At 41.5% G+C, this 107,716-nt stretch overlaps 2 protein-coding genes across 3 annotated transcripts; both read left to right on the top strand.

The window, feature by feature from the left end:
* Positions 1-37,905: 37,905 nt before the first annotated feature.
* On the top strand, positions 37,906-42,847 carry si:ch211-1a19.3 (outer dynein arm-docking complex subunit 1). 2 transcript variants are annotated; one of them, XM_066647758.1, is made up of 5 exons: positions 37,906-38,504; positions 39,464-39,560; positions 41,044-41,197; positions 41,394-41,524; positions 41,639-42,847. In XM_066647758.1, coding segments are annotated over exons 1-5 (600 nt in total). In that variant the 5' UTR covers positions 37,906-38,288; the 3' UTR covers positions 41,641-42,847. The 2 variants fall into 2 exon arrangements, with proteins under 2 accessions (XP_066503855.1, XP_066503854.1); XM_066647757.1 differs by having other exon boundaries at positions 37,910-38,612.
* Positions 42,848-44,879: 2,032 nt separating this feature from the next.
* Positions 44,880-105,354, top strand: wdr18 (WD repeat domain 18). Its single transcript, XM_066647646.1, has 10 exons — positions 44,880-45,128; positions 50,494-50,604; positions 51,450-51,583; positions 58,236-58,377; positions 71,765-71,908; positions 78,489-78,553; positions 80,574-80,698; positions 96,089-96,255; positions 100,692-100,760; positions 103,784-105,354. The coding sequence occupies exons 1-10, from the start codon at positions 44,919-44,921 to the stop codon at positions 103,910-103,912; spliced, it is 1,296 nt and encodes a 431-aa protein (XP_066503743.1). The 5' UTR covers positions 44,880-44,918; the 3' UTR covers positions 103,913-105,354.
* The last annotated feature ends 2,362 nt before the right edge of the window (positions 105,355-107,716 follow it).

Raw genomic sequence — 107,716 nt, 5'->3', positions numbered from 1 at the left:
CAAGCTTCAAGACATAACTCAGAGAGCTATTTTTAAGGTATTTGTGCAGGCTGAAGTAACATGAAGAAGACTGGGAACATGCTCAAATGTGTCTCTCTAACAACATGTAAACAGCTATGGATTACCTGCAGTTCTGCTCTGTCTGGTTTGTTTTAAGAAATGTCATTGGCTGATTTTGCAGACAGGTACACAAGTGTAATAAATAGCACAGTGTAATGAGCTTTGCATTAGACTCATACAGAGTGATTTACAGTTTTAATATTAATGTAGAGGAAAGGCTCTTGCCCAAGGGCTCATAGAGTATAGAGTTTATTTCCTGCCCAAGCTGGGAATCAAAACCCAGTCTGCTTTGTTGAGGACAGCAGTGTTGACCATAGAGATGTTCCACCGACTGTGAAGTGTTGAGATGTTGTGGTGCCCAATCTGCTCATATCTACAAGAAATAGCAGTCTCACACATCATTTATCTACGGATAACAAAAGCTTGGATGAAGATTATTTTTAATTCTTCATAATATTCTCAGATTTTTGCCAAAATTTGTCAAGGTTTGCTGAGTTGACTGCCGTTCTATTGTGAAGATCACTGATGTAGAAACACTTATCAAATAAGGTGCATTTACTTCATTTTACATAATAAAAACTCTTATTTGTTACTTGAAAATGGTTCAATTATTGAAATTAGCCTGGTGCATAAATTCTAATAAAGCTAATAGAGAACCCTTTCACTCTGTAAAAAAGAACTGCCCATGGGTCATATATATATCGAGTCATATTCAGGCATATATTAGATATGCATTCATTCACCCCACATTATTCAACCAATTTGCACGTCCAAATGCATTTAACACAATTTTTAAATAATTACTTAACTTCAAAACCAACCGAATATGCATTCATTCATTATTTACTTATTTATTTTGTCTGATCTGTTCCTTTGAATGCAAGCCTTCCTTGTGGCTGAAACTTGTTGACTGCAGGGCTAAAGGAGGGATTAGCTTGCAGCAAACAGATTCATGGAAAAGAGGGAGTGGTAAGGGCAGTGAGAGGCTCCTGTAACAGAGGCATGTTCACAGGCCCCCTCTGAGCAAAAACAACATCCTGGAACATCTTCATTTGGTAAAGATCAGTGTGATGTCTGATGTTAAACTGGTGCTGATGGGGGCCATTATTTGTTAGAAGTGAGGAGCTTATAAGTCACATTGTTTTATTGGCTTACTCTAACTGCTTGTCTACTTTGTTCTCTAAGAAAAACTCTCCTCTTTGTTCCCGCTCCAAAATGTATTCTGATCCAACGCTTCAGCCATTGCCAAATGGATTATGTCAGACATTATTCTCCATGCCAAAACAGGCCAAGGCAAAGGTCAGATTATTCAATTACCTAATTACGAAGGCTAACTAAACACATTAGCTTAGCAAGGTAATTGAAAAACTAGAGAATTCTCCCATTAGGTCAGGATATTCCATGTCTAGTGTGAAATATAGCTACTGTGGCCATGATTAAAAAGAGCTACATCAAATAGTGACTTCAGCAGCTTTATGGACAAGTTAGTATTTCAGGCACATTTACAGGCACACTATGCTAAAGATGTCATAGGAGCCCAAAAGCCCTACCCTTGCCCCACCCACTCTCGCTCTCCCAGCACATGTTTAGCTGTTTTGCCTTGCTAGGCCTGAGCATCATGACGACAGCCTGTAGGGACTGCAGAGGAATGTGTTTACCGCAGGAAAAAAACAGATTAGTGCATAGCACCGATAGTGCAGAACTGGTTGGAAATGGAGTTGCGCAATTGCTGCAGGAGCAAAACAAAGGACATAATGTACTTGAAAGAATGAAAAAATATGTATACTTTTTCACTCCCACCCACTGTCTGCCTTCTAGGAAACTTTTTGCTTTTCCAAGCATGCTTCACAGTTGGGAAAGATGCCTGGAGCTTGTTTAACCACCAAAACAAATGCTTAATCCAGCTACTTGCAAAAAACTAATACATTCCCCATGTGCAACTATACAATAAGGGGAGGTATAAATTCAGACACTTTTTGTTGTTGTTGCTGAATAAATGTTAAGTGCCTAAATCTTAAATTTGTGTTTGAAAAAAGAAAAACTGCAAGAACTTACATTTAGGCAATTACTCCAGGAAAATGTCAGGAAGTTTGATTGGATTTTTATTTATTAATTATAATTCATAACCTGCCGATTACATTTTTTTTTTGCCAAAATCATTCACCTTCTACATGTGAAAGTAACAAAAAAGTGAGCTATTGCTTCAGACAAGATGTGGTGAAAAAGCAAGCCGTGCAAAACTGAGCCGTGATGACGTCTAAAGCCAAAATAAACCAAGGCAAAAACAATGGTCATCATTTTTACTTCCGCAACAGATTTGTCACAAGGTATTTGTGGTTCCAAATGCTTATTACAGTGGAACACACTACAGTTTATAGTTTAAAAAAGGGCCAGTAGAATCTCTCTGGGCAACAGCATGAACTCATTACTACACATTTTTCCTAATAGTTCATATTTTATTATAATTATGACAATAAATATATCGAAATGATCATTCCTTCAGACTGAAAATATTAATATATTCACCCTTTCATTCATTTTCTGTAAATGGTTTATCCTGTTAAAATTCTCAGTGGGTCTGGAGACTACCAGGATTCACTGGACGCAAGGCAATGCAGTTTGATTGGATGGTTAAATGTGGCTGGTTCACCACTGTGTGACTAATGACAATGTTGATATAGGACAAAGACACACGCATTCTCTTTTACTTTATCAGAACAACATCATTCAATTCAGATCAATCTTCATACCTCCAAAGTTCAGTCTTTGGAGGTATTCTTGATGTTCTCTGGATTTAAAAATATTGTATTTAATGAGGACAGTTGTGATGATCCACCCAGGTCAGTTATGTTTGTTAGGAGTCCCCTTTTCTCTACCTTTTTAAAAATCATTTTATTAAACTCCAGTTTTGAACTCTTATTTTAACTTCTTTTTACTGTTCACTAGCATTTGAAAATGAAGTTAGTGGCTGTTTTGACTGGAAAATAAATAATGACTCTGAGCAAATGACTTTTGCAGAGTACTGTATCTACATCAACACAGTAACTGCCTGCAGCATAATCTTTTGACGCAGAAACTATTCCTAAATGGAGTGTATCACTCTATAATTTGATTACTCATGTATTTATGCCATTTCCAGAATATCTCATACCAGTAACTTCTCTCACGTTGCTACTTTTCGTTTCCTTTATGGTACAAATTGCATAATTGTTCCAATGAGAAAGGGAACAAAATGGCTATAAAGAAGACAGATGGCTGGGAATAATCTCCTCTAGCCCCTTTATCACTTGATGATGGCCTCGGGGGAAACGCTGATCTCTGACCTGCTGACGTCACACTGTATGTACAAGTAAACACACACAAATAGAGATGCAGCAGATGTAAACAATCATGTGGAGACTGTCAATAAGATTAAGACTTTTGACTGAGTATGAAGGTTAGCATGACAAAGAAAAAGAGGGAAGGAGAGAGGCAGGGTGCTGGGGAGGGGAGCAAGACCATGCCTCTAGTTCTTTATAGCAGAATTGTTGACTGGTGTTTTTTTATTAGGTGTTTAATAAAGGTGTAGGCTTACAGTGAGCGGGAGTAATTCTTGTATTCTTTGGGTTGAGTAATGGTGGCATAAAAATGTCCAAAATATGCCAGAAAAAGCAGAAAAACATACACAAAAGCAGGAATTATTACAGTAACTAAAGCTATAATTAAACAATTAATTCAGCATAACATTGGGCATTAAAAATATTGTTTAAATTTAGGACCATGGGCACAAAAAACATGTTATTTAACCTTCTCAGTCAGAAACAAGGGGATAAACTGAGGTAATGTATCAAGAAACTAGTGAGCTAGCTACCTTGTTAATATTTAGCTTTTAGCTAGTCACAGCGGTAGCCTGCTTCTGTTTTTCTTATTATTGTATTTTGTTTTCCCTGGAACTCTTTAAGAAACCAGAAAATCTTACACCTGAAACTACTGCATCACAGCTACAACAAAATGATGAAAGTTTTACAATATATTTACAGAGATCTCTACAGATCATCTACAGAGATGAAAATAATATTTACGCAGTGGGCTAAACTTGCACGTCTAAAGTCCTTATGAGGAGACTGGAGAGTCTGCGTGTCTCTCTCTCTGTGTGTGTGTGTGTGTGTGTGTGTGTGTGTGTGTGTGTATTTCTGGGTCAGTTAGCTTAATGCATTCAGGAGCCAAGCCTGTGACCTTTTTTTTTATTTATCACTTGGCAGACTTCTGATAGAACTGCAGATTCAACATTGTGTGTGAGCGAGACCGTGCTTTGGCTTTCACTGGGTTAATTTGCTGAAAACATACACAGTAAGTGTGTGGACACCTTTTCATATAACTTTGCTGCTGTAGTAGCTTCAACTACACTTCAAATCATCCCAAAGGTACTGACTGGAGGTCATTAGTTGCTCCACAAACCAGTTCCTTTTTTTTTTTTTTTAAAAATGCCTTTTTGTGGCATTGCGCGTGGTGACCTCCCAGAGTGCCCCATTTCAATTTATGCTTTTCAATGGAGGTTACACAAGATGTGTTGCACAACTGAACATCTGTGTTCATCTGTGTCCTCAATAGGTGCACCTTAAAGTGCTTTAATTCAGTTAAATAAGAGGTGTCAAACTTCCCTTTTTCATGTTAATTTGCAGAAGAATGCTGGCTGCATGGATGACTGCAGAAGTGGCACATGCTGCATGGTCCGTTGGTCATTTCCTCTGCCCTGATGTACTTTAGCTGACTACCGTTGGCTGAGTTAAACAACAATGGAAGGCAAGAAGCCAGAGGAGGCTGCATTCACTCCAATGTATTTGTACATGGAGCAAATTAGAGCTTTTTTTGTCAGCAAGTGCAGGCTCTTATATTTAACTGTGCAGCTGGTACATGGCATGCACTTCTTAAGCATTAAAAACAGCAGAGAAATGCCCTCCTGCCCACACTCCTCACCCCTCACAGTCTGGAAACAAGATTCTATGTTCTGCCCAGGCCTGTAAACAGAATTTACAGGCCCCTAAGGACCCCTCCTTATGTAGGTCAGAGTGGAACCAACACATTATGCCTAAACTAGTGCTGGCTAAGCAAAGCAGGATACAGCATTTTGGACCTTGTCCACAAACTGTAAAGTAGTGCTGGTGGCTGGACACAATTGTAATTTTGTGCATCTCTGATCTGATTAAAGATTTTGTGGATGGGAAGTGAAAAGAAGTGAAGAAAAATGAACACAAAGTACACAGCAAAAGTTTCATTTAAGAACAACATTTTTGCAAATGACAATACAAAGATATTTATGATTAAAATAAATACAGCAAAAGTTTGATCCACATTTATTTTTGGTAAACAACAGTACTCCCAAAATAAAGCAGGAATTCTGAGGCAATGCATGGCTGCTTCTGTTTGTTTGTCACATCTCTAATGATTAAACATATCAGTCAGCTTTGAAACGACATGCAGGCTTATGATGAGAAAAGTCAAAGAGATAAGGAGAAATTACTCTTACTGCTATTTACTTGTGTCCAGGCTTGACCTAAACTCTTGTGTTGATAAGAACCCTGGCAGTTTAGCCTCTCTTTTCTCTCATAGAACACAGCATGACCAATGAAAGGGGCATCTTTGCTTAGCCAAGAGAAAGGCTGACCTCTTTGTAAGCTCATCTTGGCAAGCAGCATGTTCGATTGACCAATTGTCTACATACAGTTGCTGCTTGTGGTCCACTCCTCAACCACAGTTCGGGAAAAGGGATGCAGTCAAGGGTGCATGTCCAGTGAAAGAAAACAGAACATTGGTCCATTTGTTTTTAGTGAATGGTCATGAGAAGATGAGGTGAAACTGTGGCACAGTTCACAGCAAGGACTTGGCCAAAATGGAGCGGTGGAAAAAAAGTGGAGGGGTGAGGGGCTTCCTTTCATTCAGAGAAGACTAAGGGCCAGCTGCCAAGGCCAACTCGTAAAGCACCTCAGAAGAATACTGCTCTAGAGCCAGTGTCCTTCACTGCTTCTGCCAATTATGGTTAGAAAAACTGGTTCTGGGGCAGTGTTCTGCTCTGAGACAATTCCTGAAAAAAGGCACAGGACAAGCCAAGCTATTGACATTCACTTTCCCACAATTCCCCAATGCAGGTCCCAGTGAAAGCCCAAATACAAGCCATTAAGTTGCTTCAACTCTACTTTCAACATACTTTCTCTCAGAGTTCAATGAGGATACTCTGACTGGGCAGAAGCTGACAATGTGAAGCAGTCATTGTCAGTAACTGACAGTGGACGGTGGCTTCTGTGAATCATGTGATCTGTAAGAACTGATTTATGAGGTCATGTGTCACCAGTTACCAACTGCTTGACTGTGCACACTAACGCTGACTGGCTCAAATAGTGCTGTCCAGACCTGAGTCATGAAGGAAAACATCTGTAGAGCTGAGAATTCTTCTATTTCTCAAGAAACATCTGCTTCTTTTTTATTATTCTAATATATTAAATTTCTTAAAAATAAAGCTTCTTAAATGGCTCCTGGCTTGCAAACATGGTTCTAGGAAATCTTTCAAGCTTTTGAAAAGGATATTTACGCTCCCATCTCAGTTATAAAAGAATCTTCCCCTGCTCAAGAAGTGAGCATGTAATGAGTGACATGCCTCTCAGCCAATCAGAGTCATCTGTCAGTTTTATTCCCTTATTTAAGAGCAGGGAAAACTCTGATATATTTCCTCAGACCAAACTTGCAGTGAGAACAGTGTGGCAGCATAGCAGTCTTAATTAAAGGAACACTAGGTAGGATTTGGTATTTTGGCTCCTGAGCTCCCCCTAGAGTTGAATCAAGGGGGGGGGGTGAAAACGGTTACCTACCCTCCTCCAAAAGTTACTTTGTACAGTTCCTCATCAGTAACAGACGCTCTATTTTACCTGTTACAGTTCAGTAAAGCACCACAATGATTCTGAAGCTGTAATTATAAGGATAAAAAGAGTTGATTTAACAAATGTGCCCCTTTTGTGTGATAAAGATGCCGGAGCTGATAGTTTGACATAGCAACCATAACCAAGGGAGGCCTGTGTCAGATATCTTCTATGAATATTGTCCTGTGGCCTCTTGAAATGACTATTTTCATGAACCTATAGCTGTTCTCTGACACATTCTGTTCTCTGAAGTTTCTCCACTAAGTTTGTCTGATGTTTGTTGAGAGCTTTGTTGTTGTTTTCAAAGGTAGCTGCGGTGGAGGTAGAACTAAAATCGGCTTCTTTCCACTGCAGTTCTTCTGAGGTGAAGAGGTCACATCTGAAATGATTAACAGAGCATGTCTTTAGCTGCAGAGCAATGGTGAATGTAGTGGGTGCATGTGATTCCTCTCTGTTTCCTGGAGAACCCCAATCCCAGCTTGCTGCACTCACAGCTAACTGCCATTTCTGTGAAAGCCTGGCAGAGGTCAGCTCACACAGCTCAGTGTTGTTTTCCTGCTGGGCCTGAAACTTGACGATGAGTGCAATGACCATCCTGCACTGCCCAGATCTCACAGGCCTTGTCTGTATTCTTCCTGTGCCCCGCTTGTTTTTGTCGCCTGTTGAAAGAAATCAAAAGCTTTTATTTTTTTGTGTCCAGAGTGTCCAAAGTGTTCTGAGGAATGTTTTGATGGTTTCCACGCCTTGCAAGAGGGTCTTGGTTTACAGAAAAACAGAGTTAAGTATAGCTGGTTAGCATGGTTGTAAAGGCCAAGCGTATTTTATTCATAGTTTTACCATCACTGTTTACCAAGAGGACATCCACAACAAAAAGCCCACTTGTTTGAATTGACCAACTCCAAAAATGAGTTGACCGTGTTGTGTAGTTGTAAACAGAACAACAAGTAATTCTATGAAAACAAGGACATTCCGGGAAAACAAACTATAATAATAAAAAAATAAATCATCATTTATTTCTATGGGCCACTTAAAATGACAAAGATTTGTTACTATGTCATTATGAATTGACCAGTAGTTGTGGCCCAAAATTATTTGGAACAAACACACACCCTGTGTCCGAAATGGCTCCCTATTCACTATTCCCTATATTACTCACTATACAATGCACTATTATAGGGAATTGAAGTCAGGAGGATAGTGAACAATTTCGTACTCTACCTCATGTGGGTTTTTATCAAACAGCGCAGTGCATTATGTGGATCCACTATCCACATATCCACTATCCACTGATATCAGCTAGTGTACATGGATTCTACACTACCTTTTGCAGTGCATTGTGGGATTGTTTGAGCACACTGAAAATTGTCCACTATGTTTTAGGACACTGCTACAAAATGGCGGAGAAAAATAGTCCACTATATAGTCAATAGGACACAGTTTCGGACCCAGCGACATACAGGGGTTGGACAATGAAACTGAAACACCTGTCATTGTAGTGTGGGAGGTTTCATGGCTAAATTGGAGCAGCCTGGTGGCCAATCTTCATTAATTGCACATTGCACCAGTAAGACTATGTGCATCCAATGGTTCAAACATTGTGTCCTGAAGGCGGTGCCGTGTATCAGGACGACAATGCACCAATACACACAGCAAGATTGGTTTGATGAACATGAAAGTGAAGTTGAACATCTCCCATGGCCTGCACAGTCACCAGATCTAAATATTATTGAGCCACTTTGGAGTTTTTTGGAGGAGCGAGTCAGGAAACGTTTTCCTCCACCAGCATCACGTAGAGACCTGGCCACTATCCTGCAAGAAGAATGGCTTAAAATCCCTCTGACCACTGTGCAGGACTTGTATATGTCATTCCCAAGACGAATTGACGCTGTATTGGCCGCAAAAGGAGGCCCTACACCATACTAATACATTATCATGGTCTAAAACCAGGTGTTTCACTTTCACTGTCCAACCCCTGTATATATATTAACATACATTAGACGTATGAGTTCAGAACTGATTCCCCCTTTTTAATAAAGTTTTCCTTTCCAAATTTTTAATGCTTTGTAACATCAACTACAATATGTTTCACCATTAAACTCAGTAAACAAATACATACTTAAATACGCATTCTTCTGAAAATTTTATGGTCCACTTTAATATTTGGTTTCTATATTGTGTTTAAGATGTAAGCAGTCACAAGGTAAAAAAAAGTCCTTGACAAATTAAATCCTTTTAAATCTATCTAATAAATTCAGCCCTCTCCGTATCTGCAGATTCAGCATCTGTGAATTCAACCAAATAAGGATTAGAGATATTCCAAAAAAGTTCCAAAAAAGCAAAACTGGAATTTACCACACACCGAGCACTTCACCGAATCCACACTAATGAAGGGATGTGTATGCATACACTGGTGTAGTCTCCTGCCATTTCACACGCTCCCTCTGTCACCAGCACTCACTGTTTTCTCGCTGAACATTTATGTCTCATGTCTCATTCATTCATACATTTGTATTTTTCATTCTGTAAGTACAATGATTGTAATTTATGATGACTGTGCCTGTACTGGACATGGACAGATTTTATTTTGTCATTATTCCCTGAACAACACAGTACAGCATCAATTTACAGCATTTACATTGTATAAGTCATTAACATAAGCTAGAGGTGATGTAAAATATATGGATGGATGTGTAGTTATAAACATATATAAAAGTACTGCACCATTGTATATTTAGATTTTGGAATTTTAAAAAAATGTCAGACAAGTTCTACTGGTTTTAACTGCATTTATCTGGTAAATGATCTCACTGCATTGGTAAGTGCTTTTATTTTTTCCTGACTGAAATATTTGCCAGTGTAGTATACAGTATACAGCAGTACTGTAACTGCTTATCCAATTCAGGGTCACGGTGGGTCTGGATCCTACCAGGAATCAGTTAAATAACATTCTGATTAATATTCTTACAAAGCTCCCAAATGTTAAAAAAAGCATCCCAGATTTAAGAACATTTCATTGCCAAAACATTGTTTCTATTGCAGTGCAGTCCTCTTACAAAAGAAAAACTGACTAGTCAGACATGTTGGTTTTCCATCCTCTGTGTTTGGTGAGTGTTTGTGTGTGTTTGTGTTTGAGGGACAAAGGAAATATCCTGGAGCCTGCTGCTGATTCCAAAGCAGATATACAGTACAGGCTTTTTAATGTGGAGCATGTGATGTTTCCTTCTGGCTCTGAGCCAACCGCTTAGTCCTGTGTCGATAAAACACACCACACACATGCACGCAGACACATATACACACTGATTACAGAGGTGTTGCAACATGCAGTGCCAATACTCACTCTGGACTTCCCCACATTTTCCCTTGAGCGTCCATACCCAGGCGATCTGTGACTCGCACACACTCAGCACTCCTCACGAAACGTGCTTCCAGTGTAAAACATTCCTGAGACATTCACAGTTAACCTGTGGCATTTAGACTGACAGTGTGTCTACAAATCACACCATCCTTTAAGTTTTAGTGATGTATTAGTCACAGTGAATATTGTGCCATGTCAAAACTTCCACCTGTCCATGCTCTGAGGGTTAAAAACTCCATCTTCTCAACAAGTCGTGAGTTGTGAAACGTTGTGATTTTTTTTGTAAAATGCAGTAAAATCACGTAAAATAAAATGTTAGTAATATTTTCACTGACCGGCATGCTTGTGTTTGTAAACACAAACAAATTTAGAATCTGATGCCTGCAACACACTGTGAACACGTTAGTACAGTAGTTAATGTTAATAATAATAATATAAAAGGAGTATTCACCAAAGGCTCAGTGTTTACAAGCAACAACAAAAAAGGTCGTTGCTCCTCACTTTATGCCAAAAGTCAAGAGAGAATTGTCAACTGATTTAAACAGAACGTTTGTCAGTGGAAGGGTGCAAAGAATTTAGGTCTTTCACCATCTAGAGTTCATAATGTCATGGAAAGATTCAGGGAGTCTGAGGTTATCTCAGTGAGTAAAGGCTAAGGGTGGGAACCACTGCTGAATGTGCATAATCATCCAGACCTTATGTGGCATTGTTTGAGAAACCATATACATTTTATGCATTTTAGCTTAACATTAGCAACAACCTGAGTTCAGAAACATATTAGAGTTCGGTTTATCAGTGTCACCCCTATGTTTGATGGATGTCTCAAAGATGCGTAATGTTATGTCAGAGAAGGAGAAAGAGGAGTCTGGTTTCTATTTAAATTAACTTGTATCTCTGAAAATGGTAAGGAATCTGCAGTTTTCTAGTTTTTTCTAGTTGGTCTAATAGGTACTAGGTACAGCATCTTAACATTCTGGGCCATGTTTATAATTGCAATTAAAATGAACTGAAGGGGCCAAAAATAAAAGCAAAACACCAGAGGCAGTTCATCTGAGCTCTGCCTCAACTCAGAGAGACCTTTAAACTTGAAGACACAACCTTGCAACAGTTTGTAATATCAGCAAGATATAACTGAAGAGTGGTAATTAAAATCAGCAGCAAACCAGTGTCTACGCCGAAGGGCAGCAAGACAATAAGGACCTGGTGGAGCAGAAAGCTTATCGGTGCACTTATCTCTGATTTTGGCAGTAACAGTGGACTGCGATCTGATAAAGTGCTCTGGTCGTTGAGAGAATGAGGTCTGTTGGACAAGGTCACTGCCTAGAACAACGCTGCCCAAGAATGTAGCATCAAAAAACCAGGAAGCCACGACTCTTGCAGACACAAAGGACTGATTGTGCAGTATCTCGAAAACATCAGTGGCACATGGAAGAGCTGGGGGTCAAACCTCACAAACAGAAGTAAAGCACGCCCACCACTGCCACAGCAAGCAAAACAGGACTGAGGATTGGAGCATGGAAGACTTTAAGGCTAGACCCAGCTTAACTTCATCTGGATTTCCTTCTATATTTTGCAAATATCAAGTTTTCAGCTTAATTATTTTCTATGTGACACCTATTTTCCTTTGAGATTTCTTTACTTTTAGTTAGTGGAAGCACCTGCATGTGTCTTGGCTTCTCCTTGCAGCCATTATCCCATTTCCCTCATTACAGTTTTTTCAGAACTGCTGAGAAGTCTTTCCTGGAGGCATGCAGCTGTTTATGTGCCCTGGTGTCATATTGGAGGAGCACTGCTGTTTGTTTATGTGCACTGGCGTGCATTGACTTAACTTGTGGCTCTGTGGTCGTTAAGTCCAGCCTTCAGTGACCCTGGGCCTTCAGCTGAGCTGAGGGAGAGTGGGGGCCAAAAACATCTAGAGAAGCTTATCTTCTGACTCTTGTTCTTGGTCTTGAGCACAAAGCAAGAGTGGGTGTGTGGGAAGGTTGAAAGGGCTGGAGGTGGGGGATGTAAAACTTGTGCTTCAAACTCTGCAACAAGCAGCGTGCAGCTGGCCTCGTGCACAAAAGTACGCCATGTGACATCCGCACAGACGCTGCGGTTTAGCAGGAAACAAACCCCTAGCAAAGCGCAGAACGCAAGCCACGCCCACTGCTTCTTTCTATTGGCTCCCCTGTCTCCAGGCGAACGTCAGGAGAGCGTTCAACCACCTACAGCCAATCAGGAGTCAGCGCGGAGTTCCCCTTTCGTGCGCATACCAGAATCTGAAAGTAAACATTGGTGACATCATTAGGCCTTTAAACTGTCAACTATAGAAGTTTAAAGGTACAGCGGTTAACAGCTGGTCTGACTCGCCTTGTTGTTTCATATACTTTCTTCATCGCTGAAATTTCTTGTACAACCTGCTCAGTGAACAAAAACATTCTCTATTATTATTCTGTCACGTAGATTTAGTGCTTTGTGGGAGCCCAGGTCTTTGTTATCTTTGTTTGCTGTTGTCTGCTGTTGTACTGTAATGAACATTTCAATGATTTATTCTTTAAGAACTATGTTGTTTTGAAGCACACATATGATTGCTGCTGAAGCATATTACCAATCAAGCTTTCAAGAAAATTGTTCTGGAAAATCACGTAAAAGTTGTATATATATTTTATTGCAAGAAGCATTCAGTCATTATGAAATGTTCACACAAAAAAATAGCAGCTGATGATTCCACATATTGTAAACAAACAAACAAAACCTCTGAACCTAACCCACAACCCAAATGTGTAGGATCTTCATAGACATTCAGAACATTCACATAATAAATAAAGGTCCTATAACAATAACATTTTCTGAGAACTATGAGTCCAAGCCGATATCTTAAGTGTAAACATTACAACAGAGTGTAGAGTTTGCTAACTGTCTGTTATCTTTATCTGGATTGAGAAGAACAAGGCTTTAATTACTTAGAGCAGATATTCAAACCCTGCTGAGTAAATGTTTGTTAAAATATCTCCAGTTTTGATCAGAGTTTCTCAGCCTGTTTTCTTCAGGCCTTTGCTAGGAACACGATGTACATGCAGTTGATTTTTAGAGTTCATGCTCTTCTTTAGAGTGCACATGTTTGTGGTCTACTGGAGACAAGTGGATTAGTATTTGTGCAGCAATGCAATAGGTGTAACTAACTATACTGTGGTAGGTAACTGTCATATAAAACCCAACTGTTTTTCTGAGGGATTTTTTTTGTTGTTGTGTCTCAAAACATTTATAAACACTAGCCATCCTTGAAATTCTGTGAACACTTGATGACAAACAGACGCTTAAAATAGTCCACATTTGTATACAAATCATAGGGGGAAGTTGGGGATATTAAAAACTTTATGACATTTTTTATTTAAACGGTATAAAGTTGTATGCTCTCTCTGCTAGACTTTAAAAACATACAATTCACATCTAATCCTTAAAGTATATACATGCAAACAAAACTGCAGAATGTCTTATTTTGAAAGCCACAAAAAACAAAATTTATACTACATCCACTTTTTTAAATAAAGCTCAAAACAGCAATCAAAACAAATGCCATTTATATACATCGGTCTAAAAGACACAGTAATAGAACCTGCATGCTTAGAGGATAGAGGTTAAACTAAGTCTGGTATAGTTCACAAGCAAATGCCTTGATTAAAGCTAATGGGAAAAAAACTGGATACAGTTCAGGATATGGACTATTGGATTTACAATAAGTTTAAGAAAGCTTTCCTTCTCCTACACAATTATCTGTTACTTAAAACTGAAAGCTGCATATGTCTATTTATGTATTTATTTATTTTTTTTTATTTCAAAATCACAGTAAAGGTTATGGATCATGTGCAAGATGCAAATGAGTGTATCATAAAAAAATTCTATGATGGTGTTTTGTTAAAGGAAACCTCAGAGCAGAAGTACAGAAAGTCCTGGTACATGCAACATGTGGCGGAAATGCTGAGCGTCATTCACCTCCCTTTCTGAAAGCGTCTGGTTACCCCCTCCCCCCACTGGAGCTGATACTACGGCAGAAACTGTACTGTCCTCTACAACTGTAAACCTTTTAAAAACCTAGTGCCAGCACTATACACTATGTTTGTGAATTGCACACATTATAGACATAAACATTCAACTTTCCAATTGAGCTTGTATAATCTCCACACAAAAGTATGACATGAAATTAAATGCTCAGGAGCAGCTGCACATGAGCATAAAATTTCCAAGCCCCAGCTACAGGGGTATAAAGCTCCCCACATCTCCCCTCACCCCCACCTCGCCATTAGGCTGCAGAGTAATGTAACTGCGTTCTCTGGTGGAATGTAGTTCAAAACAATACCTTTGGAGTGGTGTTTGTGATTCAGAGGTGATCATCCAGTATCAGCACATTACCTGACTGTTCATGTGACAGAATGGTTTCAAACCCTTATAGCACTTTTACCACATATACTGTTAAGCCTTACTGGAAAAGTAAACAAAGACAATTGACATTGGACTCCTTTTTGGATCACCACTGCAACTCATTCTACTTAATACTCTTGATCTGAGAGGAAATGTTGAACAACAAAGCATCCAAATACATTGGCCCATGTAGTGTAACTTTCTGGAAGCAGAAATCCGAGAGAGCGCGTGAGGTTTTTGTTCGTGATGGCAACTCTGTTCCTATGCAGAGCTGATTGTTTCCTGTCCACCTACGCTAACCAAATACTCCTAGTGGTAATACGACTTGTCAGGTTAAAAAAGATCAGTTGAAGATTTCAGAGAGAGGTCTGCTTCTTTAAATTTGAACTTGAACTACAGGTTTAATGTAGCTAGCATGTAATAAAATATTAAACAGTCCAAATTAGCACTATGCTAATTGCATGCTTTAATAACACACTGGTCAAACTGATAAGTAGCAAGTTTCAACCTGTAATGCTTATGTGTTCTCTAACAATGTTACATATTTTTCATAAGTGTATTAATTTGTGTACTTTTATTTTCATTCATTCATTCATTATCTGTAACCCTTATCCAGTTCAGGGTCGCGGTGGGTCCAGAGCCTACCTGAAAGGCAGGAATACATCCTGGAGGGGCGCCAGTCCTTCACAGGGCAACACAGACACGCACACACACATTCACTCACACCTACGGACACTTTTTTGAGTCACCAATCCACCTACCAACGTGTGTTTGTGGACTGTGGGAGGAAACCGGAGCACCTAGAGGAAACCCACGCGGACTAGTACTCATTGCGGGCGGCACAGTGGCGCAGCAGGTAGTGTTGCAGTCACACAGCTCCTGGAGGTTGTGGGTTCGATTCCCGCTCTGGGTGACTGTCTGTGAGGAGTGTGGTGTCCTCCGGGTGCTCCGGTTTCCTCCCACAGTCCAAAAACACATGTTGGTAGGTGGATTGGTGACTCAAAAAAGTGTCCGTAGGTGTGAGTGAATGTGTGTGTGTCTGTTTTGTCCTGTGAAGGACTGGCACCCCCTCCAGGGTGTGTTCCTGCCTTGCTCGCAATGATTCCAGGTAGGCTCTGGACCCACCATGACCCTGAACTGGATAAGCACTTACAGAAAATGAATGAGTACTCATTGCTTAAATGAAAATGAAATCAAACAACATATGTCTTTCTCTATTTAAGGAGTATATGACACAGCAGCTAATATTCTACATATTTCCAGTAGATATGTTAGCCTCATACTAAACTTCAGACACCAAATGTCTCGATTGATTGACTGTATTTGGAATAAGATAAAAATAAAGGTGCCTATGTGTCAAACTATTGCTTTAACACCATGGGTCTTGATGTCAGTGTCAGGAAGAGGCAGTCTCTTCAGAACAAAGTCTCACTTGTCCAGTGTCATGCTTTGGTGAAGTCAGCCTAGAGAAGACAAACAATACTGACTGCTGTTTGCTTTGATTTTAGACTCATCAGGTTTCATCTAACCCACATAAGCTCTTTTACAGTAGAAAACTAGTGTAATGTAGTGTAGTAATGCATTATAGAGGAGGGTGAGGTTAAACCCAATTAATCCCAGTATCTTCAAGACTCAGACATAGGCAAATACCTCTGTGGTTTATTATTGTGTGGCAGTACAACAGGCCAATCCCAGAGGCGGCTAACATATCAATGATAAGCTGAGGGTAAGAGGTTCACCTAGTCATAGACAGGCACTATTTTGAGCAACATTAACTTTGACTGATCTGTCTGTGGAACATGAAAGGTGGTAGGGGTGTGGGTTGTGGGAGTTACTGTCACTTACTAAAATAGGACCTCTGGAAGCATGTTTATACCATCTTTGCTCTTGGATTTTGGTAAACAAGGTGACTGATTTCCTGGACTGCTATTGCTTGGAAGCAGATGTGTGACTCATCAGTCCACTGGATTTAAATCTGTCTGCATGGAATAACATTTGTTGCATTAGCGTTGTATAATTGACAGTCGGAGCTGCTTTTGAGAAAGGCGTGCATGTCCTGAGCCATATATATTTAAGCACATACCAGGGAGTTGTTTTTGTCTTTCGGGTGAGCTTTTTCTGTGAAGTGTTGCTGCACTATTTTTCTCAGAAAACAATTTGGAAGTCACTTTCCAATCACTCCAACAGTGGAACTGATTGGAAGCATGTGTGGCACTACCATGCAGCACAACTGAACCTCGTCTGTTACACTCCATACGCAGAAACATGGCCAAGACAGTCGTGAGAAAAACAGAACAAACTGAAAGCCTACTGATTTCTGTCGGCTCACTTTGTTTTGGCAGAATGTGCTTACCTCTATTTTGGAAGAAGCACTACAAGCCTACGAGCTCAAAGGGAATGTGTCTCTAATGATTTTTTTCAAAAAGCAAAAGAGGGTAAAGAGCCTTGGTATATGATTGTTGCATAAAATGTTAAATCAGCCTTTTTAATGCTATCTGTATTATTTATGAAATTCTTGTCTTCATACTTTCCCTTTGAAGGCATGCTCCAAACACACCCAAGCATCTGCAGCCTCATAATTCTCCATCTGCTGTTCTAGCTATCTATTGTTTTGATATGTTTAAGTGTTAACTGGAGTGTGTGTACTGCTGATAGCAAACTAAAATAGGAAGAAAAGAATGATTATTTGTCAAGATTTTAATAAATAAACACCAGAAATTCTATTACAATGCTCACCCATCCCCAATTTATTTTGATCTGATGTTTAGTATTGCTCTGAAAGCACTGCTGACACCAGGAGGGGGACATAGGAAAGGCCTGAGTGAGCAGTGAACTGAATATTCATTGATTCAATTTAAATTCGTTCAAATATCTTCTCTGTGCGCTTAGAGTTACACCGATGTCTGTGTATCATGTGAGCATGTGCACATTTCATATCCAGTAATTGACATTATTTTAATATTCATCACATGAATGTGTGAGGGGTATCATCACAATCTGGGTGTATGACCTTATAGAATTATTATAGCATTTATAAAAAAAAGTAGTTTTTAAACTTTAATTGAAGATCATCTGTGGCAACACTTCATCACTTCTGCCAATCAGCATTTACTTCCTCTTGACTGAACACAATAGTTGAGTCATAGTTGACTCCTGATGTTTACATAGATATTTGCAGTATAATAAACCAGCTATTACTCACTAATATGGTCAAGACGCACATAATGCAAGTACATAACAGAAAGAAAAATGCAGCTTAATGGACTTTCATGTCAAGGATTTGAAATAAAAATTTAAAAGGACTATTATTATTATTATTATTATTATTATTATTATTATTATTATTGGTCAGAATTTCAAAAAACCATTTCTATTGGATTATAGAAGAGAAATAGTTCAAACACTATCAGCTTCCAAACTGAATATCTGTTATAAAAGCAGTGAGTGGAAGTGAGCTGGGGTGTGCAGTCGGAGTCTTGGGGGTGTGACTGGCTCTCTCTGGTTTGTGCAGCTTTTCTACTGGCCCAGAGCCAGGCTGGACTGAGGAGTCACAGCGGGGATTGGCCGGCTGAACTTGATTCAGCACGTCTCTGAGCTTTGAGCCGGACCCCTGTGCTGAGGGTATGGATTGGCCCACACCTCCCCATTAAACAAGCCAACTATCTATCTATCTATCTATCTATCTATCTATCTATCTATCTATCTATCTATCTATCTATCTATCTATCTATCTATCTATCTATCTATCAGTCTGTTTTTTTCCAATATGTGACATTCATCAAGAAATTTGAAAAGGAATCTATAACTCATTTGTCTTTCACTCTTTCTCATCTTTCACTGCTGACAGAGTTCCAGACCACAGATTTCTTGAGCTCTACATGTACAAAACCGACCCATACGCAGAACCACGTGACATGATGTAACATACCTCCGCGAGCACAAACAGGAACAGCTGAGATTGGACAGCTGGTCATATGAGGTGTGTGGCTCTCTTTGGTTATTTGGTACCTTTGACTTTAGCCAGCAGCGTGTGACCATAGCAACAAAACCAATACATAACTTCATAAAGAGATTGTATTTCTTCTGGGCCGGCCCTTCAGACAAACAGAATAAGTAGTATATATTAATCTAGAACTTAGAACCTACCAAGAAATGCTGTGGGAATTGTGTTTAAAGGAACATGAGGTGAACAACAAACCTGTTTATTCGGGCACTCAGTTTGGCTTCTTTTTTTTCCACTTGAAAATGTTAAAAACATTCTGTCATCCATTTTGTGCTGAATTACCATATAATCATAATTAACTTTACAATATGGAGAATTACACTGCTTGCTTATAATAAATGTCAGTTTTTTATTATCAGTCAGGATTGACTGGCAGTACAACAATTATCAATAAGTAATGCATTGTGAGAACCTTCATTTCCAAAAAAATTACAATCATATTGTCACTGTCCAAAGAAAACTTATATCTCAAATTAGTAACTTTATAAGAGAAGGAGGCGGCACGGTGGTGGTTGTGGGTTTGATTCCCGCTCCGGGTGACTGTCTGTGAGGAGTGTGGTGTGTTCTCCCTGTGTCCGCGTGGGTTTCCTCTGGATGCTCCAGTTTCCTCCCACAGTCCAAAAACACACGTTGGTAGGTGGATTGGCGACTCAAAAGTGTCCATAGGTGTGAATGTGAGTGTGTGTCTGTTTTGCCCTTTGAAGGACTGGCGCCCCCTCCAGGGTGTATTCCCGCCTTGCGCCCAATGATTTCAGGTAGTCACTGAACCCACCGTGACCCTGAACTGGATAAGCGGTTACAGACAATGAATGAATAAATGAATATAAGAGAAGGAAAACCTTCTTAACTTTCAGTGGAAGTCGATTCCAAGTCATTTTGAAGCATTTCTATTGGTCCATTTTTTATGAAATTTTCAGACAATATAAACACAGCAGCTGTGTTCAAATGATGTAGTAAAAAAAAACACACAAAAATGCTTTTCTTTGGACAGAGACGATATATATATATATATATATAATTATAATCCTGAGTCTGAGAGATATATTGCTGTGCCTCAGAACATAAAATTTGTGCTGGAATGGCTATAAGTTTTAAAATGTATTTTATATGGATGTTTTTGTCGTATCAGGTTATTAGAAGCTGTGTTGTTGGCTAGTCTGCATCACTATCACATGATAAAATGTTTATGTCTAGCCTAATTCTCCAAGAAATAATAAACTCTACTTAGGCACTCATTACTGAGCACACAGCAGCAAGAAAGTAAAGCACTCAGCAAGGACGCCAGACAATGCCACCGGTCATCAGACAGCAGTGGCCTTCTGCTGGGGGCCAGAAGGATAACAGTAAAAACCTCTGGCCCTCTTTGTCTCACTGTGGCCACTTCTTGCTGTGTTTGCAGTGTTTTCCAGAACGCACACACATTGTGTTCAGTGTGTGAATAGGGGGCTTGTGAAAGAGGGTCTTGGCAGGAAGCCCTGCACAGCTGTTCTGCAGAAATTCGTCCAAGACAAATATTGACGGTAGTTTGGGGGACTCCCGGGGGCCGAGGTGTTCATCCTGGAGACTGAGATTTGCGCAGGAGAAATGGGGAGGGTCTGAAACGTGGGGAACGTGAAGAACTTTTTGTTTTGGTTTTGAAAGCAAAGGTAGAATGTGCTGTACATTACATTATGTAAAGGCCTGAGTGGAAACTGATCTGGGTGTGAGAGGCCTTCGTGCCCCAGCGTTAATATTCGATGTAAACATCCTGGTGAAAGTGTGATTAAATGCTCGGAAAGTTGAAAGAATCACAAACCTGCACAAACCTGTCAGAATGATCTCTAGCATGTACGATTCTAAGAATAGTTAATTGCAGCTTGAATCATTCGAGGCAAAAGCAAAAAACCAAGGCCGAAACTTGCCCCAGAGAAAGAACTTGTTCCTCTTGGGTGGATTCAGTACTTTGTTTTACTTTTTTTCACTGTGTTGTTAGGTGTAGCTAAAGTCTGGTTATGAAACACACCAGTGGCATTTGGACTTGCGCTGACTGGCAGGGCAAAAAGCTAAGGGATGATGGATGACCCCCAGCACCTGAAACTGCTTTACTGAGTCATGAGCAGTGGTCAGTGGCCATGACCTTTGACCCTGTAGCTGCAGCAGTGGAGTTTATTACCTGATGAAAACATAGGCCATTCCTACAGCATTATGCACAGTGCTCACTGATATACACCATAACATTATGCTCACCTCCTTGTTCCACATTCACTGCTCATTTTCTCAACTCCACTGACCATAGAGAAGCACTTCAGTTAAAGACTGTAGCTCATCTGTTGCTCTGTATGTTGTGTTTGCCTTTTCTTCAATAGCCAGGAGCACCAAAGGGCAGCTATGGTTTGGTTGATGGATTATTCTCTGCACTGAAATGACACTGATGTGATGGTGGTACATTAGTGTGTGTTGAGCTGGTAAAAGTGGATTAGACACATCAGGGCAGCTGGAGTTTTTAAACACTCATGGTCCACTCACTGTCCACTCTATTAAACACAGCAACCTCATTGGTCCACCTTGAAGATGTAAAGTATGAGACAGTAGCTCATCTGTTGCTGCACAGTTTGGCTTCGTCACCCTTTAGTCCTCTGTCACTGTCACAGGGGATATTTTTGGTTGATGGAATACTCTTAGTCCAGCAGTGACACTGAGGGGATTAAGAACTCTAGCAGCACTGCTGTGTCTGATCCACTGTGAAAGGGGGGTGAAAGGGGGCAAATAATGTATGCAGAGCAACAGATGGGCTACAGTCTCTAACTGTAGAACTACAAAGTGCTCCTGTATGGTCAGTAGAGCTGAAATAGGAATTTCAATCATTTTCTAAACATCTGTCAATGCTGATACTATTCTAATGTTACTGTGTAACCCTATTTTGTAGTTATGAAACAGGTTGTGTGGGGATTACAGTGTAAAGGGTTAACTGTAGACTATTAATACCTTGTGTTTGGAAAAGTCATAAAGAAGGGCTAAATTTGTATTGCAAATAACACAGGTCCCCCGCCCCCTACACTGGAGTTCTCCAGAAGCAAACATCACTGTCCGACATCATGATTCGCCACAATCTATTTCAGCCCAGAGGAGAAATGCTGACAGGGAATGTGTGTCATGCCGAGTCAGGAAGAGCTGGGAAGAGATGTGTAAATCATGGGAGGGTGGGAGGTGAAGCGCGGTTAACCCTGCAAACCTGCAGTCTCTAGGAATGAAAAACATCCTTCAACATTTTCACTGATCCACCCTTGTCTGCTGTTAGCGGCAGCTACATAGCCACCAATGTCTGTTTTCCTACAATAAGCATCACTTCACTATGTACCATACACAAGAAAACTGCCTAGAGGTAATCTTTGGAAAGATGCCATGGACGAACCACTATTGGTTCCATAAAGACACTTTCAATAGGTGTTTAAAAAAAACAAGACCAAAAAACTGATGAACATTAAAAAATTTCCATCTGACAAAGATTTTTCTAGAACCTTTATTTTTAAGTGTACATCTACAGTCTATAGTACCACTATGTATTTTGAAGATTTACTCTATGAGCAACATTAATGCTGTTTTAAAACATCACCTCTGTGGTGACCAGAAATGCTCCAAACCTGGTAAGTTTTCTTGCATATGTTTTCCCTCACAAAACTACTACAGCAGCCTACTGTAGATTACAGATTAGAGCCTACAGAGATTAGATGATGGGCTTCCTGTTGTCCAGAGAAGTTTTCAACAGAAGTCATATCCCTTTGAGGACTGGCGTGACATTTATGTGTTTACGAAGAGTGCAGACCTATTGGATAATGAGTTTGATACTTATCTCATTGTAACTAAAAATACATGTAGGCCATGACTAGACATCTGCAGCCGAAAATGGATGTTCCTTTAATAGTGAAACATATGAGAAGGGCCTTGGATCCCCAGCTTCCCCACACTTGGCATGACAAGGTGGGATCTGAATTTCCGCAAGCCATGTACATATGCTAGTAGTACACAAGCCAACTGAGAACTCAGTCATCCTCATGATGTCCTGTGATTGCTTATGCAACTTGTTAAGACACTTATGTCTCCCTCCGAAGCCTACGGGATCATACAGGAGGATCCTCTTTCAGTTCTCTAGAATGTGTACCCGGAGACCCTTCCAAGAGACAAATGTGTCAAGGTTCTTGAGGAAAGTTCATGCAGTCCCACAGTCTGAGTCAGGGTACAGGGTGTGCATGTGTGTGTGTGTGTGTGTGTGAGAGAGAGAGAGAGAGAGAGAGAGAGAGAGAGAGAGAGAGAGAGAGAGAGAGAAAGTGTGTGTGAGAGAGAGAAAGTGTGAGAGAGAGAGAGAGTGAGAGAGTGAGAGAGAGAGAGTGAGAGAGAGAGAGAGAGAGAGAGAGAGAAGGAGACAGAAAGAAGGAGACAGAGAGACTTAGAGAGAGAGAGAGAGAGAGAGAGAGAGAGAGAGAGACAGAAAGTAAGAGAGCCAGAGCATGTGTCTGGAATAGCCCCGCAAGTCGGTATGCGCTGGTTCAGACCGGTTTCTCTTCCCCCAGTGCAGACATGTAAATAGCAGTCTGGATCATGGCCAGCATTAGTCACCATTCTGTCTTTAGAGAGAGAGAGAGAGAGAGAGAGCGAAAGAGAGAGAGAGAAAGAGAGCAAGAACCAGCCAAAGCTTTGCTCACACAGATAAACAGCTTCCCAGAGTCTGTCACATCATTAGTGCTGCTCTTTCCGAGCCACAGAGAACACAACAGTGAAGGCATGCTTTTAGTGAAGGCTGCCATGTTTGTTGAGTGAGATGAGTGCAGATAGTTTCTGTTTGTAACATCAGTAGAGAGTTATTACGATGTCATGCCGCTGTCATAAACCTTATATATCCATTATGGTATCTTTGCAAAAAAAAGAAAATTAACTTTTATATCCTTAACTTAACTTTTATTTATTTATTTATTTATTTTTACTTTTTTTTAATTTTCACCATGAAATATTAATTAAACATAATGTAAAACACAACAGGCATTTTTCAAATGATTAATTACAAAGTTGTGATATGATGATGATATGGTAGTTATAGTAATATATGGTTACACTTAATCTTATACTTAATCATACCTTACTTTTTGTTTGAGACATGTTTTCTTTTGTTCCTCATCTTCAGAGGGAATGCTTCCCCCACCCCCCACTTACAATTCATTTGTTCTTAATATAACCCATATGACACGGAGATGTAAACAGCATCCTAATTAGGTGGCTCCTATGAAGCAGTTTATGGCTTGGCACCAGTCTCATGTGTGCCCCTCCATCAGAGGCTGGCTGACGTTTTGATGAGGTTGAATCCTTGCCTGGAGTCAGATACCTTATAGCTATTTTCCACAGTATTTTCCACTATCAAAGTTACCCCGTATACACTTTGCCCTACTTTCCTGTTGGTTACATGCACAATCGCTTATTTTCTTGACTTGTTTGTTTTAGGGATTTATTGAGTTTGGAAAATAAATATGATGGATATCAGGAAATAATGTATCCCACAAGACAAGGTTCTCATCCACAATGGAAGTGTTCTACGGGAAGCCCCTAGTTCTTTAGCCGCCCTGACATGGGAAGGCCCTTTAGTTGCAAAAGTGTTTCAGGGCGATGATGGCACATGTTTTTAAAAAAACAAGCCTAGCCTCTTGAAAAACAAGTCAATGTCTTTTTCTCTTTAGGGCATGTCAAGGCTTGTCATTTCAGCACGAACAAGGGCAACAAGCCCAAAGTGCCCAAGCCAGTTTTGCTAGCATGTTAGCATGTCACGAAAAGTTGTCTCACTTATGAACCCTCAGGGCCATTAGCGCTCTGGCTAAGGGTGGCATGAACCAGGTACTGTTTATATTCTGCTGTAAACAAGTAGGAGAAGCTATTATGCCCCGTTCTGTACAATGCATTAACCTATGCCCCAGTTTGTTCAAGAACAATCATAAATGTTCCCTCTGTGTTTGCTTTATTTTAAAGCGATAGCTCCATGGAAGATCAAATTTACACAGTTTACTCCTTAATCCAAATGTATTTGATCATTCTCTAGAGTTGGTTTCTGCTGGTTTTCACCTGAGACAGGATGCTAATATTCTAGAGAAGTAATAGAAACAAATGCTGTAACAGAAGCTTTTAACAATGTGAAATCAAACGTATCTGAAATTTGTTTGTTTTTGTTGCCAGAGACAGAATGCTAACAGAGCTAACACCAACAGAAATATATACTCCATTTGCATAAATGTTAAATGCATATATTTTTAACTGAATTTAATTTAATCTAATTTTAATCTAAACATTGGCCATTCCTACAGCGTTATGCACAATGCTCACTGATAACATTATGCTCACTTCCTTGTTCCACACTCACTTCATTTTCTCAACTCTATTGACCATAGAGAAGCACTGCAGTTAAAGACTGTAGCTTATCTGTAGCTCTGTATGTTGTGTTTTTATGCCCTTTTCTTCAATAGCCAGGAGCACCAAAGGGCGATCTATATGTAGTCCATCAGCCAAGTCATGTCTGTGGAGTGTTCTGCAGTTTAGTAACATATGAGGCTAACATAGCTAACAGTATACCCCACAGTTTTGTATATGAAAGGATGAAAACGTTGCTTACGATGGCTCAGGAGCCTGGCTGAGATACTTCAGCCGCACATAACAAAGATAAGTATTAGAATTAAGAAAACACTTTGTCTTTAATGAGAAATTAGTTCTAATTTTACTTTACAGATAAACAGATGACCATGAGACATTACTGAGATCCACAATAAACTTCAAGAGGAGATTCATGTGAAATTACTGGGCTATTTTTCTCAGAAATATATGAGCAGCTCTAGAGTCAAGCTAAAATCCTTTGTCTTTCCATCTGATCACAATATTGTCTGAGACGGATATTAGGGACACGTCTAAACAGTCTGTCGTTCTGATTGTTCCAGAGTTGGGAGTTAGGTAAATAAGGCAAGTTATGCAATTAGACACAGGCCCTGTTTCGCTAATATTTGTTCTCCTCTCACATGTGGGAAATGCACAGATATGACACGTACCTGTTTACTGCATTAAGCACATTGTACTGAAACCAAGTTTAATTCTCTCTTGGTTGTTAGCAGTGTGTGCTTATAAAAATACTGAGCCTAGACAGGTAAGGCTGAGCTTAATGTACAGAATCTCTGCTTGCTCACTTTCACAGAACTTTCAATGAACACAGAGAGTGTAATAGCAGGGACATAATTTTGCAATATGTTTGTCCACAGAAGGTACACTCAGAAATATTACTTTGAATTTGACTTTGAATGAAACTTAGTCTGCGTACTATTTATGTCAGTGGACACTCATGGCTGAAGATGAGTTTGGCATTTAGCTGATCTCCTAAACGTAGCCCTAGTGGCATTGTATGTGTTTTAACCTCACTCCGTCCCCTGCAGCTGAATGTACCACTGCATCAGCATTTTACACTGATGCTGGCACCCGTCTCACATAGTGGCACCATAAATTGTGCGTATGCACGTGAGGTGTATGATGTTTAAAGCCCCCCTCTATGTGTTGCTCTCTCTCTCTCTGTGTGTGTGTGTGTGTGTGTGTGTGTGTTTGGGGGGGGGGTTAGATGCTCCTGTGTGTCTCTATGGCGTCTGTAGTAATGGGAGGGTAAGGTATTTCTGTGTGTGTGTGTGTGAGCCAGTGTTTGTTTGTGTGATTGGTGTGAGTGTGTGTGTGTTCTTACCATTCAAATTTACTAATTTTTATACAAGGATCATTTTCAATGGAATCAATGAAAAAAAAAAGATTTTATTGCAAGTTGTTGTTGAACATTTCTATTGCTTCATTCAACACGAAATCTCAGAATTTTATTTAAAAAACTGTGTTTATTTAAAGCTGTGAACATAGCATTTAACATTTCTTTAGGTAACATGCCCTAGACATAATCTTAATATTGTTATTGTAGAAAAAAAGGATGAAATAATCATATGAATAATAAAGCCGTCATCAGGGCACTTCAAGTTCTTGAGACACGAAAGAAAACGTATTTCAACGAGACGTAAATAGGCTTTGTTTTTCATTCACGGTCAGTATGAACTCCACCTGAACTTCAGACACAACTCTGGTAAACTAATACAAGTGTTCATGTTGTCTAGGCTGAGTGCGCCCCCATGTGGCCAGCAATGATTTCTTCTTTTAAAGCCTTTCTACATATGACAGAGTCCAGACACAACAGTAGTTGGGACATACACACACACACACACACACACACACACACGAAAGAAAGAGAGAGGGTTAATAATACAGATATATTAAGGACAATGCTAATTTATCCAGTGAGAATACCACAATATAAGGGGAACATAAAGTAATTAGCAGGTTTCCTCCGGGTGCTCCGGTTTCCTCCCACAGTCCAAAAACACACGTTGGTAGGTGGATTGGAGACTCAAAAGTGTGTGTGTGTGTGTGTGTTGCCCTGTGAAGGACTGGCGCCCCCTCCAGGGTGTATTCCTGCCTTGCACCCAATGATTCCAGGTAGGCTCTGGACCCACCGTGACCCTGAACTGGATAAGGGTTACAGATAATGAATGAATGAATGAATAAAGTAATTAGGGGAGAACACAACAGCATTTTGGCAAATACTGTATTATTAATAACACAACAATAATTAAGAAGAACATGAATTAAAAGTGAACAAGTCAATTATGATCAATGCAAATAAATTAGAGGACACAACAACAATTACATCTTAATTTATTATTAATATAATCATAGTATAATTATAACACTATAATATAAAATTACAATAATCAGCTGTAATATATTTATGATCCCATCTTGTTTTTGCGTCCTAAATTCTATTGTGTGTCTTCCCAAATTCTATTATAATTTACTTTTACTTATATTTAAATTGGGGAACACTAAATCGACCATTGCATATCGCTGAGGTAAAGGACTATAAATGAACATTAAGAGAAATCATAGTATAATTGAGTAAGACTCTTACATATATTTGGGTTTTGCTGTAGTACATCACTGTTTTCATCTCTTTTTCCTTTCTAAATGCTGTTGTGTGTTTACTCTGCATTAATGTCACATTTACTATTGCTTAATAGTGAGTGATGTGTAAATAATGTGTTGTTTGTTTGGAGGTATAATAACTAATCTGCGTCACCTTAAACCCCACCCCTCAGCCTTCCAACAACATCACCACCCCTCTGATAAGACGCCAAAACTCTGACACAGAATCCCGTGGTGGTGGTGTAATGATACACGGGTAGAGACGTCTCAAACCATGGCCCAAAGTGCTCCATATTAGTAATTTCATGGGTTTGGACACTGATGGTCTTTGTAGCATTATTATTAATAATTTATATTATCACAGCATTCATTCTGCTTGTTTACCCCATTTGACAGCGTTTACTGTACTGGTACTTCAAGAGTAAAATGTTGCCACCTTATTTAGTTTTCACACATATGATGTGAAAAAAATGAAAAAAGATAAGGAGTAAATGGGGCTCTTAACAAAACTTTGCAAAACTAATAGAGCAACAAAAGTGTTTGGATTACACACACCACTCCAGCTCATTCCAAACGTATTAGATGAAATATTATCACATAAGGGTGTGCAATTTCAACACTCCATAGTCTAGTTGTTTCAACCCCCAAGCAGCGTTTGGCCTACAGCATGATGACCATAAATGTAGATGTAAGTCAATGGTAAATAAATGTATAAAAAAAACACTTTTAAACCCCTGTTTCAATATAAGGAATCCCTATCATAAATATGTGAAAGATCATTCTTGCTTCAGATCTGACAACATTCACAGAGGTGTGTGTTTATCCTTCCCCTGAAGACTACAACATGGGTCTGAAAGTATGTGGAAAAGTAGCCGTGCCAAGTAGCCCTTACTGAGAAAAGGAAATAGAATAAAAGTATGAATATTGGCATTATTGCTTTTATGAGAAGCAAAAAATGTAATTTTCCAGGACATCTTTGAAAAACAGGAGATTCCACAGTAATAATAATTTTTACACTATGTAAAAAGTTGATGATATTTTAATTTATTTTCAAACATGGGAGAAGGAGCAACAGTGTTTGAGCAGTTATTTCTCTATTACAAAACATAAAGAAGCATCTAGAGAGGATTTTTCCTGGCACTAAACTGTTCTAAACCTAACCCCAAAAGTGACATCGCTTTCATGTCGTATACAGTTTCACTGGCTCTGTGGCTCATGTCTTATTCAACAGTGTGATGACAGGATGTAGTGGAAGACACATTAGAAACTGCAGGTACTGGAATTTAAGGACATTCAAACCCATGACCTTTTGGTCATACACCATAATAACCTGCAAACATCTTGAAATCCTAGGCATACTCTGACTTAGTATCATAGTGCAACCATAAAAGACTTGGGCTGAAGACACTTTATGGCCAAATATATGTGGACATACGTTCTTTAATCATTTTTATCTAAAACCACGGTTATTAATATGTCATTTCTCCCCTCTTTGCTTCAGTAACAGCTGTGAGTGTTCTATGAAGGCTTCACATTAGATGTTTGAACATGTCTGTGAAGATCTGATTGCATTCAGCTACAAATACTAGGTTAAATCACAAATACTTCTCCAACTCATCGCTAAGTAAGGTATGAAACTTCAGTGCTCCACTGCCTAATGCTAAAGGGTTTTTAAACCCCTCTCGCTCACACTTGGCATTGCGCATGATGACCTTAAACCTATTTACAGCAGCTCTGGAGCATCCTATTCCATATCATGTTTTATGGAGTTTACACAATTTATGTGTGCAATTAAAAAAAAAAAAACATGCAAAATGTGAAATGGCAGAAAATACAGTGAGTGTATCATGGTCAGTGCATTAATTTGACACAAAGGCGAAAGTCCAGAAAAACATCACACTAGGAATCATAAGCTGAATGACCTCTCACACAAAGAGTGCCACACTTCTTTGTAGTAGATCATTCCTCCTTGTTTCACCTCACACCTGAATACAAGGTCACTCCTCCACTGCTGGAGAGGTGCAGAATAGAACCCTACAGCAGTGAAGGATCCATCTGGCTGTTTGAACACATCTGCGCAGCAGTGCTTCTGCACCACAGTTGTGTTATTGACCCTCCAAGTGATGGTCAGTGTGTTAGTGTCCAGTCCTCTGACGATGCAGGTGAGTAATGTCTCAGACGTCTCTGTGTGAAGTACAACAGGAACCAGAATCTGCACTGAAGGAGTCACTGTCTTGATTCGAATAGCTGTAGAACATAAACAATTCATGAATATTTATTGATTGGTGCCATTTGAGGTGAATTTGGACATCCAAATAAACTCGTCAACATCCTCAAACAAGGATGCAGTGTTATGGAGGGACAGAAAGCACAGAAGAGTGCCCCCCTGTGGAGCATTTTGTTAAAAATGAGGGAGTTAGTGTTTGAGTAGGTGAGTGAGTGAGTGAACATGTGCTTGTTAGTGATTAAGTGTGTCTCAGTGAGGGATACAGTGACTGTTAAAGAGTGAGAGATTGAGTATGAGTAAATGAATGAGTGAGTGAGTGAGTGAGTGAGAGAGAATGAATATAATAGTGAGTGTAAATGAATGAAAGTGAGTGAATGTGAGAGAGAGTATGTGTGAATGACTGATTAAGCAAATGAGAGGAATGCAGAGTATATGAGTGAATTTGTGAGTGAGGAAGTGTGTGAGCAAATTGAGAAGTGCTCCACATTCTTTATAAATATCTAAACAAAGTCAACAAATCAAGAAAATGCATCTTACCTTTAACCGTAAGCCGAACACCGCGACTGAAGAAAATCATCTTCTCGTTCGGCTCTGCAAGGTTTAAACTGTTAAAACAGATTCGTCAATAAATTAATAAACACATACGTTTCCAGATTTTTCAGATTCAGTAACTTATTCAGATTCTTTCTAAACAGCTTTGTTTACCTTCCATATGAACACTTACAAAAGTCTTCACTCAAATGTGTCCATCATTTTAACATAAATAATACATTGCATCCTCAGTAGTTTGTCTTTCAGTTTATTACTTCTGGCTGCATGCTGATTCTTTTTATTCATGGCTCAGAGCAAAGAACAATGAAATAGAAGAAAGTTACTGGGAGAGTAAAGTGAATAAATGTGTTTTGAGTTGTATTTAGGCTGTCAGTAGACGGGCGCAGACAGGAAAAGAATACAGAATCTCTGAAGCAGAAAAACAGAAAGAGGCTTCATCACTTTTCTGCTGTTTTACTGGAGGAATGTCCAGCAGTGAAGGTTCTTATGAAACAGTTTAGAAAGCAGTCTGTCAGAAAGTGTGTTAAAAATGAAGATGACGAGAGCTTCTATCAGTAACTATGATAAACAATTCAGCCAATACCGTGAGTTTAAAGTGAGGGCCCACATGAAAGAAGGTTTAAGTAAATCCCGGCTGTTTCAATAATACATAATGCTGTTTTTATCAGTAGTTAAGAAGTTACTCACCTAAGAAAAAGTAAAGCTGGGATCAGTGCCACTGCTCTCATTCTCACTCACACACAGACATGTGTATGATGGCGGTAATGTCTACTGATCCCAAGTGATTTCAGTTAATGTAGTGCTGCATTAATCCCCACCCCCAATGCGACCTCCCACCCCTATGTTTGCAGACCATCATGTCTATCATATCTAAACACACCTGTATGTGTGAGTCCTCATTTTTATATGATTACAACAGCGTTGTTTTTGGATATTACAAATGCCATATGGTATCTCTTCCAAAAGTTCTGAGTTGTCTAATGGTATTGTGTAAGTGGCAAAGAATATTGCACTTGCAGGAGAACATATGGTTAACTGATACGTTAGCTAACAGACACCATTATTAGATAGCATCATGCTAACTGACGAGGGAAAGGGAGTGAGGGCCTTCAAGGGAGCAAGGCTGATTATTCCCTCTGTGACACTTGACTATGGTATGTTATAATATATACAGTAATCCCTCGTTTTTCACGGGGGAAGCGTTCCATGACCACCCGCGAAGTAGAGGAAAGTGTACTGTATGTAAGAAATACTTGTAAATTATATATTTTGTCACCTACAGGCCTAGTCTAATACACGTAAATAATAGAAAAGCCCCCTTGAAAAAACCCACGAAAGATGAACCGCGAAGTAGCGAGGGATTATGTATAAAGTTGATATTTTGCAAATTAATCACTATAGATAATAGATTTCTGGATGTTTTACACTTTATTTGGGCTGTTTTTAGCCTCATGTGAACACTGGAGTTGATATTTTTCAAAGCTAATCTACAGTTACAGGTTCAAAAAACAAGCCCCTCTCTGACAGTTGCTCAGTTGGGAGCTGTGAAAAAAACAGGAAAGAGCCGTTGGCATTGTGAGCGAGCCAGATGCGGCCATGGCACTGTTTAACTACAGCTACTTCTGCAAAGAGATACTGGAAAAACAATCAGTGAGCAACATGGCAAAACATCTGCTCTTTTTCATTCAGATGCCACTGTAAAATGAAGCGAAAAAAGTTGGAACACAGAGCAAGTGTAGTTTTTGTTTGAGAGGTGGTTAAGTCTTTACCAATAAGTTGTGAATGGTGAAATAATACAAAAGTATCTAGTGCTTCCATTATATCATATATATATTTAATTTTTCCAAAATTAAAGTTATATACAGTGTACACTAGCACAGATTAGACATACCTAATTAATTTTTTTACATTTCTTAAAAAGTACACTCTCCACACACACACTAACACACATTTGTGTGTGTTCCTTTATCTCACAAGTTCTTTAATACAGCAATATCTAAGGCATCTTCTGTCTTTCATCCATTTTTTCAGAATAGCTGCAGTAATACGTAGCGCTGTCCTTTTCCTCAGTGGTGATGATGCGTAAACGATGGTGAGTTCTTGATGTGTTTCTGGGTAACACCACATATCTGTGAGAGTTAAGGCCCATGGCATAGCGCACTGTCCAGGCCGTGCGAACCTTGTAGCTCAGCAGCATATTGGGGCCTTCTCCAGGCTTCTGTTTATACCAGCTCAGTGTCCCGTTATTGAACCTGGTCCTCAGAGGGCAGCTCAGAGTCACGTTTTTGCCCTGCTTCACCAACACACTGCTGGATGTCTGCCATAAAAAGCCTAGAAAAACATACACAGTAAAGCACATGGGAGTGCTGTTGAAACTTGTACAGTTAGTTTCACTGAAACCAGCCACCACTTCTTTTCTTTTCTGCCACTGTTTATCATGCTTGAAGAAGAATGTTAATTTGCTTTCCCCTTCCTTATACAAACTACCCTGCTTTCTGCTTTATGAAAAGATATAGATCAGAAGTAACCATTGAGAATAAACAATTTGTATTTAATGACCGTTTTGAGTGACAACAAAATAAATGAAAGATTGTCTCTACAATAAAACCTTGTATTTTGCTTCAGTAGAAACTCCAGGCACCTCCAGGTTCTGGTCGATTACTGACTTTCATATGACTATGGTCCAATATACAGTCATATAATTACACTGTGTAGCACAAGTCTTTTTTCATGTTCACTGTGTCCTCTGTCAATTTGACTAGAAGACTGCTGTTGACCTTGTATTATTTGAATGCTGGACTGTGGTCAACAGAGCAGTGACATTTTCCCAGCGGTGGTTTCCCATGTCTGTACTGGCTGTAGTACTGCTGGGTTGACTGTAGTACATCAAACCAAAAGCAGCCAGTGAAAACAAGTGTTAGATCTCACTAACATGGCAACAGAGGAACCACAGCCTGTACACCAGCACTTAGGAGCTAAAGATTGTAACTGTTTCTAATAAAGAAGCCAGTAATTATACGTACAATTAAAGAACAACAGTTGTAGCATTATTATTAATTGTTTTAAAAGAGTTCTCAAGAGTTAAATATAAAAGCAAACAGAAGAGTAAAATATACTCACAGTGCAGTGTAAAACCTATGACAAGGCACAATTCAGTTCTGTGCATCATTTTGGCAGAATTCAGTTCTTTGGCTTTAAGAAGCTGCTTGTGTTTGTGTGTGTGTCTGAGTGAGTTTGTGTGTGTGATGTTAGTCTTCTTGTGTCTGATGACTGAGAGACAGCTCTTGAAGCCCACAAGGAGAAGATTGTGTGAGATGGAGTTAGAGGAAGTGAAACCAGCCTAGTATAACCCAGTGTATGGACCCGAGCTCCCGTAAACAGGCTTCACCTTTAAGAGATAAATATTTTATCCTAATTTTGTCCTTATTTGACACATCTGTGTGTGTCACATCACAGAGGCTTTAACTGGTTTACACATGTAACTTATTTATCGTAAGTGGAACACAGCATAAACTATTAACTTTGAAGGTGACGACAATTTTTAAGTTAGGTCAAATATATGGCAAGGGTTAGGTTTAGGCGAGTATTACTCATTGATAATCTAAGAGTAGATATCTACAAAATGATCGGAAGTGTATGTGATGCACTCTTTATGAATACAAGCATTTGTGTGTGTGTGTGTGTGTGTGTGTGTGTGTGTGTGTCCGTGTCCGTGTGTCCTTGTATTTAGCTCCTGGTAGCTTTTATGTATTTTTATTTTTTGCAGGGTTTTGAGGTTCTTGAACTCTGACCTCATATTGATTTATTTATTTACAGTCCATCATTTAAACATTTTACATGTAAAATGCTTTATATTTACAACAGAACATTGCATTAAGAGACGAAAGCACCTGTTCACACTAAAACTGAGTCCTCTCCAAGATCTTTAAAATAATCATGGGACATTTCCTCTAAATAAATTCAGTTAAATCTGTGATCACTTCTGCCCTCCTATTCTGCCTTTAATTATGTGACTTGTTCATTCCCTTTCCTCTCCTCTCCTATCCTCTCCTCTCTTCTCTTCTCCACTCCTCTCCTCTCCTCTCTTCTCTTCTCTTCTCCTCTCCTCTCCTCTCCTCTCTTCTCCACTCCTCTCCTCTCCTCTCCACTCCTCTCTTCTCTTCTCCACTCCTCTCCTCTCTTCTCTTCTCTTCTCTTCTCTTCTCCTCTCTTCTCCTCTCCTATCCTCTCCACTCTACTCCTCTCCTCTCCTCTCCTCTCCACTCCTCTCTTCTCTTCTCCACTCCTCTCCTCTCCTCTCTTCTCTTCTCTTCTCTTCTCTTCTCTTCTCTTCTCCTCTCCTCTCCTCTCCTCTCCACTGCACTCCACTCCACTCCTCTCTTCTCCACTCGTCTAAAACTGATGATTGTTCACAGTCTTAAAGTTAAACTCACAGAAGATAATAAACCTCTTTAAATGAATGAACGAGTTTATGTTCCACAAAGTGGGTCATCCACAGAGGGGCAACCAGGTTTCCTAGCAACATACATGAGAGTAACCCCGGAGTGTTGTTAGGTTAAGGCCAAACTTCTCTTTGAGCATTTATTCTGAGATCACTGCCATCTAGTGTTCACCAGCGTGTGTGTGTGTGTGTGTGTGTGTGGGTGTAAATGTGTGTGTCACTGCACGGATTTGGTTAAGAGAACAAATTCCTCTGTGTGCAAGCACAGTGGCCAATAAAGTGATTCTGATTCTAATTCCGAACGAAAGCGAACAGGCCAGGGGTCACTTTCTTGAGTAGCCAGAGGCTCAGGGATGGGGATCAGAAAGTCTTTGGGGATCTATAGGTGGTCGAACTGAGGGCCTGATTCCTGTGGTATTTTAATGCCTACACGACTCCAATTAAGAGACACCCAAACCACTGGCTGGCAGCGTGAGTGAAAGTGGTAATTACAGTCCACACCCTTGAGACCCTGCCACTGTGTGTGTGTGTGTGTGTGTGTGTGTGTGTGTACATGTATATGTACTAGTGAGCTAGAAATGTTTTTTAAAATTCTACAAAACAACATATATTTGGTATATTTGGAGAGGTATTTTAGCAGCAGCTCAGGTGATTGTTTGGTGTGTTCTCCCTGTGTCTGTGTGAGTTTCTTCCAGGTGCTCCAGTTTCCTCCCACAGTCTAAAGAAAAAATTAACTCCACACGTTCATAGGTAAAAGAATAAAAGTGTAAAATAATCAACTATTTACTGTCCAGCTCATCAATAATACCACAATGATCTATCTATCTATCTATCTATCTATCTATCTATCTATCTATCTATCTATCTATCTATCTATCTATCTATCTGTTGTGGGTGTTATTGTTTTCTTACTCTAACCATGTTCCAGTTTCTCACTGAAGAAAGAATGTTGTTGCTTCATAATCCAACCCATGCAGCGCAGCAACCGAAACAGTTCTGACATTCCTTACTGAAATATGCTGCAAGATGGAAGGCCTTTTCCAAACTCTGCAACTTCAAAGTCCTGATGTACTCTATTTATGGCTGTGGGAATCAAAATTCCGAAGAAGGGCCTTATCCATCATCTTTATGCAATCAAGCTCCTGTGACTCATCCAGTCCAGAGACTGCTGCATTTCCACACGTGGAACAAGGAGCTTTTTCACTAATGGACCGAGAGAGGGCGCTATTGGTATTGTATAAACTGGGAAATGAAGGCGAGCTGACTGTGCAGACAAGGCCTCCATCTTGTTTAATGGAGGTTAGTGAAAATTACTTCAAAGGTCTCAGGACTACAATATTGATCTTCTCAGTTGTCAGCAATATCAGGTCTAACAGGTGATACATCCCATTCTGTAAAGACATTCGTGCTTTAACTATTTAATGTATATTTCTAAGAAAATGTGAATGAGCACAGAGTGAAACGACCTATTTGAAAGAGGTATTATGGACAGGACATGATTTTTATTAATTCATTCATTTTCTGTGACTGCTTCATCTTGATTAGGGTCGCAATGTGTTCAGAGCCTGCAATCACGGGGCGGAAGGCAGGAACACTCCCTGGACAGGGCACCAGTCCATCACAGGTACAAGGAGCATAATGTTACTTTAAACAGAATTGTAAAACAAAATAGTAACTTTATAAGAAATAAAACTTATTAACTTTCAGTGGAGGGCGGCACGGTGGCGCAGCAGGTAGTGTCGCAGTCACACAGCTCCGGGGGCCTGGAGGTTGTGGGTTCGATTCCCGCTCCGGGTGACTGTCTGTGAGGAGTGTGGTGTGTTCTCCCCGTGTCCGTGTGGGTTTCCTCCGGATGACTGTCTGTGAGGAGTTTGGTGTGTTCTCCCCGTGTCCGCGTGGGTTTCCTCCGGGTGACTGTCTGTGAGGAGTGTGGTGTGTTCTCCCTGTGTCTGTGTGGGTTTCCTCCGAGTGACTGTCTGTGAGGAGTTTGGTGTGTTCTCCCTGTGGCCGCGTGGGTTTCCTCCGGGTGACTGTCTGTGAGGAGTTGGTGTGTTCTCCCCATGTCCACGTGGGTTTCCTCCTGTTGCACCGGTTTCCTTCCACAGTCCAAAAACACAGGTTGGTAGGTGGGTTTGCGACTCAAAAAGTGTCCGTAGGGGTGTGTGTGTGTTGCCCTGTGAAGGACTGGCGCCCCCTCCAGGGTGTATTCCCTCCTTGCACCCAATGATTCCATGTAGGCTCTGGACCCACCGTGACTCTGGTTACAGATAATGAATGATGAATGAATGAACTTTCAATGGATGTCAAAGCTACTGTGCTCAGACGGTGTAAACTAAGTAATGACAAAAATTGAGATACTTGTTTTTCTTTGGACCCTGATTATACAGAGTATTCCATATAGAAAAACAAATGTAATGTATATGTGACATTTAACTGACAGTAATTGCTTTTTCCCTGGTCTGTTTTGTCTAGGACAGTTCAGTGAAAACAATCCTTGGGGTCTGAGGAGTTAAGCTTTGATGGAAATTTTTACAATTTAGGGAAATACTGTGAGGGGCTGTGGGAGGAATGTGTTACCGACCCCACTGCAGCAGGTCAGAGAAAGGCATGGCTGAGGAGGGTGTGGGCTTTTTGTGTGTGTGTGAGTGTGTGTGCGTGTGTACCCTCTTAAGACCTGGCAAGTCGTCAGGAAACACTGAGTCGCTCCTCTACTGGGGAAAGTGCTCTAAACAAGACATAGCTGAAGGAGCAAACAGGGAACGGTGCTTTCTCCCTCTCTCCCTCACTCTTTCCTTCTTCACTCCCTCTCTGTCTTCTCTCCTTTCTCTCTCTCTCCCTCTGCTTTCCCTCTCCTGTTTTCTCTTCTCTTTTCCATTTCTCTTTTCTCTCTTTCTCTCCAGCCATACTCTAGGCCTCTTATCTCCTGCACTGAAGCTGGGAGACCTGCCAGAGCTTTCCCTGAGATTGGGAAATGGAAATTAAACACACACACAGACACACACACAGATAGTTTCTTTTTTGAGCAAACACTGAATGTTTTAGCTTTCACTTTCTGAGAAACGTGAAAAGAGGCTTGTCCTCACTCTTCACTGCAGCTGCTACTCTTTTTCTAAATCGGCCCGTTCAGCCTTAAGCCGTACGCAGGTCTCCCATCACTGACAGCAGCCACTCCCCTTTCCTGCCCAGCGGTGGGCAGAGGTTTTAGAGGAAGCTCAGCCTTTAAAAGCCTGCCTCTTCATTTTTGGGAGCAGTCAGCCACCACCCTCACTCGTACACCCACCCACTAGGACACCTCCAACCCTAACTGCATCACTTACTACTTGTAAAGCAGTGAAAGGACTACTTTTTTTTTGAGGATGGGCACCTCCAAATCTTCCCAGACCACCCGCAACATCGTCATCGCCTTTCTGGCCTTGTGGTCGATCGTCTCGCTCATCGTCATCGTGGTGTGGGCCACTTCGCCAGACATGAAGGGGGCCAGCCAGTGCAGAGCTGAACTTCGGGTCCTTCAGGAGAAGTTTGACAGGGAGAAGGCCGTGTGGACTGACGACCGCCAAGCTCTGGAACACATGGTGAGGCAGAGCTGGCTCAACCAGAGTCTTCTGCTGAACCTTACTGCACAGCTGAAGGACACGATTAATATCCTCAATGAGTCACTGGACATGCGCTTGAAGCAGAATGTGAGTACTTTTTATTAGGTCCGAGGAGAATAATGCCGTGATTGAGTAGTTCGCTATGGATGCTGTATCATTACACCACGTTTACATCGTTATTAGTTGTGAGTCAACCTAACAACAAAGCTGCACTGATGTAATATAAAGAAAAAGAACCGACTTAAAAGTTCGTATAGTGAAGTGGCATGTGATTATACATGTTCATATGTTTGTTGTTCTAAAATATGCATATAGGAATACAGCCCTGTTTCCATTGGGGCTGATTATATTGTCCTTGAGCTGTGCAGTTGCTGTCTAAGGATTCTTTCTCTGTCCCTTATGAGTCGGAAAAGGATAAACTGAGTAATCATATTCACGCATATTACCAGATTCACCTTCAGTGCCTTTACATAACAAGCCAGTTTCGTGAGCAGTGAACAGTCAGCACCAATGAACTGTGAAGAACTTATGCAAATATCTATAGATTGCTACAATCTCAACATTTATAGAGCCCTGGGTGGGAGGTTGAAGTTTGCTCTTCATGGAGAAAGCAGGGGGGATCATGCTAATCTTTGCCCTGAGTAAGGTTTATCTGCCTGTGTTTTGAATAACGGTGCAGTAGGAATTTTCTATCTGCTCGGTGAGGAGTGTTATTGTTCTTCACAGTTTGAAAGCAAAGCAATGAGATCTGCCCCAGGGTCCCAGGTTGCAGAGGCCCAGAAGGGATGGGGCTGCAGTTCACAGCCTCTTGCGAAGTGGGACACTCCTTGCCAAGACGACGGCAAACAAGTTTGACGCCAGCTCTTAACAAACCCACAGAACTTGTGAGATTGCTTAGTTAATTATGTATCTGTATCTGTGCATGTGTGTGCTTTCAGGCCATGCTGCATGAGAACATCACTTGGCTGAAGAGCGAGGTGGAGTTACACGAGGCCATCGAGGCAAACCTCACTGCAAACATCTCCAAGCAGAAAGGTAGGAAAATTCAAGTCAGAGCTTTCCCTCCCCTTCCAGACTTCCATGAAAGGAGCCCTCTCTCAGTGACGATACCCATGGAGGATTTTTTCCCATGTAACCATAGAAACATGGCAAGAGAAAACAAACAAGCTATATTTGTTGGTTATGCCGTTTTACCTAAAATGCAGTGATTACAGTGTTACGACCTGTGGTGTGTTCAAGGGCTTGGCTCCCTGAGAAACTTCATTTTTCAAGCATCTTGACAAATTGCTCTAACTTTGCCCAATGCTGAGCCCTGTGGATGTAAAGTGAACATACCTAAAGTGATAGAAGTGGCCAAAAAGTGAATGAAGAGTTCCCCTAAAGTTCCTGTAATTTCCTGAGGAATTCCTCTCTGATCAATAAAGCATTGTTAAAGTGGAACTTACTTTATTTATTTTTATATAACACTGAATACATTGTTCCAATCTATACCTCTAATCTAACTCATGGTAAAAGATTTTTCTCTCTTGCTAACGGATTTCCTGACGAGCTAAACCACAACAGGAAGTCATTTACTCCTGAATGTTAGAGATATGGTGAATAATTGAACAAAAGTGTGGCAGGTGCTGAGTGAAACACCACACCGCCCCCAACTCTGTGCTACTGTGTTAAAGGAGGAAAAAATTAACAGGCCGGGAAAATCGTATCTACGCCGGATAGGATTAATTCCTTGCTGTACAAATGTTCAATAGCAGTGCCAAGCCTGAAACAATGTTGTAGAGAACAGAATCTGCAGCTCTGTGCTGCCCAAAATAGAGAGTGACATCATGAGAAGCTCTTGTATGAAAGTCTGATAACTTATTCGCCGGGGCAAGACGTTACCTTATAAGCTCGTGGAATTATACTTGGTATTTTTGCAAAGAATGTTTAAGCTTTTGATAAAACTGACTGCTGGTATTTCTGGGTGTGTCTGACCAATATAGAACTAACAGGACTGTCACTAATTATTGTTAATAGTCAACATATTTCAGTGATGCTTATTTCACTTGTGATTTATTGCATTATTTAAAGGAACACTAATATTTTTACCTTAAAATTACAGGTTCAATATGATTGTGATGCTTCACTGATCTATAATAGGGAGACTAGAGTCTCTGTCATTGCTACCCTGAGAAACTGCACTATGTAACTTTTGGAGTAGGGTAGGAAAGTAGTGTTGTAAAAGTGAATTACACTAGAAATAAACAAATCTCACGTAGAGTTCCTTTAAGCAATATCTCTCTGACGAAATGCAAAACTATGCATTTGCATCATGCAACTTGCTAATAGAAGGACTGGCGCCCCCTCCAGGGTGTATTCCCGCCTTGTGCCCAATGATTCCCGGTAGGCTCTGGACCCACCGGGACCCTGAACTGGATAAGGGTTACAGATAATGAATGAATGAATGAATGAATGAATGAATGAACATGCTAATACTAACTGAGATTAATCTAAACTGACTGTCATTCTCTGATCTTAGATCTGATTGAAGACCTGCAGCTTAACTTGACCCAAGCACAGAGTACGCTGGAATCCTGCACTGTACAGAATCAAGCTGCTCAGCTTCTTCAGAAAGCAGCTGAGAAAGAAAGGGACACTTGCAAGACCAGAATTCAGTACATGGAGAAACAATTGTGAGTCATATTTCATATGCTGTGTATTCCATCATCATTCACTTTTCATTAGTGGAACAGCAATGAATTGCCTTTGTACAAAGCCATTTGTCAGACATAATCAAAAATGTACAGAAACAAGAATCTGCTGCAACTGAGAGGAGAAATTTCTCCCAATGCACCCAGAGAAATCTGATCACACTGTGTTGGCTTTCAGAACGAAGTGCCAAAATACAGTCAAAGCTGAACAGGTTCCGCACACTGGAGCTGGTAATGATGGACCTCCTGGACCTAGAGGTTTGACTGCTGTGGTTGTGATCCTTTGCACCAGTCTGTTTTTGATATCATGTAAGTACCCAGCAGAAATCAGTTCACTTCCACTTAATTTTATTAATTTTATTTTCGTTTCCACAACGAAAAAACATGCGTTTGGAGCTAATGTGGTCTCTTTTTCCATTTCAGAGCTGAGCTGAAGAAACAATAAGGCGATTGGGTACATATTTCAGTACAACACTGTTTCAAGACACCAGTACAAGGTGCACCTATAGCCTGGACTTGAAGCACACTTTTACTTTTGTATGGAAAACAAGCACTGCTGTAAAATAGAAGGAAATGTTCTTATACCAAATATGGATCCCAGTATGCATTTCAAGTGGAAAATTCAAACCCAGTGTTCCCAGTGTCGATTTCAAACCCCTGTTTTGGTGAAAAGTGAAGCTATGCAATGTTCACTGTTATGTTCCAGCTTAGAAGGATGTGTGGTTTACATGTTGGCCAGCTGTTTCGGTTCTTTTTATTTAAGCTGGAGATATTATAAGACTTATCAGTGTCAGTAAGACACTGATATCAAAATGTATGGAGAATTAGGACCCCATCTTCCGTGTTTACTTGTTTGCCAACTGTGGTTTGTGAAAGTAAAGAACATTCCACTTATAAAAAATAGGCCTTGGCTAAGACCTCCAGCATATAACGCGACTGCTTTGGGCTTTTATTAAGAGCTGACATGTTAGGGGTTGTAACTTGGGTGGGGTAAGTGTTTCTTAATGATCCCGGGATTAGGTCTAAATGTTAGTGTTCTCATTATTAGTGCAAGGAATTAGTCATGAAGTGATGTGGTACCCAGTAATGTCTCTTTATCTGGCAGGAAAGACTCTGGCAATCCTTGAAGCTATCTAGGGACTTTAGGAAGAGTCTAAACTGAGGATGCACTTTTCTGGAGAGCTTGAGGGCATGAATAAGCATGTGGCAGATGTATAACATCTTGGAAAGCTCTTGATGGGCTGTCTGGAAACACTGCTAGTAGTGGGATCCATAGACATGATTTACACAGCATCAGACCACAATGCAAACAATTACTTAAAGTATTGTGTATTTTTCATTTTGACACCCCTGCCTTAGGCATTAAAGATGATACAATATGGGCACAGGATGCAATCAAAAACAGTTTCCAAAGTGAAACTGCAATCTTATTATAAGCAGCATTAATGTCTTTTACCTAGGCCTGGAAGTATTGCTGGGTCACACCAAGCCAAATTCAGTGCACTGATTTTGTGAATTTAAATTGAAGAAATATTTGGCAAAAGGTATTAAATTATGGGAGTAACTTGAGAAGAGAGGATATGTTGACGGATATATAAACGTCTTATATGTCTGAAACGTGTTTGGATGTGTTAAAATAAAATGAAAATGATTTTAACTCTGAGTTTGTCCTTGCATTTGAACATAATACTCAATGACTAAATGTCACAGAGCGTCCCATCGTCCAGTCAAAGTTAAAGGGTGAGTGTATAAGCAATTTTGTTATGAAGTTCTTTTATCTGATTGCCCTGTGGTTTATAATCATTTTCCAAGCAATTCATGTGAATACGGTGATATAATGATCATGCATTTCTACAATAGTGGTGCTTCAGTGGGGAAATGAGTGGACATTTCTGTAGTAGTGCAGCTGGTTTCATAAACCACAATTACACTGTTGTAACTATGAACCCATCTCAACATTGAGGTTGCTATGGCCTTGCTGTTAAATACATCGTATTTTCCAAATAAAACAATACTTTGTTTTTATGGTAATATGTGCTTCAGGGCTACACAGATCTACTCTTCCAGCTCTAAGCTCTACATACTGAAAAATAAAAGCGGGCTCTACTTTTCACCTCCAGCATATGGCATGCCAAGTCTGGTTTTGTAATATTTCGCGCCACTGTGTCAATGCTGATCGCTCACATTCTCCCAGGAGTCATTGGGACACATGACTTGCTCAACGTCACTGAAACAAACATGCTGAAATTAGAAATGCAAAGAAGTGGTGAGCGCCTGACACTTATTTACAACGCAGTTTTGAAAGCAAATGCCTGGAGGTGGGGTCTACACAGAAAAGTATATTTTCCCCTAAAGATTTTACTAGTGACTAGGACATATGCCTTAACTTATGGTTGTTTCTTATTCTAATGGATGTTCTAAAGAACCTCTCTGACATTACTTCCTACATCCTTTATCTCTGATACTGTGCCATATTGTAAAACCAGAACAAACTTCAAGTCAGTTTGACCTGAACCCTGAGGAAAACATAGATCAGGAGGTTTGTCTGGACGACCAGGGAAGGAAACTGGTGACTCCTTTCCAAGATAAACTCCCTTTCACGCACAAAAATAGTTCTATTCTTTATAGGTTTTATAAATAAAAATAATGCCTGTAACATTAAAGTGATTAAAACATTTTAAATTGTTTACATTGTTCTGTAATTACTATATTATTAAATTTTATACATATTATACAGTAGTTCTTCAGCATGGTAAAGGTGTGGCTATGGGAGTGGTGTTTTGTTGGACAGTTCTGTCAGGAAGGTGCCTAACAAACACAATGAGGAACATGCTGGAATTCTGTACCAACAATAGATGAGGACTTTTTTCAAAAGTGGAAAAACGTGATGGGGGTTGGGGGGGGGGGGGGGGGTGTAGTAATAGGCTCTCGCCCCTCGCTGCCGTTGTATGCTTAGCTTAACCTATGTGTGCTTTTAGGCTTTTTACACCTTTATTTGCTGCACAAAACATTGGAATTTCTTTTTTAATTCACCCGAGAACTTACATTTACGTTTCGGCATAGCTGCTCGAGATGAGGGTGGGTACATGAGCTTTGCCTGACGTAAACAATGACTACTGACGTGCAGACTGACCAATTAAATGTTTAGAGAAGGTTATCGACCAATAACGATAGATCTACAGTCATACCGTCCAATCAGAAGATTTTAGGCTACTTCACCACGCCCCCTTCTCACTCAAGCGAACCAATCGGAGTAGGGGAGGGCGGGACTAGTTTGTGAACGAAACGCTTCTCGAAGTTCTATTTAAGCTCTAGAAAAACAAAATCCCGGACGTTTGTGAAATTCCGCCCGGACACTTTTTAAGTCTAAAAAAGAGGACATTTCCGGGTAAAAGAGGACGTCTGGTCACACTATACAACGTTGTTCAAATAGTTCTTGGTAGCACTGTTTGCTAATGGCACATGTCTGTTCTGAGGGATTTATAGATTGTATCATTGTTCTTTCAATCAGTACAATTTATTTATTCATGTCGTGCCCTCGCCTTATAAAGTTGTTTCCGTACAATTTCCCATGTATCTCATGTACATCCCGTGAATCATAATGTCATTAAACTACATTACCCATCGTCCATTGCAGTTCGGAAATGACGGCTTTACAAGGCGGCTCTTTTCTTCCAAAATACTCGCGCTTTGTGCGGCCAACATGTCTGCGCCTGTGGAGGTGCTGTTAACGGCGGATTCCGCCGGGCAGCTGTGGAACTGCGCGGTTTTCGACCCTCACACCGGAACAAACCTGCTCTCCTACCGCGGAGGAAACTCTTCAGCCCGCTCCCTAACCATCCTCAACGGGGAATACATACTGGGAGCTCAGCTGGGGAAAAACTTCATCAACGTGTGGGAGATACAAAGGAAGGTAGTGGAGGCTGAGGCTGTGTCTCAAATGGCTCTGTACACCCTACGTAGTGCAGTATGTGACATGAGGAAATGTTGCCTTGCCGACATAAACTACTCACTCTCTGTACAGCAGAGGGTTGTCCATCTACTGACTTAACCTCACCGAATCCCAAATTGCCACCCATAAGTTTTACCCTCCACAGCTTGAGTGCAGGAGCCATTATTTCACTTTCTGCCTAGTGCACTATTAGGGAACTGAGGATAATTTGTATTTCAGCCAGAGCTACAACCCAGCCGGGCTCACTGTGCAGAGTAAAGCACAATACATATATATTCTGGACAATTCTGAGCAGATACTGCTTATTTAATAAATGTGAATGATCAATTTACACTTAATTCATGTTAATTTAAGCAGAGCTATAATTTAAGCACTGTTTATTGGTTGCACTCCTACATAGAGTAAACAGTAGACATCACTGTATAGAGTTCGTGTGTGATAGAAGCATCTGGTTGTAAACTAAGGTTACAGTTTCATGTAAATAGTATTTAAAAATGTGTTAAAGCTGTTGTAAAATGTTATTAAAATGAAAGTGAAAAGAGAGGTGACAGACTGGACATCCTCAGTCAGTTGTTTAAAAATGGCGGCTAGATTCAGTAGAGGTAGTTAAACTTTTGCTTCTGAGAAATTATGGCTGTAAGTGTTTTCAAGGTTTGTATTTTCCAGAATTCAGCAAAATATTTAATGTGACCATGTATTCCCAAATTTTACACAATTCTGTACATGAGTGGTCCAGTATAGTAATGGATTATGACTGAAAAACAGACTGACAGACAGACAGTAATCATTTTTCTGTTGCCAAAGTCTCACATCCTGCCGTTGTTTTTGGACTTTGGGGTGCCCTGCCCATCTCCACGTACGGAGGTCATATTTGGCTGTTGGCCTTCTTTAATGTACTCCATCCATCCATTATCCACCGCTTATCCGGGTCCGGGTCGCGGGGGAAGCAGTCGGAGCAAAGAAACCCAGACCTCCCTCTCCCCAGCCACCGACGCCAGCTCCTCCGGGGGTATACCGAGGCGTTCCCAGGCCAGTCGAGACATATAGTCTCTCCAGCGTGTTCTTGGTCTGCCCCGGGGCCTCCTCCCCGTTGGACATGCCCGGAACACCTCTCCAGGAAGGCGTCCAGGAGGCATCCGAACCAGATGCCCGAACCATCTCAACTGGCTCCTCTCGACGTGGAGGAGCAGCGGCTCCACTCCGAGTCTCTCCCGGATGTCCGAGCTCCTAACCCTGTCTCTAAGGGAGAGTCCAGACATCCTGCGGAGAAAACTCATTTCAGCCGCTTGTACCCGCGATCTCGTTCTTTCGGTCACTACCCAAAGCTCGTGACCATAGGTGAGGGTTGGGACGTAGATTGACCGGTAAATCGAGAGCTTTGCTTTTCTGCTCAGCTCTTTCTTCACCACAACGGACCGGTACAAAGCCCGCATTACTGCTGACGCTGCACCGATCCGCCTGTCAATCTCACGCTCCATCTTTCCCTCACTCGTGAACAAGACCCCGAGGTATTTAAACTCCTCCACTTGAGGCAGGATCTCACTTCCAACCTGGAGAGAGCACTCCACCCTTTTCCGACTGAGTACCATGGACTCGGACTTGGAGGTACTGATCCTCATCCCTACCGCTTCACACTCGGCTGCAAACTGGTCCAGCAAGAGCTGGAGTTCCCGGCTCGATGAAGCCAACAAGACCACATCATCTGCAAAAAGCAGACATGGGATCCTGAGACCACCAAACCGGACACCCTCCGCCACTTGGCTACGCCGAGAAATTCTGTCCATAAAAATTGTGAACAGAACCGGTGACAACGGGCAGCCCTGACGGAGTCCAACTCCGACTGGAAACCAGTCGGACTTACTGCCAGCCATACGAACCAGACTCCTGCTCTGTTTGTACAGGGACTGGATAGCTTGTAACAAAGAGCCCAGTACCCCATACTCCCTGAGCACCCCCCACAGAATACCCCGAGGGACACGGTCGAATGCCTTCTCCAGATCCACAAAACACATGTAGACTGGTTGAGCAAACTCCCATGCACCCTCCAGGATCCTAGCGAGGGTAAAGAGCTGGTCCTGTGTTCCACGACCGGGGCGGAATCCGCATTGTTCCTCCTGGATCCGAGGTTCAACTATCGGTCGGACTCTCTTCTCCAGTACCCCCGCATAGACCTTACCGGGGAGGCTGAGGAGTGTGATCCCCCTATAGTTGGAACACACCCTCCGATCCCCCTTTTTAAAAAGGGGAACCACCACCCCAGTCTGCCAGTCCAGAGGCACTGCCCCCGATGTCCACGCGATGTTGCAAAGACGTGTCAACCAGGACAGCCCCACAACATCCAGAGCCTTGAGGAACCCGGGGTGAACCTCATCCACCCCCGGGGCCCTACCGCCAAGGAGTTTCCCTACCACCTTGGCCACTTCAGCCCCAGTGATAGACGAGCCCCCCCCGGGGTCCCCAAGCTCTGCTTCCTCTGCGGAAGACGTGCCGGTGGGATTGAGAAGATCCTCGAAGTATTCCTTCCACCGTCTGGTGACGTCCCCAGTCGAGGTCAACAGTTCCCCACCCCCACCATATACAGTGTTGGTGGAAAACTGCTTTCCCCTCCTGAGTCGCCTGACGGTTTGCCAGAAACTTCTCGGAGCCGACCGAAAGTCGTTTTCCATGTTCTCACCGAACTCCTCCCACACCCGAGTTTTTGCCTCAGCGACCGCCGAGGCTGCAAGCCGCTTGGCTCCTCGGTATCTGTCGGCTGCCTCCGGAGTCCCCTGAGCCAACCAGGCTCGATAGGACTCTTTCTTCAGCTTGACAGCCCCCCTCACCCGGGGTGTCCACCACCGAGTGCGGGGATTGCCACCCCGACAGGCACCGACAACCTTGCAGCCACAGCTCCGTTCAGCCGCCTCAACAATGGAGGTCCGGAACATGGCCCACTCAGACTCAATGTTACCAGCCTCCCCCGGGATGCAGTCGAAGCTCTGCCGGATGTGGGAGTTGAAGATCTTTCTGACAGGTTCCTCTGCCAAACGTTCCCAGCAAACCCTCAACACACGTTTGGGCCTGCCAGGTCTGTCCGGCATCCTCCCCCGCCATCTGATCCAACACACCACAAGGTAGTGATCAGTTGACAGCTCAGCGCCTCTCTTCACCCGAGTGTCCAGAACATATGGCCGCAGGTCAGATGATACGACTATAAAATCGATCATCGAAATGCGGCCTAGGGTGTCCTGATGCCAGGTGTACTTGTGGACACCCTTATGTTCGAACATGGTGTTCGTAATGGACAAACTGTGACGAGCACAGAAATCCAATAACTGAACACCACTCGGGTTCAGATCAGCGGGGCCGTTCCTCCCAATCACGCCCCTCCAGGTCTCACTGTCATTACCCACGTGGGCATTGAAGTCCCCCAGCAGAACAATGGAGTCCCCAGAATGAGTGTTCTCCAGCACTCCATCTAGGGTCCCCAAGAAGGCATGGTACTCTGAACTGCTGTTCGGTGCATAAGCACAAACAACAGTCAGAGCCCTTTCCCCAACCCGAAGGCGCAGGGAAATTACCCTCTCGTCCACTGGGGTAAACCCCAACGTACAGGCGCTAAGCCGGGGGGCTATGAGTAAGCCCACACCTGCCTTACGCCTCTCACCCTGGGCAACTCCAGAGTGAAAGAGCATCCAGCCCCTCTCGAGGAGATTGGTTCCAGAGCCCATACTGTGTGTCGAGGTGAGCCCAACTATATCTAGTCGGTACCTCTCAACCTCGCGCACCAGCTCAGGCTCTTTTCCCACCAGAGAGGTTACGTTCCATGTTCCAAAAGCCAGTTTCAGTAACCGAGGATCAGAATGCCAGGGCCCCCGACCCCGACCACCACCCGATCCACAATGCACCAGACCCGGATTACTACCTCTCCCACAGGTGGTGGGCCCATGGGAGAGTGGACCCATGTATCCCCTTCGGGCTAAGCCCGGCCGGACTCCATAGGTGAAAGTCCGGCCACCAGGCGCTCGCCAAGGAGCCCCTCCCCCAGGCCTGGCTCCAGGGTGAGGCCCCGGTAACCCTGCTCCGGGCAAGGGAGGCTGTGTCCTCGTTGTCTTTTTCATCTGTGTCTTTATGGATCACTCTTTGTCTGGCCCATCACCTAGGACCAATTTGCCTTGGGAGACCCTACCAGGGGCTATTGCCCCCGACAACATAGCTCCAAGGCTCACGCAGGCACGCAAACCCCTCCACCACGTTAAGGTGGTGATCCAAGGAGGAGTACATCTTTAATGTACTGGATTCACTAAATGATGTTTTACATAAATATGTCAGTTGTTTGCTTAAGTTTACTTGTATGTAATGTATGTATGTAAGTTTATTAAGGCAATACTTAATACTGCAGTGAGATTTCTAACATGAAGCTGCCAACACACATTAACAGTAAGCTGTCAAAATATTTAAACTGAACTGGTTTTGCACTTAATAAAAGTAGTCACTCTCTTTAAAGAACACAAAAGACACATTCTTTTAATAGACTTCATTGATCAGTTATGTAAAGTAAGGAGACAAACACTGTCTGAGAGATTAGCCTTTTTTTTTAATCAGTCTTTTTAGCTGAAGGGTCAGTAGTGTCCACTCTGAACTTTGAACCCAGCATCTGCTCCAATATTTTCTAATTATTTTTTACGTTGGTATGCCACTAGGTATTATCAGTCACAGCAGCTATTCATTTCACAAGTTAATGACTGATGCTAGACATCATTTGGCACGGTGACCTTAGGCTCATGAGCAGCTGTTTAGTGTCACATTCGGTTACTTTTGCCTGTGCTGTCGCTGTCCAAAGAAAAACATTCCCAAAATAATAGTTTTACAGGAGAAGGGGGGAAAAAGTCTTAACTTTCAATGGATGTCAGTGTAAAAAGAATGTATTCATGTAATTTTGGCACATTTCTGTTGGTCTGTTTAACATGAAGTTTTCACAGAAGATGGAGGATGGTTTTTGTGTTTGAATGATGTAGGAAACTAAAACTCAACCAAAATGGAGTTGCGTATTTTTGTTTGGACAGTGTTGATATATAAACACTGTAAAACCTTAAAGTAGCTGTATACACCAAGTACAAATGAAGTTGTTTTAATTCTTGCTTTTAATTGATAACATTATATTATCAATTAAATATGTTTTTGTTTTTGTTTTTTTTTTTAAATATAAATTGTTAGCATAAAAAATAAATAATTGTTTGCTTGGAAGTGTCACTTTTCTCAGTGTAAATCCTACAGCTAAATATAAGCTGAGCTCAACCTTGTGTCTCAACACTTTTTTTTTTCTCTCCTCTGTGTTTTTTCTCAGGACCAGCTCCATCAGAAAATTGTGTGCCCTGGGATTGTAACCTGCCTCGCAGCTTCTCCCAATGGCCTGTATGTGCTGGCAGGCATCGCAGAAGCTCTGTACCTGTGGGAGGTGAGCCACCAGCAAGGACACAAGTCATGACTAAGATTTTCTCGATCATTAGTGGTCATGGTGTTAAACCTGAAAAGACAAAGTCTGATGCATACATGCAAACTAATGGGCTTGTGAGAAGTGATGTGAATTATGCTTTTTGCATGATTTCTATGTCTGTTGCTCACTAACAGGTCAATATCCTTCTTTTCTTAAATGTTACATTTGTGTTTGTGAGCCCTGTGTTTTATTTGTTTTAGGGCGGTAACAACCCCTCTTCTTCTCTTAGCTGTGGTTGCTGAGCATTTGAGTAACTTAACTGTCCTGCCCCATATTGTGAGGCATTCTTATGAATACTAAATTAATGGGTGGAGTTAACCTGCTCTGAGTTCGTTAAATGTAGGTTAGAACATTTTCTAACAAGCAATTTGTTACGTAACAATTGTTCTTCACACCCTGTAAGGCATTTTTTCATGAGCACGACGCTCTGTGCGTCCATGTTTCCAAGTATTGTTTTCTTTCTGATGAATAATATGTAGAACAGAGCAGAGTTGGCAAAATGAGGCAGTCTTCCTGATGCTGGTCAGCTTGTTGGTTCCAAAGAACTTTTTTTTTTTTTCTGAAAACAGAGCATTGTTTTTTTTTGAAAAAGAGGAACGCCTGTGAGAAAACCTGGGCTTAAAGGAATCTAGTTCTTTTGAAGTTTGTGGGAAACCCACCTGTTGTTTGCTTTCCTTATTTTAAATTCAGTTGCTGACGTTAGAGTTGATGTAATGGTGCAATACCCTGTTAATCTGTCTGGATATTTTAAGCTCTTACTTCTGATTTGTTTTACATTTTAAACGCCCTGAAATATTTCGCTCTAGGTCTCAACAGGAAACCTGCTGGTTATTTTGACTCGACACTATCAAGACTTGAGCTGCCTGTGTTTCACGGATGACAGCAGCCATTTTGTGTCGGGAGGAAAGGACAATCTGGCACTTGTATGGAATCTTGCCAGGTGTGTTGGATTATTTGCTCCTTCTCCTTTTATGATTTCCAATATCATTACAAATTTTAATGCTTGTTAATGAGGTCATATGGCAGTACTCTGTAAAAGCCAATTTTCAAGCCTTTTACATCCACTCATCCAGCTCCAAATGTCGATAAAAGGCTTTGCAACCCTGTTTGTTACTGAGATTACAAGAGCCATCGTTGCTTTGTAGAAACGATCCCACAGAAATTGCAGTGCACACATTAATGTGGCATGCTTTTGATTTGTATGAGGTTTATTAAATCTGATATGTTTTGCCTTGTAATTTCCTATTATGTGCCTTTTGTTTGCAGTCGCACTTGTTGTGATTAGGTGAGCTCTTCCATGAGATGAGACCAAAGGCTGCGTATTTGTGAAAATGTTCAAAGAAAGAACGCTAATCTAGACTCAGTTTCTCTGTTGATAAACAGCAGGTTTTATGTTTCAAAAACAATGAAAGGCAAATTGAAGACATCATTCTAGATCAACGGTCACTGCACAGATTTCACAATTTATGGCTCATTATGCAATCTCAGTGCTTGTCAGCAATAACAGTATAAGCCTTTTTTCTCTAAATTTGATGAGGACATACTTAGGTTTGAAACGTGTTCACGGTTTTGTCGGGATTACTGTTCAAGCTCAGCACAGATTTGGACTGTTATTGTACTTTAATTAAAATAAGACCCTATTAAACACTATATTCTACTGTGATAACTTTACCTGCTTATGGCAATTTATGTTTCCAAACATTATTCAGAAACGTGCAAAATAAATTTACATTGAGTAACTTTGACCAAAAACGTAATCCCAAGATGAAGTTTCTTGTTAGGTTTCTTACCTTGCAACTGTTGATTTGAAAGAACGCTTCAATGGGCAGAGAACGGATAGATTGATTGCGAATACAAAATAAATGCACTGTTCAAAGTGTGGATCGTGAATTAGTTAAAAATCTGTCTTGCATGGTTTGATTCATGACTGGATTTCAATTAACTTTTATTTTCCTGCTTCTTCATTTCTCAGGAGAGTAACGGCTGGTTTCAGTTTAATATATGTACAACATGTCTGCTATAAACACATCAGCAGCTTGAAGTCATGATGACTTGGCTCTTTTTAGCATAATTAGAATGAATAGTCCTAAAGATGTACAGCTGAAGAGTAAATCTACTTTGCCATTAAGGGTGCAGTAATGATCATAGTAGTTTTTTCTGCTGTACACTTTGAATACAGATCAGCTATGGGCCGGATTTTGGATTCAATATTCCACAGTGTCCTTCATCTTGAAGTGTAATTGGGTGCACAGTTCTGAGTAGAAGATCTTGCCCAGTAGGTGGCAATGTATGTCTTTTCACAATGTGGGAAAAGCATTGAGAAATGGGGAATGTGTCTTTGAGAAGACCTCAACTAAATAATAATGAATAAAATGTTGTATGAAATAAAAATGGAGATGAATTCTCAGTCCAGTGGTATAGTCTCCAGACAATTGCTGGAGAAAGCTGGAGGAATACATGAATGTAAGGTAGGTTTTTAGGTTGACTTCTCCATGACAGCAAGCTAGTGCAGAAATGGTCTGGTGCGATAAGTGTGAGAGTGCTTTGCAGGCTGTTTGGCAGTTGGCTGTTTATCCAGACAATCCACTCCAACGGTACTGATAGGGACTTCATGCCAACTTGTTCTCTAATAATTGTCTGTCATTACACCGTGGCGCAGCAAAGTAGAGCCGCAGAAAAACTGCTGGATTGGAGTGTTTTGCTGGAGAGCAGCGATCCACTGTTAATTTGATGAATGCCAGAAGTTCAAGGGATTACACTCACTGGAAAACACAAAGTGCTTCGCTCTAATGGTAACTTGGACCAAGCTTGATTGATTACAGAGTGGGAGTTTCCATGAACTGAAGGCTGAAGCCTAGTTTTTTTTTTATTTTTTAAGGTGTGAACTTGCCTTGAATGCCCAATGAATGCATATGTCATGTTTGTTTGATAGCATGGCCTAATGTGCTTTACCACGCTAAGAAGATGGACCTTGGGCAGTAATATTTGAAGGAAGATGGGAAGTGCACCGGTCCTGCCACGAGAGAGATAAATAATTCACTTTCACTCATTCGGTGGCATTTTTGAAGAGAGATGACGTGCATCTTTTATTCGTCTCCATAACCGCCCGCAGAATAGGCTCTCTGCCAAGCCGGACCCCAGAATCTAAATTCCTGGACTCTCTCAAAGAGCCACAAGGTCTTGGCTTAAAAATTCAAACAGTGCCGGGTGATCTCAGCTTTGCATCTGTGGCTCCAAAACACCTCCCCACTCAGCGTTTTCCTCCAATTTGGTCTTGCTGAAGGTGTTATTTTCCATTAGGGGTGGGCAGTAGGGCAAAGCAATAATACTGTAAGATTTGGAGACCTTTTATGATGAATGATCTTTATCATAATATTTCATTTTCAACTTGTATTAAAATTATGATTAAAAAGCAGTATATCCAATGTTATTGTGGCCCCTTGAACTACTGGCACTTTGGGGATTTGCACCATCCTGAGGATAGGATGAAGTCTTAGGGAGCCTGGACTGGGCAGTCTCTTGTGAACGTGTTTATAATAACACATGCCATGTTAGAGAAGTACTGGCCATACTATTGTGGTGGTGTGTAGTACAGTAAAGTACAGTACACACAAGCTTCGATGTGTAGATTTGAATCTGTTGACCAAATACGAAAAATGAATTTGTAATTACACACTGTGAAATATTTATATTTCTGCTTCAAAGGTAAAGAAAAATTACAGTAATTACTCTAGTATTTTGCGTGAAGCTGGACAATAGGACTGAAATATGGGCAGAGGTAGTGCTGGGTGATAGGATCACAAATCAGTATCACAATTAATTATAAAAATAACATTTTGCATTAATTATAATTCTTGCTTCAGTTCACTGACAGGGCTTGTACTGTAAATATGCTGAAGTATTAAAGCTGGGATTATTTTTTTCTAAAAAGCTGGGAGGCTGTCAGTCTCTCTCTCTATTTATTTAAATTTAATTACGTTTCATTTGATTATTAAAATGTTAATTTAGCCGTCATATTTTGTTTCACTAAAGTTAAAGACATCCAAAAGATAGACACAGCACTGGCCTTTGGTTCGAGTTGCTCGGTTGGTTTTGGTGTTTAGGTTCTCCTACTGCTTTCATTTTGTAGATTGAATGGGGCAGAATCATGTGATTACATGCGCTGTAGTGTAAGGGGAAAGATCATGAGCACTCAGTGTGGGATATGTTAACAGAATGTATTAAAAAATTAATGTAAAATAAATTAATTTAAAAGAAAACTTGATGAACTGATATAGGCAAGATTGTGCTGGTTAGAAGTTCTAAATGTGTATTTTGATTAATTGCCCAGTTACTATATGGCCTTGAAAAGTACTTGATATATTTGGTGCATTGATCTTGACTCCACCCCTATTTATTTCAATCAAGAGGGAAGTCTTGAAATGGATTGGACTCGACTAAGGTGGTCTTTTTTATTTTTATTTTTTGCAGTTCTTATTGTAACAATTTATTTTGATAACGATATCACCCACCCAGAGTGACCACCCAATTGAATGTGAGAATCCGCTCCTTTTTAGAAGTCAGGTTCATTTCCATTTGTCATTAAATGTGCTCATTCCTTTATGATGTGAATGTGAAAAATCTTAATTTTATGTTTTTCGAAGTTTCCGTCTCATTGTGCGCTGTGCTTTTAGAGTTAAGTTTGAAGTAAATGTGTCCCTTGGCTCTCTTGCTTACTGTGACCTTGCCGCTTAAGTGACAATGTTGAGCGCAATGTAGCATGAAGAATTAAGCGATGAGGAGTATGAGGGGAATTTTAAGCATGGAAAGTGCCAGCGCTGGATATTGCCCCCCTCACCTGCGAAAGCTTCAAGATGGAAAAGTAAAGAAAATGGATTGCATTGGCCACCTCCCCCTGGGCAAAAAAGCGGCCTAATATTGTTGCTAAACTAAGAGACTTTCTCAATAGTTTCAGCATTGTTGACCGTGTTAGTGAGCCGAAGCGAACTTCCATGTACTCACTATCGATGTGGGCATTCATTAGTCAAGCTTGAGCGCAGTGCAGATTGCAGTTGAATGTGAAATGGACTGTGTGTAACCTCTCGGTCACACATTCAGGGTCTGAACGGCTGGAGTAGTTTCTAGTTGGTAATGAGGGGCCGAGAAACTGTTGGTTTGTTAAAAATGAAGAGCCGAGAAGCCTCTTTGCCTTTCTTTTTCTTGTTTACTTCCAGTGTATTTTATTTTATGGGACTATGTGCATCCCATTAAGGGCAACTAACTCAAGTGCTAAGTTGTTGAAGAAAGTTCATGGTAAGTTCAAAAATATCCCACTTAAAAATCCTAGCCAACCCAAATCTGGCTGCCTGGAGGGATTCTCGGTGTCTCTCACTTTTTCATTTATTTTCTTATATATGTACTCATTCACTCACATTTAACAAAATGGCCTCCAAATCAGAGCTTCGCCTCAGTGACACCATGTCGTTGTTTTTCTAGTGCAACAAATTGTGTTCCCATTTTTAACAGTCGAGTTACTTTTTTACAACATGGGGGCAGTTACCTAAACACATTGTAGCTTGTGGATATTTAGATATCTACACTGCGAATCTTGATACTTCTACTTGGTCAACTAACACACCCTGGTATTACACTCTAAGGTACAGTAGAGGTACTGTATTGGTCACTAAACAGTGTTTAAAAGTCAAGCTTTGTTCCTTAAAGGTACATTACATTCTCTTCTCCATAAGGAGAAGTACATGTTTGTAATCTTTCATTACAGAACAGTGTCATATGAAAAACTATAATAAAAGTCTTGGAGATGTAAAGTAAGATAATAGCTAGCAGTTGGTAGTAATTTCAGGAGTTTGCTGTTTACGTAACTCTGTATGATCACTGTGCACATAGGTTCTTGTCTTTTATGATGCTTTATGCTGCTAAAACATTGACAGTGTATCTTGTGATACAGCACTGCCAGGAGTCTGAATATTTGTTGGCTCCCTGCATCCCTGAATGAGGAAGAAAGATGGGGGCACTGTGATAGGGCATAGTGACAGAAAACTGTAGAAGGCATAATGGCCTCATTAAGCAGCAGGGATTCCCACAAGGGATGGGGAAGTCTGGGAATGCCATTATCTACCTGCAGGTTCTGGGAGCCAGGAACATTTCTGGACCATCTTTTCCATGGCAAGAATTGGCTTTAAGTTTGTGCCCCTGAGTGTTTAAACTTACAGCTAGGGTTACAGTATAATAATGAGAACAATAGCTTCTTTTTATTTTAATAATGCTTATTATTAGTATGTACTTCTGTTACTCTACTGATTAGCACCACTTGTGAGGCAATTTGTTAAATGTGAATGAATGCGTGTGTGAGTGTTATAGGCCAGTTCCATGAGGTGATGCACTTAAAATGGTAATGTGAATAAACTGAATACTTTTAATAAATATACAGTATAACTGAACTCAGAACACATTTTGAATAAATCCTGTTAAAACAGTTAATTCATTCTTCCTGTTACTGGTTGGCGGTTTGTCACTACTGCTCCCTCATTCCCCAGGCAGGGTTTCAATAATAAATTCTTGGAAACTGTAAAGTACATAGCTATGCGACTTTTGCCCACCTCTATGCATAAGTGAAAAGCCACATCATGCCCTGAGACTTTGAGAGTGCAGGTGTAGATGCAGTTGCTCTGCAGGTGTGAGGACGGATGTGTTCTGACTGATGTGGGGTGGAGGTGGATGTGGTGGGGCTCACCGTGGGCCGAGTGAAGCTCGTCACAGATGTTCCAGCAGACAGGTCGCTCTGCCAGGGGTAGAGCCTCCGCCGCCGCTGTGACAGAATGGGGCTCGGCTCTTTCTCATCTCTGCTTATCTGTCCCTCTGTCTGTTACTCTCCTTTTCAACGTATTCTCTCTCTCTCTGCTTCTGTCTTGCTTTTTTTTGTCCTCCTTTCTCATGTGTTTCTCGTCTCTTCTTTTTCCATCATTCTTTTAGTTGGTATCTTTGTCTGGTGTCAGAGGGTCTTGCATTCAGACCGAATCGAAAGAGATGAAAGGTTGGGATATAGCTGATGTTTTTGTGTGTTATTTTAGCCTTGGAATCTCAGCTAACTCTCACACACCTTGTGTGTGCACACACTCCTGAGCTCTGGCAGTGTCTGCAGGGAGAAAAACCTGGATGTTTGATGTCTTGGCTGATTTTCTAAATAAAAAATGATGCAATAATAGTGATTTTCTAGTATAGTAGAGAAACCCGAACTGTAAAACACTAGTGTTGTGGTTATATTACGACATACTGTGATTTGCCTTGCAATGTAGAAATTGGGACAGAATATGAAATTTTGCTTGTAGTTATATGTAAATGATGCACTTTTTTAGTAAATTTGAAAATGAAGAGGAGAGAAATGAGTGGAGTATGGTTCGATCCATGTCTCGGGTCACTCGTGGAGTCATTTTTTAGTAGTCAACTTTTAGTAGTTCTGTGCCTGGCTCCAAGGATTGTGTTACAATCACAAAGCAGCACACCAACAGATGCAAAAAAGTAAAAATAGTAAACAATTAAATATAGCAGCAGTCACTGAATCATGGACCATTACCAAGAGTTCCTGTGTGTTGCAGTGTTGTGCAGCTGGATTCCTCTCGAACTCCTGAACCTCGACATGTGTTGTCCCGTCACACTCTCCCCATCACTGACATCCACTGTGGGCTGATGGGACCTCAGGCGAGAGTCGCCACTGCATCCTTAGACCAAACAGTTAAGGTATGGATATTACACTCTTATCTTCTAATACTTCTTCTCTCGAAGCTTAATCTGTCATCGTAAATCACCTGCATAAACAGCAATCCATAACAGTTAATAACTGGACAATCACTCACACATGGGTACGATATGAAGGATTTTGGAATAGTAGCAGGGTAAATGGGTGTTGACAGTTAATAAATTGTTGAGAAGGGTAGTGTGCTTCCTTTTTAGGCGAGAGCCCTTGTTGTCAGCAGTCATGATCTGTCGGCTCTGGGAATGGAACCGGCAGTCTTCCGGTTACAAACCCAATTCCATAACCACCAGGCAATGGTGGCCTCCTCAGAAGTCTTAGAAAGCCATCACATTGGCAAATATGAGCGAACCAGCTGCACTTTACAGCTCTGTTAAAACTCATGTCATCAAGGCAGTGCTCTGTACCCTAAGAGGCAATGAAGAACATTTGTTTTCACTGTTACAGTATGTGTGTATGCGGAGCAGTATTATAAAAATGATTTATTGATGAATATACACTTTTACAGATGGTAGTGTTTGAGCAGATGTCTTCAGGGAGGGAGTTCAGGAAGAGGGTCCCAGAAAATAACATGTTCAGGATACAACATTCTCAAGCAGTTGACAAGTTTACTCTGTCACAGTATCCACTCCTCTGTTAATGTTAACTGACATGATAAAGTTTATACACTGTAGAGGCAGAAAGCAGCTACTCTATTTCTAGTGAGGGCACAAACGATACACAGAATACAGAGGAAAGCCTCATTTTCCTTATTGAAGTCTTTCTGTCACGGGTTCTTTGATCCATGTAGATTAGGGCTGGACGATATTGCCAAAATCGATATCACAATATATTTCATAATTTCAGTCGATACGATATAATTCTGATATTGATAGGAACAATTAAAAAAAATCCACTGAAAAGCTGACAAAACAAACAAGAAACATGACATTACCGTCATAAACCTCTTGGATTTGTCAATATTAATTTTTTAAAGTAACTTTAATATTGAGGGCGGCACGGTGGCGCAGCAGGTAGTGTCGCAGTCACACAGCTCCAGGGGCCTGGAGGTTGTGGGTTCGATTCCCGCTCCGGGTGACTGTCTGTGAGGAGTTGGTGTGTTCTCCCCGTATCCGAGTGGGTTTCCTCCGGGTGCTCCGGTTTCCTCCCACAGTCCAAAAACACACGTTGCAGGTGGATTGGCGACTCGAATGTGTCTGTAGGTGTGAGTGTGTGAGTGTGTGAGTGAATGTGTGTGTGTCTGTGTTGCCCTGTGAAGGACTGGCGTCCCCTCCAGGGTGTATTCCCGCCTTACGCCCGATGATTCCAGGTAGGCTCTGGACCCCCCGCGACCCTAAATTGGATAAGCGGTTACAGATAATGGATGGATGGATGGATTTAATATTGAGGGCAGTGAATTGGGCAATGCCTTGTAATGACCATCAGTCAGTGACAGATGCTGTAAATGCTGTACATTAAAGTATTTAATGAGTTTAAAAATCATAGTTGTTATTGAAACATTTTATATTGCAATATATATTGATGTTGAATTATTGACTAGCCCTAATGTAGATGTAGAATTTGTCCCTTTTAGGAACTGGAGAAAAGCAGTCCAAAAGCATGAGGCTACCACCTCCGTTCTTCACAGTTAGCATGGCACTGTTTAGCTGATTATCTGTGTTAATTATGATTAGGAGAGTTAACCTCTAGACAATCAAAGTGCTTTACAATAAAGAGCAAAATATACCTTTGCACCAAACATCTTTTTAAGCCAAAAAATGTAAAGGTCTCTTCACTAAGGTTTAGTGATGGTTGTAATGTATATATTGCTTCCATGTTTTTACTTTACCCTTTACCACATGCATTAACAGCTTATTTCAGGGAATGTTTAGTACCATCTAGAATTTTTTATTGTTGCATTAGGTCTCTTGGTTACATCCCAGATAGAATTCCTTCTTGTCCAGTCATCAAATTTGGAGGATTACCTGACCTTGACGGTATCCCTGTGGTGCTTTATTCTCCACGCCTATTAATAGACATCTATACAGTGCACTATGGTACAACCTGTGCTTTTGATCTTCTTTTAATACTCCTCTCCTGATCTGTAGCTATTCATTAGCAGTGAGATTCTGTAGATGATTTGTCTGCTCCTCGTGGACCACTGATGTCTCAGAGGGATGGATAATGAAATGATCAGGGACAGCTAATTTTAATTTGAGTTTTAATCATAATTATGTTCATTGTTTGCAGGTGGAGACTGAGTGAACATGCTTTTTTTTAATAATCTTTTTTGCTAGAATTTCTTCGCTTGTGTTTTACAAAAGATGGAGAAATGTCTGACCTGTTTTACCCTAATTTCTTGTTTTACATCACAAAGCTTTCAATTACAATAAGGGAATGTAGAGCTTTTTATATCCACTGTATACAGTTCCACGTTCTCCAATGGTTTGCAATTACTACGTAATTTCCAAATAGACGTTGCCCATAAATGCTATTTGAATGCCCAGTTGGGCGTGAAATTACATCGCTTATTACATGACTATACTTCAAGTTGTCTTTAAGCTGAACCCACCTCTGACTCATGAGTTGGCTGTAGTCAGGGGGCACTGATGGACTGACCGCTTCCACTACCTGTTTAAGAGGCATAAATATTCATGAAACTCTTTGGGCACATGCACGCTCACCAGTCTTTTAACTGTAACCCAAATCTTATTTAACTTGCAAAATAGTCTAAAAAGACACAAAAGTGCAAGTCTAAGTCACTAAAACTGAAAATAAGAAACGTCTGTTGTTTTCAGGGTGGTGGGTAATAAAATCTTGAACTGTCATCCTTTGCGCATTCATCGCTTACTTTAATGAGAGCTTCCCAGGCATTTACAAGCCTCTGTGGTATAAAAAAAAAACTGTTTCATTATGAACATGTACGTATAAATTCTTCTCTTCCAGCTTGGAATCCTGAGTAAAATCCTCTTCCATATAAGTGCAGTCTGGCAGATGCTCCTGATCCAATGAACTTGGATTAACCAGTGAACAGTTTTTATAGTTTTGATGGTCTTCCAGCATATTTAAATATCAAATAATGACTGTGAGGTTTAAGTGTCTGTTGTCTGCTTTTGTTTGAAGGTATTTCATTTTAAATTTGGTCAGTTGTGTCCGAGTTGTGGGCATGTGACTGCTCAGTTGTTTCTTGACCAGCTGTGTGTGTTTGCATCAGTAATTTATGAGCAAGAAAATGAACAGAAAGTAAGGTCCACTCTCCCTCTCAAGGATGCAGGCGTAGATGTAACAGAGACTGTCATAGCGAGAAGAGTGTAATCTGTGTTTCTGCTTCCGTGAAGTATGGTGGTAAGTTAATGCACGACTGTCTGTGGCACTGCCCTAAATTGTATTTAGGGATAACTGTAAGGTGATCAGATCTGAGTTGGTTAAAAAGAGGGGGGGGGGGGGGTAGGTACATGAGGGTAGGTACATGAGGTACATGAGAAGGAATTCTGACGTGCAAACTGACCAAATAAATGTCTACAGTCCAATCAGAAGATTTTAGGCTACTTCACCACGCCCCCTTCTCACTCAAGTGAACCAATCTGAGTAGGGGAGGGCGAGACTAGTTTGTGAACGAAACACTTCTCGAAATTGTATGTAAGCTCTAGAAAAACAAAATCCCGGACGTTTGGGAAATTCCGCCCGGACGTTTTTTTTAAGTCTAAAAAAGAGGACATGTCCGGGTAAAAGAGGACGTCTGGTCACCCTAGATATCGGTGACAAGGGAAAGAACAGGAATTCTTAAATGAACAGAAGGAGCTTATCAGTTTCAACGCTAGGTACGATTTCTACCTTAAAATTCCAGCTTCAAAATCACTGTGATGTCCCACTGACCTTTAAAAGGGAGAATAGAATAGAAGGTGGGCAGTAAACCCCCTTCCCTCTTGATTTTAAGACGATGCTGTAAAAGTGAAGTACTCTCTGTGAATGTAGGGGGAGCTCAGGAGCAAAAATACAAATTCTTGCCTAGTGGCACTTTAAGTAAATGTGATTTACTTTATGGCACATGGCAGGCACTGTTTTCTAGAACAAATTACAGTTTTAATCAAGAGGTAAACAGACGTTACAGATGTAGGTGAATGTCGCATTTGCAGTGGACTTTGAGTACCTGCCCATACATGGAATTGTTCCTCATTACTCACTGTTACTGTAGGACTGATGGACTGCTTGAAAGGAGGATGTAAAATCCAGTCTTAATGCACCAAAGATTGCAGCGCTACCCAAGAGATGTTTGATATAATTAAAAATAATGATATTTATAATTATTTACAGTCAGCATTATTTACAATTCATTTGGCAGCATGTCTAGGGCGGTTTCCATTTGTGCCAGAGTGGGAGAGAAAGCTTGGGGCGTGATTACCAAACATCCAAATTCTAAAATGTATCCGTTTTTAATATATCTGTACTTCCCTCATAAATCAAAATATAGTCCCAGCTTTAACAAGCAGTCAGTGTCTGGCAACATTTCAAATGCAACTAATTTGCAGCCAGAAATGAAATGCATTATTAAGATATATTGATTTGTCTTACTACTTTAGTTCCCTAGATGTAAACAAGCTATAATAACTCTTACTTAAGCATGTCAGCTGATGTGGACACAGTCTATGGGTATCCCTTCGAATTTTAATTATATTATTTGCATTATCTTCAGTCATTGTTTCCAGAGTTCGCAACCACAACAACGAAAACAGAGTCATGTCCACTTCCTAACCGACTGCATTGTGGCTGCTACTCCTGAGTGACTGGGGTTTTTGTTGGCTGCGCAAAGATCAATAGGAGATGGATTGAATGTCCGAGTGGGAGGTCTGGAGGCCGTGTGATTGACTGTGTTTTATTAGCATGCTCTTACACTGCTCTGAAGGCCTTGCTTAGCTGCTTTGTCTTTGAGTAACTAAGGGAGGCCCGGGATGAGAGTGACTGACAAACCCTGCGGTTTCTCTCTCTCTGGGTTTACTTTAATCCCAGGCCTCAGAGTTTTTAAATAATCATTTGCTGTTTAGCATCATAGACTTATCAGGCTTAAGGCTGTGTTTACCTGACAAAAAAAAATGATCAAATGAAATCAGATATCAGCAGCAGTGTCAGTATTTGATTCAACTCATCATTAACTCTTAAAAGCTCAGCGCTGGAGTTAATGCTGTTATTGCTCCACATCCCAAAGCTGGGGATTTATACTAGGGCTGTCCCGAATACCATCTTTTAGGCTGTTTACAAGACTAAGTAAAATTAAGGCTGCACTGCAGCTCCCAGCATGGCTCCAGTCGCTGAGTCGTTCGCTAACTCGTGCATACATGGTGCCACTAAGGGCACAGAGGTTACACTATATAAATAAATAAAGCTGATAAAATGAACTGTAGCTTTGCCATGCTTCATTATAAGTAGGTTGTTTTAGGCTTCGTTCAAGACTTCTATGTTGACTAGGCTGAATACATGGGAGGGTTGCCTTTATCGCCACATTTATCCAAAAAAGCGAATTTCCGAATCTCAAAATTATAAACCGAATACCTACCCATCGAATGAATATCCGAATATTCAGGGCCAGCCCTAATTTATACCCCCTATCCTACGCTTATTTACAGCTTTTCCCAAGCATCCCCAATGGATGCAGCCCAAAAGACTGAATTAAAAAGTTCACTGAATTAAAGTGGTGTCGATAGAGGAAATGATCGAATATCATAATGATTTCAAACAATGGCGATATTAAATAAAATATTGTGTACCTTTTCCATGTGTGGAAATAAAATTCACCTCTAGCTGACGTCCCAATACGAAGCCACTCTCTTCTGATACGGAGCAGGACACAGCCATTATGTCACTTATAGAAATGAAAGAATTAAACAGAAGAATCCTTGCACAGTTCTTTGGTTATCTTGATAATTAATTTCTCTAAATTTACATTATCGTCCAGGCCTAGTATCGACAGACATCTTGACAATAAGTTTACGTCTTTTAAGATGCCAATATATGATAGAATAACATCAACTATGTAAAGAACCATATTTAAATCTCCTTCTACTTCAGTATCAACAGAGAGACCACACTTCTGACAGACTTTCTCCCCTTGTTTAAATGTTGATGAATAAAGTATAGGTACAGAGAGGTATTTCAGGGTCGGTGGTGTTGCTTGGGGGAGTTAAATAGACCTCCTTTTCTAAGAAGCTGACTCTTCATTTGTAGAATTGATCAGAACATCTCTCTTAACCAGAGCTGAACCCTTAGCTGTTGCTCTAGTCCAAGCTTTCAGACTGTGTCCAGGCTTTCAGAGTCAGCAGCTGTGACTCCGTCCCCTGTCACATCATCGCGTCTGGCCGGTGTTTGGACTTCACGGCCACTGACATTGACATTGCTGTGACAGGATTAGGTGAGGTAATCAAGCCTGTTAACCAAACAGTGAGCATGGCGGATCTGAGGGCTAGCAGCTAGCGAACGGTGGTCTGAAGGTCCGTCACGAATGACTAGGCCCCCGCTCTACATTTTAAGCCAGAGGTCCAGCTGGGGCGCACTGACACACACAAGCCGTTCAATGTCACACCGATTGCACTCTGTCATTACCCACAAGCCCCTGGGTTTTCCCCAGGGCTCAGAGATGGTCACGGCAAAGCCCGAAGGATGATGGGAAGCGGTTTTTTATGGGTCACACATGTGCAACCGTTGCAGAGAGAGCGGGAAGCAGGCCGCAGGGTAAGTCCCTGTCTCTGAAAATTCTGCCCTGTAGGCATGGAATGGAAACGAAGAGCCGTTTACACCTGAACATCAGAACCTGATCGAGGTCTTAAATGCTCCAGGGTTACCTGAGCGGGAAACATTATGGACGTCATAAATCATCATCTTCTGCCAGGTTTCATTGGAGGAAATTTAAATCCCAGCGAGGGTCCATGTCTGAGCCCGATCAATATGGAAACTTAGTGGCTGATATTGATGCAGACTGTAGGGGTAAAGGAGTGATAACTGGTTTGCTGTTTTACAGCACAGTGACACAAGATGTAGCCTCCGGCCACTGTCTTCTCCCTGTGTCTGTGTGGGTATCCTCCAGGTGCTCTGGTTTCCTCTCTGATAAGTGGATTGGCTGTGAGAAATTGCCATGTACCTAATGTTTCCGAGTCGGCTGTGACCATGACCCTGTGATATTCATCATACTCTACAAAATATTACAAAGACAATAGAGTCTTAGTTCTTGAAGAGAGAGTTAAGGAAACGTGAGGTTGTCCTCTTAGTTCCCTGGACATTCTCGCTTGGAAACTGCCCTTTAATGCACACAATCACATTATGTGAGAGTAAGTTGGCAGAGTCCTTTGCAAACGCTCGCAGATTTACTCGTACCGAAGAATAATTAGGCCTTTAATTGAATCAATGGGCAATAAATTGTGGAGAATCCTGGTGGAACATAAAAACGTTCACGGATCGAGTTGGATTATGTTGTTTTGGCTTTAGCGCTTTGTTTTTCTTGTGTTCTGGGGTTCCTTGCAGCCTCCGGCTTGTGCGTTTCTCTCTGGTTTGGAGAGGGAAGATGAGGTTCAGAGTGTTCATATGTTGTCAGAGCTGCTTTGTCTTCACTCTGAGATGTCTGATTGCTCAGGATTGGCCGGCAACTCCACACACCTGCCCCTCGCTTGCTATTCCTTTTGAACCTAGTCCCCGCTTATGAATTTTCCATGGACCATCATTATAGTTGAAGAAATAGTTTTCCAGTTTTTAAACCCTGGGGATTACTACTGTAAGGGCAATGTCTTTGCATTGTAATCCTAGATTACGTAGTGTGAAAATATACACCGCTTTTTTTATTTCAGTTCACCAATGAGCTTCCAAGTGATTTAAGAGTTTTTAGTTGTACTCTTAAACGTACTGCAAGGACTTATTACAAGGGTGTTCCAGCTGTAGTGAATAGTTTGATGGCAGGGTTGTGAAGGAATATTAATGTGGGGTATGAGAGATATTACAAATAAATATTTATATAAAAAATATTTGGTTCCATACTTGTTACAATTTCAAATTTGTTTACAGTCTAATTCATGAATGTTGATTTATTTTTTTTTAAATAATACATAATAATAATTAGTGTCATGTGAGAAATTGTGTGAGAAAGTCCCCCAGAGCAGAAGCGTGTGTTCTGTTCATATGTGCAAAAAAGAGAAGCTCTTATTGTGAAGTGCAGTTTTTATTTATTTTATTTTGTTAGCCAGTGTTAGTGCGTCTCTGTGGCAATTGGTTTGTGCGTTCAGCTGTTAACCGAAAGGTTGGTGGTTCGAGCCCACACAGGGACGTCTACGGCAGCATTTTCGGCACGGTGGCGCAGCAGGTAGTGTCGCAGTCATACAGCTCCACAGACCTGGAGCTTGTGGGTTCGATTCCCGCTCCGGGTGACTGTCTGTGAGGAGTGTGGTGTGTTCTCCCTGTGTCTGTGTGGGTTTCCTCCGGGTGACTGTCTGTGAGGAGTGCGGTGTGTTCTCCCCGTGTCCGCGTGGGTTTCCTCCCACAGTCCAAAAACACACGTTGGTAGGTGGATTGGCAACTCAAAAGTGTCCGTAGGTGTGAGTGAATGTGTGTATATGTGTCTGTGTTGCCCTGTGAAGGACTGGCGCCCCCTCCAGGGTGTATTCCCGCCTTGCGTCCAATGATTCCAGGTAGGCTCTGGACCCACCGCGACCCTGAACTGGATAAGCGGTTACAGATAATGAATGAATGAATTAATTTGTTAGCCAGTTCATTTACAGAAGATCATCTTCAGGACCATCATCATCGGATCATTTGGCCTGAATTTATTTTTAATAAATAGTTTAATATATGTATTAGTTTGCCTACAGCCTTGTGTACCAAATAGTTCAGATTAATTGGAATAGGCTGATATTTTTCAGGCTGATTCAGATTATTTTCTATAATATTTCTTTGGCAATTTTTGGGGCTGCACAGATTATTATTATTGTTTATTACATACATATACAGGGGTTGGACAATGAAACCGAAACACCTGTCATTTTAGAACACAGTAATTTATTAGTATGGTGTAGGGCCTCCTTTTGCGGCCAATACAGCGTCAATTCGTCTTGAGAATGACATATACAAGTCCTGCACAGTGGTCAGAGGGATTTGAAGCCATTCTTCTTGCAGGATAGTGGCCAGGTCACTACGTGATGCTGGTGGAGGAAAACGTTTCCTGACTCGCTCCTCCAAAACACCCCAAAGTGGCTCAATAATATTTAGATCTGGTGACTGTGCAGGCCATGGGGGATGTTCAACTTCACTTTCATGTTCATCAAACCAATCTTTCACCAGTCTTGCTGTGTGTATTGGTGCATTGTCGCCCTGATACATGACACCGACTTCAGGATCCAATGTTTGAACCATTGGATGCACATGGTCTTACTGGTGCAATGTGCAGTTAATGAAGATTGGCCACGAGGCTGCTCCAATTTAGCCATGAAACCTCCCACACTACAATGACAGGTGTTTCATGTGTTCAGTTTCTTATCAAGACCTTTTTCCAGTTTTTGTTGGTGTTTTGAAAACACTAGATGCTGTTTACACTGGGTGACTATTTCATGACAAACTGACCAATAGAATGCATCCCAAGTTGCTTGGAATAAAGTTTACTTTACAATAATATTAATTTTAGCATAATTTACAGTTTCTATATGAACTTTTATTTCCACAGCATTATATTCTTTGCTGTGCCCCCGTTTTCTGTTGGTGTCCAATCCCACCTTGAATGTTGTGGCCAGGAGCTCTCATCAATCAGCTTGATAATTCTTAAGGTTTCATTTGTCCTCTCTGCCTTACATTTGTTATCTTCCTGATTCCTGGTGTTGAGTGCTGTCACCGGTGGTGGATTGCTGTCCGTCGGCCACTTTAGATAAATGATTTATTGGCCTGCTTCATGGTGGGGGTGGGGGAAATGGGGGGATGATGCTGCTGGTTAAATCAGCGACAGAAGTCATACAGGTCAAATGGCTGGGGGACTTAATGGACGATGGAAGGTATGAGCGTCAGAATTAGCCTCAGTGGCAGTCTAGAGATAGGAAGCAGCATCAGCAGAAATCATACCACTTTATTAGATTTGTACCGTTGTACACATTGAGTATCTGACCCTTTTGTTTCATTTTCAGTGACAATAGTTGGTTACACTTGGTACGTTTACAGTTGCATTTGTAGTGGTGCTTCCTTTCCATTGATACCAGTACAAAGGGACACTCCAGTGACTTGATGGGCACCAGTCCAGTTACAGATTGGTACTTTTTTCCTGAGCGTGTCCCCATGCCCAGTGTATTGCCGATGGTGTATTGTCAGAATCTTGCTTTACAATAATATGTAAATACACATGCTTTAAGATGAATTGTTGCACATTCTTGTGTTCTTAAATGTCATGACACATCTTTGCAGCAGTAAAAGCTTCATTACCAGCCTTGGTAATAACCCCTATAGCGCCACCTTACATGTTATGCTCAGAATGTAGCTTGCATGTCAAGGCAACGTTTCTTTGTAAAGCACTTTTTACAACCCATGTCGCAAAGCAGCTTTACAGAATTAGTAATCAGGACAGGGGATAACACTGTGAATCAGAAAGCCCTAGGTGAGCAAGCCAAAGGTGACAGTGGCAAGGAAAAAATCAGTTGAAAAATGAGTTGACACATCCTCCACATGGAACAAACCTTTTTCACTGATTAATTTTTGTTCTGTAAGCACTACATCCTGGTCATGATCATGTTGGGTCCGCAGCCTACCCGGAATCAGTGGGCGCAAGGTGGCAGCACACCCTGGATAGGGCGCCAGTCCATAATAGTAGAGCTAACTAACTAGGTGGTGCAGCAGGTAGTGTCGCAGTCACACAGCTCCATGGACCTGGAGGTTGTGGGTTCTAGTCCCACTCCAGGTGACTGTCTCTGAGGAGTTTGTGTTCTCCCTGTGTCTGCATGGGTTTCCTTCGGGTGCTCCGGTGTCCTCCCACAGTCCAAAAACACACGTTGGTAGGTGGAGTATGTGCGTAGCGTAGGTGTGAGTGAATGTGTGTGTGTGTGTGTTTTTTCCTGTGAAGGACTGGCAACCCCACCCCCACCCCCCAGGATGCATTCCCGCCTTTCGCCTAATGATTCTAGGTAGGCTCTGGACCCACGTAACCCTGTACTGGATAAGCGGTTACAGATAATGAATGAATTAACTAAATGTGCAAATGGACCAGCAGCACCCGATCTTAAATGCACAAGTTAGTGAGTTAGTGTTCTGTCATCTTTCTCTTTAAAGCAGACCCTTGTAAATATTCCACATAATCACAATCAGAGTTGGAACATGTGTTTCTTAATGTGGATACGCCTCTCACAAGGAGAACAATTTGTTTTCCTCTTGACTTCAGCACTTTGGTTTTATGAAGGGGTCGTCACAATCATCTTTCCCAATTATTGGTCCAATCCCAGCTTTATTTTATGGACAGTTTGTCTCCTTTATGATGGCACATCCATCACCTGAATGGATGAGGCGAAAGTAGGGAGAGGTGCAGTACATCCTCATGTCTAGCTTCCTTAAAGCTCGCTCGGAAAGGCATGCCATTCTCAGTTACTGATCTAGGAAGACTTTTCCATGTTCCAACTTCTTCTCAGTTAGTGGAAAGTGCAGTGCTGATTGCAGATCAGCAGGAAAGGCCAGTCAGTGCTGCCTGAATAATCATTTCAGCACTGGTCCACATTAGAGGTGTAGTCTCAGTGTGTGAGATGTGAGTCACATTTCTTCTGAATAGTTTGGTTGATATTGGTGAAATGAATCTCTGTTTGGAGTGACATGAATAAATGGCAAGAGTAAATTCATGATAACGTGGAGTCCAAAGAGTTAACTGCAGTGAATGTCATGTATGTATTTTAAATATCAGTTCATAATTAATAAATAAATGATACATTCCTTTCTTACACAATCTAATGAATGCAAACTATGTAAACCATAAACAGTGAAACCTTGACTTATGACAGAATCAACTTACGAATTTTCAGAGTTGCAAGCAGTCGCTCGGTCGATTGTTGTTTTATTTATTTATTTTTGGCTTTATGATGCGAGCCAAGATCTGAGTTACAAGCGAGTGAGCTTACGTCACCCGCCACTAGGTAGCCCAGCGAGCATTCAGTGCACTTGGATATTCTGCTGTGAAAGCATCTGTCGTATTGCTTTTTTGTAGCATTGTAGAATTAAGAGTATAGCGATTAAGTTAAGCATTAGAGCACAAAATGGAAAACTCCCCCAATCGCCTCCACCTCAGCATCTTTGTCTAATAGGTAAATACACTTAATAGAACCAGTATATTTCTTTACATTCTCTCTTATGTATTATTCTTTTTTTCATACATTATTTGTCATTTTTAAAGTACGTTTTTCTTATTTAAATACAAGTAATAAAAAAATTGGTGTGGTTTTTGGGAGAAATTGAGTTACGAGCGCGGTCACAGAACGAGAAGTCAAAGTATTACTGTACAACAAATTGTACAATTGGGTGTTTAAACCCAATTTTAAACACAATGTAGTAAGTAGTAAAATCTCTGACGAATCTCTTCTGAGAGTACTGATAAAAGGATGGTCTAGGTGTTGACTAGTTTGTTGCATACTAGCAATGCCACTGTTGGTAACAGATAGACCCCTTTGTGCTGAACATAAAATAACATTATTTATGAGTGTCTAAAACATTGCATTGCTTTTAAATAACGTTTGAGAGGTGTCTGCTTGCTTCCCATAGCTGTGAAAAGGCTGTCTGTACATTGGCTTAAAGCAGAATAGATGGCCTCACCTGGCTCACTGTGAGATGAGCCTCATTCCTCCTCTGAGCTTTTAAAACCTTCCCCTCAGCAGTTTCCTGTAAGGCTATATTACATTGGCTCGGTGCACAATAAGTAATCATCAAAGATTTTGGCAAAAGTGTCTTCGCCCCTAAATAACTTGATCTGTCAAGTCATTAATTTGGAGGATGGAACAAAAATGTGCAGTGCTGTGCAGACTGATTATTATTGTCCTGAGCATATGATGGTTCAATGCCTTTAGAGTTGTAAGGTCCAAACAAAGACGTGATGTTCCACCGTCTATTTTTTGTTAAATGTCTCATCTTTGTATTAATTTCTCTTGCTAAGTTTAGCTATATTAGTCATTGACCAATTAATGGTGTCCCCAAATCACATGATGTTCCATGTTTCACAATGTTTAACCAGCATGGATCAACAGCCATACTCCTTCCAAATTTTCATCTATTAGGTGCAATGAATGTGGCAGTTTTCATGAAATGCTATGGGATCCGTGAAGTAGTAAAGAAAATGAGGGTTTGTTTATTAAATCAAGGACTGTTTTCACAGGCCATGTAAATACATGACGGATATTTTTCTGTGTTTTCTTACAGTTGTGGGAAATTTCCTCTGGAGAGATGCTTCTGTCTGTCCTTTTCGATGTCAGCATCATGTCGGTGACACTTGACCCCTGCGAGTACTTTATGTTCTGTGGAGGAAGTGATGGAAGCATCTTTCAGGTGTCTCTCTGCAGCACGGTAAGTTTGTTACTATATTTTATTATTTTGCATCATTTGAAGACGACAGGGCGGCACGGTGGCGCAGCAGGTAGTGTCGCAGTCACACAGCTCCAGGGGCCTGGAGGTTGTGGGTTCGATTCCCGCTCCGGGTGACTGTCTGTGAGGAGTTGGTGTGTTCTCCCTGTGTCTGCGGGGGTTTCCTCCGGGTGCTCCGGTTTCCTCCCACAGTCCAAAAACACAAGTTGGTAGGTGGATTGGCGACTCAAAAGTGTCCGTAGGTGTGAGTGAGTGTGTGTGTGTGTGTGTGTGTCTGTGTTGCCCTGTGAAGGACTGGCGCCCCCTCCTGGGTGTATTCCCGCCTTTCGCCCAATGATTCCAGGTAGGCTCTGGACCCACCGCGACCCTGAATTGGATAAGGGTTACAGATAATGAATCAATGAAGACTACAGTTCTCTTTTACATATTGTGAATGTTGCTTGATGGACAGAGCAACAAAAATTATTCAAAACTGTATGGAATATAGTACTTGGATACTGGCATTACACACACGTTTGTATCTTCCTTGCCTTGTTTGGAAAAGTATAATTTTGGAGATAAAACGTTTGGTTCTGAGGCTTTGTTTGAGTGCTGTATTTCAGATCTGTGTATGTTTAGCCTGAACTATGTAAGTGAGCAGGAACATGTCAGTATAACACATTAAGTGCGGAACTGATTTCAGATGCTGCAGCTCTGCTCGTGTCAAACTACAAACAAAATGGAATTAGTGTCTTATCTTTTGGATTACTCCTGAAGCAGTATGGACTTTCCATCATTGGTTTTTCCGTTTCCAGTGCGCTGCTGGCCTCATTATTGTTTTAACAGCTCCTCTGCTCTTTGGCATTCAATGTATGGATCCTGTGTCAAGTCGGGTCTTTTCGCGAATCCACATTTGTCCTCCAACTTTCCGGTGAACCTCCCAGTACTGTAAACCAGAGGTGCTGTTTGGTTCGAGAGAGGAATCTTTATTTTATAGGAGGAAGACTGTGATCAGCTGTCAGCTCCTTTACGTCTTCCCTCAGCGGCGCTTGATTCACTGGTTGATGTGCAGCTTTGAAAGAGGGATTGAGCTGGCTTTTCTTTTCTTTTCTTTTTTTGTGTCCCAGTCAGGTGCATTATGTGAAGTTCAGGTCAGATAAGGGCATGCGCAGAACAGCTCCTAGAGCGAAAGAGCACAAGGATGTCAGAAACTGCCTCTCAGTCCCCAGTGGCCCTTTGCACGCCACCGCCCCATTCTACCTTCGCAGAGGAAGACCATATCAAAGGGAATTCTCAACTAAACACGTCAAGGAGCCCATGCCGACTGTCAGATTTATATTAGGCCTATTTCAGGGAAGATCTTTCTTTTGCTGATGTCTGCTTTGTGATTAAAGTGGGCTGCTTCCAGCTCGGACTGGATGAGACCCGTGTTGTAAATCAGCCCTGCACTCTCTCAGTAATTACAAACCTGTTTTTGGGACAGGGACATTTATTTCAGACCAGATGGTCATGCAGGGCAGTGCTGTCTACTGTATATCACACTTTAGTGTACACTTGTACACAAGCCAAAACATGCACTTCACCCCAGTTCATTACATCCATACCGCAAGGTCATTACACAGATAGGATCCTTCTCTGGTCTTCGTTTGGATGCTTGTGGTAGTTTATAGAGGTGTAATGATTAGATTTTTGATAATGGATTCTCACTTCAGTTTTTTCATTTTTGACTTTCATCTGAATAAGTAAAAAATTATCCATCCATCCATCCATTATCTGTAACCCTTATCCAATTCAGGGTCACGGTGGGTCCAGAGCCTACCTGGAATCATTGGGCGCAAGGTGGGAATACACCCTGGAGGGGGTGCCAGTCTTTCACAGGGCAACACACACAGTCACACATTCACTCACACACTCACACCTACGGTCACTTTTTGAGTCGCCAATCCACCTACAAATATGTGTTTTTGGACTGTGGGAGGGAACCGGAGCACCCGGAGGAAACCCACACGGACACAGGGTAAACACACCAACTCCTCACAGACACAGGGTAAACACACCAACTCCTCACAGACAGTCACCTGGAGCGGGAATCGAACCCACAACCTCCATGCTGTGTGACTGCGACACTACCTGCTGCGCCTCGTAAAAAATGATGACTTTGCCAAATGTTGCACAAAGTAGTTATAGTCCCGGGGTCCTGGGTTTGATCCTCTCCTTGTGTATCTGTGCGTGTTCTCCTTGTACGTGGACAGTCATGGTTCATCATATATATGTTTCCTGTGTTCCATGGAGAATGTCAAAATCATTTCATTTTCTGAAATGCTGTAGTGCAGTATTAATGCTTATTATTAATGGCTAGAAATTACTCTGGAAATTCTGAGTAAGTGTAGAGTAAGTGAGGTATTTAGTGTAAGTATTTAGATCCCACTTGCTGACACATTATGAACCAGAATGTCTTGATTAATACAGATTTACAAGTAGTGTACCTTAAACTAACTGAATTATTTCAAGCATTAAGGTGACTTCACACATTTGGACATGGGCCTATACACAGCCCTTAAAACCTGAGCTCAAACCTAAAAAACTCTCTCCGTCGAGTGGTTTAAAATGAGTGTAAAATGCTGATAGAGTTAGAGCAGTGTGGACAGTCCTTTAGCTCATAGATTTCAAGACACAGCACATAAGTTACGTCTTTTATAGGCTGTAAAAATGACTAGGTCCACTTCATTAAGAAAAAGGCAGTCTGCTTGATATTTGATGGTTCAATACTTGATATTTGTGGTGCTAAACTTTTTAATTAATCTCAAGTAGAAATGGATCATTTGTCCAAAGTTGTAAAAGAAAAAATCCATCAGAAAAGCATTATTTAAAATTTAAATTGGGGTTGAATTATGTGCATCGCATGCCCTCTGTGCTCCAGATACATTTATCATGGTGGGGAAGCGTTAATCAGAGTAATAACAGGTTGGGAAACGGTGTGCCAGGGATTTTCTGCCTCTCGTGTAACAGAACCTAGTTTTTCATTCCACACCGATGCTGCGTCTGGAAACGCAGCCAAGCTTATTAGTCTGCGGGATTTACTGACTTATTTATTTTTCACGTCTCTTAAGCTTGCCTTTAAAGATTTTCAAAGGCTGCTCTCCAATTGATTCAAATCCCTTTGACTTCTCAGACCACTCTTTAGACATTTAATTATTAAGGTACATCATCTTACAGATAACTTTGATCAACAGAATAATTGTTGCCTGCGATTCCTTCGGTAGATGACTTCTTTCTATCTTTATTTGGGATATTGCACCTCAGTTCCTTCTTTCCTGTGCTGTAAATGAGAAATAAATTGAGGACAGCTTTATCAGTTGGTAATAATTTGAGCTCAGTTTGGACACAGTTATGCTTAATATTAGAGGTTTACCCACCTGTAGTGTTAAGATAAAGCCTGTTTACCTTGGTAGTGATACGAATGAAATTGCTTTTACCTGGACTTGGCTTGTGAACTTGTGTAGCTGGTGTACCTTAGTGAAACCTCCACATTTACATTTTTTTCCCTTTACATTTCTGTAAAGCAGCTATTTTTATAAGCCTCAAATCTTGAATCTCAAATATTTCCATACATTGATTTTCTTTGGATCTGCATATAATTAAGTGTATAGTTATTTAACGGATGCTGCCCTAGGTCTTTATAATATGCCCATGTTGCAAAATTTTTTTGTGTTAATGTGACCTTTGTGAATGAGGATTACTATAGAAAAGCCTATAGGAACAGAGCTCATTTACAAAGTAGGTTGCCCTCAAAAACTCTGGGTGTATGGGTGACACTGACCTGCTGTACTCCAGATAGCTGCTGTATGTAAATGAATTTGGTTTTGTGACATCACAGAAACAGTGTATTCAAAATGGCTTAGTTTTCCAATATTGTCTACGGATAAGTGAGTGAATGGTATATTTCTATATTTTACACGGCTATTCTGGTTCTCTTTTAAAGTGAAGTTTTACCCTTCACCTTGTCGCCCCTTATCCCTGAATTGGGAGCATGTGCCTCTCAGAACCGTCTGAGCAGCCTGCCCTCATCACTGCAGATCTCTTTTTATCCACTGCACTAACTGGTGTTTTTATTTATCTGTGCCTTTTTTCCGAACGCTCTGTTAATGAGCGTATGATGAAGAGCTGCTTGTGGCCCGCTGGAGGTGCCGTGTGTGCGGTTTTAATGCCTGCGGGGGCCAAGGTTGAGACGGTTTGCTGCGTGTTGTTGGCTCCGATTGTTTTTCAGGAGAGAAACGGTGGTGGAATTTGTCAGATTTGAGTACATAAAGAGACTCTGACAGATTGAAGGAGAGTTTTCTGCCTGCCAGGGCCGTGGGGAGCAGCGAGAAGCAGCTGCAGAATCTCTGCTCCATGCCTTTTTAGAGTTTAATCTCGCTAAAGACCTCCTGCAGTAGAAAGACATCCAATTTTTGGTGCTAATGGCTTGGACGGCGTTCGGTGTCTTTTAAGCACTTGATTTGCGCAGTTAAACAGGGTTTCAGACCTTTTCTGTCCTGTTGAGGTCGGATTAATTACAGTTTGCTTCTTTTAGCTTCCTTTCCTCAACCTCAGAATGAACCACCTCTCACTGCTGTGCAATTTCACTGAAGCTGGTGTCTTCCAGACGAACCGAGGACAGAACTGTAAAATGCCTCTGACTTTTAAATAATACAAATATCAGTGGTCAGTATTCTTCAAATGCAGTTTCACCTTCACCTCGCAGCCTCTTCTGCTTAGGATTCAGAGCATCTGCCTCTCATCAAAGCCTGAGCTGCCTGACCTCATCACTCGGGATGTCTCTCCAATATCAGGAGTCAACTACAGTAACTGGCTGTTTGATTCCCTGAAATTCTATTCATTTTTTAAAGATTAGATGTGGACACAGTTTACATGGTAATTTAAGTGTTACGGTTTCTTACTCAGTCACTGATTTTTGACTGAAAATATTAGCATTATTAAGGGTCAATCCATTTCTTAATTTCACTCCTACCCCTTGCTTTCAAGTGTTATTTTGAGTTCCAAATTGTAGTGGTTAAATGAGACGATCCTTCAAGAGACTGACACGTCATCAGAACACAAAACAAATGTACTCTGTGATACGACACTGAATTCGGCTGCTTATTCTACAGCTTATTGTTTGAAACGTCCAGTTCCAACTTAAATATTTCAGTAGCCACCGGCGCTGGATTGAATTTGCTTCACTATTTAAGGTGATATTGAAAACTCTGAAACATCATAATAGCAAAATATTAGTGACGTTAAAGGGACATAATACATTAAAACTACGTGCAACTAAGATAATACACTGGATATCATAGTTTATTAAAGGAGAAAACACTGCCATTTATGGCTTTCTTTGGTCATATGCATTGCCAACTTCCTGGTGGTTCACAGGTCATTCATAGCCCTTTGTTTGAAGTGTGCCCCTGAAAGATCTCCCTACCCCACTTTCCAAACAAGAACTGAGGCAAAACAAATGGGTAGTGAGTGATTAGTGGTAGGGCTTTGGGGTGAAATGGGATATACCCTCAATAAGTAACAAAAAACTATGTATATATCTAATGTATCAGCTCAGTTTCTATAACAAAATAGAACTTAAACTTTATACGTCTCTCTAAAGATGGGCAAGAAATACTTGTTTATTCAAAACAAGTGTATACCTGTTTGTGGCACTTCATTCCATTTATAAACCAATAAATATTGATAAATCTGATAGATCTAAATGTGTGCCCTGTCATTATGTTGGTGCGAGACATGCCGCTGTGTTGGCCAGGCCCAGTTATGCATTTATTTTATTCATTTATCTGGAATTAAAAGACTTTTTAACTTCAATTAACTGTTCTAAATATCCAGAGTCTGCATATTAACAGTGAGTTAGGAGTTAGTGCATCTATGAATATGAAATAGATGCATTTTGGCCCCACACAGCCAGTAATCTGTCCGTTCTCTTAACTCCACTTGTCATGTTTAATTAAGAAACCTCAAGCAAGCTATTAAAAAAGTGATGTAATGGTTTGAGTCAGCAGCGCCCCAGTTTAGATATAGAGGAATGTGGACCACCCACATGCCTGATGCCACTTATTCTTTAATTGATGAAATTAAGGCAATCGATCAAAGCATTTAAGAGAGTTTGAGGGCCAGAAGAACCCTCTAATGGATGCTTTAAAAAGGATAGACAGGTTCACATCTGTGCCTGAATTAGGATTGCGTAATATATTGTTTAATTTTACCACAGTATTGACTTTGGAAATACTGATATCACAAAACTCTGCACTCTACTCTATGGGTATTTTGATGAGTCTTAATCGGAAAACCTAAAGATTGAGCTAAAAATAAGAAAACTAATGGTGGATATTGTTTCTTTATTAGATTCCAGTGGATATCACAATAAACACTATGTAGAATATCCTCAGTGGTGTATTTTTGCCAAAATAATGAAGCCCTAAACTGAGAGCTGAATTCATATGTTTAAAATCTGTACTGAAGCCTCTTTTTTGTGTAATAATTATATCCTTTTTCCTCTCTTTCTCTCTTCTCCCTTCTTTCTTCTTTTTGCTGCCAGGCTTTAAGCCGGGATAAGACCTTCCAGTCGGACAGCGAAGGCAATCAGGTGTTCAAAGGCCACAGGTAAGGTGATGTCTGCTTTGGTCTGCTGTGTGTATGTTGTGTGTCTGCGCTGAGATCAGAAAGCTGGGGGAAGCCCTGACCGTCTCCGAGAGGAAGGGCAAACTTTAAGTTCAGCCTGGAGCTCGGAGAGAAATCTGCCGTTTTAAATGCTGCTGGGCTTTTCTCTCGAGCGCTCTATACTCTGTACCTTGGTCACTGCCTTTGTGTGCTTGTGGAAGTGGATTTTTTTTGTTTGTTTGTTTGTTGTTGCTTTGCACAGTTCCCAGAGAAGCAAAGTCTTCTAATCACACCCGCCGCATGGTATAGGAAGCTGCCAGTAAACGTGTCCGTGCCATGAATTTTTGGGCAGCACACAATGGGTGTGCGCAGAAGCAGACTCTAGGCATTTGTAAACAGTTGCAGCGTCCAGGCAGAGTATAGCACAGGAGTCATTTGGAGCTGAAAATTATTTGTTTTCCTCCTGAAGTATCACACTGTTAAGACACGCATATGGTTATTATATATTCTGCCATATGTGAGCAGGGCCAGATAACAGGGCTGAGATTTGCCAAAAGGGGATCATCCAGGGAACTGGAACTCGAGAACGTCTGTCTTGCTTTTTGTAGTGTAGCACAGACTAGAATATAGAACAGAGGTTTTCAACCTCTGGGGCTCGTCGCGGAGGGGTTGCTGGGGGTGTTTGTGAGAAGTGAAATAGCAAACAATTTAATTTGTATCGTATTTTAGAAACTGTTATAAATTTATATTTTATTTTACGCAATATAATGTAGTATCTTTGATTTAGTGTTTATTATCGTTATGTCATTTTTTAATAATATATTAAACAGTATTGCGGCACGGTGGCGCAGCAGGTAGTGTCGCAGTCACACAGCTCCAGGTGCTTGGAGGTTGTGAATTCAATTCCCGCTCCGGGTGGCTGTCTGTGAGGAGTGTGGTGTGTTCTCCCTGTGTCTGCATGGGTTTCCTCCTGGTGATTGTCTGTGAGGAGTGTGGTGTGTTCTCCCTGTGTCTGTGTGGGTTTCCTCTGGGTGCTCCGGTTTCCTCCCACAGTCCAAAAACACACGTTGGTAGGTGGATTGGCGACTCAAAAGTGTCCGTAGGTGTGAGTGTGTGTTGCCTTGTGAAGGACTGGTGCCCCCTCCAGTGTGTATTCCCGCCTTGCGCCCAATGATTCCAGGTAGACTCTGGACCCACCGCGACCCTAAACTGGATAAGGGTTACAGATAATGAATTAATAAACAGTATTGCACAGGGTCATGGGTTGTGGGTTTAAAGGAACACTAGGTAAGGTTTGGTATTTTTGCTCCTGGCCTCCCCCTAGAGTAGTTGAGTGTAATTCACTTTCAAAGCACTGTCCTGAAATCATGGTGCAGTGTGTGAGGGGTATGTGTTTTTTCCTACCCTCCTGCAGAAGTAACATAGTGCCGTTTCTGCAGTGCTGAGCATGGAGTAGCAATGACACCATATTCTCAAAATCAGTGTAAAAATGAGAAAGTAGCATTATGGAGTTTAGGCTGCTTATGTAGCCATGCATGAGGAGACAAAGCCCCCTAGAGCTGGAGCATGCTTTCTGTTCATATGCACATAAAATAGCAGACACTTTTATGGCATGTGCTGCTTTTTAAATTATTTTTAAAGTAATTTATTTAATTGTTTTATTTTGTGGGATGATTTAACCTCATTTTATTAAACATATGTTCTGATAATTTGCATATTCACAGGTTTAATATTATTATTGACGTTGTGGCACATGTTCTCAATAAATGGGGGACCACAGGAGAAGGTTTGAATGTCACTGATATAGAAGAGAATAGGCCTGTAAATGTGTGATTTTACTATACTTATATTCACGTTTATCATGTAATATTAATGTGTATATTATATAAAAGTATTCAGCTTGTGGCTGGTGTAGGGGGTGTGAGTAATGGCACTACCCACCACTGACCGTATATCTCTTGCCTGTAGTTTTTGCACCACTTAATTTTCAGATTTGTCAGGCTGTAATTCTGTGTGTTTGCAGGAACTTGGTGACATGTCTCTCCGTGTCCATGGATGGCACGCTGCTGCTGTCAGGCTCCCACGACGAGACTGTGCGGATGTGGGACGTTCAGAGCAAGCAGTGTATCCGCTGCATCAACCACAAAGGTGAGTACCGCTCCGTATCTGTGACAGCATCTCGCTTTCCGGCCTGCTCCCTTTCTCCACCGAGCCAATCTCTGTGCTCACGCTCTGAACCTCCCACACAAACATCCATCAGTGCTCGGCCATGCTTGGAGCCTCCTCTCCTCCTCTCCTCCCTGCCAGATGAGCTGTCTCTGGGCTGAGACTTCGTCTCGGCTGTGTCTCAGCCGTTTTGTGTCTGATCTTTCTCGCGCTGCAGCTCTGACTGACTGCCGTTGCGGGATGACTGATGAGACGCTGTAGTGCAAGTGGCACGAATAGACGGCGGATCAGTGCCTGCGCCCTGAAATGGCCAGGAGCATCTGCAGGGATGTGTTCCACTGTGACCGAGAGCCACTCTTCATGGGCGATGGCACAGTTTCATCTCCCTGTCAGCCTAACACGTGCTGGAACACCCGGAGGACTTCTGTGCTTCTCTTACTGGACAGGATGTATGCTAAAAACTGTCATCTCTCATTGCTACACTGGCCTACAGCTGCAGTGATGTGTTCTGCTCCAATTAGTGCAGTTGCAGTTTGTAAGAATGCAGTTTTAAAATCACAAGAGATGCAAATTTCATTACAGCGTTCATCACCAACGTTGTCTAGGAAAGCTGTAAACTGGGAAATTTAATTTAAGAAGCTTTGGCACCCATTTTAAAATATAATTTGTGCTTTATTTCTTCTGGGTGATCTGCTTTCCTCCCACGGTTCAAAAACATACGTTGGTAGGTGGATGGGCTACTCAGAAATGTGTGAATGTGTGTGTGTCATCCTGAGAAGGACCAGCGCCCCCTAAAGGGTCTGTCTGCGTCTTGTGCCTGGTGATTCCGGGTAAGCTTTGGACCCACCGTGACCCTGAACTAAATAAATATATCTTGCATTTGAAGGTTAGTAGCCTTGCTCAAGAGCAGACTTAGCCATGGGCTGAGGGAGGAAACAGTGTTGTCCCCTCAGTTTTCTTCCCAGTAATACTTTTTGTTTCTAAATCGAATACACTGACCTTTAGGCCATGACTCCCTCTTGTTTTTAATATGTTCATATTCATACACAGCATTGTTTATTGTTAAATTTATTAAAGTGAATATTTATATACTGTTTTCAGTTTCCCACAGAAAATTGGTTAGTCAAGGTGGGACATTTGTTGACTGTGGGCGGGGGGAGGGGGCGTTGTGATGGTTGTGAGTCACTGGTTCTTGTTTGTGACGGGCGAGGTGGTGGACAGCAGGGCAACAACCTTGTAACTGCCCCTACATGCGCTCCTGTTGGGAATCAAAGCTCAAGAAACGAACCGAGTCATCGTTTGGTGTTCTGTGTGGTGTTTGAATGCTTTGAGGAACTCGATGGGTTGAGTGGAGTCGATTCGAATGAATTGGTTCATGAATCAAGTGCAAATTCAAATCAAAGATTCAAAATATTATTTACAAGGACTGGCTGCTCATGCTCTGACCTCATGTACACACAGACATGGGGAAATTCAGAGAGGATACACAGCTCACCTTAAACACTGGATTATACTTCAGAATGCGTGTTTGTGACTGAAAACTCAGGAAGAGTGCATTAAACAAGTCACAGAAAGTACTTTGGAACTTTGAAGGATCTCTTATTATTGAGTGTTTTCTACAATGGATTGATTAATCCTGGATCACTGGACATAGTAGAAAACCACACACAAACACATCAGAAGCCTTGATAAGACACTGAACGAATTGCACGAAATAATTTGTGGAGGGAGCAGGGTGGACGACTTATTTAAACTTAAAACTTATTTTTACAGTAATTTGACTGGAGTGTCTAAACGTTTTGTTCTTTAAATGATATTGCTGCTCAGCTCCATCTGTTTAATGATTCCTGAGGTTTTTGTTGGTGTCTTTAAGCAGAAAGGCTGAGGTTTACAGTATTTGGAGATGCATGTTTCCCAATGTGACACTGCAGACTTGGCAGGAAGGTGTTTAACAGAGTTAACGTATTCCCAAGTTTTACTGGATAAACTGAAGTGTCTCTGCCAGCAGTCTCTAAACAACAAGAGCAACTGCTCCATGTTTGCTATTCTTTTTAAGATGGTGGCAGCACTGTTTGGAATAGTTTGTTTAGCTTGTTTAAAGGCTTTAGTCTGACTTTCGTCTTCTTCAAAGAAGACACTGTGATGCCGTGACCGACAAACAAAGAATACTTAAAATAGCCTCCTAAATTGATTGACTGAATTAAGTCATTAAAGCAGAAATAGATAGGCTATTAGTTTTAATCACATTTTAATTACTTCAGTGCTTGACAGCTCTGTGCAATGCTGCATAATTTGAACTATATTGTTGATGCTCATGGAAAAATAGGGTCCCACTACCTTAAAAATGTTCCTGATACCGAGGCTCCTCAGTGGCTCAGTGATTTGAGGGTTAGGGGATGGTAGGTTCCATCCCGGTGGTGCCGTCGCCATCCAAGGCGGCGTGACCATAGAGGGCGCCATTTGGCTTTGCTCTCTCAGGGTGGGTGGGTGTTTAGGTGGGGTGTTCCCTGGGATGGCCCCCTCCCTCCCATATCCACATGGCATGATGCCAGGCAGCATGGGCTTTGTCAGCTGTTGTGAGAGAACTGGGCAGAGGCTGTTGTCCTTCAGCACACAGGGTTGTCCAGTCAAGTTGCATTAGCTGCAGTGTGAAAAGAGGCAGCTGTTGAAGTCCCATCTTGTCTGCCTCCTCCCAGCATGGGTGGCATTGTGTGATAGGGTTTCACCACAAAACTCACTCGTTCCTGTATGCTATCACTTCAGAGAGATGTACTTTACTTTTTTTTCTGTCCAAGTTGGAGCTTTAATGTCAGAAAATACCTTTCACTGGCCTTAATTGTAATGCAGTATTCTGGTCAGTCTTTGAACAATTAAGTGTGAAGACCTTGACGGTTGGATGGTTTAAATATCTTTCTTCTGTCAGGTGTTGGGGTCCCTAATGAGCCACCTGCATTGCCCTAACATACTGATGAGGAGGATCACAGTGGCTCGCAGCCAAGAGATTGAAAGCTTTTTTACATTTATTTTCATTTGGACCAGTTGAAGAGGTCTCACATGAGTATCGTCGTATTGAACTCTCCATGCAGTGCTCTTTTAGTTAATATCATACTTCAGGGAAAATGTGCTGCTGAAAGCTCTCATGCAGTTTGTCAATGGGGCAGCTGCAGGCCACTCAGAGGTTACTCTGATGAATTGTTCTTTTTGCATGTTCCATGTTTAATTTCTGGCCAATGGCTCTCTCCTTGAAGTACAGCATTGAAGACTCTGGCTTTCAGATGTTTTTATGCATGAAATCAAAGCAGCTAATCTCCAAAAATGAAGTGGCCCAGAAGTTCCCAAAGTGGAGTTTATAAAGTTATGATGAAGGAGACAAATAATAAGAGGCTTTGTTGTTTTCCAGATCCTGTTGGATTGGCATGGTCTAAATAGTTGACTTAAAAATGTGCACCTTAGATAAGATACCTGCCCCAATTAATGATGCTTTAACAGCTTTAGGGGCATTAGCTGATTATTTGTGACATGTAATACAAGAAAATATTTAATTTTTATTAAAAAAAAACAAACAAACAAATAAACATATGGGTGGTACCCCATGGATATATGACATGATTATGATGCATGCTGGGAAATGTAGTAAGAGAACATGAATTTAAATGCATCATGATGTCTACAGAATCAGTTGTCAGAGAGGTTCAGTGCTAGGCTTCAGAATACTGCATTACATAACCGATAATAAGTGCTCTTTTTTTTTAAAGCTCAAATGCCCTTTACGCTCTCGCACAGCATTACCTTCTTCAGCTCTGAAAACTTTGAACTGCTCGAGGGTTGGGCAAGGCTTTCCGTTCGGACAAAAGTGTCTCTTCCATCCGTCCAAAAGTGTCTCTTAGGTTCTTTCATCTAAGACGCTGACTTAACCTGTCAGAATCCAGCCCTGCCGGCTCTGTCTGCCGTGCACTCCCCCAGTCTGCCCTCGGATGATCTGGACACGGTTGGCCCAGAGTAATTAAACAGAATAAAGGAGTACAGGTATCTGGGCTGTGGTGAGTTTTGCCTTCCGTGGGCAGCACAGGGTTACTGCCGGTCTCTGTGGGGCACTTGATCATGAAGGCAATTAAGTCCAGTTAGACGCCCGTTCCCCAGACGATGCTCAAACCCCATCCCGCCCCTTTTATCTGTCTTCATTAAGACCGGAATCTGAGCTTGGGTGGAATGTAGGAGCAAGCTCCACAAAACTAACCTGATAAACTGGGGGCTGTTTTAAAAACGTTATGATCCCTGTAAAGATCGCGAGCTAGGATGTGGTCATCGGGGTTCTGTTTAGTATTAGGTATGGTGCTGATGGGATGAGGTTTGAGGCGGTAGTATACAGTACAAATATATAATTTTATACAATAAAATATAATATAATATAATAACCTTAAGAGCCCAAGGCCTTTGCACAGTAGTCTACTTGGAGTTTCCCTTTAACACGTGTAGTAAGTCAGCTTTTTTAGTTTTGCCCTGAAGCTACAAATCTAATGTATCTTCCCTCTTATGCCTTTCTAACTGGAAGATTGACTTCTTATTCAAGGGCAGCGTTTTTCCTGTAAACAGAGGCTGTGTTGTACATTACAAGCTTTTCACATCTCCTCCTCCTTTATAATGTCTCTGACGCCAGTCTTGGGTGAAAGGCCTTATAGCTACAATACCTTTGAGGACATTTCAGAACAGTTCAGGCCTATCCTGTTTCTAATCTGTGAACCGTCCTTTCAGTTGACGACTGGATGTGAGGAAGGAAATTCATTACACGTGGCAGCGTCAACGGGCAGTAAACATGGCGACTCGGTGAGAAGACGGCTTTCATTAGCCACTGTGTTCACGCTCAGACTGTCAGGAAGCCGTGGTCTGATGTCAGAAGAGGCAGCCTATGTTGTTGACCCCTGTGTTAATTACACAGCTGATTGCTGTCTCAATTAGGCAGCAACCATCTAATCCCTTCACCCGAACTGACTTAAGGCAGCGATGAGAACGGAACCAGAGTATGGAGAAACTCAGATAGCCAAAGACTTAATGGAGATGTCAGGCCAGTTCTTCTGACTTTCTGCTTCTCGGATTGGAGTCACGGTATCTGATAAGTCCTCTGTTTGAGAATCCTGAAGGAAACCAGGGGCTAGCTCTGGTTTCAGTTGTATGGTCATAGTACAGGAGATAACACATAACATGAGCCTTAGAGCATGATTCAGGCAGTCGGGCAATATGAGTGTGTTATTAAATTTGTTTAAAAATGTTGTGGTTTTTTTGTAAGCAGAACAGTCATAACATTATTACCACCTCCTTGTTTCTACACTCATTGTTCATTCCCTCAGCTCCACTGAACATACAACGAGCACTTTGTATTTCTACAATTACAGTGTGTTGTCCATCAGTTCCTCTGAATACTTTGTTAGCTGACTTTCACCCTGTTCTTCAGTGCTCAGGGACTGACACCAGACACTCACAGAGCAGGTATCATTTTGGTGGAGGACCATTCTCAGCGATGTAGCTGACGTAGTGGTGGTGGTGTGGATCAGACACAGCAGTTGCTGCTGGAGTTTTCAAAGCTCTTATTGCTACAGCTTGACTGAGACTAACCCACCAACCAAAAATAACCAACCAACAGCGTCCTGTGTCCACTGAGGAAGGTCTCGAGTATGACCAACACACTGATAGATGAGCTATTTTTATTGTTTTTTTATTCTTTGTATTTTTATTTTTATCTCCCTGTGTAAATAGGCCTTGGGTATTAGATATCGCCCTAAAGAGGATCTTTAGAAGTATAATACTGACTTATTTACAAATGCAAATCTGGGAGACGATTAACTAACTGCATGAAAGTAAACAGAACCAATGTGCTACAAAACTAAACATCTCAATAAACCAGAGAATCGCACTTCCCCACAAACTCTCACTAAACACAAGGAGCTTGCTCCAGATCCAGAGGTTGTCGTGAGACTCTTTATTGTTGAGACCTTGTTGAGGCTCTGTCTCATAAAGCCTGCTACTGACGCCTTATAATAGTATGTGAGGATTCTCCTGTAAATAAAGGCTGTGTTGATGTGAAATGTAGACTAACTGCGCTGTATAATAAGAATGGAAATCCGTTTTGAAAGATGCCACACTAATCAGTTCAGCTGGATTAGAGCTCCGTGGTGTTTGGATATCTCATTTGCTGAGCGAGGTGGCGGGAGTTTTCCTTTTGTGTTCTTGGCGGTGTTCGCAAACGTGGCTTTTATACTACCACCCACCCTCCTCCCACCCCGACATGTCTCCCGCACCCCCCCAAAAGACTTTTCAGTGCCAAGAGGCTCATTCTGCATTGTGTTTGCGGAGCCAACATGGAGCCCACTCTCCTCCCAAACACTTCTAGCTGTCATTCCGTTCCGGTGCGTTTCTGTGACCCTGCTTGGCAGTGTTTCTTGCAATTTACGAGTATGTGTTAGGGTTGGAGTGGCCTAGGCCATTAGTGTAATTCCAGTGGTAGGAGCCAGCTTGAAGGGGAATCGATAGCTGTAATTGAGTGAGAGATAATTAGCCAGCGCTGATCGTCCACAACAAAGAATAAATACGCTCGGGTTACTCACACCCTGATCACACACAAGCAGCCCGAATAGTTTGTCTGTTTGTTTAACTCTGGTGGGCTCAGTTCTCATTCACTCGGATGCTAGCACTCAGCTCTGAATGAATGCGAAGTTTAATATATCACATTGTGGCTGTATTGAAAATCCTTAGCTGGTAATTGAAGCAATTTCCAGCCGTTATTGCTCCATAGCACGGGTTGAAAGAAGAGAGCAGTTCTCCTGTGGCTCTCATGTCGACAGAACGAAGGATGCAGCCTCAGATTTCCATTCTATTTACTCCCCACTTGATTAGAGTGAAGTTTACAGCCTCCTGAATTAGGCACAGCACTGCCTCAGTGTCCAGCTCCCTGCGTCCAGCTTCATTATTTATGATGTCCTCAAGTGTTTAGTGAAATTGCAACCTGTTTGATTAGCCACAGCTCAGCCAAAATCATTGTATCTCTCCAAATCACTTTGTTTTCCCCTGGCGCTCTCTCTCTTTCTCTCTCTCTCTCTCTCTCTCTCTCTCTCTCGCTCTCTCTCTGGTCTCCCTTCATTGGTTTCTTTCTGTCACTGCTCTGTTCAGTCTGTTTATTACTTTTTCTTTTCTTTCTCGATGTCCCTCTTCCAACAGTCAGACTGAATATTCTGCTTGTTCTACTTAAAATTCCTCATGATGCAAATGCATTATTCAGTTTCCCTGCCAACTGGAAGACAAACAGAAATTGGGACACACAACTTGATTCTTCAAATATGGAGTCTTTATACACAGTTTGTGGGAACACGATGCCGGGCGGTTTGGGAGCTACACACTCGACATATTGATGGGTTTGGTGGGGTTATAAACTGTTCTTTCTTATTAAACATTTTCAGTGCATTTACATTCTCAGTTTTTCCCCCTGAATATTATGAAAATAACAATCCGGCAAATTCCAAACTGCTGAATGCCAGAAAATGCTCTGGCATACCAATGCACGCCCAGGGGATTCTCTCGGTCCCTGGTAACCTCCAGTGTGAAGTGGCTGATGCTTGTTCATTCCCCACCCCCCCAGATGTTTTCATGAATACGCATTTTGCAGTTTTGAATTAGATGTTGAATTAGCCTGTAGCTAAACTAACAAAGCAAATTTGAAATATTAATGTGGTCACCTCGTTGCTTAATAAACTGCAGTAAAGCTAGTTGCTTTAAGCCCACTGCCGAATAAGTAATGAACATGAGCATTTGTATAATTATTACATTGTTCTCTTATTGTACTGCTGTCTGTCTCCCTTAAGGGAAAATAAACATCTCTGTGGATACCAGTGGACTCCAAAATGGGTTCTGCCATTTCAGTAAATGGATTTGTGTGTGTGTTAGTGAGGAAGTGAAGGAGTGATGCCAAATTCATAATGTGTAGTCTAATCGTCTAATCATTGACTATATCTCAATACAACCACTTCAAGGAACACTGGGTAAGATTGATAGTTTTGCCCCTGGGCTCCCCCTGCATTCTTGTTATCGAGGGGGAGTGTTTTCCTACTTTCATCCAAAAGTTACATAGTGCAGTTTCTGCAGTTCTGAGCCCAGAGTAGCAATGGCAGAGACTCTATTTTCTATATCCCTTGTCATTTAAGCATCAACGTTTTTAAGCAATAATTGTCAGCTAAAAAATGCTACCTAGTGTTCATCTAATGCAGTTGTGTGCAGAAAATGTTGGCCTCTTAGTGCCAGCCCTTACAGATATTAAAAGCTGGTCAGGTTTGGCTGTATCCATACTGTACTCTGCTCTGCTCTTGTGTTCTACATGCAGCTGACCCGTGGGATGACCCATGAAATCGAATTCAAGCTCAGGCGTTTAATGCTACAGAGCAAGTTCTCAAACTGGCTGGCAGCGAAGCCAAACTTCTGGGAATTGTACTCCCTGTCCACACTTTTGGGTGTCTGCTCCTGGACTAATATATCAGAGTGAGTGAGCACCACACTCTCCAAGCGAAGTCCTACACTTTGCTGAGAGTGTGATTTTTCCCTATGTACACACAGTTTTCCAGTTGGAAGTAATCGTGTACAGGTTCTCTTGCGTTAAATCAACACCCACATAGTCTTTTTCTTTAATTTGAACCTTCTGTCTGCGTGAAATGGCTCTGGCAATCGGCTCACTGTGCTGATGAGGAATTAAGAGCTCCTCACCCAGCCCACAAGCTTTTTTTCGATTGAAAAGCCTGATGGGAAATACTCAGAGCCCTTAGCAGACCGCAGCCACGATTACCATATGAAGGGAATCCTACCTCTTCATTCGACGCCTGTTACACATCCCCAGTTCCCTTTAGAGTAGCGTGGCGAAGAGAAAGCTGTGTACAGATGTATGTAAACCTGTTTGAGCTGTGCACCACTGTTTTGCAAGTGAGTCAGGTTTCAGGTTGCCAGCGTTATGGTACATTTTCCATTTCCAGCACAATCTGCACTTAATCTTGATCCAAGACGTTGACATTTAAGCTAATGCTGTTACGCTGAGTCTTGGGGAACGCTGTTAGGCCGAACGCACTTAGGATATATCCTACTTTTTCTGCCTTCTCTATCATGTCCTCGCCAGGCCTTACAACCTTAATTGAATTTAAGCTCTCCTGATGTATATTGCGAGAGGCTGCCCCCTACAGAATTTCCTCGCTGTCTTCTAAACCAATCCATTAGTGTCCCATAGCCCATGTCACATGTCCCTTCCACTCAAAACCAAACCTTTTCACCCGCATCGGCTGGGTTTGCGTAGATCAACAGTGGTCTTCATACTTACAAGCTACATGTGCAGCTGACATTTAGTGCTTTAAAAACTCTAGCATACCTGCTGTGTCTGATCCACTCCATTGCTCCATTGCAACATACACCAACACATCACCACCACCAGCTGAAAATGATCTACCACCCGAATCATACCTGTTCTGTGGAGGTCCTGACAAGTGAAGAGCATGGTGAAATGGGGATAAGAAAGTATGCAGAGATACAGGTGGACTGCACTCTGTAATTGTAGAACTACAAAGTGCACAGGTATGGTCAGTGGAGCGGAGATAATGGACAGTTATTGCAGATATAAGGTAGGTGCTCCTAATTCAGTGTAAGATAAAGGCCTGATGACTTTCTATACATATCCAACAAGACCCGAGAAACAGTACCTGAGCCTGAGTCCACCGAGCAGAACCACTGAGAGAGTACAACAAAAGTCTATACAAAAGAGCCTGCACTGAACTGTACATTCCTGAACCATGAAATGGAGTCACTCACGTTGTTAAGGAGATGACAATAAACGTGATGAAGACGGGCGAAAAGCAGAATAAAACCTAGAGACTATAAAGTGGGTGTCTAGGTGTGAGAACCCATATGTGAAATGTAGTTCCAGCCACACATGGGCAGTCGGGTCCTGTCTGGTTCGGACAAACGTGTCAAGCTCTAGTACCACCCCAGTGACAGTTTGGTGCCTTTATTTTCAGAGAGTGTAGATTCAGAGACAACGAGGGTTGGTGTGACTGTGCTATTTAGATGAACTGGAAACCTGCTGGAAGGCACACGGAGAGGCGGACCGGCATTAATAAATCATCCCCAGTCCTCCACCAACTTGAAGGGAATCAGTCAGCCCTGGAACTTTGTGGTTTTGAAATGCAGGATGGTGAGTGAAAGAGAACTCCACTGCAGACTTCATTCTGATGGCGTGGCCCTCACAAAATGTTCTGTTCACTGCTGCTGCGCTCAGGGCATTGTATATTAAAAACAAGGTCATAACCTTCCAAAAGCAGTATACAAGGTAAGGATGGAAAAATGGACATCAGTAACAACAGATATTTACTTTCAAATATGAAGTTATTGGCCTGGTACTGGTTTTTAGATGTATAAAGAGCTAAAAGAGACGTATTGGCTGCTTTAAAAGAGAATATTTTGCCCATTTTCAGAGTCTTAATGTCTCGGACATGATTTGGTCAAAATACCACAAGGATCAAACACCACAGCACCATTCCTACATTGTCTAAATAGCCCTGTTCAGAACGACCTGTTTGGGCACCTGTTCCTTTAAAGGATAATGAGGCATGCTTTACCCCAGCACGAGTTCCCAGCAAATGAGGGTCCCCTAAAATGCTCTCTCACTTAAATGCCTTAATTCGATACAGTCCAATGAGCACATTATTATTATTATTATTATTATCATCGTTACACTTATATAGCGCCTTTCTAGACACCCAAGGACGCTTTACAATCTACACTGCTCAGAACGCTCAATTCACACACACACACTGGCGAGAAGCGGCAGCCAAACGCGCACAGCGTACTCTCAACCAGAAACGACCGTCCACCTGGAGGACTGCATCGGGCACTAGGGTTTAACCCAGGACAGAGCGCCAATCCATATCTGGGCTCACACATACAGACATTCATTCACACACCAGGACAGTTATTAGAGAAGCCAATTCACCTACCCTCCATGTTTTTTTTGGACTGTGGGAGGAAACCGGGACACGGGGAGACACATGGAAACTCCACCCAGATGGGACTTGAACCCAAGATCCCAGCGCTGGGAGGCGAACGTGCTAACCACCAAGCCACCGTGCCACATCATGTTTTCACACCTAGGCAAACCACAAAAGACTACCGGGTGGTCTCGTTTCACAATGTGTGGGTTCAGTAAGCTTCAGATCCCCAAATGAATGTGCACATGCACTGAACAAATTGTTTTAAAATATGTCCCTGAAAGATGCAGCCTTTATGGACACAGAATTTCAGATTCGCACCCAGCTTGTATTAACCCCAGAGGTAACTATGAAAATAGATGGAATCAGCAGCTCCACATAAACCTAGGGTCATGCCCAATACCGAGGGGTGGCTAGAAGGGAATAATACCCCTCGACAATGCACTTCGAAGCAGTGAAACGGCATTCTCTGGAGTGATGAAGCAATGCCTTTGAGATGAGACACCGTTGTGCATACAGATTGTTTTGCAGGAAGAACAAAAACCTTTGTGTTTTTCCCATGTTTCTATCATTGTTTGACATTGAAACAAGAATGGACTCGACCCCAACACAAACAGTAGAATACTAATTTGTCCAAATGTGTTCTAGTCCACTTGTTGTTGAGCTTGTGTCATGATTTCTGTAGAGCTGTGTTAGAAAATAGTGTTTTCTTTTTTTTTTAATCATTTGTCTAACCCTTAGCAAAGAATTACATCATCTGCAGCAGCTCTGAACCTAACTTTGCTCTGACGTTGGCGGCTCTGATGTAAATGCTGGTGCAATCCTCTTTTTAAAGCAGCTGATTTGGTGTGGCTCAGCTTTTGTAACGTCATCCTGATTTGCCTCAGGCTTGAAGGTCTGCGTGTGTGTATGTATGGATTTCTGAGGAGGTGAGAAATCAGACAATGGAAGAGCTCTATAGACTGCTGTAAAGATTTACTCTCACTGATTTACCTCATTTAACTTCTGCATTTATATTTATGGAAACTGGCAGGTGCTCTGACCAGAGCAATGCACTTTTAATCTTGTTAAAGTTGGGTCAGAGCAGTGTCAGTGTTGCCCAAGGACTAGCATTTGGCTCAGTTGTTTGTGTTGTTGTTGTGTGGCTGGTGTGTATTTATAGCATTGTAAACTACAGTTTTTTTTACTGTTGTAGGAAAGATATGCAAGTTCTGAGACTGATAGAAATTCAATCTTTATATATTCATTCATTCATTCATCCATTTTCTGTAAGTACTTATCCAGTTCAGGGTCGCGGTGGGTCCAGAGCCTACCTGGAATCATTGGGCACAAGCTGGGAATACACCCTGGAGGGGGCGCCAGTCCTTCACAGGGCAACACACACATTCACTCACACCTACGGACACTTTTGAGTCGCCAGTCCACCTACCAACGTGTGTTTTTGGACTTTGGGAGGAAACCGGAGCACCCGGAGGAAACCCACGCAGACACAGGGAGAACACCAACTCCTCACAGAATCTTTATATATTTTATATTGTAAATGTTTGTTAAGTTGTAGTTTTGTCTAACATCTATTATGTCTGTTTCTTCTCTTCTAAATCTATTGATGACTGGAAATGGCCCTCGAACTGGGCTTTTAACATTTTATATTTTGGTGGTGCAGTGGCACTGTAGGTATGGTCCCTGCCACACTGCTCCAGTATTCGTGGGGCACTGTCTTTTGGATGTGGAGTGTGTTCTCTTTGTGTCTGTGTGGGTTTCCTCCCGCACATTTCTTACACAAAACTGTCCATGCCGTGTTCCTGCCTTGTGCTCTATGAGTCCAGGCTCTGGACCCGGTGAAGCTTTGATCAGGATGAAGCGGTTAAAGACAAAGGAAGCTGTGACAAAGGAATTGTTATCAATGCTGCTATACGCAGTGAAGTTTTAAAATAAATGAACAAGTCTAAAACCAGCGGGATGTTTCTGATGAAACATTTTTCTCACTAAACCAATACAATAGAGATCATCAGAGGCTGCTTTCCAAAGATACTTTAATGCATTATTGGCTACCTTTTTATCTTCATTAGCTTGAAACCCCTCAAAGACGGACTGATCCATACAAAAGCACACTGTGCATAGATTTTTCAAAATAAAAGCTTTGTGTATAAGGGATTCATCCAGGCTTGTAGGAATACCTTGCAACTGGCAGTTTGTCTTGCGTTGCAGTTTTTGGCCCAAATCCTAAATAAAGGAATGTGAGAAGTACACACCAGCTCTGAGATGTAGTCATATCTGGGGGCATGTGTCATGTTGTGTTTTTATTTTTTATTTTTTTCCTCTGACTTCAAAAGATTGGATTTGAGTGGCTGCCTCAACTAGATCTCCATATTTGACGCATATTGAGAGCTGCTGTTTGTGCTTTTTTATATAATTAGACCGCTTGGGCACTGACACAGGAATCTTTATTGGTTGTGGTTTGTTATTTTTTTTAACGTTGGCCCTCAAGTTTAAAAAAAAAAAAACCCACGGCACAGACATATGGCTGCAGCATTAACAACTGAAGATTATTCCCATGTGATTCATTTCAGCTTTTTGATGTCGGCCTCTAGAACCAGTCTCTTGGTGATAGACGGGCGGCTTCTTCTTTTTTTTTTTTTTTTTTTCCCTCCTCCAACTGCAGCACAGCAAAAGTCATGACTAATTTGCTGTTTCTTCTGGGTGCATTTCCCTTTCACTCTGTAAAATTATTCATTGATTAATCCTTTTGCAGACGAGAGGCTTGTGTCAGTGATGACATGATTTCACTCAGATCTTGCTTATTTCTTCTACTTTTGGGATGGAAGTTCTTTGTTCAGTGATGCACCAGAGTTCTGACTGATTCATAAGACATGCCCTCACATGGTCACAAGCATGAGCCAAGGGCAATGACTAGGAGTTCAATTTGTGACATAAGTATGTAAACACTTCTAGTAACGTTGGGGCCTTTGAAAAGCAACAGTTTCCTTATAATAATTGGTGTTGTGTTATTAGCCAACCGTAATGTTTTATCAGCGTACTGGTGTTGGCATTGTATCAGCCGTAATCATTACTTATAGATCAGTTATCCTTCCTAACAAATGTTCCATTTGTTCAACTATGGTTTGCAGTTAGCAGTGTCATAGCCGGAAGCTGACACTTCTACATAGCGTCAACAGGTGGAAACACCTTTAAAAATATAGGTAGGACACTTTTCAGACTGTCAGAACCGTGTAATGGTGTGTAATAGAGATAAACTCTCACAACATCCCTGGACTCTCTGAAACAAACGATGAAAGTTTTCAGTTGCTCTGAGGTACTTGGTGCTTTGTGTTTAAACATTTAATACTTCTTTGATGCCAGAGTTCATCTGAGGACCTTTATCCCCCCAGTTCCTTCCTGGTACAGAGATAATTAGCCATGTTTGAGTGTTACAGGTGCAGTGTTTGAGTCTTTGGCAGGTCGCGGAGGCTGTTTTATTAGATCTGCTTCGAGCTATGCAGAGAATCGCTCTTGATGCCGACTTTGAGAAAAGACGACTTCCCCATGGGATCCTTTAAAGAAAGCATCTGTGCCAGAATCTCAGTGGACTTTGGATTTCGTTCATTAATCTCCTCAGAAGACTTGATGCTGAGAGAACGGGATACTTAGACACACAGAGTCTTTTCGAGCTGCTGATATGAGAGGGAGGTGGGGTTTTTTTTATCTATCTGGACAGATGGGCAGTTTAGGTGATATGTGGCTTATATATGTAAGACTGGCAGTAATGGACAAATAAAAAAAAAGGATCTGGACTTTGAATTAAGCCGTCCAAAAGCATGTGTAAGTGTTTCAGTCGTAAAATCTGAAGGGCATCGCTTTACTGTAATGTTCTTTGCTGATTTATCCTCCACTCGGTGTGGTGTGAGGTTTCACGTCTGAACTTCTCCATAGTTTTCTCTTCACTTTATCCTTCTGGAATGCTGTCCAAGGATAGGGCTTTAATTCTCTTTTTCTTTGACCGTAGGGAAGAAAAAAAATCCAGCAATAAACCTCAGGATGATCTCCGATGAAAGACCAAAACATTTTGTTTTCAGGCAGAAATCTCTGGATGTTTCATGTCCTTTCATGCTGCTTTTTCGTTTGATGCAGTGGTCAAGTCTTCATGGTCAGACCTGAAAAAGAATGTCTCTCGGTCTAGCACCACACCGCATGAGTGACTCCAGTCATAGCCTCTTGTAAAACCGCCACCCGGAACATATCCATCATCCTGAGCCAGCGTTTATAGACGAGAGAAAGCACGGGACGTGGGAATCCAGCTTGGCACTTAAATTAATTGAGGGCCTGCAGGAGTCCATCTAATATGAAGATGTGTCATTTTTGTTACCCGCAGGTCAGGTCACCAACGCTGCCATCATTCCAGCTCCAGCAAACATGTTCCTGCCGGACAGTCGCCCAAGCATCCCGCTGCCCCGTTTCAGCCGACATCTCAACCCTTCGGAGCAGAGCGAGGGGGCTGCCGCGGGTGGAGCGTGTCTCAAACTGGGAAACAACTGCCAGGTAACATTAGTTATAACCTTAAATTCAGAGGAAATGGGGAGAGAGGGTCAAGCTTAGGTCTGTGTAGTGAAACTCATTAAAAAGTAGGCTTACAGTAGAAGATTAATTTGGTCCCAGCTCCTCACCCCTGGGTTCTCGCGCTGAACTGAGCTGTGGCTCGTTTTCTTTTAAAGGTTGCTGTAGTGTTTGATCCTTCTGGTATTATGACCAAAGCACATCATAGATGTTTCATTAAGACACTGGTAAATGCTTATTTGCGGCTTAAAGTGGTAGAATATGTCTTCTTTAACTTACCTTAAAGAAATAAGGTTAAATATGAAAAATTATATTTTACTGTGGAAATAAAAAACAAGTCTAGGAGGATTCAGATCTAATTTAAATGCAGTATTAAATGTATGTGTTTTAGATGAGAGTGCTAAGAGCTTTAGTTGCACTCAGGGTGTTGTATAGGGAATTCCATAGCTGGGAGTCATGTGTTTCGGAGAGAAATTTCCATTGCTGATGTGATCAACAGTGGCAGCCTATTGACACGATGAGGATGCTTCCCTACACTTCTAGCTTCAAGCCAAATTGACTAAACGGCTCTATATTTTTGATGTAATATCTGTGTAACCGGGACAGTGATCATTATGAACATAGTCTAGGCCTGTGGCATCTGTGCGTGGAGTCTTAATGTTTATTAGTATGATGCACATATGGACATTTTCACACGTAGCAGGACACTAGAGTATGATAAATATTACAGAATTGTTAAATAACAGCTGTTTATGGCTCATTGGTAATGCCTCCTATGTCAAAATCAATTATAGGCTCGTAAATAAAGTGGGGTTCAAATTACTGACCACCTGCCGTGTGTTTGCACCCTTTTACTTCCCCTTTAACTCCTCCAGCCGTGGAAACAGACTGTTTACTCTTCCATTTCTATCTCTTCTGTGCTCTCTTCTGCTCCATGGCATTACTTGCTCCCAGCCAGCCAACCCCCTACCCCTTTGCCCCGTCATATTTACTATAAGGCTAATCTCTCAGTCCCTGGGAATATGCAGTCATCTCTTCAAAAATGAGCTTTTTCACCTTTGCTTGCTGAGAGAGCGAGAGCCTAAAACAAATGATTAGATAAGTGAATTAATACTAATGCCGGCACGGAAAAACAATATTCCCACCGCGACCTCGGGGCTATGCCAAACATCACACAGCACGCACTCACTCATCTCTGCCCCACGCAGCGTGCAAATGTGAGTCACTCTGAAAATCCAAATTAATTTCTCCTCCAGAATTGTTTCTATTATTTGGTTTACACCGGCTGCCAGCTGCCACCTCACCTCCACTCTCAGCCTCAAACGAACCATCATCACCATCAGGGGGGAACTCCATTACCAGCCGGGCTCAGTCTGTCCAAATAGGGGTCGGGGGAAAGTGGACAGGGGTCCCAGACCATGCTAGCGCCAGACATTCTCTCAAGCAAGGTCACTTGTTCTTGGTCTCAGAGCTAATTGAGCAGGTCCCCTGGGGGTCGGAGAAAAAGTTGGGAGCTATTAGACTTCCAGCTGTCTCTTGCATGAAGTATCTTGTTAATTTTTGGCCATAAGTTTGTCCTTTCACTTAAGGGAGCTGCATAAAATAGTTGCAGGGAACTGGAGTGGAAATAATAAGGAAATACCGCACTCAGTAGTGTCTTGTGGATCAAATTTAAACATTCTTCTGCTCTATCTGTCATTTTACACTGTGTAGCATTAAATGTATTTAAAAAGACAATTATCACTTTATTCAACATAAAATAACCTAAAACTTAAGTAACTCAATATGGCAAATGAGAAGAAATTATATGTCACTTCATTTGTTCCATTGAGGTCCATTAAGGATCTGTTCATGGGGATTATGTTGTAGCCAAAATTACATGTGAGTTTTGGTTTAGAGGATTTCAGTTTATTGATTGGTAGCATTTTTTTTTTAAATAAATAAAATGACAATTATAATTACCATAAAATGTTTAATTTTTTGTTTATTATTACACTTTTCACAAAAACATTTTAAAAATATATTTGTACACCTAATTTTTTTTAATGGTGTAACACTTACATTCCTAGACTTTTAATGAATGTCACAGCCGTTGCATTTAAGGTGGAAAAGCTAATTCCTATAAGAATAAATTGAGAATTTTTACATTTTCTCGCCACCTACAGACCCGTTTTTTTCCCTCTCTAATCCCTTCTCTAAAGTATATTTTACCAACAAATTCAGTTCTGGTGAGATTTGGAAACTTTATTCACCATATTTTAATATTTTTGTTATTTTCTCCCCCATGTTCATTCGTGTTTAACAAGATTCACACATTCAACTGGGCCGGCACAGTGGCGCAGCAGGTAGTGACCTAGAGGTTGTGGGTTCGATTCCCGCTCCAGGTGACTGTCTGTGAGGAGTGTGGTGTGTTCTCCCTGTGTCTGTGTGGGTTTCCTCCGGGTGACTGTCTGTGAGGAGTGAGGTGTGTTCTCCCTGTGTCTGTGTGGGTTTCCTCCGGGTGCTCCGGTTTCCTCCCACAGTCCAAAAAACACACATTGGTAGGTGGATTGGCAACTTATGAGTGTCTGTAGGTGTGTGAGTGAATGTGTGTGATGGACTGGCGCCCCCTCCAGGGTGTATCCCCGCCTTGCGTCCAATGATTCCAGGTAGGCTCTGGACCCACCGCGACCCTGAACTGGATAAGGGTTACAGATAATGAATGAACACATTCAACTGGTGACAAATAATGTCATTGATTACAGAAGAGAAAAAATACTTAGATTAATCTTATTTTTCCACTCTTGTAACAAATTACCAAGCTTTGGGGTAAGGTATGAGTAAATATCCTGTATATTATATTTAAGATGCTAAGTTTTTGCAGTTCAACTTCTGACTGCGGTGTATTTTAAATCTAAGCCTTAAGCATTTGACTATGATAAGACTTTTTATGCAAGTGGCCACAGGTAGATTATGCTGCATTAAGATTAAGCCATTCCCTTGCAGGAGAGATCAAATATGGAGATGGCTTACAGGAGTAAAGTGGAGGTGTTAAACAGCTGTTAAAATTCATAGGTTCAAAAGGTTCCACATCTGTTTCCTGTGATTGTTTATTTGCAAAATTCCCTTTCCTGCTGTTCAGATAAACATCCTATCATTGGGTTGGCTAATGAAACAGGACAGGTTTGTAATGAGTTAACCCAGCTGCTGATGAGCCTGTTGTGTCTGCTTCAGTGTTTTGCGTGTTCTCTCGTAGCCTGTGTAGTAAAGTGTAGTAGCACCTGTGTAAAAACCAGTGGTGTGGTGTTGTGTGAAGTATTGGTTATTAACTAAAGTAGCTGACCTGGTTAGCAAGAGTTAAATGCTAGCCATATATGGATTGCTAATTAAGTGCTTCTAGGCCTGTAGCCACATTTGCTATTGGATAATGCTTTTTGAGTAGAGATTTATCGTCATTGAGTGTGGTTGTTGGGTGTCTTTCAAAAAGTACCCTAGTCATCAAGAAAAAAAAACCAAAACTAACAAACCTTAGCTACATTAACAGCTTCTACTTTTCTGAGAAGTCTTTACACCTAATGTTAGATCATTTGCTGTAAGGATTTTATTGCATCCAGCCACACGGATTCTGATGATGTATGATTAATAATTCTGAATTTAAAACACCACTCCAACTCAACCCAAAGGCATTGAGTGATGCTTCATACTCTATATAACCCAGTCCCACTGCTCCACAGCCCACCACTAAGGCTGTATGGCCCTCTAGGTTGACACTGAGCATGGTGACCTTAGACACGAGCATCGTTTCATGCATTTCTTTGAAGATTATACAAGCTGTGTGTGCACATTTGATCATCTGTGTCTACACTGGGTGCTCCATAGCTGCTGAATTCACTAATCCTAAGAGGCATCCACAAGCGTTTGGACAGTGTACACTCACGTCTCCAGTGGGTCTCTGGTATATACCTGCATTTCACATAGACCCTGCTTGGAACCCTGCTTTACTGCACCGAGTATTAGAGCTTTATCGACCGTGCTGTTGAACAAGCAGTGACTCGCTCACAATAGTGAGGGGATGAAGCTGTAAATACCCCCTGGATGTGGGGTGACACCTGGCCAATCAGACTCGGGTGATTGGGCGCTCTGGACAGGTCTATTAAAAAGACCTTGTTGGTAATGGCGTTGTCAGTCTTTATAATCACTGTCAACCTTTATAGCAGCCGTAATCAATTCACTTGCCCACTGTCAGTAGCGGGCAGCATGGAGGGGATAGTTCATGATTGAACCCTGTTTGGTAAATGACCCACTCTGTAGAGGGCTGGTGACTTCAGGGCGAATCTGGTCTCATACACATTCCTCACACGGTCAGAGACATTATTCACATTATTCTGCTGTAATAATGAAGTGTGTTCACCTTTTGTCATGTTGTGTTTGTGTGCTCTCAGGACCCAGAGGAGACCTATCTGGAGAAGGCCGAACGTCTCCACTCTCTCATGTGTGCCGTCACGGACAAGGTGAGTGGGAGGGTCAGAGTTGGAACCGTGCCAAACTTGTTTCCAAGACGTAGTGCACAGCTAAGCGCTGTCACATATTTACTGTTCCTTTGTTGTAGGTGTGTGTGCATTCCCTTTTCCCTTGATATTCACTTACCCATAAGAGTTAATAGAGTTTAAAGAGGTTATAATTGCAGGGGAAGTCAGTAAGGGGGAGACTGCAGGGATTTCAGTAAGAAAACAGGGCTGTAGGCCTTTCTTAAGTGACAGCAAGAAAGACGTGTAATATATTAATCTATTAATATTAACATATTAATTACGCAGACGCTTTAACATTAAACATTGATTGTATCACAGTGATATTACATTTAGTTGTTGAGTCTTCTGTATGTTTTAAGTGATTTCCTTTCTCTTAAAGGCTAAGCACCAGCGATATGAAAGTGTCAAACAAATAAATGTAAAAAAACATGTTATTTCTTACTAATTCAAGGAATAAGGTTTAAAAGACCCCCCCCTCCCCAACGGTGTTCGGATACTCTAATAGGCGTCTTGCCTGTGACGTAGATGGTGGACAACAACTCTAGAAGCTGCACTTAATTTAATGCAAAATGATGAAAAGGTGTGTTGTTTTTGGCTGCAATCATTCAATGTACAGTGGGACATCTGTGCACAAATGGCCCAAAGATCCCAAAATATCCAGAAAATGGACTAAATTTGTCCACTTTAAACGGGCACTTTGGAAAGGACCATCCGCTCACTCCGTTATCTGTAGCTCATTTCACTGGCGCTTTTCCAACAATATGGGCATGTAAGGACACCAACGAAAGGTGTTCAAGAGCCTCTGTAACATGGAGGTAAACAGGGTAAGGACACTCACTTCGCCTGTTTTAGTTGGTGTTAGTTAACGTTAGCTTGACTTGCTAAACTCGGTGTCTCAGATTATACTCGGCTACGTAGCTGCGTTACGGAGGTTTATAGTGTCGGATGAATTCGAGTTCGACTTCGATCACATTTACAAGAATAACGGTACCTCTACATTTGAGTTTAGCTTATTGCTAGGCTATTGTCATGAATAATGTTGGTTATTTAGCTAGCTAGATACTGTCATAACGGTGTTTTACCGCGGCGTTGTTCAGCTGTTGTCCACCAGTGACGTCACGGTTGCGTTCAAGAATTTCCGTAGCGAACTCGGGTTTTTCCGTCAATTTAATAAAATTGTCAGTTTTAAAGCAAATTAAGCTGCTATTTTCAATTTAATTCATACTTATATATGTCAGTAACTAAAATAATGTGAAATATCCATGGAGGTCCATTAAGTTGTGCTTAGCCTTTAAGGAAACCATGTAAAAATAGAAATAGAAATATTCATTAAAAAACAAGAACAGTGTCACTGATGCGTTTGTTAAATGTGAGTGAGTGACGGTGAGATATAAGCCACATAAGAGTGTGTGTGTGTGTGTGTGTGTGTGTGTGGGGGGGGGGGGGGGGTTGTCAAATGTGATGACATAAAACATTACAGTCACTAAATATTTGAATGCCATTGATGGCTTTTCCTATTTTGGAAGCTACAAACCATCCGTACTTCCACCGAGCTGAAGCTAGGTGCCTGTACAAATGAGCCAATCAGTACTAAATGGTGTAGCACTTACATTTCTGTACTTTTTGAAGAATGTAACTGCTGTATCATTTATCAGTCATGTTGCTGCCCCAGTGGGGAAACGTTGTTCTAATTTATGGCCAAGATTGTTATATCCATCTACTGACCAGGTGAATTGGCTTCTCTAATCCCTGAAGTATCTTTTACTAACAAAATACAGAACTGACGGAAGAATCTTTCAACTTTCTTCGCCTTATTTATTTAATGTTTACATGATTTTCACATTTAGCTGGTGAGGAATTTGCCCTGTAGCATCAAAACACCTTTTCAAGATGCGAACAAACCCTTACGGCATTCATATTCAATGAGGAGATTGATTGCAAATCCAACCTGCTCACTATATAAGGATTAAAGGATGATATCACAGAGCCTCTGAGGTTGAAAATCCAGCTGCATTAAATAGACTGTTGTTATGAAACTGGAAACACAGTAAATATTCCGTTTGAACTGTCTACCAGAGAGGCCGGTGTTTGAGAATCCAAAATGGCTCCCTTATCCTGGCGAAGAGGTGCTTGGGGCGATGGTGAAGCACTTTGTCACACAGCGCACCAGGGGTCACCACAGGCTCTCGGCCCTCCCCCCCACCTCCTGTGCTCAGAATAGCTCTGATGCCTCAACCGCTCGGTCCAAAACTTGGAAGTGCTGTTAAGTGGATTAGTTGCACTCAGTCAAAAGGGGAGCTGAATCCTGCAGGCGAGCCCAAAGCCCACTGTGTTTATTTGGAAGGGAATGTGTAAATAAATATATTAATGGCGAGCGCGAGAGTTTTCTACACCCCTCTCCTGCCTCCCCTTCCTTAATCTCTGGGAAATGTGCATTGCTATCATCCACCGTTTGCCTGCGCTGCAAAATTCTCCACAATAGCAACACCAATATCTGCTGCGCCAGATTAGGGATGTTTTCAGTTGAGATGTGATGACCTCATCCTGATGCCATAGAGCTTGGTTTTGGTGGAGCTGTTCGAGACGTTCTTTGCCCTCATGGAAAATGGAAGTCCACTTCATTTGCACTATATTTGTCTTCGAGTCCCTTATTAAACCTATCCGTTAAAGACGTCTGAAATTGCCTTCGTAGCTGGGTCAGCGCCAACTTTAGGTCAGTCACCTTTCCTTGAACTTTAAACGACCTTTTTTTAAGATGGAGCCGCTCCTGATTCCAGGATGAAGAAAACCAATTCCTTACTCACTGTCTGCTGTAGGGAGAAATAAAGTGCTCTGTTTGAAGGTAACTGTGTGTAATGGTCCTGTCATAGCTTCTCTCATGAGTTTTTCTACTGGGAATCACTTCTTAACATTAGATTTAATCTGAAGGGAATTGAGAGAGGGTTTCAGTGAATTTCTGTTTCATTTCTGTCTCCCCCCCCCCCCCTTTTCTCTCTCTTGCTCAGAGTGTGTTTGGTGATGGAGAAAATACAAAAGTCCGAGTGTCTGAGCTGGAGGAAGAGGTGAGGACCCTGAAGAAAATCAACAAAGACCTGTTCGAGTTCTCCACGCAGCTTCTCACCAAGCCCAACTAGGGCCTTCAGGAGACGGGTTTGCTTAAGCAGAGACGAGGTGTACCATGTTTGAAAGTGGACATCTTTGAGTTATAATGGAACTGGCTCAATGGAACTTTTACACACAGAGTATCATTGAGAATCACTGTTTCCCAACTTATTTTCCAAATACAAGGATAACTCACTCTGCGCTAATAGGGGTTTGGTATTTTGGACATTTTCAATTATCATTGGTTTTGTTTATGGTTACTTCATTGTAAGAGAATAGGCAGCCCTTGGAATAAAGGCACAAACACGTTTTTTTTAACATAATCTGGCCATACTTCCGTCTGTTATATACATACAAGATATGCAGCTAATATCAGCAAACGGATGTGTCTCACACGTTTTATTGTTGGTGGGTATTTTCCGACATGCTTCATGAGTGTGTGAGATTGGGAAAGGGTTTTTAAGCTTGCAGACATAGTCCTTGTGATGCTGTAGTTTGGAACTGATCACAGGAAACAGCAAAGTGAAAGTGAAGTGATATTCATCAGTGGTTAGAGTAATACTCATTGGCCTATTCTCTTTTTTTCCTATAAATCTCTGATTCCTGCCTTCCTCCAAAGTTAAACATTTCGCATGTTTGCATCATCTTAATGGACAGTTTTCGCTCCGAGACCTCTCCCCTTGTCCACTGCGCTCTTACGGTCTCTGTTCTCCTTTGAGAAAGTAGGCCGTTCTGTCAAACCACCGAAAGTAGAACAGGACGTTTTTGTTTTGCTTTCTTTCTTCCCCTCAGTTTGGTCTTAATATTTTTTTTTCTGCAGGCCTCAACCCAGACAGTGCGAATGGGTTTTCCTCCCTTTGATCTGAACCCTCGCTGCCTCCAAGTTTATTTCAGCCGTGCACTGGGCCTAATGCTCCGTAAACATCTTTCTGTGCATCGTAACTTATTTGCCTGAAAAACGGATCTTCCTTTCAGAGAGTTGTCAAGTCACCCTGCCTCTTTGCCTCTTTGGCTAAGCCGCCCTCTGTGTGACCTGCACAAACATCCAAACATCTTTCTGTAGTTTTACTTGTTTCTCCTGAAGCAACAATCTCAAAACAACCCCGTTAAAAAAAAAATCTTTTCTCTTTTGCTTCCAAAAGGCAAAAATAAAATCATCTACATTCTGCAGACGTACTGTTCCACACGGAGGCAGGAGTGTGATTTTTATCTGGTTAACTCATTTAGGCTCGGTGATGGAGATCTGAAATGTCTGGAGTCTCGTGGTTTTAAGCAGAGAGGGGGAAGAGGCTGATAACAGTGCCTCGTCTCAGAGCTTCCTCTTTGAAGAACGTTCTGTTTCAGGCGCTCCTGATGGCGAAGCAGGGAAATGGCTTTACGTGCACACACACTCCACTCCAGATACTCCTTCATGGGGTTAGGCCCTGGATGTTTGTGGAGCAGTAATTATCAGCTTGTGGAGGAGGAGGAGGAGGAGGAGGAGCTGAGGGAGGGGAGGGGCCCCAGTGTCAAATTTCTTTATCTAGTCTTTAATCAGATGGAACAAGAAGAATATATAATTTCCCTTTTGTACTTTTTATCCATCAGATAATAAATGTTTTGTCTCATTTTTTACTTTAAGTCTCTCTCTCCTTTATCTGGGTCATCCCAGGATAGCAGGAGATTTGTGCTGTAAAGCTGTTACATAAAACTCAGTCGGGACGAGCCTTTGCCGTATGTGCTAAAGTGCAACTCTCTCCCTCACCCGCGGTCAGCCACGTTTAAAGTACGTACAGTCTTTCTGATACACCCAGGCCTCTAGATGTCAGGATAACGGCTTCCTTATGGAGTCTGTGACAAAGTGCTGCTGGTTGGTGCTGATCTGCAGAAATGAAAATGCCAGAATGCAAAACGTGAATCCTTGATTACAGGCGAACAAGTGCTCTGAACTCGAATGCTGCTGATTGCTGGAGTCCTCCAGCTGCAGTTCACAATCATGGAATACCTAAAGAAGTGTTGCTGTCCACAGAGGGGACTGCAGAGTGACCAAAACAAGTACGTTCCTTGAGAATTGGAAATCACACAGGAGGAGACTGAAAAACAGCTGCTAATTGTGCCATCTCATTGGAGTTATTGTGGGAAGAGCTCTGGATTTTCAGGAAATGTCAGCTGCTGATATGGCACAGCCCTAAGCAGATGTTTCTGTACCTCTGGTCAACTGACATTTTGTTCATTTTCAGCACGTGTAACTGCTTTATATTTGAATTTAATAGACTGGGGGGGAAACGTGGCCTATTCAAACCTTTTTCAAACAAACAAACCAAAACAAATCTTTCTTTTTTAAGTTTCCTTTAAATAGGTCATGCAGTTTTTCTGTTCATTGGGGATCTGCAACTTTTTAACCCACAAACTACAAAATAAGACCACCCAGTCTGTTTTCTGTGGGATGCCAAAGTCAGAAAACAGGACAAAATGAGCAATTCTGATTGGAGGAATTGTTAGAATAGTATCACCCTCTCGTTTGTGTATCTCCAATCACAGCGCTGGACCTGCTTTCATGGGAGTATGCAAAGGCATCATTAAAACATGTAATACAGACACAACAAGAGTGGAGAAATAAGACAACAGAGCAAAAACGGTCATAAAAATAAAGGAACGAGAATTAAGCAAAAACAGTAGAACAGAAATTCCCTACCTTGATTTTCACTGTTGCTCTCTTGAGGCTGTAGTGAGCAGTTTGTCGGTCATTCTCATTTAAAGGAACAGGCGCTGAAACCTGTTGTACTCAGCAGGGCTATTTAGACCAAGAGAATGGTGCGGAGGTCTTTGATCCATGTGATATTTCAACAAAAAAGTACACCACAAAACTTCCCACAACTGTTCATTGGTCTTTGATAATCTAATTTATCCTGCGTGTATATGCCCTAAATCCCAAAAGTACACCTTTACAGCGGAGACAAAATACTGTATTGTTTTTAGAGATAGGAGGGAATTAAAGTGTGCTTCCGTTTCTTAAATTATTTAAATCTGAGATTGTGGTCTCACGGTGGATGTCCACCAACAACATTTTAGGGGATGTAGCTAACCAAACAATACTGTGTTCTGAATTATCCCTGGGAGCTCTTACAGTAAATCAATACACCCCTTTACCCTCTGTGCTTTGTAGAGGGAAAGTGTGTCTGTTAATTCGCCTCAAAGAACTGAGGAGAAAAAAAAAAAGAATGTTGCATTACTGCCACAACACTTAATGAAGCTAAGATTGGCCTTGCGTTTGCTTTCACTAAAGGGATCTGCCCCCTTTATTTAACTTCATTTAATCCCCAAGTTCTTTTCCAATTACAGTGGCTGTGGTGGGAACTCATTAGCTTTTATCGTCCAAGGGGGGCGTAAGCAAGATAGATCGAATTGAACGAGTGTGAAAAACTGAACGCAACAAAAAGGTTCCATCAGGACGCCCTTGACTGGAGTGGCTCTATTGTAAGGCCCTCTCATCTGAATTTGAAATGAAGGAGGCGTTTTGGGCATGTGTAAATATTAGGTATGTGGTTCATTCTGTCATGGTTTGTCTTTTTGGTGGGTTGAAGGTTTCCAAGACTACAGAAGAGAAGACTTTATGTAGATGGTGTAGCTGCCTTAATCACATGCAGTATTTCATTATTCAGTGCTCTCTTTTTTTTTCCAGTTTGTTTTCCTGCTTTGAACAGCAACCATCTTTTGCACTGTGTAAACTTTTCATAAGTAAACTTTCAGATATATTCAGTTACATTTGGAGATACAAGATGGAGGTGGAACATTTCCTTACAACAATGATTACAAAGTGTAATCCTGGATAAAGCTACAGCATTGGACTACTTTCA

The sequence above is a fragment of the Hoplias malabaricus genome, chromosome 16 (genome assembly GCF_029633855.1).
Source record: "Hoplias malabaricus isolate fHopMal1 chromosome 16, fHopMal1.hap1, whole genome shotgun sequence".
In the NCBI taxonomy this organism is placed as follows: domain Eukaryota; kingdom Metazoa; phylum Chordata; class Actinopteri; order Characiformes; family Erythrinidae; genus Hoplias; species Hoplias malabaricus.
Note: the sequence above shows the minus strand (reverse complement) of the source record. Positions and strands in the feature narration are given on the sequence as shown.

Coding starts and splice junctions, on each gene's coding strand:
- si:ch211-1a19.3 (XM_066647757.1), top strand. CDS start 38,289: ATGGGCACCTCCAAATCTTCCCAGACCACCCGCAACATCGTCATCGCC. Junction 39,561..41,043: donor AAACATCTCCAAGCAGAAAG/GTAGGAAAATTC, acceptor CTCTGATCTTAG/ATCTGATTGAAGACCTGCAG. Junction 41,198..41,393: donor CAGTACATGGAGAAACAATT/GTGAGTCATATT, acceptor GTTGGCTTTCAG/AACGAAGTGCCAAAATACAG.
- wdr18 (XM_066647646.1), top strand. CDS start 44,919: ATGTCTGCGCCTGTGGAGGTGCTGTTAACGGCGGATTCCGCCGGGCAG. Junction 78,554..80,573: donor CAGGTGTTCAAAGGCCACAG/GTAAGGTGATGT, acceptor GTGTGTTTGCAG/GAACTTGGTGACATGTCTCT. Junction 80,699..96,088: donor CCGCTGCATCAACCACAAAG/GTGAGTACCGCT, acceptor TGTTACCCGCAG/GTCAGGTCACCAACGCTGCC.